The sequence below is a fragment of the Rhyacophila brunnea genome, unplaced genomic scaffold, assembly GCF_057557595.1.
Source record: "Rhyacophila brunnea isolate RB1 unplaced genomic scaffold, BYU_Rbru_1.0 scaffold_4, whole genome shotgun sequence".
NCBI classification, from domain to species: Eukaryota; Metazoa; Arthropoda; class Insecta; order Trichoptera; family Rhyacophilidae; genus Rhyacophila; species Rhyacophila brunnea.
In genome coordinates this window covers 52,072,518-52,216,696 of record NW_028233068.1, presented here as the reverse complement: position 1 = coordinate 52,216,696, position 144,179 = coordinate 52,072,518, and the positions used below count along the sequence as shown (strand labels likewise).

Below are 144,179 nucleotides of genomic sequence, written 5' to 3'. Positions count from 1 at the left end.
CGACGCGAGACATCGTGATTCGAAGAAGAAACAATAATCTGGAGTTCATCGCTGACACACACCGTTCATACGACGCTCTCCAATATCCGCTAATTTTCCTGAAGGGACAAGACGGATATTGCATAAACATCAAACAACGAGATCCTGTCACAGGTAATTCATTCATTATGAACATCATTACTCATTTTGAATTGAGAAAATGAATGGTTGATGTTTTTTTGTTTTTATCGGCGGTCATCGTCTACAGTGCTCTATTCCTCCTTCTGTCATAGATCCTATCCCCACACACTTACGATACATTCGTTACTTTTTATTTAACAACCAAAATATTCACTAGAAATAATTTATATGGCAGAACAACGTTTGCCTGGTCAGCTAGTAATGTATAATATTATAATATAAGAACGTATTTAAACAAAAACTATTGAAACACTTACCAACGCAACGGTTATCATCTGATAATACGTATCCCCAAGGGCAAGCGGAGAAGTGTGGGGGTCTAGTTATGGTTACCACTGAAACAATAAATTTAATTGCATACTATAATTCGTCTATTGGCATGTTCAATACTTTTGTTAAGGCACATACCTAAGCACTACAGTAAATGAAATGTTTGTGTTGAGTAAGTACTTAACTTGTCTTTACCTTTTGATATTTTTCAAAAAGTAAAAAAGAAACCAAAAAAATATTGTCCATGTCCAAGGCTGAAAGATTATCTATGTGGAAAACCAAGTGAACGCAACCTAACAAAGCAAATGCACAATCATAACCTATAAAGTCGTAACGGCCCACATGCTCAGCGTACGTCAAAATGGAGCTTTTATGGTATTTTTAAAGCATGGTCCTGGACATTTCTTAAACGTTGTAGATAATCTATTTACACAATTTTGAAGCCTTATTATCCTTTATATTTATTATAAACATTTGATGGACTGCATAAAGTATTTGTATTACATAAAATAGTATTCTTTTAAACCTCCCACTCTAATGTTTTAGAATATAGTCATATTTCAGTACGTCCTGAAACCAGTGGTGTTAAGATTTTTTATATTTATTAATTTTTAAAGGCATTTATAAATCTATTAGTAAAATTGATGTCGACATTATTATAGTTAGGGATTCCAATCCCGGGATCCCGGGATCCCGGGATCCCGAGCTATTTTCGATACCTATTAATCCCGGGATTGATAAACATAATCCCGGGATTGATTTTTTTATCCATTTTTATGGAAAATAAAATAAAATCGAAAAAATAACAGAAAAATTACTTTTAATAAAAAATAACTACATTAGAAATAAACTGAGTTTGAATGAAGTTTGATTTATACTCATGTGTAGGTTGCCGATTCATTTTATTTTTACACATAAATTATTAAAAATTGAAAGATTGGAAAAAAAACAATGCTTCGCACTATTAACAAAGTTATTCCACCATGATATCATACGTTTTACGGCAGTTTCAGATTTGGTTGACTAATTAGATTTATGAAGCGGAAATGCCATAAGTACGCCATGATTATTTGCTATACTATTTTAAATCTCGCTAATCCATTTATTAAGTCTTTAATATCAGAAACAGCAATCTCCTATTAAATTCACATTATTATTTATATTACAATATTATTTACTCCGTTAAACTTGTGTATTTCCAAGATTGAACGTATACAATATTAACAATAAATGTCTTAAATAGTATAAATTATACTAGATTTATTTTTGACCGATTTTATCAATACTATTTGTAAATATAAAAATTTTATATAAACAATGGAAAAAATGCCAATCCCGGGACCAGTCCCGGGGTCCCGGGATTGTCAAATTGTAATCCCGAAATCCCGGGATCAGAATTTTGGCTCGGGATTGGATTCCCTAATTATAGTGAAATATTTACAATAAAAAAGTATATTGATAATCTCTGTGATCCCAAATTTGACAAGAATTAGGCATTTTATTATTCAAAAAATGGGCAAGATTTACACATTTAAAGATATTGATTATAAGCTATGTCTTTGACCATTCAAATGTGATAAACAATCTACGAATATTGTTTGTTTTATAATAATTATAGACCTAAGAATAAGGTAGTATTTTTTTGAAATACGCCATTTCTATTGGCATTTCCCAGTGGCTAAGCTACAACATACGGCCATAGCCATAAATTGACAAACGATGAATGAAGTAGGGAGTAAGATCATGTTAACGCGCGTGTTTGAAAATGTACTATTTTGAGTGCTAATACTTTCATCATTTTGTTTGTCGTAAAGTAATATGGAACGCTAAAAATACACAAACGCCAAGAAAAAACCTCGAGCAAAGCCGAGTATAAACGCTAGTCTCTATATATAGACAGTTTATATTTAAGAAACCTGGATCTAACCTGGTGGTTCTCGATGTTTCGGTATAGTTTTGGGAGGAGGTAGTGGTTCAGGGTTGGGAGGTCTTAAGGCCATGCATCTGTCACCAGCTAGCCTGTATCCCTCTCCGCACTGGCACCTGAACCCGCCCAATGAGTTGACGCAAATCTCACCTACCGATGCACATCTTGATGTTCCGTCTGCGCATTCGTCGATATCTGAATTCACAAATAGAGAATAAGGATTCGAGAAATTCAAGTGACATAAAATTATTACTTAGGCGCAATTTTTATACCACTATATACGTATTGCGTGTAACAATACGAGGGTTGTCCAAGGATTAAAGACCTTTATTGATTTTTGGTGACGCGCATGCTGTTTTTTAAAAGATGGCAGCACTGGCGCATAGCGTAGACTTGCCTCCCCAGAACGAGTAATGAGCCGACTTGATAGCTGCTTCAGTGTGAGTAGGGATTCCAATCCCGGGATCCCGAGTTATTTTCGATACCTATGAATCCCGAGATTGATAAACATAATCCCGAAACTTTCGGGATTGATTTTTATCAATTTTTATGGAAAATAAAATAAAAACGAAAAAATACTTAAAAACAAATAACTACATTAGAAATAAACTGAGTTTGAATGAAATTTGATTTATACCCATTTGTAAGTTGCTGATTCATTTTGTTTTTTCACATAAATAAATAAAGATGAGATAGATTGGAAAAAACAATGCTTCGCGCTATTAACAAAGTAATTCCACCATGATCTCATACGTTTTACGGCATTTTCATATATGGCTGACTAATTTGGTTTATGAAGCAGAAAGGCCATAAGTACACCATGATTTGCTTTACTATTTTAAATCTCGCTAACCCATTCATTAAGTCTTTACTATCAGAAACAGCAATCTCATATTAAATGCACATTATTATTTATATTACAATATTATTTACTCCATTAAACTTATGTACTTCCAAGATTGAACGTATACAATATGAATAATAAATGTCTTAAATAGTATAAATTATACTTACTAGATTTATTTTTGACCGATTTCATCAATGTTATTTGCAAATATAATTTTTTTATATTAATAATGGAAAAAATGCCAATCCCGGGATTGTCAAATTGTAATCCCGAAAGCCAGGGATCAGAATTTTGGCTCGAGATTGGATTCCCTAAGTGTGAGTAGTGTGACCTACTATACAAATGATTTTGAGGGGAAAATTGGGATATGTAAAGGTGTTCTCATTGGGTGCCCAAAATGCTGACGGATGCTCTCAAACAAAATCGTGTGAAATCGCTTAGGTGTTTTTGCACCTTTTTAACTCATTCAAATGGGATGTCTTTTTCTTCATATGAAGCTACATTTGGCCGGAAAACACTTCGAGACCGACGAGAACGTAGAGGAAGAGGTGAGAACATTTTTGAGGACGGTGGCGGTAGAGTTCTACGACAAGGGATCAAGAACCTAGTGCCATGGCTCACCAAGTACATCAATCGTAACGGGGACTTCGTCGAAAAATAGTGGGGATATGTACCTAAAATTTCGTATGCTTTTTTTTTTATAACAATTCAATTTTTATGATTTTTTAAATAATAAAGGTCTTTAATTTTTGGACATCCCTCGTATTTAAACATGTTATAACTTTATTAGATTACATTTCATTTAGTAGTCTTGTATATAAATGTTGTTATATACAAATTTTGTTGAAATAATATATAGCTAGGACATTATTTAAAAGAAAACACAATTAGTGACGTTCCTAACCAAAGTCCTGCCCTTAGACAGACATAGAAAACCATCCCATTTAATTTTTAATCTAAAATTGTACTTATGCAAAACTGTTAGTTGAATATCGACAGAATTATTGAAAAAATACATATATATAAATCTAGTAAGGATAAGAGAATTTCTACGAAATTTACTCTCAAACTACGATGTTTTTAGGTACATGAAGGTCTGCAGCATTGACAAATTTGGGGGCCACTTGTGCTTTTTCTGATGTTGATACTTTCTAACGAAGTGTCCGCGTCGTCTACTTCATGGAAAACCGCCACTGCTTTCAAAAGTTCAAATAATCGTAATCGATCTTTCATTCGCCGGCATTAAGTAACGCATGACCTTCCTAACCCCACGGGACGTCACTGGTCACAATATTAAACAGTAAATAACAGTAAAACAAAGATTAATAATGATATATAGGTACTGTACACACCTTCACATTCTCCAGTATTTTGATTGATTTGGAATCCAATATCGCAGGATTTTGTTGGTCTCGGATTCCATCTCGGCACTACAACCACCGGAAACAAAAATCAATGAGTAGGTATCATTTTTATGTACTTAATAATAAAATAAGGGATGCACTTTTTAAATTTTCGATTTCGTTGATTATAACTTACTCCAGCGGTTCCCATCTGGCAGTTCACATAATATGTAGTAAAGAAATGAAAAAAGAAAAGTATGAGGTAAGCTTTTACATATAAAACCGAAAGCATTTTATTAACACGTAGTAGAAAGCGCAATGGAGCAATGTAATTATTAAATGAAAGTTTTGGATATACTTCAACCAAAGCCCTTTTACCACCAAAATATATATAGTTCCATACAATATCAAGCATTAGATTAAACAGACAAGCAAACGAATTCAAGCTAATATATAAAATTTAATTCATTTTAGGGATTCGCGATAAATATTATGCTGAAAGGGTATTACGAGTAAGAAAAGGGAACCGCTGGATTGGTTGACAAACAAGCATTATATTTTCTGACCTGGAGGTTGTGGCGGTGAGCTTTCTTCGTCCAGAGTACACGTCGAAGTTTTGGATTTTTTGGAGTATCCTGTCGCACAGTCACAGTCATAGCCACCAGGAGTATTTCTGCAGACCTCAACCTTTAGTTTACACGAGTATCTACCAGTATCGCATTCGTTTATATCTATCAGAAAAAGATAAAGCATACATAGGTACATTTCAAATAGTTTTATATCTTGCGTAGTACTCATAAATAACTACAGGGAAAACCAGCGCTCGAAATGAAAAAAATCACGAACCGGAGCGCTCGTTAATTTTCTGAAAATATTAAAATATTTAGTTATTTAATTGTATGTGTGTATACGCCCACGGTGGCCGCGCGGCATAAGCGTTGGACTACAAAGCCGTGGGTCCCAGGTTCGAATCCTGGGTCTGGCAAGTACAAAAATTGTTTTTCAATTTGTGTGTGTCAGGGTATGGACCTAATAGGTTGAGCAAGTGGCTGACATCCATTTCTCGTAAAAAACAAAATCTGTCAATACAAAACCTCCACTCTGTGGAGGCCCATATGATCCTATCAGGATCGGACATGGTCGAAAAAAAAATAAATAAAAAAAATGTGTGTTTTATAAAAATAAGTAAGATTTTTAAGACGGAACGACAATGTTGCTCAATTTACGACCTGGAACGGCGCTCCGGTGCGCTCCGGTCCATTTCAAGCCCTGGGGGAAAACAGTGCTAAAAAAGTGTGCTTAGTGACATAAAGGCTCGGCGCACTGACTGATTTAGAGGCCCCATACGATAAAAAAATGATAGTGTTTCTTAAACTTTCCAAATAAAAATGCAAGAGTTTTGGGTACAAGTTGGTTTACAGGAAGCCAGGCTAATTTTCATAGCTGATTTTAGCAAAATTCATGAATTCAAGATTGAAAACCTGACCTTACCTAATCTAACCTAACTTAACCTAATCTAACCTAACAAATAATCCAGTATATCGGCTATTTTAAAAATTTGTTGGCCTCCGGCTTATGAATGAGAAAATATCTTTAGAAGATAGTTACAAATATTATATATACTTACCAATACACTGTCTTCTACTATCCATTGTATATCCGTCAATACAGTACTTTTCTCCTGGTACCAAGTGTGTCCAAGTATTCTTGGGAATCTTATCCACATCTACTACGAAATTACCATCATCGTCATCAGGATTCCCAACAATAGTGGGCCGTGTTCCATCGACTGGTTTTGGAGCTGGTAGATTTTCAATCCTTGGAATTGAAGGTCTGGAATGCGTTGGTTCTTGTGATGGGTATGATGCGTTAGGGTCATAGTCTGCTGGTCTTGGATATGTTCTAGGAGGATTAACACGGTGGTCCGGGTGTGTTCTTCGCGGGTCAGGCTCTGTTCTTCGTGTGTCCGGTGTGATTCGCGTCGGTTCCGGTTCTGGCCTCCTTGGGTCTGGCTGAGTTCTACGTGGGTCCTGTTCCGGCCTTCTTGGGGTGTGGCGATCTGGTTCGTAAGGAGATGCAATAGTTGGCGACAGGTCGTTGTTCGGCGTGTTTCTTTCTGGCGTAGGACGAGGATTTGTGATTTCGTTGTTGTTCGAGAATCTCTCATCTATTCTAGGAGGATCTGGAGAATTTGGCCTGAAAATGAACGAGTTACAAAACTAACGTATTGATCAATTATATTATAACATAAAAAACATACATTTTTAAGAAGGTATAATTTTGAAAAAAAATCATAAAACTAGAGGGTCTCGAACTCACATATTTCACTTTCCGGGTGAGTGCTCTTGTGTGTATTCAGCATTGAATAAAAACAAATATTAATCGCAAGTGCAATAACGTCGCTAATAAACTTGGCTAGCACCAGACGTTAATTATGGTTAAGTTAATAAGTCATTTACTCTAATTGATTACAAAGCCACAAAGAATCTCGAACAACATGTAGTTATTATATTATATTATATTTATATTGATTTATCTATTTATCTATCTGTCTGTAACGTATGGGAGAAAACATTAGTAATTTTGTAAGAAAGCGACACAGGGAGAAGGCGAAGAGCGGTAAGGTGAGAGAAAACATACCTACACGTAAACGCAAATTTGAATTTGAAAAATAAACTGACACGAAAATAAAATAATCGTTTATTTCAATCGGATCGTCAAAGAAAGCAAATTATAGTAAACCCTCACAGTAGTTTGACAGATGCGTATAGTGCAGTACTAGCTTATTGAGTATATACAAAGTATTAAATGACATTACAATTTAAATGTGACAGATTGACGAAAGGGTTTAAAGAAATCGATCCTGGCACACGTCAAGGGCGTCTGGCGTCCGGGTGCCAGCCTAAAATTGCCGCCCTTCTAAATTAAAAAAAAAATATTTGAAATATGACGTCATCAAAAAATATATTTACTTATAACAAGAATATGACATATTTTATTTATTAAATAATATGACATTCTGAATTACAATGCAAGGCGACTCGGAACGATCGATATGTATTGATGGAGCATGGAAATCTAAATTTATAAGAGAAAATTGCGCCGCAAGTGATTTTTTTTGCGACAAACTGTTTTTTTTTTAATATTGTATCTTTCTGCCCCAGTTAATTTTCTGGTGACTGGTTTTAAGGACTTTTTCCGCCGTTTAAATCCTGCCGCGCAGATGTTTTGCACCCCTAAAATCCATCGCGGCGCGCCCCTAAAACGGTATATAAATATAATTGTGGAAATAGGTACGAAGAATAATATTTCGAAGCGAAGGAAGACCGTCGGCAAGCGAAGAAGCCTACTGGGGGCAGCCTTCATTCTGCCCTAAAAGAAACAAAGTTCTGTGAGAGGTGTATAGTTTTTATCGCTTATGGATGAATTTAAGAGTAATCATGACCATCAGCCATAGTCCACGATGGAACGACAAAATGGACACAGTGGGTAACTAAAAATATTCATGGCAAACTAACTTCTCTTCGTCAAATTCGTAATACTCCCCGCTGTAGTATTCGGGAGTTGCTGGTGTGGTCGCCTTCTTCTTGACGCATCTGTAAGTACCAGGCAAGTTGACACACTCATACGCGGGTCCTAATCCAGCGCAGCCGTGTGTCTCTAAGGTGCATTCGTCGTCATCTGAAAAAAATGTAGGCACATTATCCCATTGCAGACAGAATTAATTTTTCAGGAACACTTAAAAAGGCACACTGATTACTACTAAAATTGATATAACTCGTTTATTATTCATTCAATTCAAATAAATCTTTTAAATATCTATAGGTTTTGAATTTTTCTATTTATATTTTTAGTAAACTTTGTGTACACGTGGAATGAAAAAAACATGTCAAATATAGTTTTGTGGGTTTTTTTAGTCTTTTTTTTAATACAAAATGACATAGATAAAAAGTCCATGATAGAAGTAAATAATAAAAGGAAGATATACTAAAACTGGTGCTAAATATAAATACTCTTCAAGATATTAAGAAGATGGAGGGCCATTTTATGTTTATTACTGTCTAAAACACCTCATACCTAGCGATCTGATCATTATTTTGACAAATTTAAATACAAATTTTTTGATTTTTATCATGTCGTGTATCTTGCGCCAAATTGGCGCCGATAGGGCGCGATGGGAAAAAACGTGCATGAGAATACCTAGTCTTAAAACAAAAGTATGGAAACATCAATGCAACATTTCCTTTCAACCTTTCAATCGTATTATATCAGTAAAGAACGATGGAGTTAGGCTGTAAAGATCCAACATAAATAGTGCACACTAAACTTTGCTGTCATACTTATTTGTTTTCATTTAACTCTTATACAAATTGCAGATGATGTTGGCTAGTTTTTAAAATGCCGAAACTAAGATATAATTGATAATACGTTGGTTGCGCTTTTCATAGTGGATTGTAATTGATGTTGATGGAATACTTGTGAGTGTGGATCCTGGGGGGAGGGTTTGGTTGCACTATCATTCGTGCGGTATTGTTTGTTGGGTCAACTAAAAAAAACACTGTCTTTTTACTTAGTAGAGCAGAAGTGCTCTCAAGTCTCGTATCGTCCTTAGTTTAGTCCTCAGCAGCATCGGAGAAGTTTGCTGAACTCTATTTTAACCTCAAAACACAACAAAATGTTTTTGAAATTCTTAAAAATCATTAAATTCATAGCAAGTAATAAATTATTACTGCACCTTCACAGTTGCTGGTGGCTGCATTTAGAGTATAACCGGTTCCGCAGCTCATGTATCTGATGCACTGGTATGATCCAATGGTATTGTCACAACGCTGAGTTTCAGAACAATCATTCATGTCGTCTTTTTGACACTCGTTAATATCTAAAAAAAATACACATGATTTGGTAAATTATTAAATTTACATACTGTGCCAAACAGTAATTTATTAATTGACTGAAAAAGATTTTTATGAAATTAATTTACCTATTGTAGTTTCGTTTTAATTTAATTATTTTTTTATTCGAAATTGATTGTCTACAACATTTAAGAAAGTGGCTTTCATAAATCAAACAATGATTATCAGGTAATATTTGCAACGATAGCACTAGGATCGGTAGTTTAGTGGTGAGCCTTCGCTCTGGTAGCGAAATACTTAAGTTTGAATCTCCCCCGGTCGAAGATTTTTTATGGGATTTTTCTAATATGTATGTTTCTCAATGACATTAATATGGACGAAGCATCTGGAAAAAAAATGACACTCACTTTTTTGTCGGGTCTGCCGAATGGCATAATCTGTTCTAACGCCATTACAATAAAGGTGATATTGCTATAAATTCCCGATGCTATTTGTCGGGTCTGCCGAATGGTTCGGTTCGAACGGGTTCGCTCAAATTAACATTGACACTAGAAATACTGTGCTAATGCAATTAATTTGCGTGACGTCTACCTATACATGTGCGAATGTTGCTATGCGCGAATTTACTTGCTAGCTTCTGTACTGAGTACGTTGTCCATTAATAATGTCATTGATGTTTCTTGACGACATTGGATTGTATTGGCCCTAATCAGCTCATTTTTCTGAGTGAGTAGATTCGCAATAAGCTTATTGAAAATACTATAACATACTCAGAAGAGATATTAAAAAAAAACATTACCATGACATTAAAATACAGTAACTATGTTTTGATCACCCTTTTAAATCATAGCGTACGGATTCGAATGCTTTCTTTATAATTTGAAATACAAATGACATACATAAATGAGTTTACAGCCAATTAAAATATTTACACAAAAATGATTAAGTAAGAATGTAAATAATATATAATATCATCTGTGAATATTTCGCGCGGGAAATTTCTCGCAAACTCCTAGATCTTATACAGGGCTCGAAATGGACCGGAGCCCCGTTCCGGTTTATTAAATCGCTTCGTCTCGTGGAAAAAATAATTTTACCGTCTGAAGTAGATAAACCATAAAACAAAAATATAACACACTTAAATTATAAAATAAACATAAATTTAGAGAGATAACTATGTTAAATACTAATAATTGATACTTCAAAAGGTCTCAACTCGATCTACTTCTTTTTCAATCCGACCTTGTTGGCTTCCTGAAATGTGACTAAAAACGATATTTTTGGCGGAGTGACACATTTTGGGAAGACGTGAGAAAATCGAGCGGCTACGAGGAATCTTGAAGGCTCCGTGTGGTGGTCATATGCTCCACCTATAGCATGAACATAGACGAAGAAGGAGAAACGTATTTGGTATTTTACCTATGCAAGCCAATGTAACCGGATCCTTTACGAATCCAGCTTTGCAGTTGCAGCGATAACTTCCCAAAGTATTCAAACAGTTCTGGAAATCATCGCAGTCGTGGGTGTTTTCACGGCATTCGTCAATATCTAAGAATATAAATAAAAAAAATAGTAGTATTATAACAATTCATAGGAATAATATTAAGGTTTTTTAGAAATTTTCAAAAAAATCAGGTTCGAATACTGGGTCTGGCAAATACACATATTATTGTTTTTGTGGTTGGAGTCAGAGTATAGACCTAATAGGTTGTGCAAATGGCCATTGTTTTCTATATTCTCTTCTTCTCTCTTGTGAGGGTAATATTTGTTATAATATAAATCTCATGTTGTGTACGCCTTGAATTTAGATTTGTTTTTTTTCCCTAGATGCCTTTATGGATACCTCGCATTTACTATCGAGGTTTCTTAAGGACTTTGGCACGAAAACTACTCTACTTGATGCTAGTCAAATGAAAATTGTACCGGCTGAGAGAATATGCCTTATTGAAAACTATTCTTCTACCCAAATCGGGTATCGTTAATTTGAATTCGGCCAGGGCGTATGAAACCGCCTTGCAAAAACCCTGGAAAATTCTTAATTTAGATTTGTTATGTCCACAACGTTGTGTTTTCTTAAATAAATCCATTTCTTGTAAAAACAAAAATGTGTTAACACTAACCTCTACTCTGTGGGTACAAGAATATAACATAAGGTATTAGTACCCAAAAAGTTGAACTTAAATGTCACCTAAATTCAGTACAGTAAAATTGGGGTCGTATAATATAAGTAAACGATGTCACGAGAATTTTGGTATTTTTTTTAATATTGACACTTCGTTACAATTTTTTAACCCCCCTGTCTAAAAATTCCGTCAACTTTTTAACCGTTTTTTTTTAATTTGTCGTTAAAAATAAATTCATTGAAAACAATCGATTGTAGTATGTTGTTCTGTGAGAATATTTTATTCTCAGAGTTATTTTATTTGTTTTGTGATGACACATTTTATGCAATCCTCCCCCCCATAACCACGTCATCAGAAATCGTCGTATTATATCAGATTTCTTACCCCATTAAAACGTGGCGTCATATTAATATATTATGGACTATCCTTTAGTACTCGAAATTGAACATATTATTATAAGTCGACGAATAACGTAATAACAGGGAAAATTTACTGTTTTATTATATTTATAATTAAATTAATTTTCTTTTATGTTAGTTCTCCATACTTTTCTCTCATATGGTACTTTTTATTAACTTAAGTCAACTCAGTAAACGGTCATAGCTCACTTGAAAATTTGGGTATCTGCTCCTGAGACATTACCAGGCGTAAAAAACTGCTTATGCTTTGCATCCAAACGTATGGCCTTGCGTTACGCTCGATTAAGACCGAGTATGGTGCGGGCTGGGTTGGTTTGGAGGGGTATATGTTTGTGTTGTTTTAGGTAACTTAGATTTTTGTTAAAATTTATGTGTAGCAACATAAATATAGCAAAAATTTATGATTTCAAGAATTAAAAAAAAACGTTGTTAGAGCCCAATGGTTCTAAACATTTCTTTAAAAAATCGCGAACCACTTTCAGCATAATATTTTTTCAATTGATTACGTACAACAGCAAAAGCTTACACATTCTATAATAATTGCTCATTTATTATATATTTTATAACAAAATCAAGCTAGCGTACTTTCACATTATATAATAAAAATTATGATGTCTTAAAAAAGCAGGTAACAGTTACAATTAGCATTTTACACACGGCATAGCGTCTTATATAATAACAGCATTTTTAATGCTTGTAATACATACCTTTTCATAATGAATGTTCAATAAATTAACATTTATATTATGAAGTTTATGTATACAGTATATAATAATGGATTACATTTTAATATACCTTACAATATTTTGTGGGTTGCTCTTATCAAGCGAATTAATAAGAACAATGGCTAAAATTATAAGGGATTTCATTTTAAACCGTTATGCTGTTTTCCACAATGGCCCATATGTCACGTGGTGCTTACCATTGTGAAGGGGTGACATACGCGTCAGCTGGTAAATGTTTGCTGTATATCGGCAAAGTCCCGGTGTTGCAACATGCATCAATTGGCGCCAACGTTCGCCTTGCTCAGGCCATTGTGAAGGGCAGCATTAATGATAATATAATAAATTAAGTCTAAGTTTAATATGATTTCTTAAAAAAATTCATGTATACTGAGAGGGACACACAAAAAGTGTGATATAAATATGTTTAAAACTATTTATTTATGAAGAATAAATTTGATTGAAAGAGTTAAAATAATCTATGAATATAATTCATAACTCATACCAACACAGCCTCCATTTGGGGGTTTCTTATAACCCCTTGGGCAGGGAGGATGGCCTGGGCTGAAAAAATAAATATTACGTATTTTTAAGCAAATATTAGGCGTAGGTGATATAAATAAATCAGACGTCAAGTTGAATTGAAAATGTAATTAAATAATATATTATGTAAATACCTTCCATGTGTGGAGGGTTTATAAGGGCTAGGTCTAGGGGGCTCTGGTCTGGGGATCGGTGTAAACCTTGGGAGTTGCGGAGGCTGTGGTTTGGGAGCCACTGGAGCTTTCCCATATGGCTTAGTTTTGCAATCATAACCACCGGGATCGTTCACGCATACTGTGTCTGGGGGGCAGATATCTGGATTTTCTACGCATTCGTCAATATCTAAAAAAACATAACTATATTTAACAGGTCACAACAATATTTTATAGGAGCTTTTAAAAAAAAAATCGGTGTGTGTATTTATGTACGCGCGTTAGAAGTTAAACTTCTTTGGCGTAACAAAACTTGTGATTAACTAGATTCTTTGACTAGCTCTTAATTATCTTGTTAAATTACACACTCAAGAAAAAGGACCGCTTATTGGAACGCCGTTGGTTTATTTCTATACACTTTAACTTATATTACTAAATTATATAATGATTTCTCGTTGTTTTTATTTTTAAAGTACCAACTGTCACTTTGACGTTTAATAGTTTGTTTACGTAAGTAATAAATTTTATAATAAATTCGCTGCTAACAAAAACTAAACAGAACAATTCTAAACAATAATTTTATACTGTATAATCGTCACGATTGCAGTATCATACTGTGGCGTAAAGGTAGTGCGTTCGGCTGATAACCGAACAATCGGTGGTTCGAATCCAATCGAGTGCGTTTTTTGTCGTGTGAAAAAATAAATTATCTGTTACATATCACACGCCAAAAATACACTCTGATCTGATTTCCCAAACGCACCAAAAGAAGTATAACTTAAAAAATATATAAAATATTTTTTTAATAATGTTATCAACTGCGTGATAATTTAAAACGAATACATGTTTTAGAAACACATGACTTCCTTGGCAATACGTGAGAAGGTCAGTAATGTATCCATATCTGTTGACAAGTTTTTATAGGCGACTAATAAAATAAATCATTGTTTTATAATGGTTTTAAAACTAGATTTGTTGTTGATTCTGTGATAATTGAGTTATTATTTTTCTAAAAAGATTCATTTCTACGGACTTGTAATATTTTTGGGTTAAAACAGTTATAAGAAAGGTCTATTATTTACGTTCAAACAGCGCTTCAAATGGACCTGAATGCACAGGCTCCTGTTCGTGAAATTATCGAGACTACCATTCCGTCTCGTGGAAAAATTAAAAATGGCGCTCCGGTTCAGAAATTATTATTACGAATTTTAATAAAGTTTAATAAGAAACTTGACAATATATCGTACACATATATTTTTAAAAACGATAAGATGTTGTGTTGTTTTGATTAAAAATATGCAATGCATAAATTATAATAATGACAATTCAATATTTGGGCTTAATATTCCAGGATTCGCCTTCTGATATATTCAATATTTTTGTGGATATTGTAAGGTATTAGTAATTTAGTGATGTCCCGTGGGAGTAGACAAACCATGCACATCTTATATACGGCAGGTAAAGTAAGGAAAAATAATAATAGTTTTTTTCGCCCGCGGCGCTGAAAATCGTTTCCTGTCCAAATCTTTAGTAGTAGTGCAAATCAGATGTCGGACTGTTATTGCAATTGTCTAAGGTAGTTACGTATGTATATAACAAAAAAAAATCGTAAACCTTTGGTATTTTTTTTTTTTTTTAGAATTATTAATAACCATGTCCTTGCTTTTTCGTACAAGGTGGTTGTTAGTAATTTTGAATAATCACAAACATCCAGGCTTTGAGAAAAATACATAAATGTTTTTTTTGTCATGACCGGGAATCGAACCCAGGAACTCTCGGGTGGAAGGCGAGCGCCTTACCAACTGCACCACGAGAGCCGCCTACCTTTGGTAAATTATCGAGCACTCCGGATCATAAACTTTTCTTTTTAGAGCACTGCGTTCACATTCTACGTTAATTAGACTATATCTCTGGACTTTATAGTGATGCATTTATTTATCTCAATTTACTCTGTGTTAACAAGCCTTGTCACATATATGTATATGCACAGGTGCAGGACTATGCAAATGTAATTCACAATAAGGTATTATAAGTGTGTAATACTTAAAGTATAGAATAACAAAAAAACTTTGTAACCACGTAAATGTCAATCTAATTTATAATACAGTGTTTTAGGTGTGATTTAAGATTTATTTTATACACTCAGTTACATGAATTGTGTTATATTACCTTCACACGTAGAATCAGATCGCATTTTGAAACCGGGTGGACAAGAAGTCTTTGAAGCTTTGTCTTGACAGGCAAAGCTTCCCTGAGTGTTGAGACAGAATTGGCTTTTCCGATTACAATCATCAGTGAGCGTGAGACATTCGTCGATATCTGAAAACATTTTAGTAACAATTTATAATATACATTTAAATGTATGCTGCAGCAACTATTGAACTAATGATAAGTCATCCATCGGGAAGATACTGAGGCGAAGTTTTTAATGGCCTATTTTGCGTCTGAAGGTCGAAAACGACGATGATGACGACGAAAATGTTATGGATCTGAAGAATTAGTAAAATTTGTAGGAAATATATTTACGTAATTTTATGATGGCTAATATTTCGCATCATGCGCATGTATACGATTAAAAGATAACAATTTTTAACTTTTCAAATAAATTCCTATTCATAATCAATTTATGATTTTAATTTTGAATAAACATTGTTTAATTGAAATCGATAAGTAGGTAGGTACATTCGTCATAGGAGGCCCCCTTTTCGGTTGTGCCATTTCCGTCAATAAAATACGCCACTGGCCATGCGAATCAAAATATTATTATAATGCTCATACACAATAATATAATATTGATTACATAAAACAGTATTCTTTCAAACGTCTCCATTTACTAAGAATTACTGCCAAAAGTTGGTAAGTCTCGAAATCGTGTTATGGAGTATTTGCAATTTGAAGTTTGATTTGCCATCTAAAATCAGGCATAATGCTAATTTCTTTATGCTTGATGTGCATGTTCTAAATATCGGATGACTTTGATTTTTTTGTTTAGAATACTTTAAAAATAATATAGACACATAATCCGTTGTTAACTCTAAATACTCATATTATCGACTTACCAACTTTTACTGATCGGTTTCTGATTATTTAAATTAACAAAAGAATTTTCATGTTATATTTTTTTTGTTCTCGCAACCAAATTATTAAACAGCAAAAACTAATTAAAATAATATTTAAATAATTTATGCGTTTGCGGTCCGCGAAATAAGATTTCACCTTTTTACCAAACCGCAGGTGTAAAATAGTTGGGAAGTACTGCACTATTGGTACTATTATTAATCAAACCATTAATATATAAATATAGATTAATAGTGAGACGTGTAATTTACCTTTGCAATCCTCCATGGTCTGATCGTATTCGAATCCAGGTGGGCAGCTGTCCTCTGAAGGGGGCGAATAGACAGTCGGTTCGGGTTCATTGGAAGCACTACTGGCGCATGTAAAGGAACCCACGGTGTTTACGCAAACTCGACCTGGCGGACAGGGGTTGCGTTGGCACTCGTTCACATCTAAAATACAAATCAGAAGTCTGAGATTCCCAAATTAAAATGCGAGTAATAATATTATAATAACGTGTGATACGATTTCTGTAAATAATAGTAATATTATTTTACATTTAGCATTGAATGTCAAGTCATAGTTTTTTAGAACGCAGGGTGCGCACACAAAAGTAGTATGGGGGAGGGGGTACATTTCGAAAGAAATATCCATAATAACATATTGATTTTTAAGGCGGTGGGAGGAGGCGGGGTTAACAAAATCAAGCAAGTGTCACTGACTTTTGCATTTATCTGGCCTATTACTTATAGCTTGTCGTCACTTTAATCGCTGCCCCCCCCCCCCCCACGATTTTTCCCGAATACATTCCCTATACCCAGACACTCTAAACTATGAAAATCTGGTGCGCAGTTATAACTACGGGTGATCACCTAAAGATTTATTGCGACCTGTCGCATCCACAAGTGGTTATCGATTGCACGTGGCATTATTAGCATTCGTTTGTGTCGTCCGCGCTGTCTTGTATTTTAAATATGCAACGTCAGAGTATTGAAACACACATTAGATGCAGCAGTGCCACCGGTCTTTCACTGACACAGGCCTTGTGTATCGTAGTATGGTGCGATGAAAGGGGCCCGGGTAACGACCTTCAGTCAAGTAGTAATATACCATTTATCTAAATAATTGGGATCTTTCCCTCGTGTGCGCGCGCGCCTTAATATAATAAAGAAATTTGTATAATTTGAATAATTAGGAAATTTGAGGAATTAATGGCCACGTTATAATAGTGGCGATGCGGGTTAAAGCGGTGCAAGTAACATTTGTATAAGTAAAGAAATAAATGGTATTTGTCGGAACATACAAAGGCTTTCATCCGGCGGCTCCAGGTTCGATTCCCGGTGGGGTCAAAATATATTTATGTGTTTTTTTTTCAAATCCTGGGTGTTTATCACGTGATCGTTTCATTTCTATAATACTGTATTACTACACTACTGTCATTGAGTATCATAGCATGATGTAGTAAAAATAATATATAATATATCAATAATATATATATTCTTAATAACTCTAATAATAGAATACAAAAATTAAGTTTTAAATCGTAAAAAAACATTAATGTTTTAGCACTATTTTTCATACAAAATAGTAGTGAAATATTATGAATATTAATGGGTGACATTGTCGATTTGATTTTTTAAAAGTAAATATTATGGATCTCATTATGTTTCCTTCTCATACCGGACCCGGAAATTTCCGTGATTAATGTTCATTCCTTTTAATACCGGACCCGGAAATTTCCGGTTTCTTCCGGACCGTAATTAATCTAATATTTTCAGCCATCTATTAACTTTTTCGAAAAACTTTTGATGCAGTCAAGTAATTAAAGTAGATTCAAACCACTCTTCTGCATCGTTTGTTAGTAGATACTACTACTATCGACTGGAAAACTTGCCGGTATTGATTCTCCATAACAGTGTGAAAAAAAACCTTCCTAGTTGATTAGAAAGACCTTAGGACCAGAATATATTTGACCAAAGAGTGATTTTTGGAAATGGTTTTTACCTAAAACCTGTTATATGCCGGGAGTTTTAGTATGGCCGTGCATGAAAGGCCGCGATTTTCTTTTAAAAAATAAAACCTAATAAATATATATTTTTTGGCAATAAATTAATAGTGTATCATATAGACTTACCAAATAAATGCACTATTTGTCATCTGCTTCGCCATTTATTAAAAAAATCAAAACCAAATATTTCACAAAACGTCAGGGTTGTCACAAAACTTACACACGATTATAAAACTGTCATAAAAGAAATAAACTATAAAATCACAATATTCTAGTATTCCACCCGTAAAACAAAGTTAGGTTAGCAATGCAAATATTACAAGACAACTGACTGATATTGTCAACACGTGTGTGTCAACCCTGCTGAGCGACACATATCGGTAACGAGATGAAGCTATTTTAAAACACTGATTTTAAAACAGAAAAATGTTTGTGCAAATACAAAAATATTACACAATGATTCCAAGAGATGTTGCTGTGTTTACCATATGCTTGTATTATTAAAATAATTGTCATTGGATAGTAAAAATAGGTGTCAAAGTGGACCGTATATATACGGTCATTTACTATGGCCGGCACTGCGCCCACGGAATTGTAGACCGTATATATACGGTCGTGGCATCTAACCGGTTAAAGGCGATTTTTGATAAATAACTATTTTTTTTAATTATTGTTGATGCATTTAGAATCAATTGCCATTGTTTACTAAAAATGAGGAAATTGAAAAATGTGAATTATGACCAGGGCCTTTGAACCGCTATTTTTTTCGTTTCAGTTTTCGTCCCGGCTTTCGTTCAGAAAAAAATAACGGTTTTCGGTTTTCGATTCAGCTCCGACTGATTAATTTTTAAATGTTTATAATTGTATCAAAAACTTATTTTCTACCATAATTTAGAACATTTTATGATACTTGTATGATAGCTCGGCACTGCGCTCCGAAACCAATGGTTATGCTGCACCATACGGCCATAGCCATATATATTTTTTTAAATAATTATAAATTATGAGAATTATGTCGAAATGTGTCACAACTGAAGTTGAGAGTAACATGTATTGAACCGAAAAAAACCGATATTTATTTCGTTTCGCTGCTGGTTTTCGTTCCGACAAAAATAACGGTTTTTCCGGTTTTTGATTCAGTTCCGGTTTGAAGCCCTGATTATGACTCTAGGCCCAGTAATTTAACTGGTAATGTTTATTTTCGAAGAATTTTAAAATCTTGAATAGTGTAACTAATTGGTGTATTACACAAAAATATACAAAAATATATTAGAATAGTACTGTACGAAAACATCTTCATGGCCACGCTTCCAGGCGCTGTTGTTTGCTAAATGGGAGGAGCTTATTAGTTTATAATGGAAGTTCGGTTAAAAATGGGCGGAACATGTTAGTTCACCGTTTTAACACGTAGCTAGGGAATCCAATCCCGAGCCAAAATTCTGATCCCGGGATTTCGGGATTACAATTTGACAATCCCGGGATCCCGGGACTGGTCCCGGGATTGGGATTTTTTTCCATTGTTAATAAATTTACCAAATTTTTATATTTACAAATAACATTGATAAAATCGGTCAAAAATAAATCTAGTATAATTTATACTATTTAAGACATTTATTGTTAATATCGTATACGTTAAATCTTGGAAATACACAAGTTTAATGGAGTAAATAATATTGTAATATAAATAATAATGTGAATTTAATATGAGATTGCTATTTCTGATAGTAAAGACATAATGAATAGATCAGCGAGATTTAAAATAGTAAAGCAAATAATCATGGCGTACTTATGGCCTTTCCGCTTCATAAATCTAATTAGTCAGCCAAATATGAAACTGCCGTAAAACGTATGATATCATGGTGGAATTACTTTGTTAAAAGTGCGAAGCATTGTTTTTTTACCAATCTTTCTCATTTTTAATAATCTATGTGAAAAAATAAAATGAATCGGCAACCTACACATCAAACTTCATTCAAACTCAGTTAATTTCTAATGTAGTTATTTTGTATTAAAAGTATTTTTTCTGTTATATTTTCCATAAAAATTGATAAAAAAATCAATCCCGAAATCCCGGGATTATGTTTATCAATCCCGGGATTCATAGGTATCGAAAATAGCTCGGGATCCCGGGATCCCGGGATTGGATTCCCTACACGTAGCCAAGAAGATGTTTTCGTACAGTAGTGTGGACATAAAAATACTACTTACCATCGCAGACCTGGTTGGTCTTATTCATCATGAATCCCTCAGGGCATCCTCCTCTTGATGCTTTCGAGCCGTGATCCATATTCCTGTCTTCCGGTCTCGGTCTGGGAGGAGCGTTTCGATCGGGGGCGCACCTATAGCTCCCCGCTGTGTTCACGCATTTCATCCCCGGCTTACAGGTGTGTATTTTCAGCTCACATTCGTCCACATCTAAAGAATGTAACAAAATTAAAACGAAAGCTGAAATATAATATCAGACTAATTACCTCACTGATTTTTTGTGGGGGCTCTGTGAATTTTTATTAGTATGGTGTCGATTAATAAAACATTCACATATCGTCTCTAATTTTCCACAAACACGTATTTCAATTTTAGTCAGTTTTGAGTTGTTTGATGAAATGAATTCAGAATTTGAATACGCACATATTCCACTAAACACCTCTCAAAACATAGGTACTTTATAACAAAATAGATTTAAGCAATGAGAAATAAGTACACAGAATACTGATCTCCGACAGATGATTATACCGAAGTTCTTTCTCGTAAGTGAAGATACGTGTTTAGTGCAGTAATATTGTGGAATGATTCACAGTATAGTTGAAACGCATTCTCGTATCTCCGACAATATGACTGATCGGTCGAAAGTACCTATAGTGCGATAGATTGAAGAAACATAACATTTTTTTTGAGATACGTGTATGTAGAAAATTATCAACGATATGAGATCATTATCTCTTAGTACAGTTCAGGCGCGCACACAGAAAAATAATTGGGGGGGGTCCATTTTTAAAAATATTTCTATAATATTTTTTTATTGATTTTAATGTGAGATAGGTGTGGGCGGGGTTAACAAAATCAAGCAGGTGCCACAGACTTTTACATTTACCACGCCACCTAATTATAGATTCTTGACCCTTCAACCGCGGAATAAGATATTTTCGGGTACATTACCCATACCTAGATACTCCGCCCCATGCAAACACTTGCATCCTCCAAGTATAATTAAGGGTGTTATCTTAACCTATGAGTTATATTGAACTGTCGCATCCACAAGTGGTTATCGAACGTGCGTGGCTTGACGGTTATAATTATTATGACCGTAAGTGTCTGTTTGTGTCGCATAGGAATATTAAAGCAAACATTGGATGCCACTAATGGTTGCACCAATTTATTAATGCAACGAGTTTTCCAGCGACCTCAGGCCTTACGGTGTCGTAGAATGCCGAGAGGAGTGAGGCCAACCCGTTGAGAAGCTGTTTGACAGATAAAACATCCGCGTCACGATCCTCGGTCATGAGGTCCTAACGAAGAAGAAATAATATTCGATATACTTGAATAATTTATATTTTCTTGGGGGGTGGGGTCCGGACCTGAAACCACCCTCCTTCTTGTGTGCGCACGTGATGCAGTGGTTTTCAGTCGTTTACATTTTACGACGCAATAAATTAGCAGTTAGTGGGTGGCTAAGCCCATTGTTAAGCATACAGTTTCTAAAGGTAGAATCAAACTATGCAAAGCTGACCCTATTTCCAGTTCTAAGAGTTTTGACCGATGTTTGGTTATGCGTCAATTACATTGAGCTACTTTACGGGCTGTTTGTTGGCGAATTTACAATCTGCCCGTAAAGTCGCCCAGTGTCATCATTGAACAAGCTAACAAGCAGATTGTAAACAATCTACCGAGAAAAGTTGAAAGCCGGTCAACTTTACACGCTGGCGGCTCTCGTGGTGCAGTGCGTAAGACGCTTGCCTTCTCCCGAGAGTTACTGGGTTCGATTCCCGGTCAGGACACACAATATTTATGTGTTTTTCTCAAAGTCTGGGTGTTTGTGACTGTTCAAAGTTACTAACAACCACCTTGTACGAAAAAGCAAGGACATGGTTATTAATAATTTAAAAAAAAAAACTTTACACGCTACACGCCGGCGTGTGGGCCTACTGCGTCTGCGCAGTAAAGCGCAGTAAAGCGCAGTAGCAACCTCAAAAAAACGAACTACGTTTTGTCAAAATAGTAGCTGGCTTGTGGCTTCTCAGCGAATGGAAAGTTTTGTGTGTCATCATCATCATCACAATCGCAGTAGCTGAATCGCCCGCTATTAAATTCGGCAACAAACAGCTCGTAAAGTAGCTCAATGTAATTGACACATTAGTGATGTATGTCGATCGAAGTATGGTAGTTTGACATTAAGCACTCCTTTGTCGTCTGAAAACTTTTTCGTCTTATTTTGATGAAGTATCAGGATCAAGACGCATTCTCTCATTGTTATTACTCGCCTCTTTTATTTTGACTGTTGTATAATCTTCCCTAGTGGTTAGTTAAATCATCGTAGTTATGGGGTCTAGGACGATTTGGCGCCGGACAACTGGACGCCACGCAATTCGAAATTAAATAGACGAAAGGTATTTATAGGTAGGTACTTTAAAAAAATAAATATTATTTATATTAAAATAATTATATTATGATTTAATAGTTGGTGAGAGTTTAATTTAATTGATAGAATAATGATTTAATTGTGTATATGTTTAAGTTCCAACGAAAAAAGAGTTTTTTTTATTTTATATACAGCTTTAGGCATAGTAGTTCCCAACTCGCATTAAAAAAAACATTATGTCAAGAGTAAAATGAATTAAAACTACTAAGTAATAGATAGAAACTGATTAAAATTCCTCGTCTACGTTCTGTATATGTAATTCTACGACAGTGCGGCGTCTAATTGTCCTGGCGTGCAGTTGTCCCATTCCCGTCGTTATGGTAGATAAACGTGGACATAACACAGGGAGTGAAATCAGATCCGAATTCTATTCTAGAAACAGCCATCAAAGCATACGTAAATATTATTATCACTGTGCAATCAAGCCTCTTGAATTAAAATCGCTTGGACTTATTATATAAAAAAATACGAATATCCAAAAGACGGCGTAGTGCGCACTTTGAAAAAGGTCCTGAATGTACAAAAAGACTAACCGTGGCATTAATGACGTGTACATAGATTAATGCTACCAAAAAGCAACCGAGGGACATGGATACGAAGATGGTCTCTAACTCAGACGTATTTATTGTAATTAGACGTTCCCTAGGAGTGGTAGCATAGCAGCCAATCCTTTCACCACTAATAAACACCAATATTCCTTAGCTAATGGAGTATGGACCTTAAGTATATATTAAGGCTATACCTCAACTGAGGCATGGTCTAAAAAGATCGTGACTAGGCGATGCGCGGATTGCGGGTCGCGGGTGCAAATCACGCAAGCCGAACGAAATATAACTTGTCATAAAAGTTCAACATGCGCCCTTTTTATGTTATGTTTATTATTATATTCGTAATAACAATAGTATATTAATTGACATGTTTTCTTTTTCAAGTAAATGCGGAACGTTTTTTAGTCATCTTTACACGATTTAAGAATATTTTCATCCGACTCCATCAGAAAAAAAAATGACGTGCGAACAGGTCTACTAATCTCTCCGAATGGCAACGCGCCGCAAAATTTCGTTCCACATAGTGTTGAAAATTATTTTCCGTTTAACTTATGTACGCTCTTAAGTAATAAAGTAAACAAAAGTATAGTAAATATGAAAATAATCGAACAACTACTGAAAAATGGTAGAGGTACAAAACATATCCTTTGGCAAAGGAAATATTAGTTATTAATTCGGAGAACAGGAACCAGTCAATCATCCAGATACTCCAGATAGAGGAACATTATACATATATTTGAGATGACTTTTCCGGTTTCTAGACATATTATTTGGTGCGGACCTGATAGCCAGTAGAGACTGGTGGTTTTGTGTCTTGGTCGGCGCGCTGGAGAGACCGAATGAAAGATATTATTGGGAACTTTAAGCTTCCTCTAAAAACAAAACTTACTCTAAGCAGAGGACATTGGGAGGTAGAGAGTATTGGTCGCTCAGAAGTTGACTGCATTTCAGGATGGTCACAATCTATTTAATAATAAGTACCTAAGTAAATAAAAATAATTATATAGTATGGTGTAGTTTACCTATGCAAGAAACATTGTCAGCCATTAGTTCGAATCCTTTTCTGCATGAACAAATGACGGCGTCTCCAGTGTCCATGCATTTATGTTGGCACGGGTTCTTCCTTCGACATCTAGAAACATATATTCAACTGATTAATTTGTCCACGTTGAAGTAGTAAATACATACAGTTTTGTGCCGTTTTGGGAATTTTGAATAAGTGAAATACACTTTGGTATGTTTAGATAAACCAATTATCTAGTTAGGCCGGAATATCACGATGGTAACAGTAGTTACTTACTATCAGTGGCGAAGCGTGGAGGTAGGCTGATAAGATCAGCCATAAATAGTTGACACTAAATTTTGTCAGTCATACGTATTTGTATTCATTGACATAATTTACTGATCGTGTTGGTTAGTTTTTAAAATTCAATTAAACGCTGCGAAAACCAAACCATAATTGCATCATACATAACTTTGGATATTTTATAGATAGAATAATATTTTTTTATCTATAATAGTTTGGTTTGGGCAGGGCTTCTTCTTCTTCTTCCATGGCGCTACATTCCGGTGTGGGATTTGGCCTCCTCCACAACCGCTCTCCACCCACTCCGGTCTCTCGCCACACTTCTCCAGTTACCGGGACTTCCTATATGAAGCTAGTCCACTTCTACGGCGTCAGCCCATCTCCTTTTTGGACGGCCTCTGGGTCTCTTCCGTTGGGGTAGCCACTTCGTCGTGATCCTTGGCGCTCTAACTTCAGGCATTCTCTCCACATGTCCCGCCCATCGTAGTCTTTGGGACTTACAGTATATTATGATTGTTTGCTGTTCAATCAGCTCTTCCAACTCGTGGGTCCAAAGATTTTGCGGAGTATTTTGCGCTCGAAGACAGCTAATTTGTTTTCCTCGTTTTGAGTTAAGCACCAAGTCTCACAGCCATAAGTGACCACTGGCCTTATAATTGTTTTATAAATTAGAAGATGGGCAGGGCTTAATGAATTTAAAAAAAATAACCAACAATATGTGTAATATGTATTCTTAATCCAACGAAAACAAAATAAGTATGAATGAAAAAGTGTGCACAATTTTGTCGCATCGCCCAAAGTATACCAAAACTATTATGGTTTAGTTTAGGCAGGGTTTAATTGATTTTTAAAAAATAACCAGCACCATTTGTAAATTGTAGTCTTATTTCAATTAAAACAAATACGTATTACTAACAAAGTTAAATGAGCACTATTTATGGCGGATCTTAACAGCCCACCTCCACCCTTCGCTACTGCCTACTATATATTTTACGAAAAAAAAGGAATTACATACTATTAGGAAAAAATAATCTTGAATAATTATTGACCTTGTAGATTCCATTATGATGCAGGAGTGCTTATCAGAATGCAAGCGGAAGCCAGATCTGCAGATGCAGACGTAACTGTTACCATTTGGTTCGCACTTGTGGGCGCAGATCTCATCTCCTTCCATCTCGCAAGGGTTCAATTCCACCACTGTTGAATGAGAGAAGTACATTTTTAACCTTGCCTTCTCTGTGATTTCAAGTCATATTACAACGGCTTATAAATATTTATTTTATTACGTACCTACATTATTTACGTTAGGTTTAAATATTCCTGAAAACACCCACGATGGCCGCGCGGTTTAAGCGTCGCCCTATGGCGCCGTGAGTCTCAGGTTTGAATCCTGGATCTGGCAAGTACACATATTGTTTTTCAATTTGTGTATGAGTCAGAGTATGGACCTAATAGGTTGAACAAGTGGCTGACATCCATTTCACGGAAAAACGAAATCTATTAATACAAACCTCCACTCTGTGGAGGCCCATATGATCTTATTAGGTTCGGACATGGTCGGATGATGATGATGAAAATATTTAGACAGTAGATAACAGATGAACATAATAATATATATAATATGTTGACAAAACTGGTATTAAAATTTTAAAAAAATCCTACTTTCATTGAAAACTTGTACGGTAAAACAATATTAAATAATATTATTCTGAAGATGTTTAAAAAATATTTTTATTCGATTACCATATTGCCTCCGGTTATCTACAGCTTTCGGTGTGGTGGTGGGTTCTGTCTTCGGGGTGGTGGTTGGAATCGTAGTGGGGATTGTAGTGGGTGGTTGTTTTGGTTTTGGAGTTGTTTTTACCGCTTCGATTGTAGTTTCCTGCATTTCCACAGAGCGCTGTAAATAAAATAAGTAAAATTAATATACCTACAATAAACCGTCTCTGTTCTGGCAGAACACACTAACTGGAGAATACTAATTTTGAGTAATTTGACTTTGAAGTTGTTAAAATGTTTGAAATGGTCTATCATGTGAGTTTATTAAGTAGGGAATCATAAAAAGGATGACTTTAAAATAAAGACTGTTTATTTATTAAGAAGGTTTCCAGACGGTAAAGTTTGAAATAAGGAACATTTTGGTATAACTAACTCAATGTAATTTTTTCGAATTAGTGTCTTCTGCCAGAACAGTAACGAAACTTAAGAAGTATTTCGAAATAGGTCCTAATATCTCTACTTCGAGTTCCAGTGTGACTTAAATTCGCTTTAGCCGAAAATGATTCAAGACGTACAAATTGTTGGACTAAATTATTACATTATTCAGAGTCAACACACCATTTGAGTATATAACATTAATCCGACTCTTAAAACCACAAAGTCGTAAGCCCATTAAAGTTTCGAGGCTGAAAAGTCTTAAATGCATTTTATTGTCAAGTGTATTTTTTGGACCTCAGATACACTGGCTGTAAGGTAAAGAAATATTTGAACATACATAATTTTTGAAAACACTTCTGAGAAAATATATAAAAATCGATAGAAAAAATCTTTTTGAAAAAAGTAAGACGCTGCAGGAATCGAACCTGCATCTATCAAGAACCATTAGTTAAATTTTTCCTAATTACGTATGGTACCTGTAGCATAGTGGTATATTTACGTGGGCGCGAAATCAGAGAGATGCAGGTTCGATCCGGGGTGTCTTCCTTTTTTCAAAAAGATTTTTTCTATTGGTTTTAATATATTTTCTCAGGAGTGTTTTAAAAAATGATGTATATTCAATAATTAGAATGTTACATTCTTAAATCTTGTGAATAATTCGTTGAATAAAAAAGTAATTAAATAAACAAATATTTTTTTGAAATTAAGAATAGGTACTATGCAGTTATATCATCATCCATTATTTTATTCATCATATATTTCGAACGTTTTTAATCTCTTGGGTACCTCTGGATTACTAGACTTGTCCAGCAATTATCGCTTCATTCAGTTATATAGTTAGGTGTCCAGCTCATTTACATTTGATGTGTTCACCCATCTCTATTTCAGCGTGTATCCTTGTTAGTTTCCATACCGTAGTCCGGGTCGATATCCAAAATTAAGTCGATTAACAAAATCTTTGAGATAATAAAATAACGTACCTACAATATATTACGAATATTTTTGATTTTTTTTGGAATGGATTTTTTTAGGGTTCAAAAACCAAAACAATTATGACCCTTATCTGGGTAGCGACTCAAAATGATTAACAAACCCTGCCTTATCCAATTATTTCATTTTTTTTTGTTATTTCACGTTATGCACTGCATGCACATCTACATACCAGGTTACGCTGTGACATTATTTATATAATCATCACTAGATCATGTTTGGCGAACCTTTTTACCTACGCGTGCCAAATTTTCCCAAATATTATTTTTTGACTATCTGACGTGCCGAACAGTTTTTCATACGGAAAAAATAGCTACAAGAATTTTATTAAAAAAGTTCAAATTTTATAATTGAGTTCTTGAGTATTACTTAGTTTGTTTCTTTACGCACAAATTGACACCAGAATTTCTCCGATTGAATGAGGCATTCTCTAGCTGCAGTAGTCTCAATCATTGTAAAATGATAGATGATGATGATAGATCAAAATCAGAGGTTCACGAAGCGGTTTCCCCCACCGCCTGATGAGGTCAATGCGATAATATTATATGTGACGTATAAAACCTAAGGACCACCCTTACGCAATTTAAATTAAACGAATGATTTTTTGTTTGCGCATCGATTGGTAAATATTATTAAAAACCAAAGAAAATACGCATGGCTATGTCGTTATTATTTATTAATATTATATAATAGTACTTATTTAGTTGTAAATCCTTTTTGTGAACAAAATATTTTTTTAAATTATTATAGATACCTACCCATATAAGTTTTCTCTCTCTTCAACATAAAACATTTGTGTGCCATGCAAAATCATCTCACATCTTTACCAGTGGCACGCGTGTCATAGGTTTGCCTTCGCTGCACTAGATATTAAGAGAGTAATTTGGCCATATTACACCAGAAGATCCGATTCCCGTTGTTATCGTGCGATGATAAAGAAAACCATAAATCTATTTTCAGCCTATTACACGATCAGCTTACAATGTTTCTTATATGTATTCCGCGCGCAAGAATATCACATTAATATTTTGTTTACACCAACCTGATTATTTCAGTCTTTGTAAATTCATTTTCGATGATAGAAAAATAGGGTGGTGGAAATATCAACCATGTTGAATCGCTTCCAAATTAAATTGTGTTTTAATTAAGTAACTATTTCTTTTATTCAACGAATAATTCACAAGATTTTAAGAATGTACCATTCTAATTATTGATCATAGATAATTCTGAAAACACTCACAAAATATAGCCAATAGAAAAAATCTTTCAGAATTATGTATGTTCAATAATTAGAATGGTACATTCTTAAAATCTCGTGAATTATTCGTTGAATAAAAGAAATAGAATAAATTATTGGCAAGTTCAAGTAAGTTACAACAGAAAATATTGGAGTGATCCGTGACGTTGGTTAGTAATTAAAGTAATACATACTTTAATTTAGAATACAAAAACCGATCGCCTACTGTATAACTCAATTTTGAGAGCGCTGATGAACAGGTATTAAAAAGACAATAGTTAAAATTTGTCGCAATTAAGCATGGCAGTCGTAGCATAGTGGTAATGCACAGGCCGCGATACCCAAGAGACGCAGGTTCGATTCCTGCCGGGTGTCTTACTTTCTACAAGACAGATTTTTTCTATTGGCTGTATTTTCTCATGTGTGTTTTCAGAATTATAAATTGTGTTTTACATGCTTTAGGTAACAACATAGACATCTATATACCATTAGTTACATGTTTCAGCTAAACTATCACAAAACAGTTTGGGATTCTCGCATGCGCACAACAAAAATAGAAAGTCTACGAACTTATTTTAGCGTCACGATTATTTCCGTTACAACTGTAACTTGAAAACACTTCAGATATATACCCACTAGAACCCGTATAAGCATTGGTGTCGCGCCAATCTGTGCATTAACAAATTATGCTACGAGTCTCCTATCTAATGAAGACAATTTAAACTAGTAGGTCATACATGAAATGCTTAATGTTCGATATATGGAATGGTACATTCTCAAAATCTTGTGAATTATTCATTTGAATAAAAGAAATGGTTTTCTATTTAAAACAATAAACTATTTTTACGTAAATTGACTTACTCTACAACATTGGTACATTGTGCTGTTATCCGGCACTCCACACGATCTCTCAGTTCCAGATATTCCTAATAATATTCCAACTTTGCAGTTTTGACAGCAGCTCTAGAAATGACAATAAAACATCTTGAAAAATACCATGAAAACTAAATTAGCAGTGTTCTTCTTTATCGATTGTCATATAAGTTGTTATGGATATCACGTGGCACGTTCAAGAATCTCTCAAATCTTCTCGCGTCTTCTCAAATCGTGTCAGCGGTATCTTTACCAAGTAGAAAATATTTAATGATCTCCAAGGAGGCATAGCATTTAGCCGACTCTGGTCTAATGTCGTATCCGTACTCAGGTTCTTCGCCGTGTTGGGTCTTCAATAGCTACAATGTGTCGCTCCAGAAGTTGGAGAAGGCAACACCATTTTCTTCGGTTTGTAGAATCTCGTCGAAATTGCAGCTTACTGACTAAGCCTTGCATGAAAAGAGGTGCTCCATGCTTTGCATTTCACCGCACTCGCAGGTTTGGCCATCAGAGAACCCCCACTTCGCCATGTTGTCTCGAGTGCGCCCTACCATGGTTCTCAGTCTGTTTAGGGCTTTCCATGTACGGTATCCGAGACTGGCTCCGGGTGGGAGATACTCTGCTGGCTTTGCCCAATCTTCGAGATCCTCAGAGGCTAGGTTTGCTTCCCATGCGGATAGTCTATATTCTTCGGGTGGGACGGTCAGAGGTATGGTTGTCGCCATAACTAACTCGTACTCAAGTTATGATCAGATAATGCGTGATATGCCCGTGATGGCCGAGCGGCTTACGCATCAGCTTATAATGTCGTGGGTCCGGGGTTTGAATTCTGGGTCTGGCAAATACACATATTGTTTTTCAATTTGTGTTTGGAGTTGGACTATGGAGCTAATAAGTTAACATCGATTTCTCGTAAAAACAAAAATAAATTTGTTAATACAAACCTCAACCCTGTGGAGGCGCATATGATCCTATTTGGATCGGACATGGTCAAAAATAAAGAAAAGAATGCGTGGTCCGCTCTTTCTTGTACCTTCACATCTGACCCAGAATCCGTTGCAGACACCAGATCTTGATACATGGTATTCGGTTCTTGTGGATCTTTGTAAGGTGATTACTTAATGGGGTACTAGCGTCAATCGCAAAATATCGTAGAATTTTAGGTTTCTACCTACTCATATATAGTAAAATACATTTATAGGTTATGGATATAGTTATTCGAATACATTTCCAATATTGATATAGTCACATTATACTTATAGGATTTTTCATAAAAAACTTTAACATGGAAAAGCTAGGAAAATTACTAATATGGTTGCCATTATCGACGGAATTAGAAAAACATATGGTAAAGTGCTCTTTAACTTGGTTATAAAAAAATTGTACGTAAGTATTACATTTTCCGTAGCGCAGTTTACCGTGAGATATCTTACTGGAAAGAGATTGCCGTATAGCATTGCGATAAAAAATACGCGTTGTTCGTGGAGCATTACACACACTAATGTTCCAATTATAATAGATTCAATAATAACATTTGACACTTATGAGCACCTACCAGAATTGTATATAAATTATTATATGTTTCTATATATTTCTAATTTACTTACCTACGTATTTTCTTCTGTTTTTCCCTTCCATCCCCGGTGGCTTGTAATACGTAATTTTTAAGTGTGTTATTTCGGTATGAATTTTATTTCAATATTATACGGCCATTTATTTCTGAAAAAAAAATCTCACCGTAACTGTGATACGGCCAACTGCATACATAATCGTATAAAACCCCAATAGGTCCAAGATTTTTTCTAGTACCTATCTTTCTAATATTATAATACGTTTCTCAATCTTTTTCATGTAAATTATTCTCAATGGATAATGCTACAATCATAATCTTGTGTAATATATTCAGCCTTGAATAATAAAATAATATAATACTTGATTTATCATTAGTTATCTATACGGTTATTGGGTCAAAATGATTTTACCTGCCAATGTTATATCACTTTAATCAGCTGGGCCCTTAAGTGATAGACAAATAATGCAAAAAATGAATTAAACTGATTATTTCGATTCCACATTTTTTAATATGTTCGCCTTGAACTAAATAAATAGTCAATCAAGGTCTTTGCGACTTATCATCACACGTAACTCTTCTGCCCTTGTAGGTGAACAAATATAAATCCAATAAATACAGATAATAAAATTCGTTAGATAAACCATTGGCACACAACGACACAATAGAATGTATTGTTGGTTTGGCATTTTGTTTGATCAAGTATTCAGCATATCAAGTAAACAGAGTGACATTAAATTTCACTATCTAACTTTCAGTGGATATCACTGTCAGATGATATCAGTATTTGCAAATATTTGCTAGACGGTTTTTTTTTATAATGCAACTCAAGATAAAATAAATGTTAGTTTATAACAATTTTATTTCAATGCATCCATTGTGGGTAAAATGTAACTTTCAGAAAATAAATCGTCATTGAATATACTTATTAGACTTTAATGTATATGTGACAATGATTAGACGAATGAATGCTTATAAATGAAGCGATGTTATACCTATTTGTAGACAACAGTAGTTTAAAATTTAGAATATATCTTTATCTGACTACTATTTTCCACAGTGGAAAATAAGATCTTTTGTCAGTGTTGATATCTGTGATATGTCTCTATCAAACGAAATTTGACTTGGAGACACATTTATGATCAAATTTATTTATTTACATAATATTATAGTACCTACACTTTAAAAATTACGTATTAAATTTAAGACGTTTACAACATGTCATGAAAAACAAAGATAAAGTATTAAAAAAAAACAAAGAAATAGAAGCAATATTAATAAAATAAAGTAAATACAAAAATTGTGAAGTACGTGGAAGTACACCGAATGAGCAAAGTAAACCCACCCTATTTTAAGAATCTATAAAAAAACGTCCATCTAAACTTATCCTCACGTAGTTGGAGTATTTCAATAAAAACAGTTATTGCCCAGCTAACTGGCATTACCAATGAAAGGTTCTGCACCTTAGAAGAACAGACATTTGCCACATAGGTAAACATTACCAAGAATGGCAGAGTTCACAATGAATTTACATCACGTCGGAAAAAGTACGTAGCCGAATATAATAGATCTCTATGTAAACTTTAATCAAATTAACACAAAAAAATCATCATCATCAGCCTGAATCTATTCACTACTGGATGAAGGCCTCTCCGAGCTGATTCCACTTATCTCGGTCCTGTGCGTTGCGTTGCCATGTGCTTCCGCAGAACTTTATCATTTTAACGATCCAGGGGCCTCTAAGTCTACCTTGCGGACGTTTTGTACCTCTCGGATACCACTGGATGACTGAATTTGTCCAACCATTGTCCCTTCTTCGAGCTATGTGTCCAGCCTATTTCCATTTGAAGTTTTTAGCAAACTCTATTACATCGCAAACCCTTGTCTGTTCCCTTATCCACTCATTCCTCTTTTTGTCCTTTCGCGTTATGCCCAGCATGCACCTGGTATGTTGAGGTGCATGCTGGGCATAGCAGACAAAAATAATTTCTGTTAAATAAGTAAATACACTTCTCAGATCAAATCATTTTGTTATATTTTGTTTAATATTAGAAAGGAAATAAAAATATGTGACAATCAACGAGATGACGTATAGTCTTCCTATTTATATACTTACTAAATATGTTTTGCTGTGTTAGTCAAATTTTTGATTTATATGATTTTTTCAGACCATGTCCGATCCTAATAAGATCATATGGGCCTCCACAGAGTGGAGGTTTTTATTAACAGATTTTGTTTTTACGAGAAATGGGTGCCAGCCACTTGCCCAACCTATTAGGTCCATACTGCAGTATACACAAATTGAAAAACAATGTGAACTTGCCAGACCCAAGATTCGAACCTGTGACCCTCGACGCTATAGGCCGACGCTTAAGCCGCGCGACCACCAAGAGTGCATTTTTGTAAGATATATAGATTTATATAATAATTGCTTAAAAACACAAATACTTACGTCTTCAGCGGTGTCATTACATTCCTTGTCCTCCATTGCTAGCTTTATGTTTTCTTCACATTTGTGTCTATTCTGCCTGTAAAAATATTAATATTTTCATTAATTATGAATTTTCCGACTAGTTTTCTTCTGGGTATGCTATCAATGCAATCTTTCGAATCACACGAGGAGTGATTGCTCTTTTAAAGCATTTCTTTTTACTTCTTCGTGGGTTCATTTACAATCCGTATAATATACTGGAAAATATTATTTTTCATGTTCCCACCAACATCACTCGTAACTCTGCGGTCTTCATGATACCCCGTCGCAAGACGGATGTGATGTTTCATGATGCTGTGTATCGTGCGATTAACTTATTTGATGGCACCATAAATTTATTTTTTATTAACTATATCATGTTTATGGACGTGTTAAATTGGTTAAATTTATAATTGTATTTATCATTTTACTTTAATATCTACACAAGCACGTATTATTTTCTTTTCTACTTTTTGTTATACTGATTATTATTTGTAATTATGTCATTTTTATAATGTGTATTTATTTATGGCGCATTTGCCTATCGCTGTAATGCCATAATACTCTTTTCTAAATAAATTATTAATTAATTAAGAACTTTTTGATTAATATTTCCCCCCAGAAATTTCTACTGCTGTATCTAAAAAGAGGTGGATCGTATTAAAAACCTTTGTGGTGTGAAGATTATTAAACAATAAAATTTGTGAAGTAAATCTTCTCTTAGAAGATTGAACATACATAACGTGGTCTTTAGTCAATTTATGATATGCCTAACTGATCATTTTCATCTTTATAAACCGGGAAGAGAAACTGGTATCAAATTATAACCATTATTACAATAGTGTGTAATGTTGTGATTACTCAATTTTTTCAGTTTTCGAGATTTGAGAATTCTCGAAATCAAGAATATTTATTTTCTCGAGAATTTGAGATTGGTTTTTTGATTTCTCGAGAATTTTAGAAATTCGCGAGAAATCGACAATGTTATGAAATTACATCTTCTTGCCGATTTTTTAGCTTTCTCGGTCAAAAAATTCTGGGATTACGATCAGAATCAGAGCTTTTTATTTTTAATTATTTTAAATTTATTTTGGTCAACAGGATCAGTCACAGAGGATAAATATGAATATAATATAGAAAAAATAATATGTGATGGTCCCAATAACAGGCAGACACAAAGCTTTCGCCAATTTTCTACAAGAAATTTAGTAAATTACAATTAGAATGAAAGTCGAAAGTTTTTTTGTTGCTTTCTTAAAAACTTTTTTACTTGTGATTTTTTAAAAATTCCGGCTGCGGTCGGCAGTTTAGCCTAGTAACAATTTCACGATTTCTTGTGAATTATTTATTATTTATTTATTGAGAAATGAGAATTCTCGAAATTTTGGAAAATTGATTTCTCGAACACAACCTCTAGTTTGTAGGTATCCGGTAAACGAAAAAGCTTACAAACTTTAGTAAAACTGTGTACCTATCTTGAAATTACCATTAATTAACTGAAGGCCGCAGATAAGAAAAGTGGCCAATTGACATTTTTATTGATTATAAGTTAGGTACTAGTCAAACCGGGATAAAATATATTTATAGTTTTTAGCAGGATTAGCAGGACCCCTTAAATTTGCTTTTTAAATTATTTTTAACTGTACGGAGGAATTTTTCTCCGCTTCCCACTTAGATTCAAAGTCTAAGTTAAGTGATATATTAGAATAAATGATATTTCTTTGCTTCACTTTCACATGCATACGCCCCATCTCTATAGACAGAATATTGTTTTCTTCATGAGGTTTGTAATTTACTTACTCTAACACCTTTTGGCAGCAATCAGTCGCCTCCTTGAGGCAGGTGTCAGTCATGTCATCGTCAGGCTCTGCCACGCAGTTCGCGTACACCCAATCATTGCCCAGTGTACAGCAATCAACTTCGTCATACTCTCCCGAGTCCTCGTCTGGAAAAACATGATTGTATATATTAGAACAAAGATACAAAAAAGTGGGGGCGCGCCAAGCGGGGGTGTTAGGAGGTGCGAATCACCCGGGCGGAAACATTTTTAGTGATATTATTAAAAAATATATTATGTTATTCGATATAAGTAAATTGAATGAAAAGTGAGTGACCCCGGTAAATAAAATAATAATAAAAAACGCCATAGCTTTCTTTGTACACAGGTCACCACAGGTGTCACCGTGAAATAGAGCGTATTTAATTTAATTAATTATTTTACGAAATATAATTTGTCATATAAATCCAACATGTGTCAATTTAAAGTTCTGTTTATTGTTCTATCAGTAACAATAATAATCTATTCATTGACATGTTTTCTTTTTAAAGTAAATGGGTAACGTTTTTAGTCATCTTTACACGATTTAAGAATTAATACACCCGTCGCCATCACGAAACAAATTGACGTATTTCCAGCGCGATGTTCTCTCTCCGAATGGCAGCGAGTCCAAAATTTCGTCGCGCCTATAGTTGAAAACTATTTGCCGTTTCACTGATGTATCACCTTAAGTATTACACAATTTACAATCATTGCTTTATTTGTTTGTATAATAATAATAAATATCTCAATCAAAATTGCAAAGGGTTTAGGTGGATAAAATAAATTAAATAGTTCATTTAATCACGTATATCATGACAATTATAAAAATATCGGACGTGTATTTTATTGAAAACAATGGGGATGGTCCCTACGAACCATTAATGTAGAGCCGCCCCTGTCTACTAGATAGTATGTTAAGTAGATACCTATTAAGCGTGTCAATGATTGATAAAAAAAACAATAACAACACTTCTGTTCTTATTTGCGTATTATACAATAATTTATTAAACATTATTATTGACCTTTTATCAGTAGGTAATAAAAAAAATGCATGGGACATTCCGCAATACGATGTGATATTATATTGAAAGAAAACAGACTTGTTATAATGATTAAGTACCTCTTCTTATCACTGAAATTTTTTAATTAAAAATATCAAAGCTTTAGTGCAACAGATTTAGAAAATCAACCAACAGCTTTGGAAATATTTATTTTAAAACGTTTATATTTTAAATGAGTCACGATAAATAATGAGTAAAAAAATCTTATCACGAACGATATTAAATAATTGATGGTTTAGTGCAGTGCTTTTCAAAGTTTTTCATACCACGGTCCCCGAAATCAGAAAAAAAAAATCCAAAAAACCAACAGTACTTTATTTACCATTAATTATTACTATAGGTACATTTTAATTAAAAAAATAAAAACTATTTAATGAGAGGTGTGTGATTGCATATTTTTACACAATACATGAATATCCGGTACAATGTTTGAAATGTTAATTCGCAAGGTTTGCCTCAAAGTCTCCGTTGAAAAACACGACATGTGTTTATTTTTTATTACCAGTGATGATAAAAATGCTGTTTCGCGTAGGTATATTGTCGCAAAAGGTATTATGATTAACAATGCTGCTTTTGCGATTGATGGATATTCTTGCTGTCGCCATATTCAAATTTCTGCAAAACTTCTTTCATTACATTCGACTTCAAAGGAATTATCTGTTCTAATGTCATCAATTCTTCTCAAGCTTCCCACGTTATATAATCATATTTGAAGGATTTAGCTAATGGTGTTCTTATACAATTGTACTTTGGTCTTTATTTAAGTTTGGGAAATATTATCGTCCAGTGATGTATTTCGCGGCCCCCAGTTTTAGAAGTACTTGTTTAGTGCACATATATGTATGTCTAGTTTATTATGTTTTGAGAAAATCTTAGTTTAAAATTTTAGATGCATGAGAAATGGACATATTGTGTATTCGAATAATGCAGTATCTTCTCAAATATCCTATTTGAACGTATAATATTTTTACTGCATAAAGATATTTTACAAAATTTTAATTCAAGAGTACCACACGGGTTTTCCACTGACACATGCTTTTAGTGCCAAATCACCCGGGTCACGATCCTGACAAATACAGAAGGGGTAGTCAAATTTATATTTTTTGGTTCCAGGGGGGTACGGACCAAAAACCCCCCTCTGTATGGCCGCCTGTAGTGTATATTTGCACGTCAGTTTGTTTGGTCAAAACTCAAAAACAAGATGATTAATATAGATAAATCTTGAACAACAGACTGCATTATTAATACCACAGTACAATTTTAGTAAAATTTCATCTCAATATCATTTTTTTTTTAAACATATTGTGGACATTACAAATTATAAGTTTAAGACGTTCACAACATGACATGAAGCATTATAAAGAATAAAAGTAATAAAAACGATAAAAATGAAAATATAGAAAGAGAACATAATTAAATTTATAAACATACAAAAGCAGTGAAAATAAAATAATTATACATCTTTAAAAGTTCAAAGAAGTACACCGAGTTTGCTAAGGAGACCCTATTTTAAGAATTTATAAAAAAGCGTCCACCAAAACTCATCTCACGCAAGTGGAATATTGGAATATATGATATAATGGAACACCCGTAGCAATTTGGTTGAACATAGTTATCGTCCTCCCAATTGACATTATCAGTGGGAGGTTGGTTCTGCACCTTGGGAGAATAAACAACCGGTGCTCTCTATTTCTAAGATAGTTATCAGGGACAAGCAGGTCGATGAAGATGCCGAAAGGTAAAACCCGGGTCGCAAAAACGACTCAAATAAAATAGTACAAAAATTAAATCCATTAGAATTCAAATTCAATTTCCATCAAGTACCTTCGGTCGATAGTATAAATATTAATTATAACTGTATCGAAACATCATTTAATATCAGTAGTGGCATCTTGAGGTATTTAAATTATCACATAATCTACATACAATGAACCAACAGGTCATAGGGTAAATGATTTTCACCATTATAATAAACCAATGGAGTAACCTAAAATCGACCTGACCTTTAATTGGGAGCACTATCATTGGTATCGAAATAAATGAACCTAACCTTGCTCTTATTTCTGTATTAAATATCTCACCTATGATGTTAACAATATGATTTGGAAACATAATTCATTAAATATAGGTAGTTATATGTTGCAATCGATGAATTCAGTCAGGGTCGCATTTACGATAAGGCTAAAGGGGTTTTAGTCCAGAATCCCCAAATTGGTAGGGGCGCTGGAGTCAATGCTGTTAATATATCCTGCACATGGCCCCCATATCCTAAAACGGGCCCCCCTACCTGTCGCTAAGTTTAATAGCATGAGTGACGCACAGCAGAAATGTTCAAAAATGTATTCAGAGGTAATACATAGTAAGGGCCTTTTGTTTATTTTTAGAGATTTTATATAGTTTTAATACATCTACTTGAATAATGGAGTTATCGAATATCAACACAAAACACTCAAAATGCATCTTACAACCTCATTTTTTAAATGTTAATCTCCTTCTTCTGAAATAGCGCCGCAGGCGACTTTTTTAATATTAGAGCAAATTTGTGATGTGTGTTTATCTCACATATCGGATTGACCCGCCACTCCGGGCCCTCCCTGAGCCCGGGCTTCTAGGCTAGAGCCCTGTCAGCACCCCCTTGTGGGGGGCATGGGATGAGTATATAGGTGGACTTTTGTAAATTCTTAAAATAGGGTCTGATTAGCTCATTCGGTGTGCTTCCTTGTACCTATCTAATTTATATATTTTTTTGTATTTACACTTTTCTACTGTTTATTAACTTAATACTGATCTATTTCTTTTTTATATAATACTGTTTTAAAAATATTTCTTTGTTTCTAAATGTCATTTTGTGAACGTCTTACATTAATAATTTGTAATGTTCACTATACTTATGTAAAAATAAATAAAATTTTAATAAAATATCCTACAATAACCATGATAGGTACATAAAATGACACATACATTAAATAAAAATGTCATAATATGACATACATTGTGTGATCGAATCAAATAATATATTATGTTCTATGGGTACATAATTTTCGTGTTGCATTCCAGTTGCTAATTTTCAGTAAGAATCAATACTTATAATAATATGAAAAAATCATAATTTTTTAATAATTACATTTTAATATTATTATGTTAGTATAATGGTTAAAATCCGGCCCTGACTTCATTAGTCAACGTATCCTCATTGAGAATGCTCTAAATACCGGCTCTACGGTTTTTGGTCCTAAATTTTATTTGATTTTTTATATATTACATAAACTATTACTTTCATTCAACGAATAATTCACAAGATTTAAGAATGTACCAACCGCCGTCTGCGGATCGGTGGCGGTCTATGAACAGTTGTCACCCATTTTAAAATGAATATTATTATGCCAAAATTCCAAGCAAATCCTTATTTAAAAAAAAGTAATCCTTTCATCGAAGACGTCAATCGGTGCACAATTATTGATAGTGAAGAATAAGGAAAACTAATCGACTTGTATTTTGATGTGGTATCCAGACATAAAATACAAACATTTTTAGTTACAAAGCCATTAAATAAATAATTATCGTCCACATTTCACGGGGTAAGACTCTTTCGTTGATGTCAGTAAAAATAATTACATGATAAAAAACTTTTTATATACTTACCACGTTTTTAAATTTTCTGTTGATTCATATAAACTTCTTTCTATACTTTCTATAGACACTTCTTTGTATTAATAAATACTTTTTTTTGTGCTTGATAGAAATACTGAATAAATATAGAATACTGAAATGGCATTTTTACATTTCATATTGATTTCCATAGTAACGCACGTATATATTAATAATTGAGTTGCTAGGACTACCCTCTTAGCAACCAATAATAGTCTTTTACTTTTTACGGATTTTTCTGAAATAAATTTCCATACAAAACAGAATTAACTGAAAATGAATTCAATTCTGCTTAAAGATGGCTAAAAGTATTAAAAGAATGCATTGTCATCGTGTTATGATATATTCTAAAAGTTTCAAATGTCTAGGCTAGTCGGGAAATTAGTTAAAAATCGATTGCAAGATTTGTATTGGACAAACAAGAATACGAGCTAATCAAAACGTGGTAAAAAGAAAAAGAGAAACCGAATGCATGCCTATTCAGCGCTTAATCTCTATCGAAATAACACTGAAGCCATGGTTATCAACTATTCTAGATGCAGTAGCAGTGTTAATTTTTTGTATTCGCAATAATTTAAAATAATTTAAAAAATTATAAACAAAATAGTTTATTAATAATATTTTTTTTCTGTGTTAACGGTCCTTGAATTTATCCTATTTTTACCGGTCCGTAAGTGTACAAATGTTGGAGAACACTGATGTAGACTATACTTTGCACTATAATGAATGAAAATTAAAAAATAAACAAAATATGTAGCTATATTACCAACATTTTAGATAGTTTGCAGTATTTGTATAGATTTTTAAACATTCGTAATTTAATAATCTACCATATACACCCACGATGGCCGCGTGGCTTAAACGCCGGCCTATAGAGTCGAGGGTCCCAGGTTCGAATCCTGGGTCTGGCAAGTACACATATTGTTTTTCAATTTGTGTATGAGTCAGAGTATGGACCTTATAAGTTGAGCAAGTGGCTGATATCCATTTCTCATAAACTGAGTTTGTTATCAAAGACATACAAAAGTTCACATACGTATAATTTAGCCTATGAGGTTAATAATAATTATTGGAATATCCAGCAGTTTATGATATACAATATAATTATGCATGATGTAATATACTAGTATAGAGCGGCCAAGGATTGGAATATTAAGTTGTGATTATATTGAGATCCAGGTCGCGTACTATCACGTGACGTCACAGTAAGCTGCCGCTACGGGGAAAAAGTGTGTATTGTCATTTTTCTTGGTGTTAAAATGTTATCAGACTGATGCTTCCATCCGTAGCACATTTTGAACCTTTAAATGAACATTGTCAGTGTTAGCAAAATTTGCCGAAATCACCAGAACAACAATGAGGTCACCTCACGTTGTACCGCATTGTATCGACACCAGCATGGCTCAATGAACGTTCTTTATCCTTTTCTACATGCCTACACATTTTCGAATTATGTCAAAATCTCTTGTTTTTTGTTTTTGGCACTATGTATTTTCTATAAGAATGTTGTCTATTATCTACGGTCTGCAGGTTGGGTTCTGTTCAAAATATTATCTATGGATATAATATAGCAAGTAATTTTAGCGTACGCATATGTAGAAACTATTAAAATTAATTGTAATTAGCATGAATAATGAATAATAATTCAAAATACTACTACATTATAGTTGGCACTCTATTATTGAATTTACAGATATGGTGATCGTTCAAAATATTCAGCAAAATGACGAAACCATAGACTAAATTGGTCGCCGTGACAGTACGTGCCGTGCATCTCGATGTAATTATTATAATCACAACTATATTGTTTAATATATTTTGGGTGAACATTTTAAAATTTTAAATGTCATGAGAACATAGCAATCTTGACCTTCATTTCGTTGGAAGTTTATAACAATATACAAACAAGCGACCCAAAAGAAAATATACTAACATAAGACATAAACAATAATGTTTATCTTATAATTAAATATTATCTGGTATGTTATTATTCTAGATTAGTGCTGGACAACTTATGACCCACTGACTAATAATGGTATATGCAAAAACAAACCTTTTCAAACATAGACTACGTAGGTTCTCAGTAAAATTTGATAAAACACTTTTATTGTCTTGCAAAAGATATCATCATTATAATTAATAATCTCTTCTTCTTCGACCATATCCAATCCTAATAGGATCATATGGGCCTCCACAGATTAGAGGTTTGTATTAACAGATTTTTGTTTTTTACGAGAAATGGATGTCAGCCACTTGCTCAACCTATTAGGTCCATACCCTGACTAACACACAAATTAAAAAAACAATAAGTGTACTTGCCAGACCCAGGATTCGAACCTGGGACCCACGGCGTGATAGTCCAACGCTTAAGCCGCGCGGCCACCGTGGGCGTACTTAATAATAGCATTGAGTTATATTTAGTAGAGTTATAGCTCGGTACGTGGCTCATTTATAAGGATAAATGCATGCTCCTGAAGTCTTCTGATTCTAGTGCAATACTGATATAGTAATCACAAATATTGAAATCGACCACACGGCAATTATTGTAAGTATAATGTTTCGCGATCTCACTAGGGCTGACACTGAGCCCTTTCTTGTAAATATATACCTAAGTAATGCAGAGTGATCAAAGTATATGCCATGCATATTTAATTAAAAATAATACTGTATAATTCTTGGAGGAAATGTATCATTATTCACGACACTTGTACTCTGTGCGGCCTGTGAACGATTAGAAAATGGATAAATTGGTACTACTGATAAAAAGATTGTGCATTACTGATCTAGGTATAAGTATAATAATATGTAATATTGTATTAATATATAATAATAGTTTATCAGTAGTTATTGTAACTAGGGATTGCAATCTCGGATAGAATTTTGATTTACGATTTCGGGATTAGTGAAAATATGACATTTAAAAAAAAATCAACTATTTTTTTTATTCAACGAATAATTCACAAGATTTAAGAATGTACCATTCTAATTATTGTACATACATAGGTTATTTTATATTTTCTCAGAAGTGTTTTACAAAATTATGTATGTTCAAAATAGGTAATACAGTAAATAAATTGATTTATTGTAATTTTTACATATAAATAAATAGGTACGCAAGTAAGTATAAGGTAATACTAAAACTGGTTTTCGAAAAATATACTATATATTATATTTATTATGAACAATCTTTAAGCTACTCACATCCGTCTGTTATGACTAAACTTCATAACAATATAATGTGGTAAATTTAACATACAGTGAAAAACAACATTAATTATGACATCTCATAAAATCTTAATACTTGATAAAGTTGATATTATATTCTACAGTAAATATTAAATTATAAGTGACAAGGAAGAAAATGTCACTATCGGTAATTTATTTTACTTTGCATCACGAAATGACGCTCTTCTTTGCAAAAAACAAATGAAATCTAATCTTCGGATTCCAGAATTTTTAATTATGGAATTTCGGGATTGAAAACTCTTGTCAATTAAAAGTGGACAGATTCAAGAAATTTTCGAAGCAGGCTATATGATCGAAAACGGACAAAAATTAACAGCTTTTTAGAATGCAAAAGTGGAAGAATTGGCGAAGCTAGGATCACACACATCATGTTTCACAAAAGACCCACTTACTGTCGTCCTCTCGTCAGACTTTCAAAATATGAAAAAAATAGCAAGAACTCAACTATGCAATTTAAATTAAAAAAAAAAACAGTGTACAACAAGTATGAGAAGACTAATTTTAATTAAATTAGAAACACTGTATCCATAAAACAGACAATATATAGAATTCCGTTAGGCAATATTCAATACACTACATTTTGATGCAGGGTTTTAAATGTGTGAGTGTCCTACGAAAATTAAACACCCGATATGCATGTGCAATAGTGTGTGTAATACACCAATATTCGATAGTCGATGCATAAGCCGAGAGCAGTTGTCACTTGTCAGTATTCGACGTATGGCGTATTCTTTACACGTGTTTAACTTTATCCTTACTCGAGATCGGTTACTTGCAACTCCTTACCCGTTAGGTACTTCAGTTCCCATTAGTTCCCTGATTGTATCGATGTTTTATTAAATTTTAATATGGAAATTGAAAAACTCAGGTTTATTTAAAGATACGTAACAAAATCATTATAATATCTCTGTATGTGGCTTCAAAGAAATTTCGTTCTGTTGCGTGTTACGAAAGCAAATATTTCAGTTTTTTTAGATATTGCACACAATTTGAATGTTACTGTTTTACCAGTAATATTGTCCCTGTTTGAAAAACATTTCATCGTCTCCCATTGCAATTTTACAGCATGAAAGTGATAGCAGCAGGCACATAGATAATAATTATTATTTCTTGAGTTGGTATTCACGTGAGAGAATTCCATATTGACAATTCATGAATTAAAGTTGGTAGAGTAATTATTATTGATTGTCTTGATTGAAATTTACAAAAGATCGTTACTATTTTCAACGGAATTTGAAAACATCTCAGATACGTAGTTGTTTGTAAATATTTTCATAGATAGTACTTTAGCAAAGTTATAGCTTAATAATGAATAAATCACTCGCTCGTCATGCGATAGATGAGGGCTTAAATCGCACTCGGCAAATATTTCTTTCAAGGATTTTTCTTATAGTTATGTTTCTGACGCTGTTCCAAATTATGTACAAGAAATTTAGTGTAGTGTAACAATATCATCATCATTATCAACAGCCAAGGTCAATCCACTGCTGCGTGAAATCCTCCCCTAGCTCTCTGCACTCTTCTCGGTCCCTAGTTCTTTGTTGCCACGTACATCCACCGAACTTTATGAGCTTGCCTATCCAGCGGGATTTAGGGCGTCCCTGTGAGCTTTTAGTGCCCCTTGGGTACCACATTTGTCCAGTGGTTATCTACAAATATGTGGTTATGGTTATCTTGCAAATTTTATCATACTGCGTACTCTTGTCTGCTTCCTTATCTATTGGTTTATTCTGTGATCTTTACGCGTTATACCCAACATGCATATTTTTATGCCACGATGCACTACTCGTATTTTTTATTTCTCTTACATTAAGAATTCATGTTTAACATGCATACGTGAGCATTGGTAGCACACAGTAGTTCAACACTTTACGCTTAAGATACAATGAGAATATACAGGCACCCAAATGCAAGTTTGGTTCTGTGAGCAATATCGTCATAAACAATATTAATAACGATACAATGATTATGTTTTCAAATTAAATTTGAGTCAGTTCGTTACATGACAAATCAGAGAAGAGACGGACGTTTGAATATATCGAATAATTGATTAAACTTTTTAATATGAACTAACTTTATTTATCATTTAAAATTTAAACTATCTTTTCATCCTAGGGTTTGATACGTTATGAAGCTCGGATCAGACGTAAACAAGACGCCGTTGGGTTGGACACACTGCAAGTTGCCACAAAAAACACAATATCTTACGGTAGCCAAATGCAGCTCTACATGGGCCATTGATTTACTAGTTAGTGTATCATGAATATCATATTAATATAATTTAACATCAATAGTTGTTTATACTCAGATTGTCACAAAAACTTTTATTATTTATTTAAGATTTTGGCAGTTTTCACGAAACGATCGCCTCATATTGCTTCATGAAAAGTCGCCTCTGCGTACAATATAATGTACATTATGAATAAATCGTGTGTTACTGTCAAAAGTTGGTAAGTCTAGAATTCGCATTATGGAGTAATTGTAATCTGAAAGTTTGACATGCCCTCTAAAATCAGGCATAATTTCTTTGTGCTTTATGTGCATGTTCTATGGCCTTGATAGCATACATATTCATATATAAACACATAATTTGTAGATAACTATAAATACATAACTTATCGCCTTACCTGGCAGCAACAGCAAAAAATAAGCGTGCTTTTTGCAAATTCGCGTTCATGCCTTCGATCTATACTGTTAATATTATTACAATATTGTATAAAAGGCTCCAAAGCAAGGCCTGAACAAAAGCGAACCATAAGTGCGAGTGAGTAAGCATTAGGCACGCTTATATATCCGCTCTATGCGTTAGAGTAAGATAGAATTTCTACGGCTGAATTTAAAACAATTAAAAACGTTGCCGAAAAAATTGATTTGGGTGATTACGTGCATTTAAAAACTGCGAACACGTGTTGCTGAAATTTATTGTTTTTGTGTTAAATATAGAGTTAGTGGTAATTATTTTTAGTTATTTTAAAAGAACATATTGTTAACTATGTTGTGTTTAAATTTGGTATTTGTACTGAGAAGCAACACGATGGTATAACGTTTCATAGTTAAGTTGATAGTAATAAAATCGTTGTTCTACTGTGCGTTATACACTAGAAACACAGCTTCATTTTGCCGAAAAATAGGCCCTCTCTATATATATGATTAGCCTGAGCTCCAACTGTGCCTGAGCCTGAGCTCCAACAAGCTGTGGTCGCACCCTTGTGATATAAAGCTACGCAATATAAAACACAAGTCGTATCAATCACGCGGGGTGTAAAAATATTATGAGGACTTACGAAGAAAAAAGATAACAATGTTAAGAAAGTATAATAAAAAAATTATGTTATTATTATATTTACCGCTTTTATCGTCGTCAGCATTCACCACAAGTACACAAGCAAATAACAGAATCAAAAAGAATTTCTTGGAACGCATTTTTATTTAAACAACGATAAAACGTCTATCTCAAGTTATTAATTACACTAAACAATATTTAAAATTACAGTCTAATTATATATTTTAAACTACACATTATTAATTAGAAATTAAAAAATATATATTTATCTATTTTAAAAATTATTCACATGATTTTATTCAGCAATATTATATTAGATACAAATAATTATTATATTATATTTTAATCTTATGTTGTGTGATTGAATTGTTAGTTTAGCACTTCAGTTTGTGATATTGTGTTGATTTATATGAATATAAAAAGTGTTTGAATTAGTACAAGGCTTCCGTTATAGTGCGCTGAGATTTTATTTAAATTGTGAGTTTACTTTGCGATGTCTCGAGGAATACTGTCACTTCTCGAATTATCGCTCTATCAATTATTTCATCTACACGGGGGCACGGAAGTGACGGAAAACTTCGGAACTATCTATACTTAATTAAAATTGTGGATTCTAATTTAGATCTTGGACTTTCCCGAAATTGATTATTAACAGATTTTTAACGGGAAATAATAATTGTAAGCGACCCATGCTTTGAAAAAAAAACATATTATCTAACGCGGGATTCGAATCCACGCGTGGTCTATCTATAGGGAGCACTAAGTAGTTTAATTATAATACTCATTCTTTCATGTTGTTCATTTGTATGGCTCATTTAAGGAGATTACACTATCACGAGTAGGTTTTGTTCTAATTTATTTTCGTGTGAAAGACTTTAAAGTGTGCCTTGGGGAACTGCATGGTAATATTTAAAATAAGATTCCAGATAATTTTAATTCAATGCGCTGGTGCACGATTACAATGATATATTATATAAATAATTACAAGATAAAAATAACTTTTTATATACAACGTTCTTAAATTTTCTGTTGAATTATTATGCTCAATATGCTCAAACATGTACTTGATATGAAGTAAATAAAAAGCAAACAAACAAATATAGAATACCGAAATGTCATTTTGATTTCCATAGTAATGCACGTATATAATAATAATTTTGTTGCTAGGACCACCCACTTAGCAACCAATAATAGTGGATTGGATTACGGATTTATTCCCAAATAAATTTTCATACAAGACAGAATTAACTAAAAATGAAATCAATTCTACTTAAAGATGGCTAAAAGTATTAAAAGAATGCATTGGCATCGTGTTCTGATATATTCTAAAAGTTTCAAATGTCTAGCTAGTCGGGAAGTAAGTGAAAAATCGATTGCAAGATTTGTACTGGATAAACAACCACCGGACAAATAAGAATACGAGCTAATAATGTAAAATAAAAAAACAGAATTCCCGGTTAAATAAAGGAATAAATACATATATGTTTTCTATTATCATCCTATTCCATCCCATCCAATCACCTATCTCCGGTTAGATTAGGTTATAAGAATATAATACATATAAAGAAACCAACATGGATTCAATGCGTATTTAGGTAGAACAGTTAGATTAACCTCAAAATATCTATCCCAATCTCAGACCGCTGTAAAAAATATAGTGCACTAAATAATAGGGTCTAACATCACTAACCTCAGTGTTAGTACGTTGTGTTTGCGGTCAGATTCGTAAATCCAAAAAATAAATAGCCTGTAAACATACCATCAGAAATATAAAATATATGTTTTCAATATATACGGTAAAGAATAATCCAGTAAAATTGTGGTTGGGAAGATTACGTTGTTGGCACACATCCATTTAAAAGGGCTGTTAATATACCTGCACACTTTTGATATTAATATTGTCCATTTGTAGTGTTAAATAATGATTTTATGATTATATTAAAATGGCGATTAAATTATAAAATAATTCGGTAAAAATGTTATTATAAAAATGTAAAATGATGAATATTATGTAAGTAATTATTGCCATAGTTGCAAGAATAACACGCTTGTAAAAATAGTTAAAAAATATATTTATATCAAACGCAATTATTTTGTGTAACACTGTATATAAGGGGACATTCAAGCGAAACCCTAAAATTAAGCACACCCACGCCTTTTTACAGATTAACAGCTTTTAAAATGCCGTTTCGTTTTAACAAACAAGCATTTTACTACTTTTATTACACACTTTCATAATTGACTAATTACAACAAGTGCATTGGATTACCTATGAACCTATGACATATAAAAAGAGACAAGTAGACATGTCAATTATGCCAATTCGTCACGTTGTTTATATTTCATTCATAACTGAAAAGTAGACTTTATTATGTAATGACAGTTTTGTACAATTTTATTTTATATACTAATGTCATAGGTATTAAAATCATATTATTATAAATGTATAATTTACATAGTATGTCCAGACATTTATATGATGTCTTCATGGTACATGAATTGGCGTAAATGATGATAATATAAATGTACCACATCGTAAGTAGAGTTTCGATTAATTAAGCAGTAACCTAGAAAGCATGGAATGGGCGCCGTGCAAGATGAGACGATACAATGGACGCGATAGGATACGTGGATGCCCATTTCTGTTTGAAATAAATTTAGTATCTATTTCAGATGCGTTGATGCGATTCGTTCTTATCCCAATTATGCATACATGCTCTATGGTCAATTTGGCATATTCAACTTATTTTTCAACGTTTAAGATTTATCGCCATCTTCTTTTCGTACACCTAGATGAGAAAACGAACGAGTCGTGTCGGGTCTAGGACGATTTGGCGCCGGGACAACTGGGCATGACCTCCACATCTTGAAGCGGGCCCCCTACCCATCTCTAGGGTTAAAGGCAGTGGGACTTTTTACAGAATCGTTTTATAAATGTTGTTTCAGATAAAATTAAGGTAGGTATTTAGTGTATTTTTGGCGTTTTTTTTTTTTGTATTGTTGAATAAATCCATTTGAATCATGGAGTTACATAGTAATCAAAAATTGCATTACACAACTAGACATTTTAAAATGTTAAGACTCTTTAAATAAAATAGCACCGCAGGCGACTATTTACCCATTATGGCGAATTGTGAACTGTGTTTATCTCACTTATTAGGTCGACCCGCCACGCTGGACCCCCAGGCTAGATCCCGGTCACGCAATCGAATGAAATTCTAAAATAAATAGCGGTTCGTGAATTACAGGTAGGTACTTTTAAAAATTATATTTAATATTCATATTAAAATTATTATATTATTATTAACTATTTGGTGAGAGTTTAAATAAGCACACGTAAATAATGATTTAATAATTATGCACGTTTATGTTTCAATGAGAAGAGAGTTATTTTAATTTTATATAAAGCCTCAGGCATGATAATTCTCAATCCACAATAAAAAAAATATTATGTTAAGAGCAAAACTAAGTAGTACTTATATAGAAAGTGATTAAAATTACTCGTCTATTAATTGTATATATAAAATCGTAACAAACGTCTATTTATTTCATTCGACAGGGCGGCGCCCAATTGTCCTGGCGTCCGGCTGTCCTATTTCCAAAATTTCACACAGAAACTTACCATACAAAGTAGTGCAGTCTTCATTTGGCTTTCCTGAAAAGTAGTGATTTTAGACTAATCTCCCAAATTTCACAAATATAATTATTTTTCCACTATTTTCTACCACGAATTTGAATGTGAACAATCTTAACATATAGGTACTCCCTTGCACATTGGTGGGGTGTACGTACTACTTTTAGGTCGTACCTGGACATTTTTATCATCTAATTAAAAAAAAAAACTATAACTTAAGCTAGTAAGCTTAGTAACTGAGTAATTCAACTATGCATTAAAACAATTATTATTCTATATTGACATTCACGTAATTTCATTACACATACCGTTTGGAGTATTTAATTAAATTTAGATTATTTTATTTTTTTGAGCTTGCCAACTGGACCAAGTCTTTTATTTTTATCCATTCATGAATAATGCAGCAACTATAAAGCAAACAAAGAAACGGGGAAAAATATTAGAATTAAAATGTAACTTTGCTTGTCGTCACTAAAATGGAAAAAAATATATTTTTACATAAATTATTTATTAATATCTATTGTACATTTTCACTTGAACTCTCCCCAATTTACCTCAGTCTTTTATGAAGAATTAAACAAATTGACTTAGCGATAAAATAGTAGGAAGATAATGATGTCCTCGCTGCCATGTTGCGCATTCCAAGCGGTCTTCTCGAATAACTTTTGAAAGAAGATACGCTTGGAATGTGACAAATTGCACATGCGGGATCCGAGCGTAGAAGTAACGAATCAACATACATAGGTACTTACCTATCTAATGAAATCTGTTTCTTCCACAGAGAAAATTGATATTACAAAAATGAATAGTCAATCTCGGGGGCGGGTGGTTTTGTCATTATTTGGAGTCCTAACAGGTCCGTCCACGCAATTCCTAAGTTGGATCGAGTCCACAATAGATTTCTTAGATTTCCCTACTGAAGGTTATACTCAGCTGGGGCACGGTCTAAAAATATCATCACTAGGCGATGCGCGGATTGTGTAAATGACGCGTGCCGAACGAAATTTAATTTGTCATAAAAATTCAACATGCGTCCATTTAATGTTCTGTTTATTGTTCTATTAGTAACAATAATAATATATTCATTGACATGTTATCTTTTTCAAGTAAATGGGTAAAGTTTTTTAGTCATCTTTACACGATTTAAGAATTAGTACCCCCGTCGCCATCACGAAACAAATTGACGTGTTCACAGCTCGACTTTCGCTCTCCGATTGCCAGCGAGTCCAAAATTTCGTCGCACCTATAGTTGAAAATTATTTGCCGTTTCACTGAAGTATGGCTCTTAAGGAAATACGGATTCTTTCCTTATGATAATAAAATGAATTTTCCGACTCGTTTTCTTCTGGGTATGCTATCAATGCAATCCTTGTCCACCCGAAGAGTGATTGCTCTTTTAAATCATTTCTTTTTAATACTTCGTGGGTTCATTTACAATACTGGCAAATATTAATTTTCATGTTTCCACCAATATCACTCGTAACTTTACTGTCTTCATGATAACCCGTCGCAGGACAGAATATATGTTTCATGATGCTGTGTATCGTGCAATTAACTTATTTCATGGCACCATAAAGGTTGATTTATTTTTCATTAACTATTTCATGTTTGTGGACGTGTTAAATAGGTTAAATTTAAAATTGTATTTATCATTTTACTAAGCACATACTTTCTTTTCTACTTTCTTGTTATATTGGTTATTTGTAATTAAGTAATTTTTATAATCTGTATTTATTATGTATTACTTATGGCGCATTGGCCAACCGCTGAAATGCAATACCATAATACTCTTTTTCTAAATAAACAAATAAATAACCAAAATAAATAAATAAGATTAGGGGTCGTCAATAAATAACGCCACGGATTTACGCATAAAGGGGCCCTGGGCTAATACTTATTGGGACTCCAAAAAACCTGACTTATTTTTTATACATATTATAATATAATCATATGACAATATTAAAACAATCTTTGGTTCAAAAAGAAACCAAATCTCAAAAACAAGCTAACTGAACTAGTCATATAACAAGTCACAGTCACGGAACTGATAAGATCCAGGCAACAACCTCTAGTTTGGCTGGATGTATAGCCGAAACACTTCCGGAGGCACATACTGCATGACTAACTTATTAAAACGTCATTAAAAATGTTTTATTTTTCATAATATTATCTTAGTATATCTTCTCGCCATGGCCCCCATATCCTGACACGGGAATGGGACAACTGGACGCCAGGACAATTGGACGCCGCACTATCGTAGACACATATACAGAACGTATACGAGGAATTTTAATCAGTTTCTGTCTACTACTTAGTAGTTTTAATTCATTTTACTCTTAACAACTTTTAACTTTTTTTTAATGCGGATTGGGAAGTACCATGCCTAAAGCTTTATATAAAATAAAAAACTCTTTTTCGTTGGAACTTAAACATGTACACAATTAAATCATTATTTACGTGTGCATATTCAAATTCTCACCAACTATTAAATCATAATATAATTGTTTAAATATAAATAATATTAAATATTTTTTTTAAATTACCTACCTATAAATACCTTACGTCTATTTAATTTCGAATTGCGTGGCGTCCAGTTGTCCTGGCGCCAAATCATCCTAGACCCCCTGACACTATATTGCTATGTAATAATCACAAACAACATGTTTTTATTAGAGCAAATTTGTGGTGTGTGTGTTCATCTCACCTATCTGGTCAACCCGTCACACCAGGCCCCTCCTGAGCCCGGGCCCCCAGGCTTGAGCCCTGTCAGCCCACCCCTTTGTGGGGGCCATGCTTTTCGCCCACTATGGCCGCGTGGTTTAAGCGTCGGTCTGTAGCATCTTGGGTCCCAGGTTCGAATCCTGTGTCTGGAAAATACACATATTGTTTTTCAATTTGTGTGCGAGTCAGGGTATGGACCTAATAGGTTGAGCAAGTGGCTGACATCTATTTCTCGTAAAAACAAAATCTGTTAATACAAATCTCCACTCTATCTAAGCCCATATTAGGATCGGACATGGTCGGAAAAAAATATCTTCTTATAACGCCCTCGATGGCCGAGCGGCTTGCGCGTCGGCTTATAATTTCATGGGTCCCAGATTAGAATCCTGGGTCTTATAAATACACATATTGTTTTTCAATTTGTGTTTCGAGTGACAGTATGGATTTAATATGTTGAGCAAAGATGCGTTTAGATAAGATGTTAGTGTGTTATCTAAAATCTCTTAGGGACTATTTTTATGACGTATTGTGAAATGCCTATAATATATTACTAGTGGTAAAATTAAATGCTTTCAAGGGGTATTATGTTACTAGCATTGATATTATGTCTACAGGATTCACAATGCCATACAATATCTAACAAAAAAATATACTTTCCCCATTACCCTTATTGCAATATAGGTAGAGTTTAGTTTTTAACTACATACAATAGATATTTATAAATATTTTCGTTACAAATATTCCATACAATTTTTCTTTTTTTTAAATTTTACATTAGAGTAAAAGATAAAATTTACTTAATAAACCATTGGCTTACGCGTCGGCTTATAATTTCGTCGGTCCCACGTTCGAATCTTGGGTCTGGAAAATATTGTTTTTCAATTTGTGTATGAGTCAGGGTATGGACCTAATAGGTTGAGCAAGTGGCTGACATCAATTTCTCGTAAAAACAAAAATCTGTTTATACAAAACCTCCACTCTGCGGAAGCTCATATTACGATCTTTTTAGGATCAGACATGGTCTAATAAAATAATAAATATCTTCTTACATAGTGAATACTATTATATTTATTTTATTTAGGTAATAGTAATTTTTACTTCGCACGTTCAGGTTGTAAAACTGAAATGTATCACAAGACTACTTCAATATAAGTAGTACTATATTATATTGAACATATATAATTTTGAAAAACACTTTCTGAGAGAGTATAATATTATAACCAATAGAAAAAATCTTTTTTTTTTTTTTTAAAGTAAGTCACCCCGACGGGGAATCGAACCCTGTATCTCCCGAGTTTACGCCTCATCCGTCGCATTTAACCATTATGCTACGGCGTGACATACTAAGAGCGACAAATTTTAACTATTGGTCAATTTTAATACCTACTCATCAGCGTTCTTCCAAATCAAGCTACTTTGGAAATCGATTTTTGTTTCTTAAATCAAAGTAGGTATATTACTATTACTTTGATTACTAACCGACGTCGTGGAATTTCACTCATATTTATTATAATTCGAAATTTTATGCATTTAATATTGTCATTGCGGGAAATATTAACAACATTATTTAAGATATGTTTCCAATTTACAAGAGGGGGGCTGACAGGGCTCTAGCCTGGGGGCCCGGCGTGGCGGGTTGACCAGACAAATGTGATAAACATACATCAAAAATTTGTTTTATATTAAAAAAAAGTCTGACCATTAAAATTTTAAATTATATAATTGAACGATCTATATTTTACAACGTTTTTCTTAGCTCGTATTCTTATTTGTGCGGTGGTTCTTTGTCCGGTACAAATCTTGCAATCGATTTTTAACTAACTTCCCGACTAGCTATACATTTAAAACTTTTAGAATATATCAGAACACGATGCCAATGCATTTTTTAATACATTTAGCCATCTTTAAGAAAAAATGAATTCATTTTCAGTTAATTCTGTTTTGTATGAAAAGTTATTTCGACACCATTTTTGGTTGCTAAGGGTCTGGGGTCCTAGCAACTAAATTATTAATATGTACGTGCGTTACTATGGAAATCAATATGACATGTCAAAATGACATTTCAGTATTATTTCTATCGAGTACAAATTTTTTTGATCGTTTAAGCTAGTCAAGTCAAGTTTATATGATTCAACAGAAAATTTAAAACGTTGTATATAAAAACTTCTTTTTATCTTGTAATTATTTTATTGTGTGTCGATACTCGACAACTCCATGATTAAAGTAGATGTGTTATGTAGTGTGTCACACTGCCTTTAGCCTTAGCGCTAGAGGGGCCGCCAAAGGTCCATAGCCTGAGGGCTCTCTTCAGGATTGAGGGCTATGCCCTGGGCTATAGCCCCTTTATTTATCGCTATTGAAGATCTGGCCCATGTCACACGATTTTGGGTATTTAGAAATGAAAAAATCATTCTTGTTTGAATGACTTTTAGCTTTATAGATCAAGTTTGAGAAGCTGTTTAGAATATTAAATGATACCAAAGGCACCCAAATTGAGTTAATAACTAACGTAGCGCTCAAGGTGGTAGGCTGGTTAGTTACAAAAATTCTATTTCTGTTTCAGACAATATGTTTTTATTAGGCATAGGAATGTGCTCTTGTGATGTCATCGGCATTATCTTGATAGGGGGCAATAGTACACTCTAATTTCTATGCGAATAGGTGTAACGTAACCCGTACAAATGTAGGATAACAATATACGTAACGCATTGCAAACTTGCATTATTGCTATAGAGGTAGGTAGTGAACGTTTTTGTTCATGTTTATCGTCTTTTGAAATTCGTTAGAATTTTATCGGTTTAAATATTTATATTTTCCGTCATGTGAGCAGGCCCGATCTTAACAAGTGCGATGCCCGATTGGAATATGAGCGCGAGACCTTAGGTATATTATGCTTTTAAGTGTAAATAGTTTGCTTGAAATAAGTATATAAAAATAAATCATGATTAACACTCTACCGAATGTCTTGATATATATGTGTTGTTAGATTTCAAAATCAGCCAAGTCCATAATAGATGAATAGGAGAAAAACAGCTTTTTTTTTCTCAAATACACAGTCACAAGGGTGAAAGTTTATATTATTTCGAGTATGGAATATTTAAAATTAATAAACTCCACATTTTAATAATGCAGAAATGTTAGAAAGCAGTAGCTCTTCAGCAATTCACAAACAAGTCAAAAATACCTAAAGGTGGACTTGGTTGATTTTGAAATGTAGCAACACATATATATATATATATATATATATATATATATATATATATATATAAAAGTCACATATTATAACGTGAGGAATTTGAAATTATCGATACATTTGCATCGATGGAATTGGCGAGACACGCATGCACACTTTTTAAATGTCCATTACTTATGAGAACACCCACGATGGCCGGGCTATAATAGCGTTGTGGGTCCCAGGTTCGAATCCTGGGTTTGGCAAGTATACAATACTGTTTTTCAATTTGTGCATGAGTCAGAGTATTGACCTAATAGGTTGAGCAAGTGGTTGAATTCATTTCTCGTAAAACCCAAAATCTGTCAATATAAACCTCCACTCCGTGGAGGCCCACATCAACTTCTTAATTTAATTCTGAATAAAAGAAATCGTTAAATTATCAACATCTGAGTTGAAAGGATAATTATTTATGCTTACGTTAAGTTTTTCGAAATGCTACGATCTTCACTGCGATTCACCAAGGCAAGGCCGGTATGCTTATGATCTAAATGTAAATGCAATTAATGGTTGACGATGTCTGATAACCACTCATCAAACAGATATTTGTTGGCCACAGCATGTGAAGCTGTGCAACAAACCTCCACCCTGTGGAGGCTTATATGATCTTCTTAGGATCGGACAGGGTCTAGAAAAAAAAACTGATGAGAATAATTAACCTTTACTTAAAATTTTATAGCCTCAGTTCATCAGTACATTTCCTGGCGCCCTTTTTCGGAAACGTTATATATTGTGCAACACAAATAGTTTTAGCTCTAGTACGGATTAAATACTTCACATGCCAAGTCAATTCTTTTAATTAAGATGTTTTCAAAGAAACAACAAAAACAGGTGATGATAATAAGTGAGTCATCTGGAAAGAGTGATTATTGAGAAAAATGAATCATCATTCAATGGAAGAGGAGTAAAAACAAAATAATATATATAGGCCAAAGATTAGCAGCCAAAAAATATGCGTCCGATAAATGAAACATAATATTATAAACTCACATAAACGTAACACGCAAACAGACGTAAAAGCTTTTATTTTGTTAACTGTCGATTCATCGTGGAACTGAATTGTATTGTTGTTTAATTTAATAAAACGCATTTTTTTTGTAGTGAAACGAAACCTGTCCTAATTTATTGATTAAAAGTGGAATAAGTACCTACTACAAAAAGATGCGTTTTATTAAATTAAACAACAAGACGTAAAAGCAGCAAAATGATTTTGGAAATGCTCGCTTTCAAATATTGCAGGGCTTCGAACCGGAGTTGAACCGAAAACCGGAAAAACAGTTATTTTTGTCGGAACGAAAACCGGAATCGAACCGGGGAAAAAAATCGGTTTTTTTCGGTTCGTTACAATATAGGTATTCAAACACGCGCGTTAACGTGACCTTACTCCCTACTTCAATTGTCGCGACGCATCTCGACATAATTCTCATAACTTATAATAGGTATGTTATTTTAAAAAAAATGGGTTCGGCCGTACGGTGCAACAAAACCAATGGTTTCGGAGCGGGGATACAAGTAGGTACCATAAAATGTTCTAAATTATGGTAGAAAATATTTTTTTAATACAAATACAACACCTGGAGATGAACCGAAAACCGGAAAAACCGCTATATTTTCGGAAAAAAAACCGGAACCGAGCCGATATATCTTTATTTACTTTAAACGGAACGAAAACAAAAATAACGGTTCGAAGCCCTGAAATATTATATTGAGTATCGATGGTTGAAAAAGCCCCATGTGACAGAGCACGACCTCCATCACAGAAGGGATCATTTCCAGAAGGAAGTTGTAGTTTTTCAAATAAATACTGATTTACAATATATTAGGCGGGCAGTGGCGCACCCAGGGTGGGGGGGGGGGCAAGGGACCCTGGCACCCCCCAATCATGAAAATTATCAGAGTGATTTTAAACATTGAAATTGAAAGCCAATAAACTATACCTTTGGGCTTAGACAAATAAAAACACGGCAAAAAAATGATTTGTAATTCTCCAGCACCCTTTTTAGAAAAATTTCTTAGATTTTAATTTCTAACACAAAAATTTCGAAATACTAATGTCGGGTTTTTTTAGAGACCCAATTCCTAATGGAACTGTCAAAAAATTCTCGGTGTCTACCCGAATTCCGGAGTGGTGTAGGTCATAGCTGGGGAGGGCTGACAGGGCTCTAGCCTGGGGGCCTGGGCTGTGGGGGGCCCGGCGTGTCGGGTTGACCAGATAAGTGAGATAAACACACATCATAAATTAGCTTTAATAGTAAAAAAAGTCGCCTGCGGCGATATTATACTTCATGACCATGAACATTTTCAATTATACAATTGTGCAATATATTTTTTGATTAAAATATATGTCTATACTCGACAGCTCCATTATTAAAGTAGATGCATTAAAAATCGCCAATAATTCACTGTATAAGTACCCTTAATTTGAAAAAAAACACAATTTGAAAAACGATAATGTAGTGTTTCACACTGCCTTTAATCTTAGCGGTAGGAAGGGGGCCCGCCAAATATCCTAACCTGAGGGCCCGTTTCAGGATGTGGGGACTATCGTGTAGGTACACCGAGTGCAATAGACAAAAGACCGATAAACGAGAAATTAGGCTGTGAAGAAGTAAAAGAGCCTATGGGACTAATTTACATTCTCCTCCTTGGGCTCCCCCCAATATTAAATCCTGAGTACGCCACTGTAGGCGGGTATACTTACTGTGACTATATTTCCTTGGTGTAAGTAGGGGACGTTTAATAAGTTTTTTGTTGAATGTTTTCCTGAGGTTTCGGCGCGAAATTGTGTATCGAATAATATTTCGGCGAAGTTCCAATTTAATGATGTTGTTGCTGTGAAACATTTCTTAAAAATAATACCTATCTTGTTTAATTCTGGGTATTGGAGAATATAATTATCTAGTATTTTGAATTAAGCAATATTAGTTATTTATTAAGTGAATCTGAAATTGTGTTGTGAAGTTTTTGACAGATGATAAAAGTGCGTGGCGTTTGAAATAAATGAATCTGCAATGTGATATAACTTGCAGCTAATTTAATCATTAGTCTTAGTAATCGTTTTTCAGTTTCAGTTTCATATTATATTCAAAGAAGTGAGTGAAGTGAGAGTGGGTCGATTGTTTGGGCACCACATCAGTTGACCTCATGACCTTATGGTGGAGCGAGTTCAAAAGAAATTTTTGTGACTCCTTTATTTGAGGTTATATAGATACCTACTATCCGTGGCTTTATCCAACTGACGTTCTCTTAAGTATGCTTACATACTGTAGTTCAAGTGCTAGAAGATATCAATATTTGGCCACGTATTTCTTTCGACGTATACGTGGTGTGAATGAGAACTCTGCCATTCTTGGTAGTATTGACTTGTGTGTCCCTGATAACTATCTTAGAAATAGGGAGCATCAGTTGTTTGTTCTTCCGAGGAGCAGAACTAACCAGCCATTGATGATGCCAATTGGGAGGGCAATAACTCTGTTTAACCAAATCGCTTCGGATGTTGATATATTCCATCTACGTGAGGATGAGTATAGGTGTACGTTGTTTTTTAAATTCTTAAAATAGGGTCTGCTTAACTCATCCGGTGTACTTCCTTGTACCTATATACTTTATATTTTTTTGTATTTACACATTTCTACTGTAGAATAACTTAATACTGATAATATCTCTTTTTTATGTACCTAATACTGTTTTAATAATATTTCTTTGTTTCTAAATGTCATGTTGTGAACGTCATAAACTTATAATTTGCAATGTCCACAATATGTAAAATAAATTAATTGAAGATGATCTTGGTTTGGTTACCTACATTAGTGTGTTAGTAACACTAGTAACAGTCTGGTGTGATTCGATGCGTTATATATCATCATTTATCATAATATATTGAAAATACATTATTTGAAAACATCTCATGCATAATATACACACTAGAAAAAACTTTTTATAAAAAAAATACGACGTCCAACGGGACTTGAACCTGTAACCGCTGGATTCGTGCCAGTGTGCTTTTCCAAATAAACTACCGGCATCCTACTTAATTACGATGATTTTAACTAGTGGTTAAAGTATTAAATTGCGTTACAATGTTGGCTGTTGGTTTTTGTGTATTAAATCAGGGTAAGTATCAATTAACTCCTTAATTATTATTAACTGACATCATGGATCTGGATTTCTAAAAAAAGGTTTTTCCTAGTGGATATATGCATGTAATGTTTTCAAATTATGTATGTTCAATATTGAATTTATAGAATTTTTCTCAAATCTTATGAGTTATTCGTTGAATAAAAGAAACAGTTTAGTAAATAATCACCATGTTCAAATATGAATTATTATTGTATTTCTGCAAACACCAAACACATAAGTGAAATCATTAAACAATTTACAAATATGTACTTACCGGACAATCGTTTGGATTATCAAAAACACAGTACAGTAACAGTTGACCCCAAAAAAAATATAACCCCTAATTTTAAAAAAATTCTCCAGAATGAAGGTTGACTTATTTTTGTAGCTCTTCGGACCATATTTTTTCATCAGTAAATTTAAGAAATTCCGTCCAGACGCAAAATCGACTCGATTTCGTGTTTTCATAAAAAAAAATGAAAATTTGTATTTTATGGAAAAAATTGGTTATTGTTTAAATTGCTCCTCCAGAATTTTAGCTCTATGAAAGAGTTGCACTTCTAAGTAGTGTATTTTATAAGAGAGGGAAATAAATAGTTACCCGAAGTTTTGGAGTCAGTTGAGTAACCGAATCTCAACTAAATGAAGCCTTTGGTAATAAATTCTAATAAAAGTATGTTTCTGTAAAAATATAGTAGCGAATAGAGGTGAGTTGGAAATACTGTCACCAGTTTGTGTACTCAAGTATCGGATGAAACTACCCATACTCAGTACGTGTGGCTCAATAATCTTGTTCCAAAAAACTTGTGATAATATCTTTGCGAGTTTCGCTGGCTAGTTGGTAGACTTTCAATACTATTGACATTAAACGCGCGCGAGCGAGATAGCACTCGAATACAATTATATTTTAATTTATTAGTCTATGCATGCGAATGACATCATCTTTTGTATGAGAATAGGTCATAAATTTTCTGTAGCAGCATATTATTCCCTCGGAAATGTGGTGAGGTGACGCAGTTTACAATAAAAAAATCACTGTTCTTCATTATGTTAACAAGAATATTATAAAACAGAAATAGAAAAACAACTCATAAATTTAAAATGTTTTTAAATTTTTTTAATAAACGGGACATTTCGAAAACCCCAGCTCAGTGTATTTTTAGCGATTCTATTGAAGCCGATATTTCAAATACTAATATAGAGTTAAGTTTTAGTTCCAGTTTAGTATGAGACTTATATCGCATACGCACGCCAAACGCTTTATATAGTATTCCAAATACTAGTAAGTATTTTGGAACAAGTTTTGATACTAAGTATTTTTCTATACCGGTAGTAAGTATACTTAGTCTTCAAAATCGACCAGTTTTCCCACCTCTAGTAGCGAAGATAAGTAGGTAAGTATTTAAAAATGTAAATTAATAACTCTTTCGAATAATTTTTAAAATATATTTATTCATATATATTTATTATTATAATTCAGGATAAATCAATAAAGTTTAATTATTACAAAAGGTATTATAACAAAAATAATATTAAGGGAAAATATTAGAATGTCCAAATGTAGCTATAGATTCGCCAACATTGTAAAATTGCCCGTTGAATGAGAATTCTACATGCTAACATTTGGCATACCATTCAATATTTTTTCTACTGTGAGAAGCTTAGCTTCGAATTCGAACAGCAGACAATTAATATTGGCATATCTATCTACATCTCCATGTGTTTCTTATTATAAATTTTTTATTAGGTAAATAATAAAACTTTGCATTGATTATTATTTTTTCCTTATATATTATGTAATTTTTCTTTATGTTGATGTCTATACTTCTATTTTAAAAATCATATTTAGAAACATAAATCATAATTTTTGCCACCGAAGATGATAAACTTTTTCCATTTGAGTAAGCGGACATGCTCAGCTCCAATTCAATTTCTTGAGGGCCAGTTATCGTCTTTTCTAGAGATACTACTCCTAGATGCGGCATTTCTGTCAACCTGTTAAAAAATAACGACAGAAAAATATTATTGAATAAGTATACATAATGTATCATATATACATAATTCATAATAGATACAAAAATAAGATAAAATAATACGTTGAAGGTAAATATTATAATATACAGATGAAGTATATGAAAATGATGAATGTGATGTTCATGAGAACATTGTATACATAACAATACAAATTTGTGTAGCACAAAGTAGAGTTTCTGCTTGCAGATGTGTCTGGGAACGTCGAGCAACTAAAAATACTCCAGCATTTGGGAGGACAGAAGAGCTCAGAAAAGTTGTAAAGTTTTTTAACGGAATTCGAGGAAGGGTCTCAACAATACAGCCCAGTGACATCTCAAGGCAAAGTGCCACCCTTAGGCAGATTTAATTATAATGATGTCACATTTCATTTTTAATTTTTAATTGTATGCAAAATTCAAAGTTTTTAGGGCATATATTAAGATATATACACAATATCTTAAGACAACAAATGCAATAAAAAATCTAGAAAAAAATTACATACATAAAACTTACTCTCAAGCAGTGGTGGTTTTAAGTACATGGTGTTGTGAGGCGCTGATAAGTTTGGATTCCTCATTGTGAATTTTTAAAACTAACATGTTGGCATTTTTTAACACTTCAAGGAAAACGACACCGCTCTCAGAAATTATAATAATCGTATTCACTCCTTCATTTGCCCCCCCTAAGCAATCCATAACCTGCCTACCTCCACGTGACATCATTGATGGAGGCTCACCCAGAGGGGAAGAGAAGGCGATTTGACAGCGGGTTGCAGTCAAAGCCTCAGTAAAATTGTATAAATAGGTTAATAATTTAATTAGGTGTAATTATGATTCAGCGGTTACTTGGTGGTATTCATGATAATTTGTAAAATGGGTATTCATCACATAATAGTGAATATTATCAATAAATTACTAGCTGAAGTACTCGGCTTTTAACGTGGACGCTTCATGCGTTGGTATACATCTGCCTTTACTGAGCCCTTTTTAAAGAGGCACCTAGCGGAAAAAATACAAAGCTTGCAATGTGAGACATTTTTTTGATAATTTACAATTTCAACTGTATTAATTAATAAATATGTAATATCTGAAAACATTAAAAAGATTTTTTTTTTATTTTAAGTCAAAGATAAACCTACAATTCAAGAAAAATGTTATAAAATGTGAATTTTGTTCCCGTCCCCATCTTATTATAACATATATTTTTATGGTCATATTTATTATTAAAATTTAGTTTATTAAGTTTTCAATTTTTCTTCGAAAATATTTTTGACTAATTCATAGTTTTAATATTTTTATATTAATTTTAAAAAACATCAATTTTTATAAAAATATAAATGTGTATAACTTGAAATTCTTTTTATTTATATCAAATCGAGCTTCAATATTGTGACCATACCTAAATAACATAATATTTTTATTGTCAATTCTGTATGGGGAGGGGGGGGGGGGTAGAAAAGATGCTTTGTAATATGGTAAAGGGATAGTTAGTGAATTTCCAAGTTATAATTGCGTAGAGGGTGTGATAAAAGCATTCTTTATAATATGCGGTGAATACCAAGCAACAAACTCATTTTATAAAAAATCAATTCTCATCGCAAAATCATTAATTGCGGTAACTTTCCTGCTTGTCATCTGACATGTATTTTCCAGGACAACAGTGAAATAAAAACGCCTTGCATTAGTGTTACAAAATAACTATTTTTATACAATGAACAATGACTAATTCACTATTCATATGAACAATTTAGTATGCCATTAATTATGTAAGTAAGTAATGAAAGCAAGAAGTCAACAGCAATCCGCCATTTTCCATTTTTTACAATGTATGCAATGATGCCAACGCAGAGAGTATAAAGTTTCATGTTTACGAATTCAGCAAAACTAAAATTGAGGCGGTCAGAGCAGTAGTGGTGTAACCCACAAAAATGTCTAAACGGAGTTAACGGTTGGAAAAGGTTCCAGGGGTAATAGGGAACCTCTTCCAATGGTTTACTCCGTTTCGAGATTTTTGTGGGTTATGCCACTTCTGCTCTGACCGCCGCAATTATTCTGGAATATTTATTAAAATGAAATAACTACTTAATACAAAAAGTTCATGTAACTCCTTCTATTTTAATAGGTCAAGCTCTTTGCTTAAAACAATTAACTTAAATACAGGATTCAATCCAATCTAATGGAATTTGTTTAAAAATAGGTAGATATCAAAACGAACCATAAGTGCGAGTGAGAATGCAACATGCTTATATCTCCATAATATGCGTTAGAGTAAGATAGAATTGCTATGGCTGAATCAAATATTTTTTCATTCATTTAAAAACTGCTAGCACGTGTTGCTGAAATTTATTGTTTTTCTGTTAGATTTAATGTTAGTGGTAATTATTTATAGTTAATTTAGTAGAAACTATGGTCAACTATGTTTTGTTTAAATTTGGTAGCCTTACTGAGAAGCAACATGATGGTATAACGTTTCATAGTTAAGTTAATAATATTAAAATTGAGGTTCTACTATGCGTTAATTTTGCCGAACAATACCCACTCTCTTTATATTATTACTCTGAGGTAGACATATACATATGAAGATAGCTTACTTGAAATAATCGATTGTAGCTGCTTTTATTCCCGGAGGTGCCTTGACTTCAATTAATCGGAGGTCATATTTCAAAATGGCACCTGGCCATGCCGAACCGTGCATTGTTATGAGTTTCCCCTGAAAATGGAAAATTGTTCTTGATTTTGTATCCACATTAATATAATACAACATGGGACACCAGCTCCGACTTGGTGTTATATCTAAACTTACCTCTGGTTCAGTAGCTTACGGATAATTTCAGGTACAAATAATTATTGATACTCGATCCGATTTAGGACAGCATAAATATATGGAATAAACATACTGTCTTGCAATGAATAATGAGAATTTAGTAAAGTAACATGTGGTATCTAATATCAACATTGGTCAGTATAATGTAACATTTTGCAAGCATCAGTGGTATTTTAATTTTAATTTTAGCAGATTTCACTTTCCATTTGTAGTGTTCTCGTTCTGTGTTCTGATAATGACTTGAATTAAGAAAAAAAAATATTATGAATTCATAATTAAATTGCGTTAACAAATAAACAAAAATCGATTGCCAAAGTAGCTTGATTTGGAAGAGCACTGATGAGTAGTTATTAAAATTGACCAATAGTTAAAATTTGTTGCAATTAGTATGTCACCTCGTAGCATAGTGGTAATGCACGGATCAGGGCGTAAACCTGGGAAATACGGAGTTTGATTCCCCGTCGGGTTGGCTTACTTTTTTTCAAAAAAGATTTTTTCTATTGGTTATAATATATTCTTTTAGAAAGTGTTTTTCAAAATTATATATGTTCAAGTACCTAAGTTGTTTTATAAAGGTTTATTCTGGCAAACTAAGCGAAAGTCTGACATAAAGTAATTATTATTATATGCTTTAACTTGCTGTAATTCTGCTTTATAAATTTTATAAAGTGAAGTTACTTATTTACTTTATAAATCACCATTACTGTGGAACCGGTTAGAAAATTTTACTACTAACAGAGATAAAAAAGTGGGTGGTAGGTATAAAAAGGTTGAATACCCCTGTACTAATAAATCAAATTGACTTAATATATGAATTAGTTGAAATACTGCAATATTTTTACCTGGGGTACAGAGACATCCGACGTCAATGAGATAAAATTAAAAGAATATATGTCAGGTTTATCGGAGTCTCTGTAACGCGTAAGAGCTCCTGAACAATCCGTGTAGTAGGCCCCACAGGGAGATTGAAGTCGAAGGCAGCGACTAAAGACGAAGAGAAATACATTAGGTTAACACAACCTCCTTTCTTTGGGGGCCAATATGCTAATATGCTCCGATTATGATAGAACATGGTAATTAACTTTTACTTATTAAAACATGTCTCCTATCTTTTCCATTTTATTCGATAAAAAAAACACAATATGTAGTAGTTAATTTAATAGTAATCAGGATCGGTTTCGTCCACTTTAATGATCAACTGATGAAGTCATACCTATCTTAGTATTTAATACAATGTCGATCCTTTAAGAATTGCATTAACGAAAGAAACGGAAGAACACTATAGCATCATTAACCGGTTATATGCCTTCGGCGAGTTTTCTCGCTCTATGAGGCTGTGACTGCGAGTTATCTCGTCCGACTTTAAACTCAAATTAGTTGCCACTGTCGATTGATTTGTTTGAATAATTATGAAATACTAAGCCACAAATTATCGATATTACGGCGATTTTAGAAAGAGCTTCGCTCTACATTAACGTGTGTCGTTAAAAATCTGCGGCCTATCAGATATTGCCATAGTAATATCGTCAAGGCTATCAACTAATCATGAATAAGTGCTGTATTAAATCTAAACTAAATACAAATACTTTTTTATAACAACTTTTATGCTAGGACAGCTATTGATTATAATGGTTTCTTTATTGTGTGCTATAAATGTACCGCATATACAATAATGTTCTAATAAATAAATAGGGAGTAAAAAAATTAATAACTGGAATTAAAAAAAAACATTTATTAGGTATTTTTAATGAATCATGAAGTAGGTTTCAAATATTGGTACCTAATGAATGTAGTGGGAGGAGGGGCGCCAAAGTGAGACAAGGCGATATAACCGGCCTCATCTTAACGAAGAAGATAACACAAACCGTAAACATTAAAATGTATCAGCTCCGCCTGTTTCCTGTGCATGGGAAAATTTTAGATTTCAAATCATACGCATGGAAAATATAATGTGGAAAGGAAAATTTTCCAGTACTGCCTGCAACCCATCATTATATTTTTTGTGTTAGTTTTTTGCACTAATAACATAACATAAACGATCTTTTCATTAATAATTACTGCCGAAAGTTGGTAAGTCTCTAAATCACGTTATGGACTAATTTATTGCAATTTGAATTTTGTCATACCCTCAAAAATCAGGCATAATGCAAATTTCTTTATGTTTTATGTGCATATTCCATATATCAAATGACCTTGAATTTTTTTCTGGCATACATATTTATATATAGACACATAATTCCTTGTTAACTCAAAATACCTTAATTATCGACTTACCAACTTTTGGCAGCAACCCTACAAATTAAAATATTGATTGTCTTACTGCTTAGTTCCAAATTCCCGTTCGTACCCTTCCGGACAAGCGATGGCGGCGCATTTTGAGCTGCCCCTTATGTTGTAGCAGATTTCATCTTCATTGCAAATCCTGTCTCCAGTCTTGCATTCGTCAATATCTAAAATTTTAATGATTATTTATTATTATTAATCCATTTTTTTTCATATATCTACATAGGTAGAGTGTACGCTTCATAGCTTTGCACTCCGGCTCTAGGATGAAAATAATGTAATATATTCTAAAAATATGTTTTTTACATATTACATTATCTATTTATTTATTTATTACTAGATGAATACGTGTATTAATTAAGGCGCTAAGTACCAAAATAATAAAAACTGACATTTTTATAGAAAAATGTTCTACATACCAACGCCAATAACTTCAACTATAGTCTAAGTGCCTCAAGCAAGTCAAAAAAATACAGCAATATAATTAAACCTGTCGACGTTGTAAGTCCGTTGGCGTGTTTTATTTATAATGGTGTAAGTAGCACTGCAGTGGTCAACGGCATTCAATATAAAATAGCTGACGATGGTGTGTCGACACTTGCGAGTTCTTAATACCTAAAAGTATAGAAGCTGCCGTGATTGCTTCACACTGTAAAACTACATTTTTCAAAAGGTCTGCTTCATGAAATTTTACTGCAATGACTCGGTATTTTGTAACTATAGGCAGTACTACTTTTTGGTACTTAAGGCCTTATTTAATACACGTATTCATAATATTATATTAATACAAGTGAATAGCATTTGATCTAATTTTATGCAAGGTAAATCAGGCAAAGAGGCGTGAGTATCAGTGTAGCAAAAGGTGCAAAGTTATAAAACATAATATACTCTAGAATGTAAATAGACAAAACAGTGCAACAGCGATTGTACAACTTCATAAACCATTTTGCAGGCGCTAGTGGATCCATAGTTCACAAAAAATCATTCAATAATCAACGGTGCAATATAAAGCAGCGATGTCCAACCTTTTTAACGCTAAGAGGTACTTTGATCTTCGAAAATGTGATTTTTTAAATACAGGGTACAGCAATCTTGCTGTCAAATACATTATTTAGGCAGGGACAAATGTGAAAATTGAGAACACCCAGTAGACATACCCCTAACGAAGGGTAGACACGGCCCTCATGGTCAAATGCATAAGGCCTTTCATCCGTAGATTCCAGGTTTGATTCCTGGAGGGGTCACTATATTTATGTGATCTTCTTAAAGTCTGGGTGTTCGTGATTGTTTCACTTCTACATTACGACAAAAAAAACAGAATGTAGGTAAAGGTGGACGATGTGTATTGGTTTGATTTCAGGGCAATCCTGTAAATCGTGAAAATTTTAAAACAGAAATCCTCGGTTGACATTTAGGTATATTTAGTACCTATATCATAACTAATACACCCACGATGGCCGCACGGCTTAAGCATCGGCTTATAGCATCGTGGGTCCCAGGTTCGAATTCTGGGTCTGGCAAATACACATATTGTTTTTCAATTTGTGTGTAAGTCAGGGTATGGACCTCATAGGTTGAGCAAGTGGCTGACATCCATGTCTCGTAAAAACAAAATCTGTTAATACAAACCTCCACTCTGTGGAGGCCCATATGATCTTATTAGGATCGGCCATGGTCGGCAAAAAAAAAGTACCTACATCATGCATGGAAGCATTAAACTTAACACATACAAGAAATGGATGTAATAATTTCTTAACATATTAGGTCCATGCTTTGGGTCCAAATACATGTGAATTTTGCCAGATCTAAAACTCGAACCCGAAACCATTGACTTAATAAGCGGATTCGTTACCACTCAGCCATAGCGGACTTTACTTTCAATGGCTATTTTGTCCTTTATGTACACAAATATGTCACGAAGACAACGTAACTAATGAGTAACTTCGTGAATATGCGGAGAATCCTAGTGAAGATGGGATGGTTTAGAGTGATGACGAGAATTCCATGCACAGTTTCACTTCTGCCTCATGTGCTCGCCTGATTTTTTTTTGTTTTTCTGTTAATAAAATTTACCTTCGCAACTGATTTGATCAGATCCCAAGGTGTATCCTTTCGGGCAGGTACAATAATAGCTACCACGTGAGTTTTCGCAGTCACCAACACAAATAGGGTTTTCACTGTCGCATTCGTTTATATCAACACAGGTTCTGAAAAATAAAACTATAATTAATTTCATGTAATTTAGATAGTGGATCAATGTGGTTTTAGATGAGTATGAGATACTTTTAGGTTCAAAGGCACGATAATTAATAAAAAAATACCTAGTAGGTATGTAATTTTTTTTCGTGTCCGGAAACTTGCACGTTTGCAGTTCGCCGTATCATACTTGACTGTGAATATTGTATCGGAAATATATGGCCGTATATTAAAGACCGTCCAACCCATAGAGGTATTAAATAAGTCCAACCTCTGTGGATCGTATAGTACTGACATAGTAGTCTAAATAAAACACGGTTCTTGTCGGTTTACACTTTACAGGAAGACAGCAGCAAACAAATTTTGAAAATAGCCGATATACTGGATTATTTGTTAGGTTAGGTTAGGTTTTCATTCTTGAATTCATGAATTATGCCAAAATCAGCTATGAAAATTGAATTAATGTTCATATTGAATCTAATAAAATTGGAGACCGTATAGTATACGGTCATCTCTTTCCGATAAGAAAGCTCACGGCGAACTCTGCCACTGTGAAATGATGTTTTATTATTAGAGGGGGTCTTAAAAATAGCAAAAATCACGTGACATATGTGGAAGGCCACTAAACTGACTGCATTACCAAAGCCAACTCCATGATGCTTACGGCTTCAAGCCAATTACCCGAATCTGCACTGAATCATGCTGGAAAATAGTTATCGTTTTATTTTACTTGTGATTTGAGGAAACGGGTCTAAATGACATTACTTCACAATCGGGCAGACATAATGCGAGTATGTTCATGAGGTCAAAGGCATAGATATGTATCTACTAAAAATATAAAAGAGTGGGCGAATAAGTAATTCTACAAATCACCGCTAAAATGTTCTTAGCTATGATATAATGGTAGTTAGGTTGAATTAGGTTGAAAGCTAGTGTGTGTTTATTACCTTTCATCAAAATCTAATTTATATCCTATATCACAACTGCAAACAAAACTTCCCAACGTGTTGTCGCATTGCTGATCACAATCCCCTCGTCCTTCGTTCCAGGTACACTCGTCGATGTCGATGCAGGTGTTTTGAGAGTTGTCGGCAAGTCGGAAGCCTTGATTGCAGTCGCAACGGTAAGAGCCAATCGTATTGGTGCAGGTCGATTGCTGGGAGCACATCTGAGCCACAATAAATAGTCTCAATTATAGTTTATTACAATGATTATAAACAATAATTTGGGCAGGAAACAAGACAGCCTGGGACAAAAGCCTTGGCTAAACAGCATGCGCAATCTTAATCTAAATTCAATAATGTACGCATTTCTTGTGCAATGAAAGAAATCGGAACCGCGTATATTGATGGTTAAGCAGTTTAATACCATAATATCAGGAAATAGTACAATTCTGCGCCGCTGATTAAATGCTAGGACAACTGGGTGACTGGACAACAGGATGACAGACAAATGGGGACTACACAGATGAATGAAATGCGTGAAAAAATATTAAACCTAATAATATTATCTATCTAAATTAAAATGAGGTTTATGTCACATTCTGATATTACAATGAACTACGTCGATACTGTGTTATCGTCATTGGAAACACATAAATATTTCAAAGATCGTGCACTGTATTTCAATACATTAGGTTGGCACAATATGTTGCGCAAACTCGCAAAATCTCAATATTGAGAAATATTAAACCACCATGAAGCCATCATCATTTTTTTATGAACATACCACATAAGCGTGAAGTTTGATGGTTTTGATTAAAAATGTAGTTAGTCACGCCGAGCGAGAGAAAACGATGCAATATGATTCATGAAGAGCAGTTGGAAATAATAAAAGTAACAATAATTTTATATACTTACTACCCCATTTACACGTGCATGGATTTACTGCTGACAGTACGTATTATCACGGTCGTAACAAGAAAATGCATGTGTAAACATGTATTATCGTGCAAGTTGCAAGGTTGCATGCATGAATCATAAAAGTTCAGAAGCTTCTGAATTGCCGGTAAAAAGCGAACTACACCGCGTAGAGACTTATTTAGAGATTAACCGATTTTTACGACCTGTCAAATAGTACCATAAAATGACAACATCGCGTCTCGCTTACTCTTGAAGAATGAGATTGGAGAGACAGTCAGCACTTTTATGTGTAAACATTTATTGTCACGATATTTTAAAATACACATTATTGCTGCCAGTAACTCCATGCACGTGTACAGGCGCTATACCATACATAATTCGTGCACATTAGAAAAAATCTCAGTCTGTGCAATTTCAAGGTTAAGTTGTTCCACTATAGTAAAATATATAGGTAGGTACTTCAGTAGAACCACATTACATGTGTTTCAGTTTTTTGCTATAACTTTTTTTTTTGACCATGTCCGATCCTAATAGGATCATATGGGCCTCCACAGAGTAGAGGTTTGTATTAACAGATTTTGTTTTTTTTTTTCTTCGAGAAATGGATGTCAGCCACTTGCTCAACCTATTAGGTCCATACCCTGACTCACACACAAATTGAAAAACAAATGTGTACTTGTCAGACCCAGGATTCGAACCTGAGACCAACTATACCATAATAAATCGTCCAGTTTTCGAATTTAGAACTAAGCTCATCACGGTATAAAAAGAATTGAATGATTGTCAAATGTCCGCATGTGGCGCCCTCACTCAGCGGACAAATTATACTGGTGGATTTATAGTTGCTATGTTTGCACTACTAGACTCTGATGGATAATTATAAAAATGGGGTCTATAATCAAATTATTCATATTGGTGTAGGTAATAATTTTTCTTACTCTTCCTGAAGCGCACTCGTCTGTGTCGTCGCATTTACCTGACGGTGAAAGCTGGAACCCTTGTCTACACTCGCATGTATAACTTCCCGGTGTATTGATGCACTCCTGATCACAGGTGCCTATTCCCGAAAGACATTCATCTATATCTATAAAGAAATAAATAAATTTTATGGTTATGTTTTATGGCAAATACCTAATCAATTTTTTTGATAAAATGTGGTATGGCAGTAATATACCTTCTATCCCCGCCATTTTCTAAATATATTTTTCATTATTAAATTAATTCAAAAGGGTTTCAAGTTATACACATTTATATTTTTATAAAAATTGATGTTTTTTAAACTGAATATAAAAAATATTAAAACTATAGAAAAATATTTTTTATTTTAATTCAAAAATAAACTTGCAATTGTAAAAAATGTAACAAAATGTGAATTTGTTGAATTGGGCCCCATCTTATTACATAATATATTTTATGTATAAATAAAAAGGATTTCAAGTTATATAAATTTATATTTTTTATAAAAATCGATGTTTTTTAAAATAAGTAGATATAAAAAATATTAAAACTATGAATTAGCCAAAAATGTCTTAGGCGATGCTTAGAAAACTTAATAAATTAAATTTTAATAATAAATATGACCATAAAATATATGTAATAATAAGATGGGGCCCAATTCAACAAATTCATATTTTGTTACATTTTTTACAATTGCAAGTTTATCTTTGACTTAAAATAAAAAATATTTTTCTTTTTAATGTTTTCAGATACATATTTATTAATTAACATAGTTGAAATTGTAAATTATCAAAAAAATGTCAGAAATTGCAAGCTTCGTATTTTTCTGCTAGGTGCCTCTGGTAGGTAAAGACATCGCCTTAAGTGATATGTTAGAATAGGCTCGCTGCACATGTTTAATGTTAAATTGATCCACTATAAGTACTATGACTACTTCGTAATAAAAAAATTTAAAAAAAAATCACGAGAATAATTACCGATGCATTTTTCGTTCTTGTCCAATTCATATCCATTTTTGCACGTTTTCTCAGTTACGATATATTTAATAGGAGTAGTTTTATTGCATTCATTATATCTTGGATGTGTTTCAACGCTGGTCGCTATGTAATCATATTTGCATGGGAGTGTTTGCACGGGTAATCTGTATTGCGGGAAGTATCTTGGTACGGGTAGTTCAGTTTTGAATTGCAGTGTCGGTTTGTTTCGGATATCATCCCAGAAGAATGGTTTTCGAGTTGTTCTTAATTCAAATGATGGGCTTTGGAAAACGTGGTTTGGCTCACAGGGTATGGAGGCCGGGCCTGGACAGTTGGGTTGTCGGATGGTGAATATTTCACGTTGCACATTGCAGGGTCTATTTCTAAAAATATAATGTAATATCAACCACAATAATCATGTTATGTTCTTTTAATTAATATTAAGTAAGGTTGGATATAATATGTTAAAAAAAATCTTATAAACACTACATACATTTTCTTTATATTTATATTTATATTTTACATACATAATTTAAAAAATTACTAAAAGCAATCTTTACAAGACACTTGTAAAGCCAGTGCTCACCTACGCATCGGAAACCTGGACATTAACTCTGCGAAATGAACGAGCCCTGAACATCTTTGAAAGAAAAATTCTCTGCCTTATATATGGACCGATCAAGGACGGCACCAATAAATTGGAAAAGAAGATATAATGCTGAGCTCTACGGGCTATACAAAGATTGCTGCGCACTTCAATCAATTAGGATTGGGAGACTGCGATGGCTAGGTCATGTGCACCATATGAATGACAATGAACCGGCAAAGAGAGTGATATCCAGCAGAAGAGGCAGGCCAAAGATTCGCTGGTTGGATGGAGCTGCCAGTGACTACCGTATTCTGGGGGTACCGAATTGGAAAGCGGCCACACTGGATAGGGACAGGTGGAGGGAGCTGTTGGAGGAGGCCAGGACCCACACCGGGATGTCGCGCCCCTGATGATTATGATGAAAATTTAAAAACGGTTAAATGTAAATTGTACGCAAAACATTTCACAGTGGCACAGTTCACCGTGAGCTTTCTTATCAGAAAAAGATGACCGTATACTATACGGTCTCCAATTTCATTAGATGCAATATGGACATTAATTCACTTTTCATAGTTGATTTTGGCAAAATTCATGGATTTAAAAATGAAAACCTAATCTAACCTAACAAATAATCCATTATATCGGCTATTTTCAAAATTTGTTTGCTGCTGGCTTCCTGTTAAGTGAAAACCGATTGTTTACACTTTTGTATTTTAGACATGAATTTTATGTCAGTACTATACGACCCAAAGAGGTTGGACGGTCTATATACGGCCATATATTTCCGATACAACATTTCACAGTGAAGTGTGATACGACGAACTGCATACGTACAAGTTTCCGGACATGTTTGAAAACATCTCATGCCAATAGAAAAAATCAAAGAAAAAAATACGACACCAGATGGGACTTGAACCTGTAACCGCTGAATTTGCGCACATGTACTTTTCTAATAAAGCTACGGGCAACCTAATTAATTATGACAATTTTAACTATTAGTTCTTACATGAAATACTTATCAAATTGCGTTAGATATTTTCAAAGTGTGTATGTTCAATATATAAATGTACATAATACAAATATATTGTAGAATTTCCGTAATAATTCTTTATTTATTTAAGCATTTATGGAATGGTAAAAAGTAGATCTTGACGTAATAAATATACTAAATCAATGTAGAATATGAATATGGCAGCCCTCGTAGTCTAGTGAGTAAGACATTGCTTTATTATTCAGGGCTCTGGGTTCAATTCCCAGTGAAGTCACAATACATTTATGTGATTTTCTCAAAGCCTGTGTGTTTTTGTGATTGTTTCACTTCTATTACTACACTACTGTCATTGGACCTCATGGCCTATTTTTTTTTTAAATTTATTTATTTCGAACCATGCTCTTACTTTTTCATACAAGCTTGTTCAAAGGTTGTAGTGTAAAAAAAATATGTACAGCAAAATGTTGTAAATTTTCCAAAATTACAAGTCAATTACAAACTACAATATGTGTCGCTAAATTTTAAAACCCGCTATAACACTTTTTTGAAATAATTAAGATATATATATCTTTGGATTCGTTATTAAAATCTCTACATGAAAATTTTATCGCCTTTTTCAAAAGCCGCTACGATTAACTGTAATTTATGAAACAAAATCAATGTGTCTATCAAGTCCCGCTATATCACTACTAAAACATTCCAAAACCTTTTTAGTTCAAAAAGTTTTTATTGATTTTCTCAACATAATGAAAAAGTGTTATAGCGGGTTTTGAAACTCAGCGACACATATAAAGTTTAAGTGGATGTATATTTTACTATATTATAATGTTTAGTGAGGATTTAATTAAAGATATTATGTTTCGATGAATATTTTGAAAAAGTACGATAACCGAGGAAATCTCATTAAGCGAAATATCGACCTGTGAATTGCCAAATTTATGTATATTGCAGACCAACAAGATATGTCGGTTTGGTCACACTGTTCGAAAGTTGTATCAAAATTATTGTTACTGAACATTTATTTTATTTATGTATATTTACGAAGATTTAATATTTTCAAGTAACGTCTTGTTCATATACAGATCATTCATAATATCTGAACTCTTCATAAATCCATAACCACTGTTTTTTCAGGAGACAGTAACAACCATTGTCAAAAAATGACAACAAGGAATAAATTCTGCATACAAAATGTCAATGATTTCTAGTATTTAATAGGTTACAAAATTATTCGTTGTATCGACACGATTTAGGAGGTTTTTATGGATTAGATGTGTAATGGATGAAAGAATGTTACAAATAGTCAAATTAAACAAATACCTTTTTTCCAAGGTTTACGAATTTACCTGGAATTCTTAATTTGCCACCTAATTAGATGACTTGCCCCATTAATCGTATAGTCATAACAGCTTTTGTAACATATACAAATTGATTAGTGATTACATACCTTGACTCATGACACCCATTAGGCTCACCACTGTAGTACGGTGCTAGCACCTTTTTTTGGCACGTGTAAGTGCCTGGCATGTTAACGCACTCGAACATTCCTCCATACCTAGCGCAGTCATGAGTATTGTGGACACATTCATTTATATCTGCAAGCATTGATACACAGGGTACATTATTCCATACTACGTGTCTGCCAATGTAATTTGAACTTAATGGCGTTGTGAGATGGACTGTTATAGACAACACCACACTACTCTAGAAAAAAACATATAAAAGGCGTAGGGCTAGTGCGGGTATTCCACAACTTATTTTATCTTATCGTATCGACAAATAATATTTGATAAAAAATCGTTTGATTTCAATTAGTTTAAAAAAATTACACTGGCAAGTGTTGCGTGTATTATAACATCAATGGCAAGGGGTGGATATTGAATAGGCTGTTAAATAGATAAAAGGCATCACATTAAACTTTGTCAGTCATACTTATTTGTTTTCATTGAACTAAGAATACAATTTGCAGAATATGGTGCTGGTTAGTTAAAAAAAATATCCATTAAACCATGCCTAAACCGAACCATACTAGTTTAGGTATGCTATGGTGCCGTGGGGGCAGGCAGGTCATGCGCAAATTAAGAAACTGATGTGAATAAAACAACCTTTTAGAATAGATTCTGCGAAGTCGAGAATTTTTTGCCAGCGGCGCTGACGGCCACTATTCACTTTCAATTTTAGTGGAAAGATGGATCTGATTTTCAATTCATTTATCCATTAAAATAATATTTTATAAACATTGAGACAAAATAATTTGGGTGCAGCCATTTGAGACTGCTTAGGAGCGGCACTTTACCCAGAGACGTCACTGGGTATGGTTTATGTAGCAGCAAAAATTTGCAAACAATCGTCGTATTAGTTTGTGGGAAGGTGTATGTCAGTCTGATTTAACATTAAACATTAAAACTCAATTCTTACCATCGCAGAAGTTGGTGACCGGATTACTCAGATATCCAGTACCACAATTTGGCCGTGCGTAATCGCCACACTGATTACCTCCAAACATGGTGCACATTGGCGGAGGCAGATTTGATATAATTGCTGGTAACGGTGTAGTAGTGTGATCAGTAAAAATCACTGAAAATATCATATTATTATCATATTAGTATGTTTATAAGTTTTGCGTAGTCTCGTTGTGGGAGGACGAGACCGCTGGGTTTGGGGATGACCAGGAGGTGTAGATGGAGAGTCGTCAGGAGAAGTGATGAGAAGTCAACATTTGGTGGTGGTTGCTGCGATGGATGCAACAGCGAGTTTTATTTGCAGCGTAAACAATAGGTACAAGACCGTTATGTTACAATACTTATGATATGATATTGTCCTAAGGTCCGAATTCCTGGGATAGGAGCGAAAAGTTTACTGATCAGACTATTGATGACAGATGATTGATACTAATAGGTATTTAGACTGAGCCACTAATCAACTATGGCCTGCTAATTATATGCATTCATTATCATTGATGATGAAGTTTGCAATTGAGAAGTTTGCTGGCCTCTACATTATTGCACTTCGACACGCATGTAGAATATGTTGACTGTAGATGCGACAATTGTGCTATAGCTTAAATGATTTGCTAATTATTACAATGTTGAAATAATGCTGAGAAAGCACAATTCAAAGACATTGACCACTACATAAGTATATTATTATTGTATTTTATACAATACAAGCTGAAGTACCCGGCTTCGCATAGGGTCGCTTCGTGGATACATTTATCTTAGATATTTAAAAAATAATAATAAGTAATTATCTTTTTAATATTAAAATATCTGTGTAATACAATATGGCAATATGAAAATAATTCTAATAGGAGTAAAGGTCAAACAAAAGAACACTAGATTAAAATCGAATCCAAAATATGCAAACGTTATTAATAGTATTAATATGCAGTAAAAAATTCTAAATTGGATGGAACAAACAAACAACAAACTTTGTATTTTATATAATACTAATTTAGAAACCTTCGCAGGTGTACGCACAACAACTGACAAAAGTTTCATCGCAATTGGATGAATGGTATAGGAACGCATACGGGACGGACAGACAGACAGACATTCATTTTTATATGTAAGATATAGCCTATAACCTTCGCGCAAGTGCAAGCAATAAGTTGACAAAGTTTTATCGCAATTGGATGAACGGTATGGCAGCGCATAAAAAATGAGCAAACAAATATTGATTTTTATATATTAGATAATTTAAAACATCTTAGAAACAAATGAATAGTTACGTGTATTGATTAAGGCTCTAAGTATCAAAAAGTAGTATTGCCTGTAGTTACAAAATACCGAGTCATTGCAGTAAAATTTCATGAAGCAGACCTTTTGAAAAATGTGGTTTTACAATGCGAAGCAATCACGGCAGCTTCTATAATTTTAGGTATTAAGAACTCGCAAGTGTCGACACACCATCGTCAGCTATTTTATATTGAATGCCGTTGACCACTGCAGTGCTACTTACACCATTATAAATAAAACACGTTGACGGACTTACAACGTCGACAGGTTTAATTATATTGCTGTATTTTTTTGACTTTCTTGAGGCACTTACACCATAGTTGAAGTTATTGGCGTTGGTATGTAGAACATTTTTCTATAAAAATGACAGTTTTTATTTTTTTGGTACTTAGCGCCTTAATTAATACACGTATTCATATATTGTAATCTGGATTCCTTTATGGGTTCCCTTTATTAGGTAAGTACCAATATTTTTTTAACCCTTTGTGGCCCAGTGGTTTCACTGAGAAACCACCCGCTATTATTTTTGTGCTGCCATTGCCATCTAGTTTTGAGTAGCCATATTTTTTATAATGATAAACTATACAGTCATCTATGTATTACAAATAAAGTTCACGATCTAAAAACAGTTACAACAGATTTATACCAAAATGATTGTACCGAAGTTAGATATTTTGAGTGCTGTCACATGAAGAGATTTCAAGCAAAATAATTACACTATATTTAAAACATCAAAATATTGTCTGGTGAGTCTTTCTAAGAATTGTTTATATTATGTAGTCGTAATATAAAGTATATTATATAATTCATTAATAGTCCTTTCAGTTTATAATAATATGTTAAATTATATACAATTATTTGCTATTTTTTACAACGTTTTTCTTAGGTCGTATTCTTATTTGTACGGTGGTTGTTTGTCCGGTACAAGTCTTGCAATCGATTTTTAACTAACTTGTCGACTAGCTAGACATTTGAAACTTTTAGAATATCAGAACACGATGCCAAAGCATTTTTTAAATACTTTTAGTCATCTTTAAGTAGAATTGAATTCATTTTCAGTTAATTCTGTTTTGTATGAAAAGTTATTTCGATACCATTATTGGTTGCTAGGGGGTCCTAGCGACTAAATTATTAAATAATATATACATGCGTTACTATGGAAATCAATATGAAATGACATTTCATTATTCAGTATTTCTATCAAGTACAAATTTTTTTGATCGTTTAAGCTAGTCAAGTCAAGTTTATATGATTCAACAGAAAATTTAAAACGTTGTATATAAAAAGTTCTTTTTATCTTGTAATTATTCTGTGTTGAATTTCTATTTTTTGTTCTAGTTGCCCAGTGGTTAATACGTATAACCACCCTAAAAACTGAACATATGACATATAATTGTATTATACAAAACCGTTTTTAATTTTGGTTTATTTGAACAATTTGAGGACTTGGGCCACAAAGCGTTCAATTCAATTAAGGTAGGTGTGATTCTGGGGGTCCATATTATGTATGTCAAACAAAGATTGCTATTGATAAACTATCTAAATATGATTATCCTATATTTATTTTGGTTCACTTAATATTTATCTACTTCCAAAAGGGCACTCTTCGCCATTGATATAACACCGTAACACGTCATGTCAACGTTTTATTGAATTACTGAAATCGTTTATAATTTATATTTACCATTAGTACTCGTTTTTACAACTTTAGGTGTAGTGGTGATGGGTTTCGCTGTAGTTGTTTCAATTGGCTCCCAATCTAGTTTAAATAAAAAGAAAACATTTTAATCTAAGTAGGTAACTAATAATTCTGATGTAGATACCGACAAGCTTTATGTGAGGCTCCGTTGCATAGCACGCGCTATACAGCAAAGCCTCACGTTAAACTTGTCGGTCTCTACCTACTTTTATATTGTATTTTAATAAATTTATTTGAAGATAATAAAGATAAAATAATACAGTCTTAGATACGATCACGGAAATAGCGAGATCTCGGATGTAATGAAGAAACATTCGTTGACATTTTAGTTTATGATTTTCTCCATACGTTTATTCACTTTTATAACGAGCTACTTCTTGGGTATACCGAGCAAAACTGTTAATATGTCGATCGTTTAAAAACAACATTTTCAACCTTAAGCAATAAAATCCGACTGGCCAGTTAACTAGACCAATACCGCCGGGATCGGATTACGTTTATGACACTAGTTAAGTGTCTAAGTATATATATATACTACTACTGCACCCTGTTCCAGCATCGAAGCATGGAACAAATACAAGATCGTATCACTTCTCTCGCCTCCGACAATGTGAGTGTAGATTGCTTTTCTAGCATCACTGTCGGTGAGGGAGGATTGGCCAAAGTGACAAAATCCTCGATGCTGTGCCACAAGGCTACGGAGTGTCACTCTCAGATGGCATCTGGTATACGTGCCCTAGCCATGTGAAGGGCCTGTTTGTGATTATGACAATGATTTTTTTTACACTAATTATTTGAAATACATTATTTTTATTGGTGAAAATTGGTGATAGATTTACAATCTCCATTTGAAATTTATCACACAAATATATTGGATGGTAAAAAACTATATCTACTTGAGTGTTGATTCAATTTATATGGTAAATCTGGTATATCCTCGGATTTACTTTCAAGCTCGTTTAATATAAAAACCATTCGTACTTAATCAATACAATTTGCTTTTCTCCTGTTCCGTATTAGTCTGTTTGTTTGTAATATAGTGTTTTGCATTTTGTGGGTCACATACAATAAATTGAAAAATATTCACTTCTGAAACCGTGAATGTTGTGTTTACAATGTATATTTGGAAACAGAACGTGGACTTAATAGGTTCAACAAAATTACTAACATCGGTTTATGGTTTAAAAAATCGGTGTGTGTACTTATGTACGCGCGTTCGAAGTAATAATTCTTTGGCGTAACAAAACAAAAACAAAACTTGTGATAAACTAGATTCTTCGAGTAGCTCTTAATTATCTTGTTAAATTACACACTCAAGAAAAAGGACCGCTTATTGGAACAGCGTTGGTTTATTTCTATACACTTTAACTTATATTACTAAATTATATAATTATTTATAGTTGTTTTTATTTTTAAAGTAACAACTGTCACTATGACATTTAATAGTTTGTTTACATAAGGAATTGCAAATGGCCGACAATAATAAATTAACTGCCTAGGCAACGGAACAATTCTAAACTATAATATTATACTGTATAATCGTCACAATTGCAGTATCATACTGTGGTGTAAAGGCAGTGAGTTCAGCTGATAACCGAACAATCGTGGTTTGAATCCAATCGAGGGGGTTTTTTTTCGTGTGAAAAAATAAATTATGTGTTACATGTCACACGCCAAAAATACACTCTGATCTGATTTCCCAAATGCGCCAAAAAAAGTATAACTTCAAAAATCTGTTAATCTTTAAGAGATAAACACCAGATTGTAGAGCCGATGATGACGTATTATTCAATTAATGATTTGATTTAATACCATATTTCTCTTCTTCTGTAGTGGTACTAGGTTTTGGTCTCTCTGTTGTTGTTGTTGTCGTTGCTGTTGTTGTAGTACTAGTACTTAGGTTTTCTTGCTCTGTTGTTGTGGGCAGCGTAGTCAAATCTGCTTAGATTAGATCAAACTATTAATATAAACATCTCAAATAAAGTATTAGTTAGCTTACCAAGTTGATTGATTGATTTTAACCAAAACTGTAATTGAAACCGGAACAGAATCTTGGAACCTTGTAAACCCTTTAATTATTTTGGACCAGGAAACCGAGTATTGAGAACTCACACACCTGAACCTGAACCCATTAAAATGATAGGGTTTTAGAGGTTCAATTGATAAATTATTTTTAGTCATTCATCACAAGAGCTGGAGACAATAATTATTATGTACTTAACAAGTTATTACACATTCTAATATAGTTTTTTACTCATTTTATTGAATAGCTACAAATTGTGGTCACTACTGTAGTAAAAATAGTAGATGGCTACTTTTTGGGTTTTGAAATTAAGTATAAGAAAGTATCCATAACATAGTAGGAAAGATTATTGGTTTATAGAACTGGAACTGAACCCTGGAATTGAGATTCTGATTTTACATTTAATTGAACAAAAGCCGGAACTGAACCTTAAAAAAATTGAGGGTTCTAACCAACGTTCCCTCTAATTTTTCTATCGTGTGTGCGGATCATCAACGCAACATAACAAGATTTGGTGTCAGCCGTTAATGATGGGCCGTTACCCGGTGCGGTAAATTTACACCCCCCCCCAAAACACACAAATAGAATTTTTCATTAAAACACTGTTTTTTGGCATGAAAATTTTTACCGTTTAAAAAATATTGTGAGAACTGTGAAGTTTTCACAATAAGGATTACTATGAGACTAATGACAATGTTTGTTGGAAGTTGAAACATGTCAAAGACTAAGAAATGTAGAGGACCCGTCACATAGGTGGTCATTGATAAACACTAAAATACTTATCTTCTTTTTGAATACTTTACGCAATAGAACGGGACGGATATAGTGATCCCGCTCGAGTAAAATTTTATTTGCGTGCTCACATTAGTCGCACTTGACCTTTGCCTTCCGAGAAATGAGTCAAAGAATTGTGCATGCGATGGTTTCGTGCATTCGAGCAAAACTAAAATCTGGCAAAGGAAACTTTCTTTTACAATATTTTGTGTGAGGACTGTGTTAGTGATGAAAACATGTCTGCGAACACATGTTCCAACACAACAACTAGTGCATGTAGAGTTGACGTTGCTAACTGCAGAAATCAATCACAGGTTTATTTCCCGTTTACACGTGCATGGATTTACTGCTGAAGGAATTATTGTGGCCATAATAAGAAAATGCACATGTATTATCGTGCAAGTTGCAAGATTGTATGGATGGATGAAAAAAGTTCAGAAGCTTCTGAATTTTCACGAAATAATTTGTACATGCATGGTAGAGTGTGCATGCGCAGTAGAACGATAGTGGTGAACCTGCCGGGAGATATACGAACTACACTGCACAGAATATTTTGACGTTTACCGATTATCTACGAACCTGTCGGAATCTGTATGAACCTGTCAAATAGTACTATATAATGACAACATCGCATCTCGCTTACGGTTGAAGAATGAGATTGGAGAGACAGTTATCACTTTTAAGTGTTTTTAGTTATTATCGCGGTAGTTTAAAATACACACTATTGGTGCAAGTAAATCCATGCACGTATACAGGCGCTATTATGTTAAATTTGTCATTAGATTAATAAAAATAGAGGTTCACTCGAAAGTAGTCATTCGCATTTATTCCTAAATTTGCTGTCTCTATGCAATGCATCCCATGAGATGTCACTTTCTACCAATGTTCATGTCATGTAATATTAAAATTGTAAATGAATGTTTTACCTCAGTTATTATTAACCATTGACCACGACAGTCGCTGCATTGAGCAACACTATTCACAATCAGTAAAACAGTTTGAAAAATATAAGGAATAAATACAAGGGAGTAGCCATGATCCCCTTTCCCCTTCTGACTTTTGAACTGCCGTTCTCTGTCTCGAGAAGATCTTCCTGAGAGGCTCCCAGGCCAACTTTGAAGTGCGCTTCTAATTTGTTAAATAACTGTATTTTCCCAAAAGTTTGTGGAAATATGCAGGTCTATTCTTAACGGTTATCCCTTTAGCACGTTTCTTTTATGTTCATTGGTCGAAATTAACATGGAAGGCATTCCATACACAAAGCAGTTATCGTCAGCTACCTATCTCCAATTCATAATACGCCGAAAATTTAGGTTTGTGTATATCGTCACTATTCTGGCAGAAAACACTAATTCGAAAAAATGACATATTGAGTTAGTACCAAAATGTTCCTTATTTCAAACTTTACCGTCTGGAAACCTTCTTAATAAATAAACAGTCTTTATTTTAAAGTCATCCTTTTTACGATTACTTAATAAACTCACATGATAGACCATTATTTCAAACATTTTAACAACTTCAAAGTCAAATTACTCAAAACTAGTATTCTCCAGTTAGTGTGTTCTGCCAGAACAGAGACGATATATCGGTCAAATTTGGGTATGTTCATGCTCGCCGTCACGGCCGAATCCAATAATTTTATTAGTCATGGCATTGCGATTGCAGCATCAAATGTAATTGAAGTAAAACAAACATTTAGTTACTACTAGCTGCTACTAGCCATTCGATATTTGACAGCTCTCGGGGAACTATAAATTAATACAGTGGCCGTGACAATCATATTTCAAAACAGTCGGATCTTGCATTTCAATACTCAATATGTGAAATTGATGTACAGTACACTCTCAGTAATTCGCCGCTCGATTATCCGACAACTACTATAATCCGCCGTTATTTTTACTAGTTGGAAGCACAAAATCGAGCTCTATAATTCGTCGGTATTCGGTTGTCAAATTCAGTAGTCCGCCGCGTACAAGTATACAACGCAAATGAGACGGGTTTATTTTGGAAACTTCTCCTTCGTTAAACATACGTTCATCTTGAAGAAAGTAATGTATCAGAGAGGAAAGTGCCCAAGGACCGCATCACAATAATTATGCCGTGCTCCAATGCAACCGGGACACACAAAATGAAGCTGTTGGTCATAGGGAAAGCCAGGAATCCTAAGCCATTCAAGAATATCTGCCTCACTGAACTGGTTGTGTGAAGTGATTTACTGTGTAATATTTAGTTTATAAATATGTATAATTTAGTAAATACCTACTTGATTTTGATTATAAATAAAACCATAATTTGCTGGTACAAATTTCTCAAAAAAAACTATTTATGTATAGGTACCTGTTTTAATTTTTACCATATTTTGTAGGTGTGCACTATAATCTGTCTCTTTCACTAATTGGACACTTGTCTGGTTTTTGGGGTGGCGGATTACTGAGAGAGTATTTATTGTACTCTGTCTCGCTCTACATGTTAACACAGTCAAGAAAGGGGCTGTTAAAAGATAGCACCTTTTGACAGTTCAGACAGTTAACTTATTTACATAATTAACCGCCTGAATACGTCAGGGCTCGAAATGGACCGGAGCGCCGTTCCAGTTTGTGAAATCGGTAACATTATCGCTCCGTCTTGTGGAAAAAATATTTTGATTGTCTGAGCTAGAATATATACTTAATAGAAAATCGAACACACTTGTTTTTTACAAAATACACATAAAATTTGATAACTATGTAAATATCTTCAGAAAATTGTTGAGCGCTCCGGTTCGGTCCGGTTTTCCATTTCGAGCGCTGGAATACGTAAAGTGATAAATATGATATATTTATCACAATTTTTGGATGTTAACTGATATGTTAGATGGTGGATGAAATGCATGTGTAGCTATTTTTTTAGTGTTTGTTTGATAACCTGAATTCTATGAAGACAGTTTACAAATAATTTAGAGATACTGAAACTTGTGCATACCATTGTCAAGATACTCTTCACTGCTGTTGTTTTCTTCGTCATTGTCATTTGATTCTAAAACATAATTATTTCATTATAAAAGTTGTTTATTGATAATGTAAAACTGAAAGACCTTTTGTAATAAAATTTATCAAATAATATTAAATACAACTAACTGCAAACTTTCCACCCACAATATTGCTTGTCACTTCGCAAACACGAATATCATGTTGCTTTCCCTCCACGGGTTGTTTATCATAATAGCGCCTGTACAATTGCATGGATTTACTGGCCAGCAATAGTGCGTATTTTAAACTATCGTGACAATAACTATTTACACGTAAAAGTGCTAACTGTCTCTCCAATCTCATTATTCAAGAGTAAGCGAGATGCAATGGTGTCATTTTATGGTAGGTACTATTTGACAGGTCGTAAAAATCGGTTAACCTCAAAGTGAGTCTAAGTGGTGTAGTTCATTTTTTTACCGGCAGGTTCACCACTATCGTTCTACTGCGCAGGCGCAGATTGAAAAAATCCCAACTGTCGCATGAAAATTCAGATGAGCGAACAAGAAAATGCACATGTAAACATTATTATTATGTAAGTTGCAAGATTGCATGCATGAATTATAAAAGTTCAGTGTAGTTCATTTTTTTAGTGGCTGGTTCGTCACTATCGTTTTACTGCGCAGGCGCAGATCCAAAAAATCCCAACTGTCGCATGAAAATTCAGAAGCTTCCGAGCGAACAAGAAAATGAGCATGTAAACATTGTTATCATGTAAGTTGCAAGATTGCATGCATGAATTATAAATGTTCAGTGTAGTTAATTTTTTTAGTGGCTGGTTCGTCACTATCGTTTTACTGAGCAGGCGCAGATCCAAAAAATCCCAACTGTCGCATGAAAATTCAGAAGCTTCCGAGCGTACAAGAAAATGCACATGTAAACATTATTATCATGCAAGTTTCAAGATTGCATGCATGCATCATAGAAGTTCAGAAGCTTCTGAATTTTCACCCGACAGTTGGGATTTGTTCCATATCTGCACCTGTGCAGTAGAACGATAGTGGTAAGCCTACCGGTAAAAAAACGAACTACACCACCCACTCATTTTGAAGTTAACCGGTTTTCACGACCTGTCAAATAGTACTATAAAATGACAACATAGCGTCTAGCCTACTCTTGAAGAATGAGATAGTAAGCAGTTATTATCGTGATAGTTTAAAATACACACTATTGCTGCAAGTAAATCCATGCACGTTGATACCGCCTAAACCATGGCATCCTCAGAGGATCCAAGGCCATGAGGCCTGAATCGTCATTGGGCGGATTCATGCAGACATGATCAGATCGACTACGATACAGAAATTTCTAGCCCGTAAGCAATATCGTTATTTCGAAAAAAATATGTCAAATCATGCATCGACTCAATATGGCGTCACCTGCGCAGTCGAATCTATTTCTGGGGTGCGCAGTGACAGATGGTTCAGCCAGCATGCTCCGACGCATGCGCAAGATATCGCCCGGTCACTTCGAGTGAGATTGCGAGGGAGATCGATTCGTTGTTCTCTCTCGCGTCGCGTCGGCCTTCGTGAATTATTTAATTTTAAAAAATATTGTGTCTTAGTCGCTGTATTCTCCGTGTTGTCAATAAAACCCGCATGTCCCCGAAAGGAGAAGCCAGCTAACCTAACGTAGACATTGCATCATCCCTCGTGGGTCCAGCCCGCCCTACGCCCCCCCCATCCTTCCGGAGGTGACAACGTGTACAGGCGCTATTACATTTATGGACGTGGACGCGATTTTACTATTTATAGATAGATGCTCTCACCATAAAGGAGAGAGAGATAGAATATTCATTTCGGCAAGTGACATGCTATAAATTAATTTGTCTTATAGTAGTGTAATAAAATTGTTTAACTTGAGATACTATTTACCATCGGAATAATGATCTTCTATACTAATGATGGTAGTTTTTTCCTTTATTGGTTTACGTGTGTTTAGAATGTTATAGTCAAATAAACTACGAGGTTGAGGTTTCTGGGATGTCGTATCTACATTAATTGAAATTTCCGGGATCACAGATTCTCGGGGCTGCAGTGTTGCCTGTAGGTAATAAAGGGTAAACAATTAGTGTAAAATGTTAGTAACAATTGATAATTAAAAATAATTTAACTAATATTTTGGCAGGTTTCATTGTTGAGGGACGAGACAGCTGTTATTGGGGATACCAGGAGGTGTAGATGGAGAGTCGTCAGGAAGAGAGATGAGAAGTCGAGATTTGGTGGTTGCTTCGATGGATGGAGGAGCGAGTTTTATTTGCAGCGTAAAAAGTCGGTACAAGAGTATATTACAAGAGCGTTACAATACTTATGATACTATTCCGAGGTCCGAGCTCGGTGGAATAGAATGTTGTGCGGAGCGACTGACACAAAGCTTACTGATCGGACTTAGATTATTTATACTTAGATTAGATATGCTGACTGTAGATGCGACGATTGTGCGATAGTTAAATGAGTTGCTAATTCTTTCACTGTTGAAATAATGCTGATAAGGCCCGAAGTCATTGACCGCTACAAATATAACCGAGTTAAGAGTGTACATACGTGAAACGGCAAATAATTTTGAACAGTATGTGGAACGAAATTTCGCAGTACTCGCCAATCGGAGACCGACCGTCAAGGTAATTGCACGACGATTTGTTTTGTCATGGTGTCAGATGATAATATTCTTAAATCGTGTAAAGATGACTAAAAAACTTTACGTATGTACTTAAAAAAGAATACATATCAATGAATATACTATTATTATTAGTAATATAACAATAAATAATACATTAAATGGACGCATGTTGAATTTTTATGACAAATTATATTTCATTCGGCTCGCGACATTTGCACAATCCGCGCATCGCCTAGTCACGATCTTTTTAGGATCACGAGATCACGAGTGAATAAACTTCAAAGTTAAATATTATGTAATTGTAAATTCTTATATAGGTAGGTACATAATTTTTTTTCTTCAATATTCTGTTCTCAAATGAAGCATTATTAAAATATTTCTGTTTTTGTTGATAGTATTAATTTTATAATGTTTTTACTGTTTGAAGGAGGACAAATCTGTCAAAAACATTCTGCTACCAGTGAATATTGAGGAGTGAGGTAGACTGTTAAGATCCGACATAAATAGTGCATTCTAAGCTTTGTCAGTCAAACTTATTTGTTTTTAGTCTATTATATTACGCCCACGATGGCCACGCGGCTTAAGTGTCGGCCTACAACGTCGATAGTCCCAGGTTCGAATACTGGGTCTGGCAAATACACAGATTGTTTTTCAATTTGTGTTTGCGTCAGAGTATGGACCTAATGGGTTGAGCAAGTGGCTAACATCCATTTCTCGTAAAAAGACAAACCTCCACTCTGTGGAGGTCCATATTATCTTATTAGGATCGGACACGGTTTAAAGAATATTAGTTTAAGACTATAATAATTTAAGAATATAACTAAAAAAAGTATAGTAGATAATAATTAATAAAACATTCTAAAATTATGCAATTAAACCGTACATAATTTTAGATATTTTATAGATAGAAGAATATTTTTTATGGACACTAGATTGGTTAGGCAGGGCTTAATAAATTTAAAAAAATCTAACTATCACCATATGTAATAATATGTATTCTTAATTAAACGAAAACAAATAAGCATGATCGGAAGTGTGCGCTATTTTGTCGGATCGTCCATAGTACACTTAAACTATTACGGATTGGTCGGGCAGGGTTTTATTGAATTTTAAAAACTAACCAGTATCATCTTAACATTGTATTCTTAGTTCAATGAAAACAAATAAGTATGACTGACAAAGTTTAGTGCGCATTTATTATATCGAATCTTAACAGCCTACCTCTACCCCTCGCTACTGTCTGATACAATACATTGCCACCATTAATACCCATGGAATATATTTCAATGTTACGATTAAAATTCTTATAACTATTCATTTAATGCTATTCAAATCATAATACAGTCGAACTTGGTTATTACGAGGAAGATGGGACCAACTGAATTTGCTCGTTATAAGCATTACTCGTTATATCGTTATATAACATTTTTCGCGCCACATTCTATTTAAGCATAGAACATAAAAAATCTGAAAACCATCGTAAAAATCCCTGAAACAAGCATGGCATTCATAAACTACAAAAGAAGTTGTTTATTGTAATGAAGTGCTGAGCTGCCGGCGCTGGTAGCTGGTAGGTACCTACTGACTTTACAAAGCTTGGATTTTTTACATGCAATTCCAACCAAATGCGTGGATACTTTTTCAATGTTGTCGGCGAAAACACCAAGTATGTACTTAGAAACTTAACTAGTGTCATAAACGTAATCTGATCCCGGCGGCATCGGTCTAGTTAACTGCCCGGCCAGATTTTATTGCTTAGGGTCGAAAATGTTGTTTTTAAACGATCGACACATTAACAGTTTTGCTCGGTATACCTGAAAAGCTTGTTATAAAAATGAATAAATGTGTGGAGAAAATCATAAACTAAAATGTCAATGAATGTTTCCTGATTACATCAGAGATCTCGCTATTTCCATAATCGTAATAACCAAGTTTGACTGTATGTCATCTGTTTTGTATCACTAAATTATTTGTGAATTTCTCACTTACCGTGCAACACTTATATTGTATACTTCCCATTCTTCCACAATATTCTTTCTTCTTATATATTTTTGATCTACGAACTCCTTCTTCGCAATCGTTATAGCATGCCTGCAACGGAACATATCATGATTACACAATAAAAAAACATTGAGTATTATAGTATGCCACAACTGACATGTTGTCGAAAATAAATTGATTAGAACGTTCACGTTCGAATGATTCGTATTTCTTGGACAGAGCACAGGACGAACCAGTCAATCATCCAGAGACTGCAAATAAAGGAACGGCTCTCGACAATATGTCTGAGAAGAATTCTGCAGTTTTTTGGACATATTGTCAGGCGCAGACCGGACAACCTGGAGACTGGTGGTTTTGGGTGGCCTCCAGAGAAGGTAATGCAGAGGAAGAGCGTCTGCGCGCTAGAGCGACCAAGTGAAAGAGCTGACTGGGAGCACCATCCATTCTGCCCTGAGAGAAGCGGAAGATCGAGAAGGATGGAAAGTCTTGGTCTCTCAAAGGATGACGAAATTCAAATGTGGTCAAGATCCTCAGCCATGTGTGTACGACTAAGAAGAGAGAAGATTCAGCATCCTAAAACTGCGTCAGCATAAGTTCTGTGTGCGAAATGAAGAAGACATTGTACCCCCTTTACATGTGCATGGATTTTCTGTTGACAGTAAATATTATCGTAGCAGCCATAATAAAAAAATGTATGGGTAAACATCCTGCAGTTGGCAAGATTGCATGCATGAATCAAAAAAGTTTGGAAAGTTTTGAATTTTCATGCGACAGTAGGATTTTTTCGATTTGCGCCTGCGCAGTAGAACATAGTAGCGAACCTGCCGAAAAACGAACTACAAATGAATTTTCGGGTTGACCGATTTTCACTACCTGTAAAATAGTTATAAATAGTACCATAAACATATGACAACATCGTGTCTCGCTCACTCTTAAAGAATGAAATGGAGAGACAGTCAGCACTTTTACGTGTAAACAGTTATTGTCACAATAGATGAAAATACTCACTATCGCTGCCAGTGAATCCATGCATGTGTGCAGGCGCTATTACGTTTTAAATTGCTACTTTTCAGGACAGCCAAAAGAAGATTTTTAGATCATTTTGTATGGGAACTCAAATGTTTTTGTATAGAATTTAGTAAGGTATTGATTCGACTCGACGACTTCTCATGTGTGCATATTATGTGTATTACGTTTTATTTTCCACGTTTAACTCATTTTTCAATATTTAAGATTCATCGGCCTCTTTCTTTCGCTCACAGAGTTATTCCCTGATGAAGGTACAATTTTTCCGGTTAACCGGATGTGTGCCATAAGCGGGTTTATGTGCTCTACAAATTCGTGCATGCAAGGCCGGCCATAGAAAATGAGCGTGTATACACGCTAGCCCCGGTCGGTCGTTTTAAATAAATTAATACATTGTATACAATATACTGCCATCTCTTGTAATCATGGTGATATTCTTAACCGATATACAAGTCTTTATAATATACTTTTAATATATTTCTAAATGATGATGTTTCTAAGCTTTTATTTTTTCATAGAAATTCATGTATGACCTACTAGTTTAAATTGTCTAAATTAGAAAGGACGCTCGTAGCATATTTGGTTAATGCACAGATTTTCTTGATTGATTAAGACATGAATGCGGATTTGCAATAGGTATGCACACTTATTGCATTGCATTTAGAGTTCATTTTTCAACCGCATTCATCTGTATTCATCTGTTTATGAAAAATACTGAAATGTGTATGATCAGACCCAGATCGAGGTCATTTACGTGGACCATTTTATTGTTCAGATACTCTGTCCATCTAATACGCTTTGACCGTATATTAATTATAGAAAAAAAATCATTCTGCTAAAATGAAGTTTTATTTACTATAAGAAAAATATCAAAAACATATTTACCTTTGGATCTTCAATACATTTCCAGTGCATCAAAGTGTTTTTAATCTCGTTCTCACAGTTTAATCTTTGATATCTGCAAAATTCGCGTGTTCTTACAAAAAATGTCATTTCAATTTATTAATGTTCAATATCTTTGTACTGACCTTGGTGCGTACAGTGTTAATGGCGCGAACACATTACATACTATCACATCACGTGCAGTCATGCTGAGATATAAATTTTGAACTACTATCTCTATCTCAACATTTCTATTTTCTACCTCAGCGTGACAGCATGTGATGTGATGGTAATGTATTCAGGGCATAAGAGTATTATATTATGAAGGTAGGCACTGTCGCACGATCAGATTATGTACCTCTGTTAGTGGTAGACGTGACTTTGGGATCCAAATCCACCAGACAAGGGCAGGGGTAGTTGTTGCCTGCGTGTTAATAGATAATGTGACATCACAAAACCAACATTATTGAGCCGGCATTTACTTGGTCGAATACCATTTTACAAAAAGGTAATCTAAATTATTTTTAACACATTCGCGGATACATGTTAGCTAGAGTTCTGGGTTCGATTCCCGGTCATGACAAAAACATTTATGTGTTTTTCTCAAAGCCTGGGTGTTTGTGATTGTTCAAAATTACTAACAAACCACCTTGTACGAAAAAGCAAGGACATGGTTATTAATAATTCAAAAAAAAATACATGTTAGTGATAATATGACACATACTAAAATTTTAATTTTTTAATTTTTAGATTTAGATACGAGGGTGGGTCAATAATTCCTTAGAAAAAAGCATTAAAACAGTTTTTATTTTTGTATTTTTTTTTTATTTCTCAACATAATCTCCTTGGAGCTCAATACACTTGGTTAGACGTTTCTCAATTTTTTTTAAACCGTCAGAAAAATAAGTTTTCGGAAGGTCCTCAAAATAAGCATTTGTCCGATCGATGACTTCTTCATTTGAAAAAAAACGTTGTCCACTTAGCCATTTTTTTAAGTTTGGGAAAAGGAAAAAGTCACTGGGGGCTAAATCTGGCGAATACGGTGGGTGGTCGACCAATTCGAACTTCAATTCTTCAATTTTAGCCATTGATCGTAAACATGTGTGAACACGGGCATTGTCCTGATGAAAGAGGATTTTTTTCCTGTTTAAATGAGGCTGTTTTTCTTCAATTTCGTTTTTTAGCTGGTCCAATAAAAATGCATAATAATCCCCTGTTATTGTTTTTCCTTTTTCCAAATAGTCAACGAAAATAATTCCACGTGCATCCCAAAATACAGTAGCCATAACCTTACCAGCTGATTTTACGGTTTTCGCCTTCTTTGGACATGGTTTGCCTTCGCAATCCACTGCTTTGACTGTTCTTTCGTCTCGGGAGTATAGTGGTGTATCCATGTTTCATCTACAGTCACAAAGCGACGAAAAAATTCATCCGGATTGCGTTGCATGAGCGACAACAGGGCTTTAGAGGCCACCACCCTATTGCGTTTATTGTCGACTGTGAGCAAACGCGGCACCCATCTTGCAGAAATATTTTTCATGCCCAATTTGTCATGTAAAATAAAAATTACGCTACCTTTTGAGATCCCTGTAACCTCAATTATCTCACTCAACTTTAATCTTCGGTCACTTAACACCATATCGTGGATTTTATTGATCATTTCTGGTGTAGTCACCTCTACAGGACGTCCTGAGCGTGGTTCATCCTTTGTTGATGTACGACCACGCTTAAATTCATTTAACCAGTTATAAATAGTTGCAAGTGAAGGAGCAGATATGCCGTGAACTAAATCCAACTCATTTTTTATTTCGTTTGCTGTTAACCCTTTTATATTAAAATGTTTAATAACAGCTCTAAACTCAATTTTCTCCATTTTCCATTTTTCCATTTTCCACAAGCAAATTTTTTTTTTAAATGTACGAGAAACACACAACAACCCGACCAATCTGATTGAAACTTCGCAGCATACTGAATCGGTAGTGCCGCTGCATGAAAACAAACCGCTTACAGTACTAGTCGCGCCACCTGTCGGCTTTTCTAAGGACTTATTGACCCACCCTCGTAATATAATATAAATGAGTTAAGTCTTAAGATACGACACTATCTAATGGAAATATGTTCGCACCGTGACACAAGTAGCAGGGAATGTATTGTTTTAATCCAAAATAAAACTTCTATAAATGTTGTGTCGTATTCCATTCCACAGTACAGGACGTCAATAGACGTCCTGTCATCACATCTCACAAAGTACGACGTTTATGGACGTCATGTCCGCGAATGTGTAATTCTACATAATATCGATAGCTATTTTGGTTGTATATCCGACCATGTCTGATCTTAATAAGATCATATGGGCATCCATGGAGTGGAGGTTTATATTAACAAATTTTTTATATAATATAATCAGTGGCGATGCGCCCTTGAGAGCACTAGAGCGCTGAACACCTACTCAATATACGAAAAGAAAATATTTTTTTTAAATATTTAATTTATATTTGATTTATTAAAAGTGTTCTGATCTATTACGGTCGTCATTAATTCATTTATACAAAAACAAACTCTAATATGTGTTTTTAGCCAGCTATTTTTAATATATACAATGATCATGGGAGCGCACTCCCAGAGAAAATAAAACCTAATGTTTTCAGTGGTATCAAATCATTTAATACTATGAAAGGCATTTTTTACTTACTCAGTATCGCAATTTCCACATAACGTTACATCTCGCCTTACCTCCTGTGAACACTTTGTATAATCACAACCAAGGTCTTCATCACAGCAATCATCATCTGAATAATAAACGATCTTCATCCCTGTAACAAAGATTTATTATGTGTGATTTGAAGTAGAGGTAAGTTGGAAATACTGTCACCAGTTTGTGTACTCAAGTCTCGGATGAAACTACCCATACTCAGTATGTGTGGCCCAATAAACTTATTCCAAAAAACTTGTGATGATATCATCGCGAGTCGCTGTTTTGTGCGCTCGTCAGTTGGTAGACTTTCAACACTATTGACATTAAATGCGCGCGAACGAGATAGCACTTAAATATAGGTATATTTTAATTTATTAGTCTATTGCATTCGAATGTGAAAACAATAGGTCATAAATTTTGTGTCGCAGCACAGTGGTGAGATGACGCACAGGCTTCGGCTTGTTATAATTATTATGACCGCTCAAAACATGTTTAAAATAAAAAAAAAAGACTGTTATTCATATTATTCATCACCTAACAGAAAAACAACTCATAAATTTTAAATGTGTTTAAAATTTTATAATAAATGGGACATTTTGAAAAGCGGAGCTCAGTGTATTTTTAGCGATTCTATTGAAGCAGATACACAGTCTGAGTTCCCTGAGCTGATAGGTATTTCAAAAATATTAATATGGATTTGGTTTTAGTTCCAGTTGAGTATGAGACTTTTGTCGCATACGCATGCCAAACGCTCTATATAGTATTCCAAATACTAGTGTAGTATAAATATTTTGGACCAAGTTTCGATACCAAGTATTTTTTTATACTGGTATTAAGTTACTTAGTCTTCAAAATCGACCTCTAATTTGAAGTACAGTAGAACCTCGATTATCCGGACTAATTGGGGATAAAAATAGTCCGGATAATCGAAAAAAATCATAATTGACATGGAAAGACAAGTATATTCAGTATCAATAATTTTTATTTGACTAGATTTACATACACATTTATGTATAATAAATTATTTTTATTAAAAAAATCAATTATAGATTTTTGCTTAAAGCTTATAGCAGGTTCTACCGCGTGTTACTGGAACTTACTAATGGTTTTTTGAAAATTTTTGTTCCATGATTTTTTCAAAGTTGACACACCTAAAGAATTACAACTATCTGCTGCCATGTAGCAACAATCTTTTAAATTTATTTCCTTGTAGAAAAACGATTTCAAGTTACCTAATATAAATATTATTTTTTTGAAAATCGATGTTTTTTTTTTTTTAAATAAATATGAAATACATTAATAGGTACAATGAATTAGTCAAAAATATTAATTTTAACAATAAATATGACAATAAAAAAATAATATGTAATAATAAGATGAGATCATGGAATTTACATTTTATAGTCTTTTTTTTATCTTTGACTTTAAATAAAAAATATTTTTCTTTTTAATCTTTTTAAATGCGTATTAATTATTAACTAAAACACTTAAAAATGTGAATATAAAAAAAATCTCAAATTGCAAGATTCGTATTGTTCCACTAGGTGCCTTTGGTTGGCCTTAAATTCCTATAAATGGATTAGTCCAAAATATAATATGGTAAAAATCAATATTATTATGTCATATCACATATTATATTATTACTAGCTGAGCCAGCTGGCTCTCGCCAGTCTGTCTCGCTAGGTCTTGCAGACAGACAGCTTTTCGTCATAATGACTTGGTGTTGGATTTTAATATAATAATAGTAAAGTGTCTATAGACGGCGCCATAGTTTTCCCTTCGGGATGGATTTTCATTCACGTCAGACAGTTAAAAATTTAGCTGATTCGTCAGTTTTACGATTTGCATGTCGTCACTGCCAATACAAATTTGGAGTCATGTGCGTAGTCTATTCTGAAGTCTGGCCTTCTCAATATCGTCTGACACCATTTCAGGCTGCTAGGCCTAGAAGAACAGCTGGCAATCGCCGATTGCTACCACTGACATTTTAATTTTAATACAATATATGTGTAGGTATGTGCATTTAAATATGATAAAAAAATTATACATCTCAATCGTGATTATCAAAAATAGCGATCCAATATAACGCGAATATTAATCTCTTTCGGGTCCCATTTACATAATAGAAAAATTCAGCTTAGCTTAGCAGCATAAAAAATAAATTTAAACATTATTATGTTTCATTGTCTATAAAAAATAAATGCTTGGAGCCATAGATTAATATTTTAAAAATCATATTTTGTTTTAAAAATTAACCTTAAACAATATAGTTTCCCGGTGCGGGACATTCATATCGAGACAAATGTTGATAAATAATGAAGTAATACCTACATATTATATCTGATAAGAATAGGAATTTATAAGACCTAAAGATGTGGAATCAGCTTAAAAAGGCCTTCATCAAGCAGTGGATTGATACAGGTTGATGACGATAATGACGATATAAATGGGTAGGTATATAAAATCACAAATTTAAAAAAATATTGCAGTTTATATGACCAAGAAGAGTAGAATTAGGTTGGGATAACCTTCATCCAGCGGTGGATTAATCTTGGTTGATGATAATAATGACGATATTATGAATGGGTAAATATAATATCAGCAATTTTGATAAATATAGCAATTCATATGACCGACAGAAATTCAAACAACTTAGAGAGGCCTTCATCCACCGGTGGATTGATTCAGGCTCATAATGATAATGGAAATATAAATAGATATAATATAATATCACCGATTTTGATAAATACAGCAATTCAAATGACAGAAAGGAGTAAAATCAGGCATGGGATGCCTTTATCCAGCAGTAGATGCGTTCAGGTCAATGATTATAAGGACAATAGAAATAGGTATAATATAGTAGTAGAATCAGGTTGCGGAACTCTTCATCCAGCAGTGAATTGATCCTGGTTGATGATGATGACTATATGAATATGTAGATAAATTAATATCACCGATTTTGATAAATACAGAAATTCATATCACAGAAAGGAGTAGAATCAGGCTAAGGAAATCTTTAAGTAGTGGATTGGTTCAGGTCGATGATGATGATGATGATGACAATATGAATATGTAAATAAATATAATATCACCGATTTTGATAAATACAGAAATTCATATGACAGAAAGAAGTAGAATCAGGCTAGCGAGGTCTTTATTAAGCAGTGGATTGTTTCAGGTCGATGATGATGATGATGATAATGATGATAATGACGATATGAATATGTAAATAAATATAATATCACCGATTTTGATAAATACAGCAATTCATATGACAGAAAGGAGTAGAATCAAGCTAGGGAGGTCTTTATTAAGCAGTGGATTGGTTTAGGTCGATGATGATGATGATGACAATATGAATATGTAAATAAATATAATATCACCGATTTTGATAAATACAGCAATTCATATGACAGAAAGGAGTAGAATTAGGCTAGGGAGGTCTCTATTAAGCAGTGGATTGGTTCAGGTCGATGATGATGATAATGATAATGACGATATGAATATGTAGATAAATATAATATCACCGATTTTGATAAATACAGCAATGCATATGACAGAAAGGAGTAGAATCAGGCTAAGGAGGTCTTTAAGTAGTGGATTGGTTCAGGTTGACGATGATGATGATGACGATATGAATATGTAAATAAATATAATATCACCGATTTTGATAAATACAGAAATTCATATGACAGAAAGGAGTAGAATCAGGCTAGCAGTGGATTGGTTCAGGTCGATGATGATGATGATGATGATGATAATGATGATAATGACGATATGAATATGTAGATAAATATAATATCACCGATTTTCATAAATAAATACAGCAATTCATATGACAGAAAGGAGTAGAATCAAGCTAGGGAGGTCTTTATTAAGCAGTGGATTGGTTCAGGTCAATGATAATGATGATAATGATAATGACGATATGAATATGTAGATAAATATAATATCACCGATTTTGATGAATACAGAAATTAATATGACAGAAAGGAGTAGAATCAGGCTAGGGAGGTCTTTATTAAGCAGTGTATTGGTTCAGGTCGATGTGATGATGATGATGATGATGACATTATGAAAATGTAGATAAATATAGTATCACCGATTTTGATAAATACAGCAATTCATATGACAGAAAGGAGTAGATTCGGGCTAGGGACGCCATTATCCAACAGTGGATTGGTTCAAGTCGATGATGATAAGATGGATAGGAATATGTATAATATCACAAATTCGTTGAACTAATAGTAGTAGAATCAGGTTGCGGAATCTTCATCCAGCAGTGGATTGATCCTGGTTGATGATGATGATGATTATGATGACGATATGAATATGTAGATAAATAACATTAGAAATTCAATACTGTCAAGAATACAATCAAGGTAGAGAGGCCTTCATCCAGCAGTGGATTTATTGAGGCTCGTGATAATAATGGCATTATATATAGATAGGTAGATAATAATATAATATCACTGATTTTGATAAATATAACAATTCATGTGTAAGTAAGGAGTCGAATAAGGCTGAGGAGGCCTTCATCCAGCAGTGGATAGGTCAAGATTGATGATGATAGGGACGATAAAAATAGGTAGATATTATACAATATGACTCATTTTGATAACTATAACAATTCGTATCAATTTCTTTCATTGTTTGCAATGGCAACTTTGTTAGTTTAATATGACTATATTGTGATCTATGGGCCTAGGATTCAATAAAAAAAATAGTGCGTAACAGCCACAAAGTATTTAAAAAAAATCAAATTTGGAATATCACGTTATCTATGAAATGGCGGACAGTGGCGTTTCACCGGAAAAAAGTGCGCCAATGCCTACATTACGATATTTGAATAAAAATAATCGATTCCGTTTGTCAATTAAAGGATGAGAAGGTCTTAAGCGACGAAGACGTCATTCTGCTGTACGTTCAATGAAATATGGCGAATCGTATACGGTATGTAAGAAAATATCGGATATAAACGTCACGTACCTGTAAAATCATTGAAAATTTCTGAAATGTGGTCAATTCAAACGGTAGATGAATCGGTAGCGCACATTTCGAAGTGAAGATGTAAAAATAACAATTAAATGTCGCTTAAATGAGCCGTTAGTGAATTTTCCAAAATCTCTTAGGATAATAATATATAGGAGATAATGATGTAGGTACATCCTCCAAATGTATAATATGAAAAAAAATGTTTAACAATGTACAGAAACTGAAACTGTACTTTTATAATACAAATACTTAATGCGCTGACTAGACGATGGCAGCGACTTGCGTGCGCGGTGTAGTTTGTGTAAAAAATAATATTAAATAATAATAAATATAAAATAATAACATAAAAATAATGTAATAATAACGTAACCTATGTACCAAATAAGTGACAAGTTCACATTTTTTTTACAATAATTGTAAGTTTATCTTTGATTTAAAAAAAAAATCTTTTTAATGTTTTCAGATACATATTTCTTAATTAATACATTTGAAATTGCAAATTATCAAAAAAAGGTCTCAAATTGCAAGCTTCGTATTATTCTGCTAGGTGCCTCTGGTAGGTAAAGACATCGATAAAAATAAATAAAAATGAGCACATTTTCCTTATTTGAAAATATGATAGGTATAATAAAAAAAAGGTATTTAAAATTAAAACTAACCATAGTTTGAAACACAAAACTTCATTTACCAGAAATAATGAATTGCACACTTATCAGTACTTATTGGAATTTGGAAATAAACTTCAATTTGGTATTTATTAATGTTACAAATATATGAAATCACTTACTTGATCGACTCGCCACTGTATACACAGAAATAAATATCAATATAAAAGCAAAAAAATTCTTCGTAAACATTTTTTTATTAAAATTAAACACTTTTTTATAAAGTCGTCTTAATCTTTTGAATATTTAATTTATTTTAAATTAATACACCGGTTTTGATTATTGGTCTTGCTTGCGTGTGTTTCATGTGAACAAGAGAAACGAATTGAATGAATCGAACTGCAATCGATTTAATAATGTTTAATATTATTTAGAAAGCCTTTTATATGCAACATATTATTACTTCTTGACCTTTATGATTTAACCTTTAAATCTGATAACATCGCTACTATTATTGCTTTGTAAGTATATAACAATATTTTATCTAACCCAATGTTTCATTTAATGACGACACTGGCATTTTATTGAACATTATAAATTAATATTAATTATTCCTATGTTAATATAAAACATATATAATATAATAGATGAAATATAAAAAATCATAGAAAGATAGATATATATACATAATAGATAATATAATCATAGGTCATAATATATACATTAGATAATAATATATAGTCAATTCACTGTCATTTACTTTTTTTGTTTGTATGAAATAAAAAGGCTTTTTTATTTATTTATTATTCCTATGTTACATTTTTATATTATGACGTCTAAAACAATATTGTACGTATTAACAATTAGCACAACTGTTAAATCACAAAATTTAAGGGGGGTGGTGTCATTACAGCAGGCTGTCAAAGATACAGTTTCACTATTGAAAAATCCTTTATAAAGAAATCTCAAAAGCCCAACATGAAGTAATATTAGATATAGCCAGGGCTCGAAATGATCGGAGCGTTACAGCTTGTGAATTGGTAAAATTATCACTCCGTCTCGTGGAAAAAATATTTTGATCGTCTGAGCTAGCTAGGCCATATAATAGAAAATCTAACACACTTATTATTATAAAATACACATAAAATTTGATAAATGTCTTCAGAAAATTGTCGAGCGCTCCGGTTCGTAAAATTTCCATTTCGAGCGCTGAATATAGCACCTCAGGTGCTCACCGAGAAAAATATTACAGGGGGGTTCATTTGGAAAAAATATTAATTTTAATTTATTATTGTTTTCTTAAAGCGGGAGGGGGGGGGGGGGTTAACAAAATCTAGTAGGTGCCAATATCTTCCGCATTTACCCCCTTCTGCTTATAGCTTCTCGTTGCTTCAACTGCGGACCCCGCAATTTCCCGGGTACATTACCCATACCCAGATAGTACAGATACACAAGCTCCTCTCTCCCATGGGTACTCTTAATTTAAAGTCATGTAAATTCAGTCAAAGCACATTTGAGTGCATGGCGACCTCAGTCTTGAACTCCTTGAGACCCAGTCATTTCCAGTCATAAAAAAAATTATGCTCCACACCAAACGTCCGGAAATTTGTACATATGCAGTTCGCCGTATCACACTTCACTGTGAAATGTTGCATCGAAAATATATTATGGTCGTATGTTAAAGACCGTCCAACCTCTTTGGATCGTACAGTACTGACATAAAATTCATGTCTAAATAAAACGTTTGTGTGTGAACGATGTGTCATAATATCATTATCATAATCATCAATACGAAAATACATTCTGATGACTTGGTTATTGCTATGTCAGTTTTTAGTGTTTACATAACATCTGTCAAAATAAAATATAGGGTTATCAAATTCGTACTATAGATTTTTAAAACGTCATAGCAGCCATATTTTTTTTTTTTGGTTCTCACTAAAACGACATTTGTGTTCAGTATTGTTTAAAAATTAACATGCGAAGATACATAGTTGTAAAATGTATACAAATTCTTAAAATTTGGGCTTTAGAGACACTTTGAAAGAGACCCATTATTATTTCATGAAAAAATAATGATCTTCAGTGATTAAGCTCATTTTTGGTTAAATGGCTTTGTAAATTAGCACAATTATCCCATTCGGAGTAGTGAAAACCAACATTATATTCTTGAAACATCTTTACATCCACAAAAATGAGCAGTTTGGTGTGCTTTATTGTCTGGAGATGTAATTGGACATATATTTTTGAAAATTAAAATGCTAATGGAGAACGCTACAGAAATATGATTACTGTTTTTTTCTGTGCATGAATTAGATGATTTTAATATGGATTATAGGTATGTGCTTCCAACAAGATGGTGCAACATGCCATACAGCTCGTGGCACAGTCAGTTGACTGAATGACTATGACTGACATTGTGATGAATAAGTTTATTGAGAGAAAAGTTCAGTGACAGATCATGCGATATAACTCCATTGAACTTTTTTCTCTGGGGTTATGTTAAATCAACCACAAACACTCAATGACCTTAAAACCAACATTATTCGTATGGCTGGTAAAATAAGTGCTAATTTATATGGAGTGACCAAAAATTAGTGGTCCAAAATCGACTTTTTAAGAAAACGCAGAGACGGTCATTCATATGAAATTATTTTTAAATATTAATAATGCCATGAATTAATCTTCAAAATAAAATAAATATTACATTGATGTCTTATACCATTTTGTTTTTATTTCAAATTAAAAATACATATATCTCTTATTTGATAACCCTTTACTATGTTTTACTTGTAAAAAGGATTGCTTATTCAAAGGTTGACGTCATTTTAAGAATCATATAGTTGCAAATATACCAGTAGTCAGAGTATATTATGTTTTATAACTTTGCACTTTTTACTACACTGATATGCCTCTTTGCCTGATTACATCATATACAATTAGATCAAATGATATTCAGTTGTATTAATATATCTAGTAATAAATAAATAAATAGATAAATATATTATATTATATCGCACCGTGAGTGTAAAATCAAGGCACCAAGGTTTGAAGTCTTCATTTTGTTAGGAGAAATAGAGTTTCTAAAAAAAACCATAATATTTGGTTTATATCTACATTTATATTGTATGTTCTTTCAGTTACTTCACTTTTACATTTATTATCAAGTTCACGACTTTTGCAGTTGTTTTGCATTTAGTCTCGAAATTGAAAAATTTGCAGATGCCTTGGTTTTACACTTACGGTGCGATATAAATACTATATAATTATATTAAATAGATCAGTCACAATAATTATTATGGAGTAATTGCAATTCAACCGAAGTGTTTATCAAGGTATTTGTCAAAGCTGCACTCAGCTTAACTACCATTAAAAGACAATTAATATTACAACTGAAAGCTGAACTGAACTGAAGCTTTCGAGGTGTGGCTGTATAGACGCATCCTCAAAATTCCTTGGACTGACCGGGTGACAAATGTTGAAGTTCTCAATCGAATGGGGAAGGACCGAGAAGTTCTACGTAGTATCCAAAGCAGGAAACTACGGTACCTCGGCCACATTATGAGAGGACAAAAATACAGCATTCCCCAACTTGTCATTCAAGGAAAGATCAATGGAAAGCGTAACAGAGGACGGCGCCGCATTTCGTGGCTTAAGAACCTCTGTGATTGGTACGAGTGCAGCTCCACTAAACTGTTCCGGGTAGCAGACGTCAAAGATAAGATCGTCTTGATGGTGACCGACCTCCGCTAGGGGATGGCATAATAAGAAGAAGAATATTACAACCTAACAAACCACCCTTTGGCTCTGGAAGAATCACAAGATAGAGGGGTGGAATATTTTTGGCGAGGAGGGGGAGGAGGTTGATTGCTTTAAGATTTTTGGATTTACTGCTGACTACGTTATCGCGGCCGTAACAAGAAAAATGTACGTGTAAGCATACTGTATTATCCTGCAGTTGCAAGATTGCATGCATGAATTAAAAAATTTTAAATTCTGAATTTTCATGTAACAGTTGGGATTTTTCCGATCTCGACCTGCGCAGTAGAATAATAGTGGCGAACCTGCCGGCAAAAAAATGAACTACTCCGCGGAAAAACTCATTTTGAGGTTAAGGTGAAGTCTTTACTGAGGCTTTTTTAAAGAGGCACCTAGCGGAAAAATACGAAGCTTGCAATTTGAGACATCATTTTGATAATTTACAATTTCACCTGTATTAATGAATAGATATGTATCTGAAAACATTAAAAAGAAAAATATTTTTTATTTTAAGTCATAGATAAATTACAATTGTAAAAAATGTAATAAAATGTGAATTTGTTGAATCGGACCGCACCCTATTATTACATATATTTTATTGTCATATTTATTATTAAAATTTAGTTTATTAAGTTTTCTAAGCATCACCTAAGCGATTTTTGACTAATTCATAGTTTTAATATTTTTTATATCTATTTTAAAAAACATCGATTTTTATAACAAAATATAAATGTGTATAACTTGAAATCCTTTTTATTTATATCAAATTTTATTTATGTATGGTCATTTACAATTTGTTAAATAGTACAACAAAATGACAACATCGCGTTTCGCTTACTCTTGAAGAATGAGATTGGAGAGACAGTCAGCACTTTTACGTGTAAACAGTTATTGTCACGATAGTTTAAAACACGCATAATTGCTGCCAGTAAATCCATGCACGTGTACAGGTGCTATAACACTTGTTTAAATACACAGCGCGTGTGCGGAAAAAAAATATTTGGTGAAGAATGTACCTTCTTAGTTCGACAGAGAGGCAGGAACTGAATTCAAACACTATTCAGTTCAAATGAGGGTGAATGGACTCTGGGAATCGTTAACTGAAATGTGTGACGAATTGGTTTTTACGAGCTAGAGGCAGGAGCTAGATCCAGAGGGGTGCTGTCATAAATATACCGTGTTATGATAACTATGGTAACCACAATATTATGCTATGATAGTAGATACCGAAGCTATTTTTTGAACTAGAGATGGGCTTGAATAGGAGTTGTGGCCCACAGTTTGCCTTTCGAATATTATGTTGTAAGAGTGAGCTTGAAAATATATTAGCTATTTCAATTATAATAATTATAAGTATTTAAGGGGGACCTAACCGATTTTTTTTTAAAACGGTACATGTTCAAACACGTGCGTTACCATGATCTTACTCCCTACTTCATTTATCATTTGTAAATTTATGTCTACGGCCGTATATTGTAGCTTAGCCACTGGGAAATGCCAATAGAAATGGCGTATTTCAAAAAAATACTACCTTATTCTTAGGTCGATAATTATTATAAAGCAAACATTATTCGTAGAATGTTTATCATATTTGAATGGTCAAAGACATAGCTTATAATCAGTATCTTTAGAATTATCTTCAAATGTGTAAATCTTGCCCATTTTTTGAATAATAAAATGCCTAATTCTTGTCAAATTTGGGATCACAAAGTTTATAAAGTATAATTTTTTATCGTAAATATGTCACTATATAATGTTAAAATTAATTTTACTAATGGTTTTGTAAATGCGTTTAAAAATTAATAAAACTAAAAAATGTTAACACCACTGCACATGGATGTACCGAAATATGACTATATTCTAAAAACATTAGAGCGAGATGTTTAAAATAATACTATTTTATGTAATAAAAATACTTTATGCAGTCATCAAATTTAATGTTTAAAATAAATATATAGGATAATTAGGCTTCAAAATTATATAAATATATTATGTACAACGTTTAAGGAAAGTCCAGGGTTATACTCTGAAAATACCATAAAAGCTCCATTTTAACCTACGCTGAGCATGTGGGCCGTTAATATTTAAATAAAACACTTTTTTTGTAATAATTTCACTTACCTACTTTACCTATTGTACCTATTTGAAATTATGTAAAAAACTACTTTACCTGGGTCCCAAGACAAGTGCAAAAATAAGATGTATTACAAATGTTACAGATGTTACTGATTCCACTTTTTTAATATTATTTTGGACAAGCTTCGTCCGCTTCAGAGGAAAATTGTCGTTTTCTCTCACTCGGTGTCGCTCTAACTACGTCATATTTTCAGTCAAAACTATCGAACTTCAAGCTTATGTCGTATGTTTATACCAAGCTGAATTGAGATTTTTGGCATGGGTCAAATTGAGATTAGATTTGGCCGGATTTGGCTCGTGGGCTGAAAAATAGGTTAATATTAATACTATCGACCGAAGGTACTCGATGGAATTTGAATTTAAATTCTAATGGATTTAAGTTTTGTACTATTCCATTTGAGTCATTTTTTGCGACCCGGGTTTCGCCTTTCGACATCTTTAGGCACTGTGTACACTCGTCCATTCTAGGAACAATGATAACGTATTGGAAATTAATGGAGTTAACTAATGAGATATATTGTCTATGATATAAGTCTTTAGTGTGGTGTTGGTGGTAGTGGTGAGTATACACAGCGCCTGAAGATGCCGAAAGGCGAATCCTGGGTCGCAAAAAAACGACTCAAATGTAATAGTACATATTGTTGTTTTAATTTAATAAAACGCAATTTTTTTGTAGTACTTATTCCACTTTTAATCAGATTAAAAGTGGAATAAGTACCTACTACAAAAAAATGCGTTTTATTAAATTAAAACAACAATACAATGCAGTTCCACCATGAATTGACAGTTAAAAAAATAAAAGAAATTGATAGTACAAAACTTAAATCCATTAGAAAGAATAGTTTGTTGTATAAGAAAGTAGTATACTCTGTGGAGGCCCATGTGCTACAGATATGAGTGAAGATGCATGTACAATTTAGTTTTTTTTCTATATATCGCACACTGAGATCTATAGGGTCGTAACTGCAAATAACATGATCTTGAGTTTGAAAGTTAAATAATTAACTACAATTTAATTAATTGCAGTAGACTTCTGAAAATTATACCATGTTAGAATAATTTTGTGTACTTTATCCTACTCTAGTTAAATAATATATAAATATATATTTTTTTGAAATAAAATGAGAAATAAAAAAGAACAATAAAAATAACTTAATTTAATTTCAATGTCAGACAATCAAAAAAAATATATGTGCGTATTTACTTACTCGATCGGAATGCAAGTCATCTGCAAATACGGCGATCTAGCACAATAAATATTGTAGCAAAGATGATATATTTTTTAAGCAAAAGGGTCTCATGTAAGATAGTGCCATACATCTCTAAATTATAATTTAAAATATAAAATAACTATCTGTACACAATTGTGTAGGAAGCCACTGCTTCCAAGTAGCAGTTAATATCAAATAGCATTAAAAAATAGATTTTTTTTCTATCTAACTGCATTCATAAGTCATTTTTGGGTTTTTTTGCAGTTATGACCCTATAGATCTCAGTGTGCGATATGTAAGTAGGTTTTTAAAGTGGTATTTAGTTATGTTTAGGAACTTGCTAGAGAAACATTTTTATTACTAAATACTTGTTATATCAATAAAATCTTTACTGTGTCGTCAATTAATGTTGTTTACAAACATGGAACTGAAAATAGATGATGTCAGTTATTATTACAGTAGGTAGTGTTACAATTTATATGCAATGATGATTTCATTATAGTGCATTAAAAATTATGGTACACTGTGTCAGAGTCTGCTATATAGTAATCGGCACGAAATATGGGATACATAGAGATTAAATTAATTACAACTTTTGTTAGACATACTGCACTTTTGATCTATCATATCAAAAGCTGCTTACTAATTTCCGCTAATAAAATTATCAGAAAAGATAACATGTTTAAATTGTATGCAATATTCTGTACATAATAATACTTACATACATTGATTCATAAATTTTATAATTAATAATACTCGCACTATATACAATGTTATCAATAAAAAGTAATAAATAATAACTGTCAACTCTTAATTACTATGTTTATGTGGACAGTAAATTATAATAGTTATTTTTAAGTCAATGGTTGTGTTTACAAAACATTCATGCTAAGCTAGCAGAGCCAGCTGTCTCGCTAGGTCTTGCAGACAGCTTGGCGTTCTAAGATGGTTTTGGATTAATGTCATGGTCAGTGGCGCACCCAGGGGGGGCCAAGGGGCCTTGCCTCCCCCCCAAAATATGAAAATCATCAGAATGATTTTACACATTGAAATCGAAAGCCAATAAACTATACCATACTTTTACAATTAACACGGCAAAAAAATGATTTGTAATTCTCCAGCACCCTTTTCAGTAAAATTTCTTAGATTTTAATTTTTAACACAAAAATTTCGAAACACTAATGTCGGGTTTTTTTTAGAAACCCGTTCCCTAATGAACTGTCAAAAAAATCTCGGTGTCCACCTGAATTCCGGAGTGGTATAGGTCATGGCTGCGGAGGGCTGACAGGGCTCTAGCCTGGGGGCCCGGGCTGTGGGGGGCCCGGCATGTCGGGTTTACCAGATAAGTGAGATATACACACATAATAAATTAGCTTTAATAGTTAAAAAAAAGTCGCCTGCGGCGCTATTATACTTCATGACTATGAATATTTTAAATTATATAATTGTCCAATATATTTTCTGATTATTATGTGTCGATACTATGTTTAACGAAATTGCTTCGGGTGTTGATATATTCCACCTACGTGAGATGACTTAAGGTGGACGTTGTTTTATAAATTTTTACAATAGGGTCTGCTTAACTCATCCGGTGTACTTCCTTGTACCTATCTAATTTATCTACTGATCTATCTCTTTTTTTATGTAATACCGTTTTACATATCTTTGTTTCTAAATGTCATGTTTTGAACGTCTTAAACTTATAATTTGTAATGTCCACAATATGTAAAAAAAAATTGAAATAAAAAAATACTCGACAGCTCCATTATTAAAGTAGATGTATTGAAAATCGCCAATAATTCACTGTATAAGTATCCTCAATTTGAACTAAAACACAATTTGAAAAACGTTAATAAGTGTTTCACACTGCCTTTAATATAAGCGGTAGATAGGGGGCCCATCAAATACCCTAGCCCAGTAGTCGGCAAACTCATTAGTCAATAGAGCCATATATCAACAGTACAACGATTGAGATTTCTTTTGAGAGCCAAATTTCTTAAACTTAAATTATTATATACGTAGGTAGTAAGTAGCTACACTGCTAATTTACTTAATAAACTTTTGTTATAGTTTTTTTAAGTCTTAATTAAATTATAGGTAGGTACACTGAATAAAACTGAATATCATACGTAATAATGATCTTATTTATTAATAAAAATTAAATTGTAAGTCAGGTATCCATAAAATTGAATCATGACAATGACTGACAAACTCAATGTGAATAATGGCCTTGCATCTCCTTGTAAAGTTTGGGTAAGTCAGGTTCGTATGTTGTTGATTTAATTTTAAGCACGATTCCAGGTTCTCATCGATAAATCGATTTCTCAATTGACTCTTGATTTCCTCTCTTGGAAATCTTTTTAGTAACCACAAAACTTGCAATATTAACATTGTTGAAAGATTTTATTCAGTACCTAATTAAATACAGAACTTGATTTTTCTTGACTCTTCTCCTCAGCTGCTTTCTTCCTTGCATCATCGACAAAATATTTAGTGCAAAATTACGAGTTTTTAGTTGTAGTATCTCTCTAAATTTGAATGCGCCAATTTTTCCCGACACATAAATACAGGTCGGTAAGCCATTTAAGTTTTGAATAAACGCGAAGTCTCGGTCTATTCAACATTACATTTACGGTTATCCTCTTCCATTTTCTTTGCTTCTTCTTTGTAGCCATGTCAAATATGGGAGAGAGCATCCTGTGGCAGAGCCGCACTCAAGGGGCCAAAGAGCCGTATGTGGCTCGCAAGCCGCGGTTTGCCGACCACTGCCCTAGCCTGAGGGCCCGTTTCAGGATACCGAGCGCAATAGACAAAATACCGATAAACGAGATATTAGGCTGTGTTGTGTTGAGTAGGTTGTGTATAAGTTAAATGCAATAATACTTTTTTTGTCCATTTTCAATTAATATTTTGGAACCTCAATATTAAAAAACCAAAAATCTACGATAAACATTCGGCGAAAAGAACGACTACACCCACTACAGTCGGTGGTGGTGGTGTAAATCAAAAGAACATTTTTTTCGGTGGAATTCGGCATAAATATTGTAGCTCTCTAGACCAGTGTTCCCAAAACTTTCGACATCTGTGTACCCCTTCTATAACTTTCTTATCACTAAGTACTTCTCGTCAAAGAAAAATTCATAGAAGTACTTTAATAACAATATTTATATATTCCTTTTGTAGTACATAAACAAAATAATAATAAACGAAAAATAACATTCATTATAAATAATGAGAAGGATGAAATTATTTATAATGAAACGACAGATCATCATAATTTGGTTCCCTGGTTATTAATTTTAATCTGAGATGCGGTACCACACCCAAAAGGCTGTTCCTTTTTTTTGACTTAACGTCTACAAATGCTGAAAAAGCAACTTCACATATATATGAAGTTGGAAAAGGCAAGATGTATTTCAGGAATTTCTCTGTTTAAACTGGATACACATGTTGCATTTGCAACCAAAATGATGTTTAAGTACACTCCTTATATTTATTCTGCAAGAATCCGTCTGAAGCTAATAATTCCAACAATTGCTCTTCTTCCGCATGCGATAAACCTTCTAGCATGGATGTTGTATTAATGCTTGTTGCACCAGGCGCAGCCATAGCCCGGTGCAGCGCGTACCCCTACCAAACTCTTCCCGTACCCCAGGGGGTACGCGTACCACACTTTGGGAAACACTGCTCTAGACCAAGCGGGTAGCACAGCCGATATTATTTAAGTAATGTTTTAGCATACTAGGTGCACATGTCCAGCATGGTCGCTGTTAGTCACTTCCAATCCGCCAGTCGCTGATGACACGCTCAACGGTTACCGCCACTATGCCTCCACTTTAATAAAAACTAGGAGAAACTGTACAAATATATCGCCGTGTATTGTGAAAATATGTAAAAATAATTATATGAAGAAGAAAAAGAGCCTATGGGACTAATTTACATTCTCCTCCTTGGGCCCCCCCCAATATTAAATCCTGGGTGCGCCACTGGTCATGGTAAGTAATATCCTTCCTAGGGTTAATAAAATTGTGAAGTATATTAATTGGTGGTGCTCAGTGGTGCTGTAATTTTCCACTTGTTTCACTTGACAGTTTGACAAAATGGCTAACATCTATTTCTTCCAAAAGTTTTTATGAAAACTTCCTTATGGGGTTTGATATGCTCTGCTTAAGAGTGAAAATAGTAATTTATTTGAATATCAGTAATGGCACCTACTGAATAAATCACAACATGTTCATTTTATATTTTATAAAATGAACATGAACATTTAATAATGGGAACTGAAATACCTAACGGGTGTGGAGAAACAGGCAACCAATCTCGAGTGTGGAAGAATATGTAATAAACTTAAACACGTGTCAATAATACGCTTGTATTTCGTTCTGACAACTGCTCTCGTTTTATGCACTGACAGTCATTCAATATTGGTGTATTTGAAGGTTGAAACACACATTATTGTATGTCTATAATGTGTGGTTCATTTTTGTAGGACACTCGCGCATTCAAGAACCTGCATCAAAAATGTTGTGTATTGGGATATAGCATATCAGAATTCTATTTATTAATCTGTTCTGTGGGACAGATTAAAATAAATAAAATAGTATAATATTATTTGTTATATAGGTAATATGCTATGCTAGTAAATAATGCTGTATTTATTTATATCAATCCGAGCTTCAATATTGTGAACATACATTAGACATTAGATTTCATATAGGTATATAAAAAGGATTTCAAGTTACACACATTTCTTATTGTTTGTAAAAATCAATGTTTTTTAACCTTTTATATGCCTCACGATATTACTGACAGTATCTGACCGCAGGCCGCAGATTTTTAATGACACACGTTGAATGTAGAGTGAAGCTCTTACTACAATCGCTGTAATACCGATAATTTGTAGCCTTAGTATTTCATAATTATTCAAATAGATGCCACTGTGTGTTTATTTTTTTTTGATTATGCAAATTAATTAACAGTGGCTAGTAATTTGAGTTTAAAGTCAAGCCTCAAAGAGTTCATAGAGCGAAGTAACTCGCTGAAGGCATAGAACCGGTTAAATAAATATAAAAAAAACCTATGAATTTTTCAAAAATATTTTCTGCATGTTAAAAAAAAAATAATAATAAAAATTACTAACAAATTCACATTTTGTAATGTTTTTTTAAATTGTAAGTTTATTTTTAATATTTTTAGATATAGTCAGTTTGAAAGCTTTGTGTGCATTGAGTTGATTCGATGATGGGTACTTTTGAAAAAATCACCGTTAGTGTCAGAGTGTGAGTAAATACTTTGGACGCTGAAGACGCACCTGGCGCGTAATGACCAGGCGGCCGATCGATGTAATTAACGTGCATTTTTAAGGTGGTAATTAAAAAATCATTATCTAGTCAGCAGCGAATGAGTTAATAATGTGAGAACTTACCGTCACCCTTTTCCTGTATTGATGCCGATTCACCGTGTCCTATAGGATTGCATGTCTTATAATAATGCTTTTATAAATGCCATTATTATATTTTATCATTTACATTATACATATAAGGGAAAAATAAATTTGTTGATGGTATGGAATACTGCTTCATTTTATTTTTTATCTAACCCCATCATCTGAAAAGTGCTGTAGCCACCACTGGGTTTAGGAGTTTTTTGTGTAAGCATAGAAAACATGCCTTATAACAAAATGCCATGAAAATCTCATTTTTGGTCAAAAGTACAGTTGGCTGGTTTGCAGATTAAGTAGTCGATTTGAGGTTACGAATATTTTTTATATGTATATCATATACCTAAACCTATAAATAAATGCATTATCGTTCTTCAAATAAAAGACCCAACTGCAGATGCCATATTTCCAATATCGTAAATGGATCAACTACGCTCTTTATATAATTTTTCGATACTGTTATACGGTTATCAGGAATACAGCGGAAAACACATTTTGAAAATACCCAATATACTAACTAGATTATTTGTTAGTTTGGGTTAGTTTAGGTTAGGTTAGGTTGGGTTAGGTTAGGTTGGTTTGGTTAGGTTAACTTAACAAATAATCCAGTTTATCGGCTATTTTCAAAATGTGTTTTCCGCTCTATTCTTGATAACTGAACAGTACCAATTTTTCTTTATAAATATAAAATGGCAACTCAAATAGTGTATTAATTCATAGTGCAGCGTATTTGTAAAAAAAAAATTCCAAGTGTACTTTTGGAATTGTTAAACTACGCTCGATAGTTAAATAAATATGTTTTTTCTCCTTCCTGAACAATTTGCCCAAATGGAGTTAGCAGGTTTGCAAATTAAGCAGTCGAAATGGCTTTAATTCAAACTACACTCCTATAAAATGTTGCGAATGTGGCTTCCAGACTTTTAGCTCTACGCGGTAAAGAGCTGCTTTTGCCTGGGAAAGGGAAGTAAAATACTTGGCAAGTGTACTGCATCTCATCTAGATGGAACCAGTTATGTTCTTCTCTCACGGATGACTGAAATGTTTGAGTGAACAACTGGTAACCAATGTTTATCAGAAAATTTGTGTAGGTAAGTACATAGAAGAGTAATCAGGACATGACCCCCACATCCTGAAGCAGGCTCCCAGGCCAGGATGTTTGCCCCCCCCCCCTCCTACCTATTGCTAAAGTTATGGACAGTGTGATGTTCTACAGCAGTGTTCATTCCTCACGGTAAAATTAAGGGTATGCCATGTATTTTCATCGACTTTTTTGTATCATTAATTAAATCCATTAGATTTATTTAGTTGTTGGCACTTGTCATTATATTATAAAGCACAGATCGGGACCCCCTACTGTGGTAGCCAAGTAACGTGCGACCTTTCGTCATATTGGATAAATAGTCATTTTTATAGTCAGGAAACACACTTTGACTGTGACCTTTTTTACTGTTATATCAATTTTGTGGTGTGTTTATCTCACTTAACTGATCGACCCGCCACAACGCTCCCCTCCTAAGCCTTGGCTAGAGCTCTGTCAGTGTCCCCTTGTGTGGGCCATGAGGTAGGTATATAAAACAAAAATAAGCCTTTTCAGTTAATTTATAATAAAATATTTATTAGGAATATACTTAAATTTATTTAAAAATACCCTTAATTATGTACATAATCATTATAATAATTAACAAAAATAATAAAAGGTTCATACTTATTAGGCAGTTTTATAGAAGTATGCTAAAGAAGCCACAATGTGTAAAATTTATCAGTATCAGTTGTTGTGATGAGTTTTGTGTCAAATTCGAACAGCGGACAATAATTAATTTTGGAATTCAATAAATTATTATTTTTCTCTAAATTGTGGATTAAAGTTTTTGGTCTACAACTTTTATTTTCACTTTACCTACTTTAAAAATCATATTTAGAAACAAAAACCATAATCTTGGACACCGATGATGATGAAATTTGCCCATTGGAGTAGACAGACATGGTCAGCTCTAATTCGATTTCCTGTGGCCCAGTTATTGACTTTTCCAGAGATATAACAGCGTGTTCAGGAAATTCTGTCAACCTAAACATAAAAATAATATTATTAAGTACCTACATATATAAATTATAATCCAAAGTATAAAGGTGTTTCTAAATGATCAGTTTTGCTATCCAATCAGTCTCCGTTTCCGTCGAGCTGTCAGATAAGCTGACGTGCAAATGCAAAACTGAAGACTGAAGCAGCCGACTGAAACTAAAACTAAAACGGAGACGAGATAGGATGGATTTTCTATCAGTTTTCGTATTCGTTTTTAGAGTTGCCAGTTAAATTGACGTGTAAATTACTATGTTGCCATATTTTTCATACTGTTTTTCTAATTTTGATTGAAATATTATAATTTATTTAAATATGTATAGGTAGGTACTGCATTACACTAATCAATATATTTAGAAAGTACTTAATTAAGAAAAAATATTCATTAACTATTAACTAACTATTAACTAACTTCACTAACTATTCCGAACTGACCTGGCAACTGAAACCTCGACTGAACGGACAACTACTGATCATCTACATCAGTGGTTCTCACGTGAAATTTAACTGTGGCCGCAAAATTGACATTGGTGTAACGTCTGGTGGTCCCACCAAATTTCACTTTTGTTGTGATTGAAAAAATTGAGCTAAAATTTTTATTTACTAAAAAAATGGATCAATTTATTTATGAACAAGTCCGTTTAATAAAATACATATAAACATTTTAGTACATATCTATTTATTTAAAAATAATGCAAAAGGAAATTCCTCAATACTCCTTTTTTCTAATGTAAGCCGCATGGCTGCTTCTAAGTTTACACCTGTCAACTGGCTTCGATATCTGTTTTTTATGAAGTGCGTTACACTGAATGATCTTTCACAGTATACATTAGTAGGCAAAATCGACAATATTAAGAGAGCAATTGTTGCCAAATATTACTTTATTTTTGGTCAACGTATTACTTCGACCAAAATTTTTCAACCGTGATATTATTAAAACGGTTTTTAGGTACTTGGTCATGACTCATTTCCAATAACCCATATTTAACTTTAGCCCAGTTAATTAAATTAAATACTGTAAATGTCAAATGATGTTTGTGGCCGCAGCAAAATCCTCTGGTGGCCGCACATGAGAACCACTGGTCTAAATACCTCGAGTGAACGGACAATAGAACTGACGTTTAAAAGGACCTTTATATTGGTCCTTCCAAATTTTTATTACAGTCAGAAATATTTTCATTTTGACATTATGCCTAGACTAGGCGCAATTAGAGCGCCTGTACACGTGCATGGATTTATTTGCACCAATAGTATGTAAATTATAACAAGAAAATGCACATGTAAACACGTATTATCGTGCAAGTTGCAAGATTGCATGCATGAATCAAAAAGGTTCAGAAACTTCTGAATTTTCATGAGACAGTTCATAATTCGCCTGCGCAGTAGAACGTTAGTGGCGAACCTGCTGGTAAAAAAACCAACTACACCGCACCGCGCAGAAACTCATTTTGAGGTTAACCGATTTTCAGGACCTGTCAAATAGTACCAAAACATTATTATAACATCGCATTTCGATTACTCTTGATGAATGAGATTGGCGAGACAGTAATAGTACTTTTATATGTAAACAGTTATTATCGTGATAGCTTAAAATACACCAAGTATTAGTATAGGTCCAAGTAAATTCATGCACGTGTACATTCAATATTCAGCATTATGATAACAGAAAAATATCGAACAGTTAATTTTACCTGAAAGAATCAATTCCGGCTTCTTTGACTCCCAGAGGTGCCTTGACATCGACTAACCGAAGATCAAACTTCAAAATGGCACCTGGCCACGCCCAACCATGCAACGTCATGAATTTCTCCTGGAAAGTTAGATTATTAATATTTTTTCAATATGACATAAATATCATTTACAACAATGTTCAGGCCTAGACTCGTAACATAACCTAAATGTTTTATTTTTGACCAGTCTAGGGTATTTTGCTGCCTTCAGTATTCACTGGATTTGCAGTAAATAAAATTAATTTATTTTAGATGTAAATAATTTACATGGAATTGAAGGCAAAATAACATGAAGCCAGACTAAGCCAATAATAAATAAATATAATTTACTTATAATAATAAATAGAATTAATTTTATAAGTATGTATTAGGTAAAATACTGCTATATTTTTACCTGGGGTACATTGATATTTGACGTCATGGAGATAAAATTGTAAGAATATGAGGTAGGATTTTGGGGACTCTCATATTGTGTGATAGCTCCTGGGCAATCTGTGTAGACGGGACATGGGGTTGGAAGACGTTGGCAGCGACTGATGATGAAGAGAAAAACATAATATTATTATATAGATGCCTATCGAAATATGCTCTCCGTTTTTTCCATTAATCTATTTTATCATTAAGGCAGTTCAATTATTGCAAAATAATCCTTTATGTACCAAAATATATTTGAGTATAAAGATTTACTATGATGTCTCAAATAATCATTCTTTTTGTACTAAATCTAAACTAAACTTTGGTTGACTATTTATTGTAAAATTATTTTTTCGAGTGCAAGCATCGAGAATTCATTTTGAAATTTCAATCTAATGAGCAAAAAAAAAATTGGCACAAATCACACAATAATTCTGCAATGAAGAAAATAATTTGGTTAGATTGTAATTATTCATAATATCTCCGTGATTTACTTTGTAAGTGAATTAAACAACATATTATTAACTATTTTTTTACACGATTTAAGCATGACGTGGCATTTGTTATTGAATATAGGCACGTAATTCGAAAGACCTCAGAAACATACTTATTAGAAAAAATATTATGATATAATATTGATGCTGAGTAGGACTCGAACCCGCATTCTTTGGATTCTTGCCAATATGGTTTAATATGCATACCTAATCACGGCAAAATTAACTAATGATTATGCGTCTGAGCTCTGATAACACACATCTTATGCTTATTGTGCAAGTCATATCTTCTTTTGACCATGTCCGATCCTAATAGGATCGTATGGGTCTCCACAAGTGGAGGATTGTATTAATATATTTTTTTGTTTTTATGATAAATGGATGTTAGCAACTTGCTCAAACTATTAGGTGCATACTCTGACTCCAAACACAAATTGAAAAACAATATGTGTGAGACCCAGGATTCGAACCTGGACCCCACGACATTATAAGCCGACGCGTTAGCTCGACCATCGTGGAAAGACATATTTACAAATAATAATGAAAAAACATTTATTGTCTTACGGTTTAGTTCCAGGTTCTCGTGTGTACCCTTCCGGACATATGATGGGGACACATTTTGCACTGCCCCTTATGTTAAAGCAGACTTCGTCGTCTTCGCAAACCAAACCTCCTGTCTGGCATTCATCAATATCTAAAATTGGGATAATCAATATTGTTTATTCTTTTTCCTCTTATATTGTATACAGGGATGGATTTAATAGGATGGGATCCCTACTCTGAATAAATGGTGACCCTATAAAATATGTATATTTGTATCTGAAAAAAAAGTAATTAAAAAGAACTGCTTAGCAAAGGACAAGGAAACCCGCTTTCAATATAAAATTATTATTTTCATAAAAATGTTGAAATCTAATATGCAGTTATTAAAATTAATAAGTATTGCACTTCTGTTTAATTTTTTATAATTACCTAATAATTTTATAATATACATATTTTATAATTCAGAAGCATTTTTTATAAATAACAAGCTGAAGTAACCGGCTTCGCACAGGGTCGCTTCGTGGATACATTAATCTTAGATATTTAATAATAATAATAAGTAATTATCTTTTTAATATTAAAATATCTGTGTAATACAATATGGCAATATGAAAGTAATTCTAATAGGAGTAAAAGTCAAACAAAAGAACACTAAATAAAAATCGAATCCAAAATATGCAAACGATATTAATAGTATTAATATGTAGTACTTAAAAAATTTCAAAATTGGATGGAACATACAAAGAACAAACTTTGTATTTTATATAATACTAATTTAGAAACCTTCGTAGGTGTGCGAACAGCAACTGACAAAAGTTTCATCGCAATCAGATGAATGGTATAGGAACGCATACGAATAGAAGAAGATGATTTTCTAAGTCAGAAATCTTCGGGGGCGTGCACACGACAACTCACCAAAGTTTTATTGCAATCGGATGAATGGTAAAGGAATGCATACGAAAAGAAGAAGAAGAAGATATTTGTACTAATTCAGAAACATTTGCGGGCGTGCGAACAACAACTGGTCAAAATTTCATCGCAATCTGATGAATGGTATAAGAACGCATACGAATAGAAGAAGATAGAATAGAAGAAAATGGTGGTACCAATTCAAAAACTTTTGCGGGCGTGAGTACGACACTTGATCAAAATTTCAATGCAATCGGACGAATGGTATATGAACCATACGAATAAAAGAAGATAGAATGACGAAGAAGAAGAAGAAGATGGTTGTACTAATTCAGAAACCTTCGCGGGTGTGGGCACAACAACTGACGACAGTTTCATTGCGATCGGATGAATGGTATAGGAACCATACAAATAAAAGAAGATAAAATGAAGAAGAAGAAGAAGAAGATGGTTGTATTAATTCAGAAACCTTTGCGGGTGTTACCACAACAACTGACGAAAGGTTAATTGCAATCGGATGAATGGTATAGGAACCATACAAATAAAAGAAGAAAGAATGAAGAAGAAGAAGAATAAGATGGTTGTACTAATTCAGAAACCTTCGTGGGTGTGCACCAATGACATTAATATGGACGAAGCATCTAGAAAATAAAATGACACTCACTTTGTGTCGGGTCTGCCGGATGGCGAAATTCATATTTTAATATCGGTATCCTACGCTCAAATGAACATTCTGCTTGCAAGCGGTCTGGCGACACCGCTGGGTCTGCCCATACAAAATTTCTGACTGTCAGGTTTCGGCTCCACCGTTATTATTATGTTACAAAATGCCAATGTGCCTAGTTAAAAATTGTAAAAAAATCTACTAAACACTCCAAGAAAGATGGGATATCACTTTGCATGTATTAGTATTATTTATTATTTATAAAATGCCATTTTAAGATATTGATGAATGTTTATTCAATGCAATTGAATGACAGGAACCATTGGACAGTCAGTCGCCTGTGATTCTCTGGGCTCACTTGCGTCTAATCTCCGAGAAGTCGTAAGTAACCGAGAATCTGTTTCTAACGCAATGAGTCATGACACTAATACGCCATTACAATAAAGGTTATATTACTATAAATTCTCTAAGCTTGTATCGCATAATGGAAACGGATACGTCAATGGTCACGTGACATCTACCTATACATCTGTGAATGACTTTCATGCACAATTTCTCGTGCGCGCCGGGTATGAAGTGAGTCGTCCATTTAATATGTCATTGGTGTGCACACAACAACTCACCAAAGTTTCATCGCAATCGGATGAATGGTATAGGAACGCATAGGACAGACAGACTTTCATTTTTATATATAAGATATAGCCTATAATCTGCGCGCAAGTGCAAGCAATAAGTTGACAAAGTTTTATCGCAATCGGATGAACAGTATGGCAGCGCATAAAATACAAACAAACGAACAAATATTAATTTTTATATTATAAATAATAATGAATATAGTAACTTAGAAAGGGGCATTTTCTGCGTAGACAATATTTAGCTATGTGACAACTAAAAACATTGTTCACGCCGTAAACCAACACCGGTGGGTGACATTTCACTTAATTCATGACCATAGATAATTATAGATACGTATCTTCAGTGGTTCGATTTCTGTCTTCAATAGTTTTACTTACTAACCCACAACTCGCTAAATATTTTACATGTACAATCAAAATATTATCAGACTTCTAAATGTTGTAAATTTCTGAAATTTATAAATTATTAATTTTGGACGTTTACAACATGACATTTAAAAACAAAGAAATAGAAACAGTATTAGAAAAACAGTAGAAAGAGTAAATACAAAAATTATAATACTTAAGTATCAATTATTATAAAAAATGCGTAAATATAAAAGCCTGTATCTCGATTTTATAACCGAACCTAACCTAACTTAACATTTCCCATAAATATAATTTTAATTATTTTACAAATGATAGTATCAGATAGAATCAAAATATTACCATAATCACACTATGTTGTTACTTAAGGAAAAAATTCTAAACCTACAGTTGAACATACATAAAATTAAATTAATCTAAGGGGGTGACAATAGCCTCCATGATTCCCTCGGATACGGTATCGTAAAGGTGTCCGACCACAGAACAGATAATAAATAGAAGACCGATTGGCTATATTCAATACGCCGCACGCTGAAGCAGGGTTTTTGAATGTGTGAGTGTCCTACGAAAACGAAGCACGCATTATGCACGTGCAATAGTGTGTGTAATACACCAACATTAAATGAGCGTAAATGCATAAACCGAGAGCAGTTTTCAGTGTTAGACGTACAACGTATTCTTGACACGTGTGTAAGTTTAACCCGGCTTCTTCCTTACTCGAGACGGTTACCTGCTATCGCCTTACCCGTTGGGCATTTCAGTTCCCATTATTTCTGAGTTCCCTGTGTCCGATATACAATACGATGTCACATAAACTATTTACCACTAATCTGGAATATCTATTCAGTCAACTTTACAGAGGAACACGGGAATCCCCATTAATGGAGAATATTTCAATCACCAATAAATGTACATGAAACACTTTGATTTACGAGAAATCTAAAAATTAGGCGTAGCGCAAATATAATCAATGGATAATGAGGTAGACAAAAGTACACGGTGTGCTAGAAGTCACCAAGTTAATGTAATACTAATGCACTAAACATGTCGGCGAGTAGATAACTGGTGGATAAATGCGGTGATACAGGATACTCAAGGAGCACTCAACAAAAACAGGGCCGCCCTACAACCCGCTAGATCGACAATCTTATCAAGTTCAACAGAAATATTCGGCAACAAGGGACTGGGGACCAAAAATAGTTGAGGAAGTGAAGCGAGGCTTTCATCGAGTAGTGAATCAACCTTGGCTGATGACAACGATGCAGATATATACCTCTATGTGATTTTGAAGATAAAATATCACCCCTGTGCATCTATTCTATACATAAGGCGGCTATTGACGGCTAAAGTGACAAATATTATCACATCTTTATAATTAAATTGTTACAATGAGTTAGCCATCTAAACTGTCAAAACTTAACACAGCCAAGAGAGGGGCTGTTAAAACATGGCACTTTTTGACAGTTTAGACCAGGGATTCACAAAGTGTGTCCCACGGGCCAATTATGTTAATCATGCTCATCAAATGGCTTATTTATTTGGAAGTACCTATATTTGTGAAAATCATTTTCTACAATGAGCATTAAGAAATCAAACTTAAGATCAAAATTAAAAGACGACCATATTGCATCTGTTTTGCGTATTCACACCACAAACTTTGAGCCTAGATTGCAGGATTTAGTTTCAAACAAACAATAATTGGATAAATCACAATATAGTGAAAAAATTTTAATATTTGTAAAAACAGAAAATATTTACAAAAGAAAGGCCCCAAATATTTTTAATTTCAAAATTGTCCCTTTGACGAAAAAGTTTGTGAACCCCTGGTTTAGATGGTTAACTTATTGTAACAATTAACCGCCTCAATACATAAATATGATAACCTACCGTCGATAGTCGCCTTGTGTAGACGATCGCTTCGCTGATGTGGTAATTGCTCAATAAATGAACTTGTTGTTTATTATTTTCAATTGTGCAACGAACATGCACTACTTCAGTTAAACATACATTGTAGAATAGAGAGAAAAAGTAGACCAATAAGTAGACGTATTTCCAGAGTGAACAATCTTTATCAGTCGTACAACTAAAGCACAGGTTCACTTTTCAGAGCCACAGTGAATAACACAGAGGTTAAAACAATGATATTATCCAATATTAGTTTAGTATACTACAAATCATTGATATACTACTAGATGAGCAGTTCCCATACAAGTGTCATTTTAAAAATGTACCACAAAGGATATTACGAATATCGTCTTATAATATTTCCTTGTAGGTATAATGCGTTAAGACCGTTAACATGGATTCCAGAATTTCACGCGTATTGCCCTGGCTGTAAAACTAAATTTGCGTTCTTGGAATAATGAACCTAAGGATGCCTGCAACGCAAAACAGACAGAGCAAGTCGTCATGCGCTGACTATTAGTTAGAGTAAGATGCAAGCTAGATCGGGCTTACTCAGTAAGTTTTAACAAAGGCCGAGTCGCTGAAAATCGGGCGTCATTTTAAGAAGCATATGATTCATCCAGTAGTATATCAATGCTACAAATAGAGAAAAAGATTATCTACTATAATGACGTTCAAGCGTTCCACAAATACTTCACCTTTGCATCCCACTTGATTATATCCCATGGTGTATCCTTTCGGGCAGGTGCAATGATAGCTTCCAGGTGAATTTTTGCATTCACCCATACAAAGACGGAATTCACTATCACATTCGTTTATATCTATGCACGATCTGAAAAAAAAGAACTATAATTAATTTCATGTAAGTAATAATTTAATATGGTTTTGGAAGGGTAGAGGTCCTTCTACAACCTGATGTGGATCTTGGCTGCCCCTTGGGTTTATTAACAGATTTAACGAATTCTATAAATTTGTATTCAATTTATTGCCTTCAGCGAAAAGACTTTTTTATGGAGCATTTCCGCTAAGCAAACATTGTTCTTGTTATAAAAAAAATGGTGCGTGTACTTATGTACGCGCGATAGAAGTTATAGATACTTCTTTGGCGTAAATTTAAATTTATTTATTATGAAGGTTTTAATTATTTTGTTAAATTAAAAACTCGAGAAAACGGGCCACTTATTGGAGTGCCGCTGTTTTAAGATTATCTTGTTGCTTCATTCCGTATTTATTAATGTTATTTACTATTACTATTTTAATTATCTTGTTAAATTACACACTCAGAAAAAGGTCCGCTTATTGGAGCGCCGCTGGTTTATTTCTATACACTGTAACTTATATTACTAAATTATATAATTATTTCTCGTTGTTTTTATTTTTAAAGTAACAACTGTCACTCTGACCACCACTGACCGGATCGGACGGCAGATATAGGAAGAAAAGAGAATAATATAACTTTTGAGAGTAGATTTTGGTACAAATTAGATTTTATTTACCTGTTGCACTGACAACTTTTATATGGCCTAATCTCCAGTCGATATGCATGTCAGAAGTTTAAATTTGTCAATTTTCTAAGAAACAAAAATATATTTTGAGCGCTGCTGGTTCAATCAAGTTGAATGCTATATGAGTGTGAAAATTACCTTTTATCTGAATGCAGTTTGTATCCTGTATCACAGGTGCAAACAAAACTGCCCCACGCGTTGTAGCATTGATGATCACAAATCCCTCTCCCCCCGTTCGAGGCACACTCGTCGATGTCGTTGCAGATTTTCTGAGAGTTGTCGGGATGAGTGAAGCCCTTATTGCAGTCGCAACGGAAAGAACCAACTGTATTGACGCAGGTCGAATACTGGGAGCACACCTGAGTAACAATTGGTTTTGATTCAAGGTCTTGAGGTCAACAATAGATCTTCATTATGGTATGCCAAACAAAATAGCTATTGATTAAAATACTTATTTTTAGAATTTAATATGATTCATATTATATCGATTGTCTTAAGTAAAGCAATAAAATTTTCTTTCTAAATATAATATTATGTTGTCATCAAAGATGTCGCCGAAAAACTTTCATCTATGATGGTGTATATAATAAGAAAGTAAAGCAGATAATGTTGCTAGACTTAATAAAATTCGATGCAAGTTATTTGGCATTGCAGTTTCATTTACAGCAAATATTTAACTACAATAATTTGTGCTGTGAAATTTATGGATGTACAGAGATATAAATGTCTTGTTTTATTGGAACAAAAAACCCTAGACTTAGGGGTTAGGTCACTAGGTCTATAATAAAATAATATTATTCATAATAGTGATAATAATCTTTCTTACTCTTCCTGAAGATTCTGCGCATTCATCCTTATCGACACATTTACCAGACGCTGAAAGGCGGAACCCTGGCCTACATCTGCATACATAGCTTCCTGGTGAATTGATACAATCCTGGTCAGCACTACACTTATCTTTTCCCAAACGGCATTCATCGATATCTATAAAGAGACAGATTGATTTTATTGATGCATTTAGGCAATTTTTTTGAAGTGGTTTGTATACAGTACTGTGGAAGTGATATAATAAGTAAAATTGTTCATTTACATAATATTTAATCTTTTGCATCAAAAATATACTATAACCCTTCTGTTTAGATACCTATATATTGATTTCAAGGCTAAAAAACAGCATTAAAATAATATGCTTATATCTTATTGTGAAAAATACCGTGTCCGGAAACTTATACGTATGCAGTTCGCCAAATCACACTTCACTGTGAAATGTTGTATCGAAAATATCTGGCCGTATATTAAAGACCGTCCAACCTCTTTGTGTCGTATAGTACTGACATAAAATTCATGTCTAAATAAAACATGGTTCTTGTCGGTTTACTCTTTACTGGAAACCAGCAGGAAGCAAATTTTGAAAATGGCCGATTCATGCATAGATAGGTATGTGATCGCGTATACAAGGGTGGGGGGGGGGTTACTCGGGTCCAGATCCGCCCCAGGAATGAAAAATATTCACATTATTTAGGTGAATGTAATATTAACTTCTCTTTCTTTTTTTAGGACCTCATGAGGATCGTGTCCTGGATGATTTGGCTGTCAAACAGCCTTCTCAGCCCTGTTCCTCTCGGAATTCTACGACACGCAAGGCCTGCGGCTTTTGAAAGACCTGTGGGACTCATAAATTGCTAGAACTATCTGGGGCATCCAATACTTGCTTCAATATTCTGATAAAAGACAAGACAGCATGAACGACACAAACAGACACTAACAGTCCTAATAAATATGATCGTCAAGCCACATGCATTCGATATCCACTTGTGGATGCAACAGTTCACAATAATTCGTAGGTGAAAACCTTCAGTTATACCTACAGGCTTATCGTAGACTCAAAGTGTGGAGTATCTGGGTATTGGGAATGTACATTGAAAAGTGATTGAAGCGACGAGAAGCTATAAGAATTAAGCAAGCTAAATGCAAAAGTTAGTGGTACTTGTTAGACTTTGTTAACCCAGTTCCCTCCCACTGCCATAAAAGTAAATAAAAAAAAATCGGTGCATGTACTTCTGTACACGTGTTAGAAGTTATACTTCTTTGGCTTAACAAAATAAAAACAAAACAAATAAGTAGATAAAATAATTGAAGAAAGATATTTAATGCAATGAATAAAGTTTTGATTAAAAAGCATAATCAAATTAAAATGATATTTATTTATACTCAGTTAAATTATCTTTACATAATTAAACAAAATAAAATAACAATAAGCACGTGTTACGCTGAGTACCTTACGTTTGTATACAGCTGACTCATTCGCAGATGCGCGTTGGGTATACCCTGATCACGGCTAACTCAATTTTAACCCTCTACTAAACGCGCCAAAAGAAGTATAACTTCAAAAATATCATCCTCCCTCCGATCGTCCCCAAAATGTTTTTCTATGCCTGTTTATTTTTGTAAATAAATATCTGGTTATTTGAATTTGTTTAATCTCTGGTACATCAATTATTATTTGAAGTAAGCAACAAAGTAGGTTTGAAAATAAATGTAACAAAGACGAAAGTCATGTTCAACTGCTTTGCGGGCCAAAAAGAGATCCTCGTCAATGGCACTCAGCTCGAACAGGTGAAAAGCTACATCTATCTGGGACAACAAGTGTCTATAGATGGATGTATATTTGATGAAATTGTTCGCAGAGTAAAGCTAGGCTAGAGTGCTTTTGGCCGCCTGAATAATGTCTTCAAAAGTGACCTTCCACTGTGCCTAAAGCGCAAAGTATTCAACCAGTGTGTGCTTCCCGTGATCACATATGCGTGTGAAACATGGATCCTAAGTAAAAGAGAGATCCAGAAACTTAGAGTAACACAACGTGGTATGGAGAGGTGCATGCTGGGCATAACGCGAAAGGACAAGAAGAGGAATGAGTGGATAAGGAAGCAGACAAGGGTTTGCGATGTAATAGAGCTTATTAAAAGCCTTAAATGGAGATGGGCTGGACACATAGCTCGAAGAAGAGACAATCGTTGGACAAATCTAGTCATCCAGTGGTATCCAAGAAGTACAAAACGTCCGCAAGTTAGACCTAGAGGCCGCTGGATCGATGAAATGATAAAGTTCTGCGGAAGTATGTGGCAGCGCAATGCACAGGACCAAGAGAAGTGGAAGCAGCTTGAAGAGGCCTTCATCCAGCAGTGGATAGATTCAGGCTGATGATGATGATGATTATTTATTGAATTGAATTGAATTATTTATTACCTATGCATCTTTGGTTACCGTCCAGTTCATATCCACTTGAGCACTGTCTCTCGCTTACAATATATTTACCCCGAGTATTTGTATCGCAATCATAATATACCGGATATGTTCCAAACTTGCTCGTTCTATACTCGCTTATGCATTGGGGCGCTTGTACGGGTCTATAATTTGGTGTGAATTTGTGTTCTGTTGTCGGTTCCGGTTCGTCATCCCAGAAGAATGGTTTCTGGATTGGTTTTGTGACAATACGGCTTTGCTCACACGGTATGTTAGATGGGCCAGGACAGTTGATTTGTTGGACACACGATCTATTTCCAAAAAAAAATTACATATTATCACAATTCAAATTAAGTTCATTCAATTTGCTTTTAGCGTGTAACAGTAGCGAAGGGTGGAGGTAGGCTGTTAAGATCCACCATAAATAGTGCTCATTAAACTTTGTTAGTCATACATATTTGTTTTTATTGAACTAAGACTATAATTAATTTACAGACGGTGTTAGTGTCGTTAGATGGTGGCTTGGTTTTCGCAGGGCTTAATTGAATTTTAAAAACGGACCAACACCATCTTATTTCAATGAAAACAAATATGTATGACTGACAAAGTTTAGTGTGCACTATTTATTGCGGATCTTAATAGCCTACCTGCAGCCTTCGCCACTGGTGTGTAAAGTAAAATTATATGTCCATTTTATAAAACTATTTATCTATATAGGTAGGTACGTCCACAATAGCCAAACGGTTACCATATTGGCTTATATTGTCATAGGTCCCGGGTTTGAATCACAGGCCTGGCAAATTTAAATGGTTTCATTTATTGGTTTTGGACCAGAATATGGACTAAATAGGTTAATATAATAATAATAGACTAATAACTAACATACATTTCTCGTAAAAACAAAAATCTGTTAATACAACCCTTTGTGGAGACCTATTAAGCTACATTTAGACCAAGCGAGCGAATGTTTGTTCTTCCCCCACTCCAGCGAAATTCTCTAGACGTAAACGCTTTTAAGCCGCGTTGACACGGTCAAAGTACGATCCAAGTACACTTGGATCGAGTGCCATCCAAGTGACAGCTTCATACTAATTATTCCTATCCAAGTTAACTTGGATGAGTAGGACGCGGTCCAAGAGGCTTGGATAGGAATAATTAGTATGAAGATGTCTCATACGAGTGCACTTGGATGGCACTCGGTCTAAGTGTACTTGGATCGTACTTGGACCGTGTCAACGCGGCTTTAGTTGAGCGAGCATAAGAATTTCGCTGGAGCGGGGAGAATAAACATTCGCTCGCTTCGTCTAAATGCGGTTTTGATCTTCTTAGGATTGGACATGATAAAAAAAATATATTATTTAGGTAGGCACCTACATCAATTTTTCTTCATATTATCCATATCCACGTTTATATCAATATTTCATTTCATGGAATTTCCATAGAAATTCAATGGTAATTTATTATAGCATTTATTGACTGGTACATGCATACTAAACCATCATAAAATATGGTTATTATGGTAGGTAGGTAAAATGCAAAAACCACGGCAATCTTATGAAGTGAAATATGGTTTTTATTAAAAAAAATAGTTGAGGAGGTTATTGTATAGTATATAGAGTCGTATAGTATCAAAAGTAGAACTGTCGCAAATATATTGAAATTTAACTAAGTATGCCAAATTATTCTTCTGACCATAATGTACGACTAGCAATATAATATTCGAATCGAAATCATATCTGTGTGGTATAAAATTGTGATGGAAAATAGGGCTTGGTATCAGAATTAGAACTGTTCAATACTTTGGAAACAAAAGAAGAACTGTTGAATTTGAATTGAATTTCTAATTTCTAAATGTAGAAACATATTTCATGCTATTATAACACTAAAAAACCCAACAAAACGTTTTTCGTCATTTTCTCGAAATGATGAATAATGCACAGATCTACTTTTGATACTATACGACTCCTATGTTGATTCTCATGATGAGAGGGTACTTAACACATAACATGTATTTGTTTTACTAAGTTTATGAATGTTTTAGACTAAAGGTCCTTTTAAACGTCAGTTCGGTTGTCCGTTCAGTCGAGGTTTCCGTTTTGGTCCGTTCAGTTTTGAAACGGCAGTGTATTTAGACAATCAGTTGTCCGTTCATTCAAGGTTTCAGTTGCCAAGTCACTTCGGAATCGGCGGTGTATGTTTACATATTTTTTATTAACTAAAATGAATATTATTTTTATAATTAATTTCTAAACATATTGGTTGGTGTAATGCAGTAAGTACCTATATTTAAAGAAATTATAATATTTCAATCCAAATTAGAAAAGTATCTAGTATTAAAAATATGGCAACATACTTTACACGTCAATTTAACTGGCAACTCTAAAAACGGATACAATAACTGATAGTCTCCATTTTGGTTTCAGTCGGCCGCTTCAGTTGTGCATTTATACGTCAGTTTAACGGACAGCTCGACGGAAACGGAGACTGATTGGATAGCAAAACTGATCGTTTAAAGGCACCTGAATTAGGAAACTTACTCCCATTAATCGAATCGTTATAATAATGTTTCTAATATATATAAATGGATTATGTACCTTGTACCATAACATCTATAAGGCTCGCCACTATAGTATGGTGCAATCGGCTGTACCTTTCTTTGACATGTGTACGTGCCTGGCTTATTAACGCACTCGAACATTTCACCAAACTTGCTACAGTCATGAGTATTATCAACACATTCATCAATATCTGAAATAGTAAAAAGTTTATCTTACGTTGTTTGCAAGCGACAATCGCATCCGAATCGAATGAGTACAATCAAATTTTAGATTTTAGTAATAAAGGAAATTGTAATGATTTCACTTGTGCATGCGATCTTCACACTCGATTCTATGTTATTTGCATTTTATTATGAATTTTTGCTGATATATTGCAATGCAGTGACGGCATACAATCAACGGATTGGTCGATTTTACTTAATATGCGAATTTATTCAGCAGTCGCATTGCATAATAATAACGAAACAAAAAATATTTGAAACAAAAACGGCAGTTTCCATTGTTGTACAAAGCATGACAAGTCAATAAAAATATCTTATTTCATTCTTATAGGTATAATTTTTGAAAAAAACTCTTTAAAATATTATTTTTCACTACTATACATACAAAACTTTAGAATTCTTTTTTTGAAAATATACCAATTATTAGAAAGAAATTATATTATAAGTAATTAGGGTTTTTGTTTCCAGAGCCTTCAATGCAGTGCAATGATCGCATAAGTAAAATCATCCCTTTAAACCTTGGAACTTGGAAATGGAATGATTTTAATTAACTATTTCTTTTATTCAATGAATAATTCACAAGATTTAAGAATGTAACATTCTAATTATTGAACATTCATAACTTTGAAAACACTTCTGAGAACATATAATATTATAACCATTAGAAAAAATCTTTTTTGAACCTGCATCTCTCGGGTATCGCGCCCACACATATTGACTACAATGCTAAAGGAGTCATACTTAATTACGACAAATTTTAACTAACGGCTTTTAATACTCCCTGAAGCGTTTTCTAAATTGAGCTACTTATTGGCGATCAGCTTTCGTATTTTATTAAATTTATTTAAAATTATTAGCAAGTTCAAGTAAGGTACAACAAAAAAAAATCTTGGAGTGATCCGTAACGTCGGTTACTAATTAAAGTAATATCTACTTTGATTTAAAATACAAAAGTCGATCGCCAATAAGTAGCTCACTTTATAAAGCGCTTCAGTGAGTATTAAAAGCAATTAGTTAAAATTTGTCGTAATTAAGTATGACTCATTTAGCATTGTGATCAATGTGCGTGGGCGCGATACCCGAGAGATGCAGGTTCGATTCCTGCGAGATGGGGAGTCTTACTTTTTTCAAAAAAGATTTTTTCTATTGGCTATAATATATTTTCTCAGAAGTGATATCAAAATTATGTATGTTCAATAATTAGAATGTTACATTCTTAAATCTTGTGAATTATTCGTTGAATAAAAAAAAATAGATAATTAAAAATAATAACTTTATGTAGACAAAACCATTCAGGATCATCATTAAAATTTATAGAATCACTACTATAAAATTGGTTTCATTTTGTTTAATTAATTAGTAGTAAAACTGAATTCTTACCTTCACACTGGTTGTTGACAGGATTATGGATGTATCCTGTGATACAGCTGACATATCTGACGCACTGATAGCCTCCAAACATTTTACATATTGGTGATGGCAGATTTGAAGAAATTGGTGGCAGCGGTGTGGTGACGCGATATACAGGTGGTACTGGAAAAAATAATTCTTTCAATCCATACAATATTCATTTTCAATGGGGAGACCACATTCAAACTGATTCTAAAAACAGTCAATGGCTTAGACGTTGATACCGCCTAAACCATGGCATCCTCAGAGGATCCAAGGCCATGAGGCCTGAATCATCATTGGGCTGATTCATGCAAACATGAACAGATCGACTGCGAGGCAAATTTCTAGCCCGTAAGCAAATAGTAATTATTAATATCATTTTTAATATTATTACCTACATTAGCCTTCATCCAATTTTGACCAATAGGTATTAAATTCGTACACTTACCTACATAAATATTGAAAGCAAAGTTCCCAGCCATACAATGTACCTAGCACCTAGAATATCTGATTTGAGATTACTTTGAAAAAATATGTATTTGTACCTTGTTCAAATATTTCAAAATATGTAGCTACCTAGCAAAGAAATGCAGGCCCTTTCAAAGCAGGTACCTAAAAAAGGTCTGACTGACTATTTCTGTTGTGAGCGAAATTCTCAGAAATAAGCCAGGTACATAATATGCAGAGTGTTTTTGTCATTTTTGAGTGACAGAATTTGTTTTATTTTATTCTTGCCTATAGTTGACCTGCTCTCCAAAAAGGGATTATTCATCCCCATTCGGTTTTCGAACTCTCGAGGAGCGTGACGTCGGCTGTGGCGCCGCGCTCCCGGCGTCACCGCCATTTTAAATTTATTTATTTTTTTAAAAAAATATTTTTGAATATTTCCTACGCTGTAGTACTTTGTACCTAACTGTATTCCGAACAATAAACGCCCTGTTTTCGCCTGTACTTCCGCGTTGTCAATCAACACAAACATGTCCCCAAATGAAGAAGCAGACGATACCACCGTGACTTGACATGACATTACATCATCAGGGGGGTCCAGAGTTCTCATCCATCACCCCCCCCCCCCCTTTCGGAGGTGACAACGTGTCTGTGAGCCTTCCACATCGTATTTAGACTTTGGAATGTACGTTATGAACCACTATTCGCTTTGATCAGGCGTGTAATAAACATTGATTAAATTTTTGGGAATTAAGAGGTTTTAATGATTTATTTTGAACAGTATGTTGTTTTTCATAACACGTACATGATTAAATACTAAATACAAATATAATAAAAGTGTGTTCATTTAATAAATTCAATCTAATTTTTAATCATCTGTCCTCAAATGGTCCGCTTTGCCCTGGCTCCCCGTACGTGGGGTTACTGCTAAAAGTTGGTATGTTGATAATTTAGGTATTTAAAGTTAATAACGAACGGACTATGTGTTTATAAATAAATATGTAAGTATGCTAGAAAAAATATTCAAGGCCATCCAATATAATTATAGAACATAGCACAATGAAATTAACATTATGCCTGATTTTATAGGGCATGTCAAACGTTCAAATTCCAATTATTACTCCATAACATGATTTCGATACTTACCAACTGTTGGTAGTGACCCCCACGAATGTTTCTGAGGTGTTCAATAAAGAATGCTATATTATTGAACATTGAATAAAAAGAGTTTCATACAAATTTTTATTATACTATTAGTACTTATAACTGTCCAAGTGTGACAGTCTATCTATTTACCATATGGTGGATGCTAAGCCAAAAGGGTGTTAGGGATGGTGAAAATGAGCTATTGATAGAGTTAGATTATTTAGAATGCTTCAATGACCCAATACTATGTAAGTGAGAGTTGTTTCATGACGGGTTTACAACTAAATTTCGTGTTCGTACAGGCAGAAGTCACTAACTTCAAATACACAGTTCTGAGATAATCAATGTTTTGTGTTTTTTGTGTTCTTGAAATGGTTGTAAAATCTTTATTTTTTGAGTTATTCATTACTTTTATTTTTTTATATGTTAATTAATCTTAAATCGTGATTTCTGCCAATCAAGCAGCATTCCTTTTTATATATATTGACATTAAAATCAGATTTTCATCAAAACTGGAGTTATTGACTTCTGCCTGTACGCCCACGATTTTGTCAGGGTAGTCATTGAAAAATATAATATGACGAAACCAATAAAATTATTTTTCCCAATTGCTGTCCTTTAAAGTTGCAATTTGTCACTAACACCGTTTTGACTTAAGCAGAATTGATATAATTATATGTATCTATTTAAGTCGCATAAGTAGGTATGTACTCAAATGATTATCCAAGTTACGATTGTCCACTATGTATTCCTTAAGCCGCGTTGACACGGTCCAAGTACGATCCAAGTACACTTGGACCGAGTGCCATCCAAGTGCACTCGTATGAGACATCTTCATACTAATTATTCCTATCCAAGCTACTTGGACCGCGTCCTACTCATCCATGTTAACTTGGATAGGAATAAATAGTATGAAGCTGTCATTTGGATGGCACTCGATCCAAGTGTACTTGGATCGTACTTGGACCGTGTCAACGCGGCTTTATTCCTTTTGGTCACCCAATGTTTACCAACTTTGAATAGACACTCTTTGCACATTTTGTATTTTACATAAGATAATAATAATATTATCATAGCATAAGCCATAATATATTATTATATAAGAAGGTATTTAATTGAAAGTCTTTTTAGTGAAGTCAACATTGAATTTGAGCTATTTTAATTTTTATAATTTACTAGGGAGTACCCGGCATGCGTTGCAATGCCACTCAAAGAAATAAAGAGTGTATGTGTTTTAAATTTTAATTCTGTTTATTGAAGTGCTTTTGGATACACAATATTATTTGTTTTTCCATCTGGTCCGTACACGAATAAATCAGAAGGTATTCCAATGCGTGAAGCGGGTCACATACGGCTGTCCATGTGAGAAGCATGGATTTTCCAAATTTGGTATAACGCATACGAATAGAAGAAGATAGTTGTAACAATTCAGAAACCTTCGCGGGCGTGCATAACAACAACTGGCCAAAGTTTCATTAATTTCAGATGAATAGTATAGGAACGTATACGAATAGAAGAAGATGGTTGTGCTAATTCAGAAACCTTCAGGGGCGTGCGCACAACAACTCATCAAAGTTTCAATGCAATCGGATGAATGATATAGGAACGCATACGAATAGAAGAATAAGAAGAAGGAGAAGAAAAAGAAGAAGAAGAAAACGAAGAAGAAGAAGATGGTTGAACTAATTCAGAAATCTTCACCAGTGTGTGCACAAGAACTGACGAAAGTTTCATCGCAATTGGAGGAATGGTATAGGAACCATACGAATAAAAGAAGATAGAATGAAGAAGAAGAAAAAGAAGATGGTTTTTGTAATTCAAAAACCTTTGCGGGTGCACACAACCACTCATCAAAGTTTCATTGCAATCGTATAAATAAATGGTATAGGAACGCATACGGGACAAACAAACATTCATTTTTATATATATAGATACCTACTTACCATAGTTAGGACGTGCACTTGTTTTCACAGTTTTCGCCATAGTAGTAAAATCAAATGGCTCCAAAGTATCTGGTTAGAAAAAAACATTTTAATCTATGTAGATAATTGTTTCTATGTATGTTTATATTTTTCCATTATAAATTTTAAGATAATAAAGATACAATATTATTGGAAGAGACTTGTGGGCAGACGCACAGATGTTGCCATTGAGGTAACATAATTTTCGATAGTTTACGCCTATGATAGTCGAGCAGTTACCGCGTCGGCTTATAATGTTGTAGATCCCGGGATCAAATCCCGGACTGGCAAATTCAAATGGTTGTTTTCAATATGTGTTTGGACCAGATTACTCAATTTTTTTAATTTTTTAAATTTTTTTTTTTACATAATGTGAACATTACAAATTATTAATTTAAGACGTTCACAACATGACATTTAAAAACAAAGAAATATTGTTAAAACAGTATTATATAAAAAAAGATCAGTATTAAGTTAACGGTAGAAAGTGTAAAAAACGTATATATACAATATATATATATAAATTAGATAGGTACAAGGAAGTACACCAGACCCAGATTTAAGCAGACCCTATTTTAAGAATTTATAAAACAACGTACACCTATACTCATCCTCACGTAGGTTGAATATATCAACATCCGAAGCGATTTGGTTGAACAGTGTTATTGCCCTCCCAATTGGCACCTATGACCTATGACCCTATGGACCTAATAGATTGATTAAGTGGCTAATATTGATTTCTCGTAAAAACAAAAAATCTGTTAATACAACCTCCACCCTGTGGACACCCAAAATTTTATTATTATATACTTAGGATCGGGCATGGACAACTTTGGTTTATTTATTGGAAGTACTGTCATATTAAAATTTACGATTTTCCGTAACTTTATTAATTATTTTGTTGATATATAACCGTCTAATATAATAACATAACTAAATATTATAAGTAATAATTTAAGAATATTATTAATACGTTTAACTATGGCACTGGCTGTCCGCCAATGCTAAATACTAATTAATACTAATAACAGTTCTATGTTCACTTGGGTGTCCGGCGTGACAACAGTGTGTACTCGAAGGTCTATTGTAACGGTCGCATAACAAAATGTAATCTATTACTCTGTATATTATTATTCATGAAGTTGATAATAATAAAGTTAATCATGTATATAAAACTATGTTGATAATTTAACATCCTCTAAACGATCCATTATTCTCAACATATTTTTAATTGACTAGCAAAATTATTATAACCGTACAAATTCACAGTTAATATATACTTTTAATATTATACACTTTAAAAAATTTAATGGTTGCATTATCAGTGGTTTAATTGAATAAATGCATACACCATGAATAAAGTGATCCTCGGATTTGATTCTGAGCATAATAATTTATGTGAAACACGCTCACGCTAGTCATTCACATTAACAAATTAATATGGTACAATTCGGTTATGAAGAATACAGCGGAAAACACATTTTAAAAATAGCCGATATACTGAATTATTTGTTAGGTTAACCTAACCAAACCTAACCTAACCTAAACTAACCCAAACTAACAAATAATTCAGTATATCGAGTATTTTCAAAATGTGTTTATTCCTCATAAGCGAACTGTACCATTAATATTTATTATCCATCGACAACTGACATTTAGAAATGGATAGAATGTGTTACTTAACGTCTTTTAATTTTTTTTTTCAAAAAGATTTTTTTATTGGTTATAACCATACGTCCCGGTTCGACCGGGATTGTCCAGGTTTCAGACATTGGTCCCGGCCGGTTAGAATTTTGTTCCGGCTGTTCTGCGTACGAATGATTCTCAATAATAAGTTGTCATGATTAACCATAGTAGCGTATATATTATGATGTGACGGCGGAGAAGGGTGCGAAAAAAGTTCATTCCAGCGAATTGTACAATAAATAAATTAATTTAAATTTCTGCTGCAGCATACCTGAATTCCTCTTTTGTACATACTTTTAATAATAAATCAATTTTTGATGGTTAAATTTGTTTCTATGTCATATATCCCATTCCTGCCCCGGTTTAGAGTATCATAATTTATTATGGTAAGCCTAGTTATAATATATTTCTCAGACGTGTTTTCAAATTATGTATTTACAACTAAAAGAATATTACATTCTTAAATCTTGTCAATTATTTGTTGAATAAAAAAAATAGTTAATTAGATGACGGTGATGATGATAAATTCATTTAATGATGAGGTTTATTACCTTCTTCCTCGGCTTCTGTAGTAGTTGTTGTGGGTTCTTTCGTATCTGCTTGGAATTAGAAAAAATATTAATTTATTAATACTATTACCTAATGCTCTAAAATATCTTGGAAAACACACTAATCTCATGTTTCACTACCAATTTATCTACCATTTGAATTGGACACATTAGAATACTATTTGATAATTTCAGAGATATGCCAAGCTTAAAATCATATTTTCTATACATTTTGATAGTTTTCTCGACATTTAAGTCACACTTTCACCAATGTGTACGTTGTTGTTTATAACATAAAATATACTTTTTTTCTTCATATTATCCTTTGATGACTAACAATCTAATAAGGTTACATTGATGTACAATGGTTATTATAGGGTGAAAAAGTTTAAAACACAATACAAAACTACATTTATTTTATCATTCACTTTCTCCACCCTAAAATGATATTTCGCTGGGTGCATCATTTGACAGACTGCAATGATTTTTTATTTATTGTTAGATATTTTTTGTTAAGTACCTATAAAATAAACATATGGTGAAAATATTATTAGTATTTTACCTTTATATTTATTTTTAATTGAGGCACCCAGTAACAAAGTGGACCAAAGGCACTTTTCTGCGTTATTTACATTTTAGTGCCAAAAAAATCTTTATATTAATATCTACCATTCTTACATATTCCGTGTATCAAAAACGGCCAGAACATATGCTAAATCAACTTTTTAAATGCAAATTAAGCTTTGTCAGTCATACATATTTGTTTTCATTGAACTAAGACGGCAATATGCAAATAGTATTGGTTAGTTTTTAAATTAATTAAACCCTGAGTAAACCAAGCCATAATTAGATAATAGTCAAAAATAGTTGTCTGTTTATAAAATATCTAAAATTATGCCATTAAATCACATAGTTTTAGATATTTTATAGATAGAAGAATATTTTGTAATCTCTTATGGTTTGGTTTTTTTAGGCAGGGCTTTTATAATAAAATGCCTAATTCTTGTCAAAGTTGGGATCACAGAGATTATCAATATAATTTTTTATCGTAAATATTTCACTATAATAATGTCGACATAAATTTTACTAATGGTTTTATAAATGCTTTTAAAAATTAATAAATATAAAAAATCTTAACACCACTTCACATGGACGTACTGAAATATGACTATATTCTAAAACATTAGAGCGAGAGGTTTAAAAGAATACTATTTTATGTAATAAAAATACTTTATGCGGTCATCAAATGTTTAAAATATATATAAAGGATAATAAGGCTTCAAAATTATATAAATAGATTATCTACAACATTTAAGGAATGTCCAGGGTTGTGCTCTGAAAATAGCATAAAATCTTCATTTTGACGTACGCTGAGCATGTGGGCCGTTGATGAATTTAAAAAAAAACCAACACCACCTATACTTAATATGTATTTTTAATTCAACAAAAACAGATAAATATGCCTGAAAAGTCTAGGTACATTATTTTTATCGGCTTGCCCATATCATGTCTAGATTACTATGGTTTGGTATAATAGGCAGGGTTTAATTGGTTTTTAAAAACTAACCAACACTATCTGCAAATTGTTGTCTTAGTTTAACGAAAACAAGTACGTTTGACTGACAAAGTTTAGTGTACACTATTTAAATCGGATCTTAACATCCTACCTCCACCCTTTGCCACTGGTGTGGAGGATATGGCAGATGAAAAGCATGTGCTGCTATTTTTTGCTGTATAATTTGATAACGTCTTCAACACTAATTTAGACATACTAAAAGTTATGCATACCATAGTTGTTGTTATAATCATCGTCGCTGGTGACATTTTCCTCACTGTCATTATAGTCACGACCTTCCTTTGATTCTAAAAAAATTATTATTTTGTTATAAACGTGGTTTATATCCATATATAATAGATAGATAAACCTACAAGGTTAAACTTATACTCTGATGCTAAAATGAAATGAAATTCACCTGTATAAAACATTGATAAGACCAGTTGTCATGTACGACTCGGAAACCTGACAATCTGTGGTACCATCAGACCTGTCAGTGACACATGGTGAGCCCATACATCAATTCATCAAATTCACGCATCTTAAATGTCTGGAGCATGTATATAGGATGGATGAGTGAATCGTGGCAAAGAAACTGATATTTGAAAGGCAAACGAAAAGCTGGTTGACCCATATGTGATAGAGGGATAGTCAGACTCTGACTAAATGATCTTGAGACTACAAAACCGGTTTTAGCCAGATATGCATTGAGACTGATGGTGTTAGACGCCAATACCCACATAGAATTATTATTGTACCAGAAAGAAGATAAAGAGTTAATTCCAAACATATATCACAGTAACTATATTTATGTTAATTAAGAAGCCAGAGATGGACGAGTGGTAATGCACCCGCATATGAAGTCATGCATCTCGGGTTTGAACCCCAGGTCTGCCAAATTCACATGTTGTTTTTTAATGTATGTTTGGACCCAGAGCTTATAACAATGTTACAGTTACTGTCCGACAAGAAGATCTAGGCAATAACCGGAAGTCGCTGGAGTCGAAGTGCGATTAACTAAATAGGAGGGGCTTGTTAGTTCACAGTTTTAACACGTGGGCGACTCGTCGTTAGCCGGAAATCGTTGCAGTCAAAGTGCGGTTAAAAGTAGGAGCGGCTTATTAGTTCACAGTTTTAACACGTTGACAAGAAGATCATGTTCGACAGTAGTGGAATATTTATTGCAGAAATGACTGTCAATCGAAGGGTATCGTGAACCTTTTTCATCCTGTGTGTCATTAAAATACAATATTTATTACCTACCACCAAGAATGGAGTGGCAAAGAAAGTAAATTGATATCAGTGATTTGCACCCCATGGCCCCAGGGATGATTATCTGCTTTTTAGAAAGCTCTTTTTATAAAATGTAGAAAAATGAATGAGATTTTATTGTTTTGGATAATTTTTCCAAAAGTATATAAATGTAGGTGTATATATAATTATTACCCCTAAAATATTTGTGGTATTTAATTCGGACCTCGTAAAAAGAAATGTTTCCCATCAATGTTTTTTTTTTGACCATGTCCGATCTTGACATGATCAAATTATGGGCCCTCCACAGAGTAGAGGTTTGTATTAACAGATTTTGTTTTTTACGAGAAATGGATGTCAGCCACTTGCTCAACCTATTAGGTCCATACCCTGACTCACACACAAATTGAAAAACGATATGTATACTTGTCAGACCCAGGATTCGAGCCTGGGACCCACGGCGTTATAGTCCAACGCTTAAGCCGCGTGGCCACCGTGGGTGCTTTGCTTCTCATAGGACACTTTAAAATTGTTAAAACATGGGTATTGCAGAGTGAAACGTTAAGTGTTATTTGAAGGCAAAAAGATGTTGATTGATGCATCAATGTATTATCATAATATTATTAAATGTGATGTAATGTGGATATTATACTTTTTCCTGATATTTCATATTATGTAATTTCCAATTCACATTATTTGTTTTCAAAATACTCTGTATGTCACCTTAAGTTACATGCATGCCATAGCCACCCATGTGGGTCTATTCTATACTTATCGACCGCTAAAGTGATAAAGTGATAAATATTATCAAACTTAGGGTAGGTTTGTATCAAAGTATTAGCACTTATTGTAACAATTACAATAAATTGGTTGTAATTGTTGCAATAAGTGGTATATTTTAACGGCAGCAAGAGAGGTGCTGTTATTTATCATTTATCACTTTAGCGGTCGATAAGTATAGAATAGACCCACTGATATATAGATAAATTTTTATTTAAAAAAAATAGATATACATATTATTTACCTTTGGATTCTTCAGAAGACTTCTCTTTTTCTTTCACCATTGTCTCTTTATCTTTACCTTTATCTTTTGAGCTAACAGTGGTAGTTTTTTCATCATTGTTTAAAAAATCAAACCAGCGTAGCTGAGGTTTTCGGAAGTCCATTTCATTCTTCTCCATTGTTCTTGGGGTCACAATTTCTTGTGGCTTCATCGTTGCCTGTAGATAATATTTTAATTTTAATTAATTACACTTGAACCTCAATTATCCAGACTAATTAGGAATAAAAATATACCTATTTATCGAAAAAAATAATAAATAACTCTTTTACTTCCGAATTTAACTTATATAGCAATTTTGAAGTAATTTTTAAAATCATATATTTTTCTTATATATTTATACGTTCTTGCTTATAATGGTGCATATCCTATATCTATAATAATCAATGGATTGACGGACTTATGTTACTTTCAAAAAAATTATTGCAATCATGGTCCATGTACCCAAATATTATTATTTGTGCTAATTAGTATGGCGGTTCATATTTTTGGCTTATTTATATAAAAATAGTAAGTACACACGCACGTTTTTGCTCAATGGTTTTACGCTCATTCCTACATGTCTCAACGTGTGTACTATCTGGCTCGATGGTTTTTTGTTCGACATCGAGCAAATTGCACTATCCGAAAAAGATTAAAGATCCGTAATTCTTGCTCGATGTAGTTTGAGTGAGGGAGTAAGGACGCACCGGCAAGGCTCGTATGGCCTCGCTCTCACTCGTGGTCAAAGTCGTGGTGGTGCGACAGTGGCCTCACAGCGTCTTGTGTCGAGTTGCTCGACTGTATGGACGCAACGACGAGCATGCTTCCAAGTCAACATGCTCGATCGAGCAAAACCGTCGAGCAAGAACGTACGTGGGTATTAATTAGGCTTGAGACATAAACAAAAAATTCAACTAAAAACAAATGGTAAAATTTGTGTAAACGAAAAGAATGAAAAATATCAGCAACAATGGACCATAGCATTCGAGCTAAAATGAAGAATGACTAATAATACCGCATGCTTATCCCTCACCGCCTTGGGCACTGCAGACATAGGTATACAATGAAATTCACACATGCGTCTGCACTCTAATTGTCTATTTAAGGTGACGCATCAGTGAAACGCCAAATAATTTTCAACTGTACGCGCGACGAAATTTTGGACTCGCTGCCATTCAGTGAGAGAATGTTGACCCAGGAACACGTCACTTTGCTGCGTGATGGCGACGGATCAATTAATTCTAAAATCGTGTAAAGATGACTAAAAACGTTACCCATTTACTTTAAAAAGAAAACATGTCAATGAATATATTATTATTGTTACTAATAGAACAATAAACAGAACATAAAATGGACGTATGTTGGATTTATATGACAAATAATATTTCGTTTGACAGGCGTCATTTTCACCCGCCACCCGCAATCCGCGCATCGCCTAGCAACGATCTTTTTAGACCGTGCCTCAACTAATGCATGGCCTTAAATGGTTTCCATGCATTTATTTTAATTAAATATTTCACACATAAATTGCGGCAAATGAAAACGTGAAATCAGGTAGGTATGTATTAATTGTTATACTAAATGAAAAGGGACTGCAT

The 144,179-nt window shown here is 33.7% G+C and overlaps 3 protein-coding genes across 3 annotated transcripts in view; all 3 read right to left on the bottom strand.

The window, feature by feature from the left end:
• LOC147067503 (uncharacterized) overlaps positions 1-47,570 on the bottom strand; it is a 65,436-nt gene extending 17,866 nt beyond the window's left edge. The window contains exons 1-20 of the mRNA XM_085953889.1: positions 47,353-47,570; positions 36,032-36,176; positions 34,214-34,289; positions 30,180-30,281; positions 26,678-26,834; positions 25,984-26,131; positions 24,651-24,760; positions 20,653-20,859; positions 16,709-16,888; positions 15,549-15,698; positions 13,362-13,569; positions 13,190-13,248; positions 10,840-10,968; positions 9,303-9,446; positions 8,086-8,248; positions 6,195-6,763; positions 5,134-5,298; positions 4,577-4,654; positions 2,378-2,572; positions 438-515 (exon numbers count right to left, since the gene is read on the bottom strand). Coding sequence (XP_085810015.1) covers positions 438-515; positions 2,378-2,572; positions 4,577-4,654; positions 5,134-5,298; positions 6,195-6,763; positions 8,086-8,248; positions 9,303-9,446; positions 10,840-10,968; positions 13,190-13,248; positions 13,362-13,569; positions 15,549-15,698; positions 16,709-16,888; positions 20,653-20,859; positions 24,651-24,760; positions 25,984-26,131; positions 26,678-26,834; positions 30,180-30,281; positions 34,214-34,289; positions 36,032-36,176; positions 47,353-47,428 — 3,139 coding nt within the window. The 5' untranslated portion in view covers positions 47,429-47,570. The remainder of the gene's footprint in view (positions 1-437; positions 516-2,377; positions 2,573-4,576; positions 4,655-5,133; positions 5,299-6,194; positions 6,764-8,085; positions 8,249-9,302; positions 9,447-10,839; positions 10,969-13,189; positions 13,249-13,361; positions 13,570-15,548; positions 15,699-16,708; positions 16,889-20,652; positions 20,860-24,650; positions 24,761-25,983; positions 26,132-26,677; positions 26,835-30,179; positions 30,282-34,213; positions 34,290-36,031; positions 36,177-47,352) is intronic.
• Positions 47,571-62,696: 15,126 nt separating this feature from the next.
• On the bottom strand, positions 62,697-102,161 carry LOC147067502 (uncharacterized). Its single transcript, XM_085953890.1, has 18 exons — positions 101,926-102,161; positions 96,141-96,261; positions 93,452-93,524; positions 91,529-91,630; positions 88,795-88,963; positions 86,880-86,933; positions 82,934-83,059; positions 81,107-81,181; positions 78,104-78,262; positions 77,133-77,280; positions 74,106-74,488; positions 73,110-73,255; positions 71,257-71,477; positions 70,187-70,320; positions 68,151-68,280; positions 66,673-66,814; positions 65,598-65,716; positions 62,697-62,989 (listed from the first exon to the last, which is right to left on the bottom strand). Exons 1-18 carry the CDS (start codon positions 101,993-101,995, stop codon positions 62,827-62,829), a joined length of 2,535 nt encoding a protein of 844 aa, XP_085810016.1. The 5' UTR covers positions 101,996-102,161; the 3' UTR covers positions 62,697-62,826.
• Positions 102,162-116,092: 13,931 nt separating this feature from the next.
• On the bottom strand, positions 116,093-126,509 carry LOC147067501 (fibulin-5-like). The gene is made up of 7 exons (XM_085953611.1): positions 126,402-126,509; positions 125,670-125,890; positions 124,725-124,858; positions 119,569-119,698; positions 118,491-118,629; positions 118,058-118,176; positions 116,093-116,354 (listed from the first exon to the last, which is right to left on the bottom strand). Exons 1-7 carry the CDS (start codon positions 126,507-126,509, stop codon positions 116,192-116,194), a joined length of 1,014 nt encoding a protein of 337 aa, XP_085809737.1. The 3' UTR covers positions 116,093-116,191.
• Positions 126,510-144,179: the final 17,670 nt, after the last annotated feature.

Bases quoted from the DNA above. Each gene is read 5' to 3' on its own strand.
- LOC147067502 (XM_085953890.1), bottom strand. From the start codon at position 101,995: ATGTTTACGAAGAATTTTTTTGCTTTTATATTGATATTTATTTCTGTG. The intron at 77,281-78,103 runs GTAAGAATTGAG...CAATGCTTGCAG, and splicing joins GGTCACCAACTTCTGCGATG to ATATAAATGAATGTGTCCAC. The intron at 74,489-77,132 runs GTATGTAATCAC...TTATATTTTTAG, and splicing joins AATGGGTGTCATGAGTCAAG to AAATAGACCCTGCAATGTGC.
- LOC147067501 (XM_085953611.1), bottom strand. From the start codon at position 126,509: ATGAATGCCGTTTGGGAAAAGATAAGTGTAGTGCTGACCAGGATTGTA. The intron at 118,630-119,568 runs GTAAGACAATAA...CTTCATCATCAG, and splicing joins CGAGAACCTGGAACTAAACC to TCGCTGCCAACGTCTTCCAA. The intron at 116,355-118,057 runs GTAAAATTAACT...TTTTATGTTTAG, and splicing joins GCCGGAATTGATTCTTTCAG to GTTGACAGAATTTCCTGAAC.